Source organism: Rhinolophus sinicus, linkage group LG07 (assembly GCF_036562045.2).
Source record: "Rhinolophus sinicus isolate RSC01 linkage group LG07, ASM3656204v1, whole genome shotgun sequence".
NCBI classification, from domain to species: domain Eukaryota; kingdom Metazoa; phylum Chordata; class Mammalia; order Chiroptera; family Rhinolophidae; genus Rhinolophus; species Rhinolophus sinicus.
In genome coordinates this window covers 88,995,478-89,123,432 of record NC_133757.1, presented here as the reverse complement: position 1 = coordinate 89,123,432, position 127,955 = coordinate 88,995,478, and the positions used below count along the sequence as shown (strand labels likewise).

General features: G+C 51.9%; 1 protein-coding gene across 2 annotated transcripts; it reads right to left on the bottom strand.

The window, feature by feature from the left end:
• Nucleotides 1-35,674: 35,674 nt before the first annotated feature.
• GFRA2 (GDNF family receptor alpha 2) lies at nt 35,675-122,211 on the bottom strand. 2 transcript variants are annotated; one of them, XM_019744670.2, is made up of 9 exons: nt 121,437-122,211; nt 115,906-116,220; nt 110,007-110,090; nt 88,696-89,035; nt 50,666-50,772; nt 49,787-49,927; nt 47,717-47,889; nt 37,991-38,044; nt 35,675-37,077 (listed from the first exon to the last, which is right to left on the bottom strand). In XM_019744670.2, exons 1-9 carry the CDS (start codon nt 121,474-121,476, stop codon nt 36,955-36,957), a joined length of 1,377 nt encoding a protein of 458 aa, XP_019600229.2. In that variant the 5' UTR covers nt 121,477-122,211; the 3' UTR covers nt 35,675-36,954. The 2 variants fall into 2 exon arrangements, with proteins under 2 accessions (XP_019600229.2, XP_074194375.1); XM_074338274.1 differs by lacking the exons at nt 110,007-110,090; nt 115,906-116,220.
• Nucleotides 122,212-127,955: the final 5,744 nt, after the last annotated feature.

Genomic DNA, 127,955 nt, shown 5'->3' with positions numbered 1-127,955 from the left:
TATTCCTTTTTCTACAACTTACCTTGTGATGTACTATGTAATTTACTGATTAAACGTGTGTTGATTATAGCCATCTCTCTTGCTTGCCCCACACCACACACACACACACACACACACACACACACACACACACACACGCTGCACAAGGCTTTGTCTGCTTTGTGTCTCTGGCAGCCAGGTCCACATGAATCTCCCCTGGCATAGGGCGGACCGACTGCGGTATTTGTGGAATGAATGAGCCTCCCCTTCACACTGCTCTTGGGATGATGCACAGAATCTGCCCCACCCCCCTCACACTGCTGCTCTGGCCAGGACCCTCTGGGTCCCTGACACCCCACCCTACAGGCCACACGTTGCCTCAGGCATCACCTCCTGTCAGCCATGCAGTTTGGAAGTCTCCCATTCTGAAAAGTGCTGTCCCTACGAAGCTTCACGGGTCATTGCTTACATTCAAGGCTCTGGGTGAGCGTGGAGCACATGCTACACATCTCTCCTACTCCCCACAGGCCCTCGCCGTGCTGGACGTGGAGCAGGAGCCCAGTAAGCACGATCGGGGAGAAAGTACAAGTGTCATTTAAATTGAATTTAGAAGGTAGCCGCTGTAATAATTTTAAAAGAGCTAATGAAGGTATATCATCTTCACCCCAAAAGGGAACCCAGGGGACTTCAACCAATTTTCCCCTTTGACTAGCAAGCAAGTTATAGGTGGAAAGTAATGGTTATAAACTGCCTGCAGTTGATTCTGGTTTTAAAAGTCCATCTTGTGCTCACAGGATGCTGGCCAGAGATAAATGATGGTGTGGAGCAGAGGTGAGAGGTCATCCCAAGCTCTCACGGCCGGTGGAGACGGCGGCCCCCCTGGCCGTGATGGATGGCAGCAACCTTCAGCTTCTAATTGCTCCCAAAGAATGCACGTATGATTCGAGCCCCAAATCACACACACGGGGAGAAGAAGGACAGAAGCCAAGGCAATGGGATGGGTCAGCAAAATCAGAATTACCTGAGAAATGGAGAAGGAAGACTCCCCCACCTGAGCCTGCCCTATAAAAGCCTAAGTGATGTATTTCCTTCCCCTAGTTGACTTATTTTAAGTGTCTCTCTGATAAGTCATTAATAACTAATTTCACAATCACTGCATCATGTGACAGTCATAAAATATTGCCTGCGCTTTTCCCAGCAAATTTTAGTATTGAGCCAATAATTGAATCCAAATTGTCTATTAAGTTAATTCTTTAGTAGACAATATTTCACACTTGAAGTCATTTTTCACAAGTTCTCTGGAACAAAGTAATTGTGGAATAAGTGATGACTTTTTCCCCCTCCTGAACATGTAAAAGTAAAATTGCTGGGTTCAGCCTGGAGGGTGTCAAGCTGTTATGAATTCATTTCTTTTACGTTTCCCTTTCCTCACTAGAACTACTAACTCCGTGCCCTCAGAAATCACCAGGCAGACAACTGGACATTGCTTCTACAGTCAGTTTCTTCATTGGAGCTGTCCTAGGGCCAACTCACATGTACAATTCCATGTCACCCTCTTCCGCCGGACTCTGACTTTTAAGGCGATTTTGTGCTTTTTGTCTTTTAAGACTGACGCAGAGTGAACTTGGGGAATCCAGCCACCCACACCGCCCTTTTCCTAGATCCAAAATCCCACCCACACAGGTGAGCCTCTGTAACCGTATTTGTGCCAGTGACCTGTCCCACCCCCTTTCACTGACCAGTCACTGGCCACACAGATTAGAGCAGTCTGGACACCTGACCCTGGCTGAGGTAATCAGAGTCCTTCTTCCAAGAATTTGAACTTGGGTCAAAGAGTCTCTATTGGTCCCTGGAATGAAGGATGTGAAGTTTTCATGCACTTTGCACAGGATATTTGCTTCACAACTCCCAGCATTTCGTGGATCTGGAGGGATTGGAGTGAGAGAAGAGCAGGAGCAAAAAGGAGAAGGCGAGTGAAGAATGTGCACAGCTTTAGGGGAGCACAGAGGAGAGAACCTGAGTTGGGGAGGACAGGAGTGGGGCACGACCCCACTCCAGAACCAGGCTATGCCTCCTGCCCCTGGGTTCCATGAGAACCGGGATCTTTATGTGGCCCGAATACGATTTGGTTTCTGACTCCTGCTTTGTTATGGGGACAGTTTGAATAAAACGAAACCCATATCTAACACCAAAAGACCCAAAGATAAACGATAGCATGTGACTAAAGGTATTCTGCAGGATTTAAGGAAAAGGGGGGCTACACCTAACAATACAGGCAAAATGCCTAAAAATACTCAAGGATTTCTCTTCTCAGAGTCCCACACATCAGGACGCCGCTCAGATGGCTTGTCCCCTTCCTCTTTCATCCTCCACCACAGACTTCCAAGTGCCATCGGTGGGGCATCGCGGCCTTTGTCTTGTAGAATCCACTACAATTTTCCCCTCAAACATTCAAGTGCAAAACAAAGTGATTCATTCATTCATCCCACGGACACTGAGTGAGTGCCCGTGGCAGGACAGGTGGGCGTCCGCTCATGGGCAAGGCACGTTACGGTCTATGATTTATAATTTAACACTTTTGCCCCTGTTATATCTATGACCAGGTCCCCACTTTTTGCAGAACTGAGTTTCCGTTATCATCACCCAAAAGGATGATTTTCTCCAAAGAATATTCCTAGAGCCTGTCCATGCCTCTGCCTTTGCCCCACACACAGGAAACAGCATGAGATTTGGGGCCCGATGCACATGTCAGTTTCTTCTTAAAAAAAATAAAAGATTGAAGTTCACGTTTCTCCATTCATTGAGATGCTGCTGTAAGTTTGAGGCCCTTCCAGAACCAGGGGATTGATTCCCTCTATTCCTAGTTTCTTGAGAAATGTATTTTATTGATGATTATTATTATAAACGGATATTGAACTTCATCTTTTTTATTATTATTATCCTTATAAATACGTATTGAACTTCATCAAATGCTTTTTTGCAACTCTTGGGTTAATCATACGATTTTTTTTTTTTCCTTTGGTCCATTAACGTGGTAAATTGCTACACTTTCTGCTTTTTTTTTTTAATAGTTAATATTTCAGCATTGTATTATTTCATTTTATTTATTTGTTTTATTGGGGAAGGGGAACAGGACTTTATTGGGGAACAGTGTGCACTTCCAGGACTTTTCTCCAAGTCAAGTTGTTGTCCTTTCAATCTTAGTTGTGGAGGGTTCTGTTCAGCTTCAAGTTGTTGTTCTTTCAGTCTTAGTTGTGGAGGGCGCAGCTCAGCTCCAGGTCCAGTTGCCATTGCTAGTTGCAGGGGGCACAGCCCATGATCCCTTGTGGGAGTCGAACCGGCAACCTTGTGGTTGAGAGCCCGCGCTCCAACCAACAACTGAGCCATCCGGGAGGCAGCTCAGCTCAAGGTGCCGTATTCAATCTTAGTTGCAGGGGGCAGAGCCCACCATCCCTTGCGGGACTCGAGGGATTGAACTGGCAACCTTGTGGTTGAGAGCCCACTGGCCCATGTGGGAATCGAACCGGCAGCCTTCAGAGTTAGGAGCATGGAGCTCTAACCGCCTGAGCCACCGGGCCGGCCCCTACACTTTCTGCTTTTAAACCACCCCTACATTTTTCACATAAACCCAACATGATTTTGTTAATTGTTTTTAATACACTACTGGATTCAGTTAGCTAATGTTTTGTTTAGTATTATTTTCATCTATTTTTGCAAGTGAAATATGCCTACAATTTTTTTCTCCTGTCCTTGTCTAGTTTAAGAGTAACAATTAAACTACCCCCATTAAATGAATCAGACAAGTGTTTTTTCTTCTTCGTTTTCTAATTTCTGGAACAGCATCTACAAAACAAGGGTTATTTCTCCACAAACACTTTGTAGAACTCAGCTGTAAAGTGGTGTGGACCTAGGGCTTTAAAGGGAGGAGTTGGCTATGATTTTAATTTATTTACTCATCACTGGTCTGTCTGAGTTTTCTTTTTATCCTTTGCCAATTTTTGCATTTCTCATTTTCCCAGAAAGCTATACATCTCATCTATTTTTCAAATTTATTGGTGTTTTGTAATATTTGTTCATAATAATATTTTATTATTTTTTAAATCTGCTGTGCCTGTCATCTTTCTTTTTCATTTAATTTTATTTTATTATATCTTGTTTTTCAGACAGTCTGGACAGAAGTTTGTTCATTTTATTACTCTTTCCAAGAGACTGTAGATTCAGCTTGGTGAAGCTTCTGTGATTTTTAGTTGTAATTTGCTATTCATTTATTTCTGCATTTTTATCTATTATTCTCTTCTTTTTCTTTAGGCTTACCCTGTCGCTATGTTTTCAGCCTCTTCAGATAAATGCGTAGCTCATTTTTTTCTGTCTTCTAATACATGAATTTAAGGCTATGCTTTTCTCCTAAGTGCTGCTTTATCTGTGTCCCAAAAAGTTTGCATGTGGCTTACTCACTCATTTAGTTCTAAATATTTTGCAATTGACATTATTATTTCTTCTTTAATCCAGACTTTTTAAATAGTGTCATTTTGACTTTCCAGAAATACATATTTTTGGTGTGTTGTTTTGGTTTTCTTTTACTGATTTCAAATTTCATCATGTTACATTCAAAGAATGTCGTCTGTAGGATGTCAGTCTTTTGGAATTTATTGAAGTTGCCTTCATGCCCTTATTTATGGTCATTTTTGTGAGTGTTCTACATAGAACCAAAAGAATGTATATTTTCTGTTTGTTAGATATAAAGTTGTATGTGTGTGTAACTATACACACACATTTAAGCTTATTCAAAAACTTGTTTAAGTCTTCTATACTTAATAAATTTTTTCTGCTTCCGCTATCAAAATATGTAAAAAATATTCAACTAAAATGGTTGATTTATCTATTTCTCCCTACAGCTACTTGTATATGTGTGCTTGTATATAAGTAAAAATACAAGGTATGATCAAATACGGTGAATGTTTGAATAAAAATAAAATGTATTACAGTAAAAGACACATTGCCATTAATCTCATTCAAAATATTCCCCTTCACTTTGAACACACTTATCCCATCATTCTTGCCACTTTCTGAAGCAGTTCTGGAAGTCTTCTTTCGTGTCGTTAGTTGCACTATTGTGGCTGCCTCAATGTCCTGAATCGACTCAAAATGTTTACCTTTCACGGTCTTTTGACTTTGGGAAAGAGCCAAAAGTCGCATGGTGTCAGATCTGGTGAATAAGGTGGATGAGGACACACCATAATATTTTTATTTGGCAGAAATTGCCATACCAGAAGCAATGTGTGACACGGAGCCTTTCCGTTGTGGTTACAAAATACAGTGAATGCTGCTTCCGAGTGCCATCCAACGGCAAAGCAGGGATCTTCAATACGGGAAGTGGCGCATCGAACTTTAGTAGTAACAGTGTGAGACAAGTTTCAACTTGTTCAGTGCAGTCAGTGGGTGTGAGCTACGGTTGAGAGAAGGTGTGTTTTCAAGTGTGTCATAAATCATCCTCCATCATGACAACGCTCCATGTCACACATCGCTTCTGGTATATGGCAGTTTCCGTTAAATAAAAACATTCTAGTGTGTCCTCATTCACCTCATTCACTGGATTTGGCTCCGTGTGACTTCTGGTTCTTCCCCAAAGTCAAAATGGTTCAGGACATTGAGGCAGCCCTGAGAGTGCAACTAAAGATATTCATGACAGGGGACTTCCAGAACTGCTTTAGAAAGTGGCAAGAACTTTCTGAAGTGAGATAAGTGTGTTTGAAGCAAGGGAGAGTATCTTAAGGGGAATTAATGGCAATGTGTCTTTTACTGTAATACTTTAAACATTCACTGTATTTTTTTATCACACCTCATGTATATTTGACGGTATATTGTTAGCTGTGTATACACTTTTTATGACTGTTATAGTTTTGTGATCTCTTATGCCTCTTACTGAAGTGTTCCTCTTTTTTCTTATAAATTTTCTTTTGTTCATACTTGCTTGCTATATCTATTATACTTCCACCTACTTTATTTTCATCCTGTTGTTGTGTCTCTTGTAAGAAGCATATTCCTAAATCTTGTGCTTTTAATTCAATTTAAAAATCTCTATATTTTGAATTACGAGTTTAATCCACTTATATCATTATAAATGGATGTTATATTAAGAATTATGTTTGTTATTTTATTTCACATTTTCCATACTCTTTCTTCCTTCCTTCTTCTCACTGGATAGATAACATTTTCCTCTGCTGGTATGAAAACTCTTACCTTTTATTTTTATGGTTTTGGCACCAATTTCTTTTAGTTATTCAGTCCAAAAATGTTGACTTCATTCGTGAGTCTTCTCGTTCTCTCACCAGCCGATAAAGAAAGATATGCTGTTGGTTCTACCTTCAAAATACATCCAAAGCCTGACCCCTGACTTCTCACCACCTCCACTGACACCACCCTGCTCCAAGCTACCACCATCTCTCATCTGAATTAATGTCATTGCTTCCCAACTCATCTTCTATCTTAGCTGCCTAGAATCTATTCTCAACACAGACTAATCCTTTTAAATGTCACTCCCTTCCTTGAACCCTCCAAAGTCTTCTCAGGTCACTCAGAGTAAAAACTAAGTTTTTGCAATGGCTTACAGGCCCACCTGTCTCAGAGACCCTCTTCTATCAATTTCCCCTTGGCTCATTCCACTCCAGACATATCAGCTTCCTTGCTGTTCTTCATACATACCAAGCATGCTCTGACCTCTGAGCCTTTGCACTGGCTGTTCCCTCTTCATAGAATACTCTTCCCCACATACCAACATAGCTAACTCCTTTACCTCCTTCAGGGTTTGGCTCAGGTGTCTCCTTCTCAAGGAAACCTGCTCTGCCCATCCTATTTAAATTGTAAGCCTCCCCACCCTGGCACTTCGAATCTCCTTTACAACACCCCATTTTTTTGCATAGTACTTACAAACTTCTACCATACTGTTTTATTTATTTGTGTGTTTATTATGTTTACTGAGTATTGTCTGTCTTCCCTTGCTCCATGAGCATAAGAACTTCTGTCTGTTGTGGCCACAAAAAAATACGTTATTTAGATCTCTGCTATGAGAGGTATAATTGACCAGCAGTCTTAGCTCTGCCCTTTGCCTCCACCACGTTCATATTGAGGCCATTCACGTCCCAGGGGCCATTCCCAGCCAGTGGCTAAGCACAGCAGTCACCAAGGCAGGCCCAATCCGGCAAGATGGTTCAAAGATCCCCCACTAGCTGGCCCAAACCATTCCTGGAATTGCATTTCAATCAGAAGAACTTTCTACCCCAAGTCTCCTTTCTTCCCCGTCTCCTTCTGCAGGTGTCAGGCCTGCATCGCCATTGGAAGGCTCTCTCCCTGCCTTTCCTTGCTTCTTCCCCAGTGAATCTAATGCTATTGTGGCATCTTCATGATGGACCTGGACCCATGTCTCTGATTGTCTCCTAATGTGTCCCAAGTGCCTGCACTTGCAGGAGGTGCTCAGTAAGTGTCTGTGGAGTGTGTGTCTAGTTAAGGCCAAGTGCAAGCCAGCGCGTTCACCTTCGAGGCCATCCCAGGACCCCACTGCAACACGCCCACAGTTGGGGTTTGCAGCAGGGAAAGAGAAGGTTTGCCCTCACAGCCTGTTCTCCTGACAAGTTAGGTGGCTGAATGCTAACTAAAATGATGAGATCCCAGGGTCCATCTGAACCATCATGACTAATATTTTTCATAGTAATTTAGAATGTTGCAAAGGAGCTTTACAAACAGATGGTCCTATAATCCTTACCCCAACCCTGTGAAGTAAATCATTATCTATTTTAAATTTGGTAAAAACAGAGAGGTTCGTTGAGTTGCTCAAGATCACACCGCAGAGCCAGGCTCCAAATGAGATGTTTGTGTCCTAGGCCCATGCTCTTCTGACTGGACCACACAGCCCACACAGAATAGGGGAAGAGAGAGAGCCAGTGATGACCGGAGGGTCTGTCAGGGACGATACAGGCTCACAAAGAGACAGGCCTCCTGGAGGACTAGCCTAGGGATAGGCCCGTGCTGCCCAGCTCGGGGTAAGGGAGTCGGGGGGCTAACATTGCTCCCTGGAGTTCTGAAACGTGCAGGTTCTAAGCAAGAAACTGTTTTCTTGGAGAAGACTTAGCTAAATCAGAGTGAAAACAGAAAAGAGGCACAGAGGGAATGCAGACGTGTAATCAGCCTGGGGAGCTAAGACTGGACATTGGACAGAGGCCTCTAGAATTGGAAGTTCTCCAAAAAGTCCACCCCCACCCCCAACCGAACTGACGTGAGCTCTCTTCAGTCCCATAAACTTGGGAGTTCCCTCCATGCCTGAGCAATGAGGACTTTTTGTACTCAGAGAAGAGGAGCAGGAACGTATAGCTAACTAAAGGTACTTTACTACTGAGGGGGGACGGAGAGACAGGAGGGAGGGCAGAAAGATCAGAGCCACCCTCAAGCACGCAGCATCAGTGTTCCAATAAGTGACCAACCACTGAACTGCTCTGGTGAGGAGCTGTGCTCATGGTCAGCGGTGGGACAAACCTCTGTGCCACTAAATGAACGAGGGCCTTCTGTACTTGAAGGCTGAGTGGAAACTCCCAGCCTCTCCTCCTGCTCCTCTGGGCCAGGTCCCCAGGCTCTCAGGCCTGCATGTGCTTCCAGCCAGCCCCACAGGCCCAGAACTATCCAACCTGCCTGCAATAGCACAATGGTGGGGCGACAGTGGGTCACAGGCATGTGAGACATTGATGCTTGAAGCTCTCTTGGCGCCTGGACAAGGGCTGGCCTCTGGCTTTAAGGGCTGCCCCCATTATTCTAGGGTGCCTACCGATGTTAGCATTGCCTGTGCACCGTGATGCTGGAAGGAAGGGGGGAGGGAAAAGGTGAGGACACTCTGGAACTCTCATTGAATCTCCTCCTTCTTCACCCACCACTAGAGGCCCCCACTCTCCATTCATTCATTCATTCTTCATTCATTCAACTAAAATACATTGGGTACCTACCACGTGACAGGTACATGCCGGGATGTCAGCTGTAAACTCTTCTGCCAGGAGAGGGGTACCCCCTGTCACTAAGTAGCTATATAACTGTGGGCCTTGCGTCTCCGTCCATAAACGAGGGGGCTGAACAGAGCTGTCCAGTGTCCCTGCTGCCTCTGCCATTCTCCATGGCAGTGGGACCTTTCATGGAGCAGCAGTACTGTTTTCCCTTCACCCCATGCTCTCCTCCCCTGTCCCTGAGCATTACCCAGGGCAAGGACACACAAACCACGCTGCAGCCTGTGCCTGCCTGTGGGGTGTCACAGGCTTGTGTCCTTGAAGGTTGTGTCCTCCCAGGTCCTTGAGGTTCTGGGAGGACCTCAAATTTGCCTACTAAATGACTGAGTGTTCAAGGACACCTCCCTCCTCTCTAAATATTTGCCAGGCTGAGAGGAAAGAAGAGGGACACCTCGGAAAGGGCTGTGGTGGGTGCAGGGGTGCCCTGGCAAAACTTAATAGATGAGTGCCTAGGGGCAGTGGGGTGATAACAGCTCAATAGATGCCTGCCTGGGGAGTTGTGTCAGGACCAGACGGGTTGTGCCTCCCCAAACCCGCACCCCTCAGCTCCACAGAACATATCAGGAGCCCAGGATGCCTAACATGAGGGAGTCACTCAAGTCCCAGGCACCTGGGAGAGAGTGGCTGGCACATCTACATTGTTCCTGCCTCAGGTGGGACTGGCTCAGAGTCTAGGGCTGTGGGTGAGATAAGGTTCCATAAGACCTACCTAAAAAGAGCTGGGGGGTGCACCGTGCCCGAAAATGGCTCACCAGCCAGCCAGCTTCTTGGAGAGTTCCCTCAGAGGCAGCCAAAGCCTGGAGGGACTTTGGCCTGGGTTCTATGTACAGGCTCCTCTCAACCAGCCCCCAACATTCCTCTCCTTAGGCCTCCCCACTCTCACCAGGCCTCACTCATCTGGGCTCAACCCCATTTTGGCAGCCCCAATGCCAACCTCTCTACCAGCAACAGCCACACCTGCCAACAGCCTGTCAACCCCCCAGCACAGGTTTCCCACCAGTGCCATGGCCCAGCGACCCCACCTCATCCCAGGGATGAGCCTCGTTTTCCAGACGCCCCCACTCTTGCCCTGGCTGCTCTTCCTTTCACCAACCTCAACTGCCCCTCACCACCCCAGCCCTACTTTTGTCAGAGGATATCAGGGAAACCATGTCCTGTCTGTGGAACCCAGCCAAGCCACCCAGGGCTGCCCCATGCCTCTGTCGACCTTACTGTGTAGTTCTAACTACCTAACAACTGCCGGGTAATTACATCCCCTCTAAGCACCCGCCCAGCAGCTCCTAAGGAATTATGCACCACTTAGGGGAAAGTGCTGGTAATAGAAAACATAGATGAACAAGGGCTGTTGCAGGCACCTCGCTTCTTTCCCTTAATTTACAACAAATCTCTATTTATTGAGCCAGTAACATATTTGAACACTGACTCATAAGAGACCCTTCTCGCAGACACCATATATCTGGCAAATAACTCCCCTTCCACTGAGGTGTGTGTGGAATTCAGCCCAGGCAGTTTACAGGGCTGTGTGGGGAGGGGAGTGCAGGGAACGCACAGAGGCGGGGGTGCCTTGTCCTGTGCAGGACCCGCCCCTGCAGCATAGACTCTAAGCCCCACCCCCTAGGAAGACCCACTGTCCTCCCCTTGTGCAGGAAGGCAGAGGTGCAGAGGGGCCCGACGTTTTTATGAGGCCATCTCCCTGCTGATACTTGGGTCCCTGCTCTCTCGTTCATTCCTCAGCTCCACAAAGAAAGCCAGGCAGGTGTGATCATGTCCGTTTTACAGATAGGGAAACAGTCCCCGGAAGCAGAAAGAGAGAGTGGCTCAAGGTCACATCAGATTTTGTTCATCATTGTTGCAGGTCCCAGGAGGACGTACACATCTCCTTTACTTTGACAGGGCAAAGACAAGAGAAGGGAACAGCTGTCCCCCTCCCTCTCCCTGCAGCTGGCAGGAGATTTAGCAGTGTGTGATGGCCAGTTGAGAGTGAGAACTCGCTATTAACAGTGAAGATGGGGAGACAAAAGACATCCGATTGGCGTGAGAGTGGGTTATGACAGGTACACCCAGAAACCAGCTTCTCTCCCCAGCCTACTGCCTTCAAAGCTCTAGAAAGGCAGCTGGTAATTAAACTTCATTACTAGGGTAGGAAGACACCCTCCTCCCCAGACCCACCCTCTACACACACAAACACACACACACACACACACACACACACACACACACCTACACACATGCATACACATACAGACATGCACACAAACGCGTGCATGCGTATACACGCACATACATCCACACAGACATAAATACCTTGCTCTCCAGAGGAGAAACAAAAGGTTCCCAAGGTTGCCCCATGTTTAAGTACATGACTATGGGGGGCTACACTCAGGACCAAGGAGATGCCTTGCTCCCAGGCATCCCCCAAAGCCAACCCCAGGCACCCAAAACCACAGCACACCAATGAAACTAGAAAGAGTGGGAGACCTGAATGCAAGTGTCACTTGCTAACTTCATTACCTGGGTGAGTTATTTAAACTCTCTGAGCTCCAGTTTCCTCAACTATTAATATAAAATGGAAATTACACCAGTCATACAGATTGCTTTTTGAGGATCAGGTAAAATATTCGACATTTAGCACAGTGCCTGGCATACTGCTGGTGCTTAATAATTGTTCAGCAGTTTCTCCTTCCTCTTCCCTCTCCCTTCCTCGATAAAACCGAATAGCTCATTATCTCCAGAAAGTTTTCCCCCAAGGCCAAGCTCTGCAGACAACAGACCCTGATATTCTGAGCCAGGATGCAGGTAGGAGTGACTTCCTAAGGAAGAGCTTCCAGGCGGACCCTGTAAGGAAGAGGGAGCTGGGAGGGGGTGGGGGGTCCCCTGGCACTTTGGAAAACAGCTCCTGGACCCCCAGGGCTATCCTCCCCAAGGACAAAAGCTCACCTGAGCCAGGAAGGGACTCACAGAAGCATTCACAGAAAAGCGATCCAAGAGCACCCCAGTTCCTAGTCAGAATGGTGGGAGACCTGTGTTACCGAGCACACCAGGATATGCCAGAGTGATCCCTCCTAGTATTCAGAGGGGACCTTGTCAAATGCTGGAAACGCACCGACACAGATTCTCTAATCCTCTCCCAGTGGCTGTTACATGACGCAGACAGGCCAGATTCCATTACTTTCCTTTATAAAGAAATTGAGGTCCGCAGAGGTAGGACGCATCACTGCAGGTCACAAAGCTAATTAACAGCCATCCACATCCACATTCCTGGACTCCCAGGGCCAGCCTCCTTCCCAAAATAGTGTAATGTTCACAGGCACGCACGCATACACACCATATGTTGATCCTCTAGACAAGAAGTTGGTCTAGCTTTTCAGTTGTGAGGTGCAGGTTGATACTATGAAGAGGCAAAGGGCGGAAACCAGAATAGTCAAGGGTCCTTCTCTCCAGGACATGCAATTGGGGTAACAAGCTCCCTTGTGAGGTGGAAGTCATCCCAGGAAGAACTAACGTGTACCTGGGAGTTCACATGTCAGTGTGAATTTTTCCATGTCTTTGCTCTCCTGTAAACGGGGGGCCTGTGGGAAGGGGCGGTGGGTAGTCTGCTGAGCACCGGGGACCGTGTGCAGACTGTGCAGCCTGCATCGCTCAGCCATCACCCCTTTGGCTCTCAGCTCCTCACAGGCAAAGCTGGCTGCTCGCTCCCTGCGATGCCCCCAGAGTGCCTTGGCACATAGAGGCACTGCACCAAGGTTCATTGAAAGAATAAACGAGCACGTGAAACCTGGGAGGGGGGATTCTGTGGTGGGGATGTCGGGAAACAGGGGGGCTTGTGTCAGCAAGCGTGAGAGGTACATATGGGGTCAAAGAGAGAGAAGAGACCCTAAGAGGTTGGGAGAGGGGCACAAAGCAAAATAGAAATGTTCCAAAGACATCTTGGGGTGCCTCCAAATTGTCCCTGTGGGCACCATTCCCCTCCAAATACCGTCCACCTCCTAACTGTCCACTTGTTTATCTCAGAGCCCTCTGGGCCCAGGGAAATATGAAGACTTTCCTAACAGCCCTGGTCTCTGCGGAGGTTTTCCAGACGTCTCTCCCCTAACCACTCCCACCTTCCCGAGCTGAATGGGTGAACATAACCAACGCCCCTCCACCGTGGGGGGGGGGGGGGGCCTGGAGAGCCAACAACAGGGCTGGGTCAGCCTGGATCTCCCCCCAACCCCCAATGCTTTGGCTCTGGCATCTTGCAGAACAGGCTGTTCCTTACCCAGCCAAGAGAGAGTGAGGGAGTGGCAGGAAATGGGGCCTGAACGCCTGCAACATCTAAAGAAAAACAGTGGATGGGGAAACAAATGTCTGTTTCCAGATGAAGTTGAAGGTTTGACACATTGTTTATTCTCTCTGGGTGCTGAGGGAACAAAGCCATACTGAGAAAAGACCCATGAGAAGTTCTGCGGGTCAGCCCGCCTCCCTGCGTACATTCCACTGTTATTTCTGGGGACTGCAGGCCCATTGGGAGTCTCCTCTTTTCGTCTCCCTGTCACCCATTATTTGCTCTGACAAAGCAAATTAAACTGCCTGGCGCTGCCATGGTAGAAAGTCCAGCAAAAGCTGCTCTGTCCTTTAGGGCATGGAGCCAACAGATGCTCCCTCAGGGGGGCTTCCCTGAACCCCAAACGTTTGCGGCAGAGAGGTCCCAGTACAGGGCGGGTGTCAGGCAGGAATACTGCTTCCATCTAGGAAGGCCTCTGGAGATGGCCTGGAGCAGGCCCCCATCCACCCATTTCACTGGGATGTAAACTGAGGCTACAAAGAAGAAGGGGCAGCCCCCTTCTCACAACTCCTTCTCCTCCCTCCTACAGGAGGCCCAGCTGGGTGCCAGGTCACCATCACCAACACGTGGAATGCAGGCAAGGCAGGGTGCTGGGGAGATATGGGCACTACTCTTGCCAACGCCTCCCCCCCAAAACCTACCACAGCCAGGGTTGGCAGGTCTCATCTCTGGTTCACAGTTCCTCGTTACCAGTAGCCAATCAAAACCCTCAAGCTTTCCCAAGGCATGCTGTCATTAGTCTTTGGGGACCTCAGGGAGAAACAGGAAAGAAATGGACTTTTTCCTCCCCATTCCAGGAGGGGTGGGAAGGTGGAAATGAGCGGCCAGGAGATAGCGGGGCAGAAGGCCAGGAAGGACCACTGCTGTCCTTGTGGATAGCTGGCCTCCGCACGCAAAGCACAGTTCTCAGTGTCTTGTCCCTTTGTCTGTGGGACCACAGAGAGCCCTAGCTTGGAAGTCAGAGCCCCCTGGGTCAGCCTGGCAGCATTCTCAGCAGGAGAGGGATGGAAGGGGCCAATGTTTGGCATGGGTTCCCCACAAATGTCTCCCTAACTTCTAGATAACATCTCAGAGACGGCCTCAAAACTGTCACCTGAAAACCAAGACCATGGCCCCTTTCCCCAGCCTCTGTACCTCCCGCGTTGTCATTATTTGGCTCACTCCTTGCCGCTCCCCCATAAAGATTAGCAGTAAAACCCTTAAAAAGAAAAGGGTTTATGCGCCTAGCTCCAGGGTGAGCAAGGAGGGCAGGAAGCAGAGATGACCTTCCTATGGGACCCACAGCCTGTGGGACACACAGCCCGTGGGACAGGGAGGAGAGCTCCAGAAGGAGAGAAAGGGGAGATGGCCTGGGGCCAAGAAACCCCCTAGGGTGACCCTAAGCCCACCTCTCAAGACTAGGGTCTCCTGCATTATCTCCTCTACATAAGTGGAGCGAGTGTTTCCTGGAGAAAGGGGCCAGACCAGAGGGAATCTCTTTTAAGCATCTTCCGTCAGTTTTTCTTCGTGAAAAAGGTTTGAGGGTGGGAGAGGGGTATCTCTGGGTGGGCGGACAGAGAATTCCATCAGCTCTCAGAATTCCCTGGGAAGCAGGGCAGGGCAACGGGTAGTTATGAAAAAAGTATATTCAAGAGTATAACAGAGAGAGACCCAAGATGGCAGAGTACATTAACACTGTGCCTCCATGAACACATTAAAATTACAACTGAATTATAGAACAATCAACCTGGAGAACCATCTGAAGTCTGTCTGAATAGAAGTTTTATAACTAAGGATATAAAGAAGTCACGTTCAGAGTGGTAGGAGGGGTGGAGATGCAGAACGGGCTGTCCAAACCTCCGTGTGGTGGATGAAACTTGGGAGGGCTATCACGACCATGGAGGTTCCCCCCAAAGGGGTGAGATACCCCAGCCCCACACCAGCCTCCCACAACATCTAGCTGTGAAAAACAGTGGGGATTCCAATTATCCTGATGGGAAGAAGGCGGCAGCAAACCCAGACATCCTCTTAAACGGCCCATGCACAGACTCTCTCACTCACAGGCACTCACCTTGGGCTCCGGTGGAGGGACAGTAACTCGAGGAGCATCGTAGGCATGGAGGGAAGGGGGTGGGCCCACTGAGGTGTGTAGCTTTGAAGCAAGGGCTGGAGGACAGCTGCCATTTTCCCTGTGTGGAATAATCCTCCCATGAGGACGCAGACAGGCGCCATCTTTCCTGTATTGAACCCGCCGCCACAGGCCAAATCTGAATCTGATTGGTCTGGTGAACTCTGCTGCTCTGCCCTGCTGACTCACTGGGACCCCACCCCACCCAACTTGCCCAACACTAGAGGCACTTTCGCCTGAGCAGCCAGCTCCACCCACATTGCACTCTTTCTTGAAAAACTCTTGGAGTCCATGGACCCAGGCAGGTGGCAACTGGCCTCAGTGAGCTCTGAGACATGTTGAGTAACCCCAGGCTCAGCACCAAACCAGAGTCTACATTAACCTGGTGACAACTGTTCCCACTCTAATCACTCCCTCAGACCCTGCTTCACCCAACTCATGTACTACATAAGGCTTTATCGGGGCTCAACCTTAAGGGAGCCAGCAGGTGGCGGCAGGCCTCGGGGTGTCCTGGCATTCTGCGGAGCTACCCCAGGCCCAGTATTGGTGGCAGCCATCCTCTCCCACGCACCTCCAGGTACAGCACAGGCAGCGAACAACCATGGATCACTTTGTAGCCCTGACTAGGTACTCCCTGGCCTGTCACAGGCAGTGGGTGACCTGGGCCTGCACTGGAGCCCCTCACAAGAGGCCCCAGAACCAACACACTTGGAGGTTGGCTTCAGACCACAGCAGAGCACCACCCATTTAGCCCCATAAATGACACCCAAAGGGTAGTCTTAACAGGCACCAGAGCCCACTGGGGGGGAATCCTGTTCCATGTAGTAAGCACCCCACACAGCAGCCATAAGCTGGGGACATGGCCAAAACCCATAACAAATTAGCCTATGGGTCACTGATGTGCCAATAGCAATCAAGACTCAACTATAACAGGAGGACACATACAACCCACACAAGGGACATTCCAGGTGACCAGGGAGACTGTGCCAGGGCCTCACAGTGTACCTACTACGTAAGGCCACCCAGCCAAGACTAGGAGACATAGCAGATTTACCTGACACATAGAAACAAACAGAGAGGGCAGCCAAAATGAGGAAATAAAGAAACATGTCCCAAATGAAAGAACAGGAGAAAATTTCAGAAATAGAACTAATCAAAAGGGAGGCAAGCAACCTACCAGATACAGAGTTCAAAACAAAAGTTATAAAAATGCTCAAGGAACTTAGTGAGAACTTCAACAAAGACATAATAAGCATTAAAAAAGGACATAGAAACCATAAGAAAGAACCATTCAGAAGTGAAGAATACAATAACTGAAATGAAGAATGCACTAGAAGGAATCAGCAGCATACTAAATGAAGCAGAGGTTCAAATCATGGATTTGGAAGGCAAGGTAGCAGACAACACCCAATCAGAACAGCAAAAAGAATCAAAAAAAAAAAAAGAGGCTTATTTAAGAGACCTCTGGGACAACATCAAGTGTAATAACATTCACATCAAAGGGGTACCAGAAGAAGGAGAGAGAGTGCAAGGTTTTGAGAGCCTATCTGAAGAAATAATTACTGAAACCTGTCCTAACCTGGCAAAGGAAATAAACATACAAGTCCAGCCAGGACACGCAGAGAGTCCCAAACAAGATGAACCCAAACAGGCCCACACCAAGACACATTATAAGTAAAATGGCAAAGGTTAAAAACAAAGAGAGAATCCTAAAAACAGCAAGAGAAAGGCAACTAGTAACTTATAAGTAAGTTCCCACAAAATTGTCAGTTGATTTTTCAACAGAAACTTTGCAGGCCAGGAGGGATTGGCACAAAATGTTCAACATGGTGAAAAGCAAGGATCTACAACCAAGATTCCTCTACCAGCAAAGCTGTCATTTAGAATTGAAGGACTGATAAAGAGCTTCTCAGACAAGAAAAAGTTAAAGGAATTCATCACCACAAAACCTGTATTACAAGGAATGTTAGAGGGACTTCTTTAAGATGAAAAAAAAAATTTTTTTAATGAGTAATAAAATGACTACATATCTATCAATAATTACTTTCAATGTAAATGGATTAATCAAAAGACATAGGGGACTGAATGAATAAGAAAACAAAACCCTTACATATGCTGCCTGCAAGAGACTCATTTCAGGTTGAAAGACACACATAGACAAGAAGTAAAGGGATGGAAAAAGTTATTTCATGAAAATGGAAACAAAAACAAAAAAGCTGCGATAACAATACTAATACCAGACAAAATCGACTTTAAAACAAAGGCTATAACAAGAGATAAAGAAGGACCTGGTAATCCCACTTCAGGGTATTTATTCAAAGAAACACAAAACACTACTTTGAGGGGACCTGTGCCTCCATATGTTCATTGCAGCATTATTTACATTGGCCAAGATGTGGAGGCAGCCTGTGTGTCCATCGATGGAAGAACAGAAAAAGAGGAGGTGATACATACATACAGTGGAATATTGCTCGGCCATGGAAGAGAATGGGTTCTTGCCATCTGTGGCAGCCTGGATGGACCTGGAGGACATTGTGCTGAGTGAAGCATGTCAGACAGAGACAGATGCAGTGTGATTTTGCTTATATGTGGAATCTAAAGAAAAAAATGAACAAACAAACAAAACAGAAACAGCCTCATAGATACAGAGAACATTATGATGGTTGCCAGTTGAGAGGGGGGTTGGGGATGTCGTTGAAAAAGGGGAAGGGATTAAGAAGTACAAATTGGTTGTTAGAAATAGGTATGGAGATGTAGGCTACAGCATAAGGAATATAGTCAATAATACTGTAATAACTACGTAGGGTATCAGATGGGTACTAGATTAGTTGGGGTGATAGCTGGGAGGGGGTTGGGAGGCAGGGTGAAAACGGTGAAGGGAGTAAGAAGTACAAATTGGAAGTTACGAAATAGTCATGGGGATTAAAGTAAAACATAGGTAATATAGTCAATGATATGGTAATAACTGTAGAGTGCCAGGTGGGTACTAGACTAGTCAGGGGGATCACGTCTTAAATTATATAATGTCCAACCACTATGCTGTACAAATGAAATTAATACACGGTAATATTGAATGTCAAAAAAGTGAAATAAAAATAGTATGACACAGGGCAGGCGGTTGGCTCAGTTGGCTACAGCGCAGCACTCATAACGCCAAAGATTCCCACACGGGCCAGTGACCTGCGCCCTCCACAACTAGATTGAAAACAATGACTTGACTTGGAGCTGATGGGTCCTGGAAAAATACTCTCTTCCCCAATATTCTCCAATTTAAAAAAAAATTATTTCCTCTTAAAAAAAAAGAGTATAACACTTTCATTCTTTAAAACAAAAATAAGTTTGTTGTTTTCATAATGCACATTGTGGAAAATAAAATCCAGCATGCTTCTGGTGGCTGGAGACAGGCATTAAACCATGCAGTGATTCTATGGGGACGACAGCCCGGTGGGGGAGCAGAGCAGGAGCCCCTGGAAGGAGTGAGATTTCCATGCCCATCATTTGCACCTGGGTTTTCAGGACCTGGGTCGTGATCCCGCTTCAGGACCCAACGGGGATGGTCTCCCATGATTGGCTCCCAAGGACGGCCTTTAGCATTTTCCCACACATTCCCTTCAGCAGATAATCTAGCCCGTGGAAAGACCCTGATTCCTGGGGTCCAGCTCAGATAAGAGCCTGGGGTCTGCATTAATTTTAACAAGTAGCCCAAGTGATTCTTGTGATCAGGCTGGATTAGGACATACAGACTTCCCGACAAGTCAGTAAATACATCTGTATTCATCAAAAGCTAAATAAAATGATACACCCAGAGAAGCCTCGCTCGGTGCCTCCCTGCCTCCCCTACTCTCCACCACACATCACACTTTGATCCATAACACTTTGTTGTCTGTCTTTCCAATGTTTCTTTATGCGAATACAAACACCAATGAATATATATCTTCTTATTTTTTCTCATCCTTTCACAAAAGACATGACATTATTTACATGATCTGTACCTAGCTTTCTTCCCTTAACAGAAGTATCCTGGAGATCTCTCTATATCTGTACATGTGGATTTTCCTCTTTCTGTCTCACCACGCAAAGTTTCCACTAGGGAGAGGTACCTGATTGATTCATCTGGCCCCGTGTTCCAGACAGCGGGTTGTGTGCTGTCTTTTGCTATCGCAAACAACGCCATAATGACTGACTGTGCATGTGTGATTTCACACTTGTGTGGGTGTGTCTGTAGAACTGATTTCCAGAAGTGGACTTGCTGGTGGAAGGTGAGCGCCCTTTGATGTCGGCTTCCATAGAATTATTCCACCTCACACTCTGCCAGCAATTGCAGAGACTGTGTGCTTCCCCACAACTCTTGCCAGCACTGCATTTTGTCAAGAGTATGGATTTTTGCCAAATCTGAGCGGGGAGAAATGGCTTCTCTCAGTGTTCGCATCTCTCACAACGAACAAGTTGCTGGTCGATTCAAACGGTGAAACAATTTGCATTTCTTTTTTGTGAACTCAATGTTCATGTCCCTTGCGCATTTTTCTACTGGGTTATGGATCTTCTTGATTTCAAATTCTTTTTTATATTAGAGGGATCAGCTCTTTGTGATATGTGTTGCAGATCTTTTTTTCCCCCAGTTTCTCATTTGCCTTTGATTCTGCTTGTGCAGAAACTTCTTTTATTTTTATATAGTCAAATTTATCTATCTTTTCTTCGACTCTTAGAATTTGAATCATAGGTAGGAAGGCCACCCCCATCCAAGGTGATCCTCGTGTTTCCTTATAGCACTTTTATGTTTGTGTTTAGTATTTAAGTCTTTGCTCCACTTGGAGATTTTCCCAAATGAAATACAGAGCCAAATGTATCTTTTCCCAAAAAATGGCTGTTTTGTTGTCCCAATATTTTATTTAAAATTCATCTTTACCATATTGATTTGCGATGCCACCTGTACCATTTACTTCGTTACATATGTTCTGGGCCTATATTGGGATAGTTCTGTTCCATTGGTCCATTTACCTATTCCAGTGACACACCGTTTTAATTACTGAGGCTGTATGTATAGTGTTTTCAAACTGTCTTGTAGTCTCCCCTCAATGCTTTTTTTATTGTCGTTGCTATTTCTCAGGGGTTTTTTTGCTTTTGTTTTTGGCTTGTTTAGTTTTCCATATAAACTTTAAAATATGGACCTAGTTCCAGGGGCAGAACAATGTCCATTGGTATATGATTGGGATTGTATTAAATGTATAAATTAACCTAGGGAGAATCAACCTTTTCGTGGTATCGAATACAAGAACCTGGGTAGGGTTGGAACGTGGGGAGAGAGTGAGCTCCCGCTGCAGGGTCTTGAGGCAGGAACATGGGGTGATAGCCTGGTGAGAATTAAGGCTGAATTCACCATGTTCCCGCAGCCATTCCTGCTACCATAGTATTTGTGGCCAACGTTCACCTCAGTTGTTCCTAGTTCCAGTCCTATTATTTGAGATTTTATGAGAGGACATAAAGGGCACGGAGGAAGTTTATTTAACAAGACACACTAAACATGTGATCTCATTTCATAATCTCCTGAACATCCAGTTTAAGATTGGGATTGCTCAGTGTCACTGTGGGGGAGAGAAAAGAGCAGAGGAAGAAAAGTTACAAGTATAGTGAGTGCCTCCTTTGCGCTAAGACTGGGGAAGGGGTTTCACATGGAGGTATAGATTCCTGAATGCCCCGGAGCATGTAGGTGGGTTCAATAGCTTGCATTGAACTATTGAGGTAGAATCCTATGACCCACAGAGGGTATGCAAAATTGGCTTTAAATTTTCACGGTTAGAGAGAAAGCTGTTCGTGAATAGCAGAGATGGGCCTCCGCAAGACGTAGAGATCCATGAAATTTCCCCTTGTCTTTCCATTTAGGGATGTCCTTCCCTCCATCCAGATGAGTCTTCCTTCAGACATATGAGCCTCCTCTCGGCGTTGGGCCCATGGTAGTCCAGCCACACCAAATATCTCACCACGCCCAGAGGTGGCGATGGCTCCCCTCTCTCTCTGTGTACTGGCACGTGCTGTTCCTCCTGCTAGGATACCCTGGTCCCTTTGGCTGCCTGGCAGCTCTTGCCCATTCTTCTAGACACAGCTCAAGCACCCACCACCGGCCAGGAATCCCCCTGACCCTTTTCCGTGCGCCAACAGTCGCTGACACTTCAGTATCCTCCTGGGGGCACTCAAGTGCTGCGTGCTCTGTGCGTCCTTTGCGCCCCGAGCACTTCCCCAAGCCACACTCACAGGGCACGCTGCAAAGAAGGCCTCCGCATTAGATTCTGAGCTTCTCCGGGGCAAGGACTTCATCTGAATTCCAGGGCTGGACATGTAGAAAACATCCAGTATGTGTCTGTAAAAAATGCACGAGCTAACAAAGCAATAAGCAGGAGGCCAAGGGTTCAGATCCAGCCCTCCACCACCACCACTTACTCCCATGACCATGGACACAGTCCTAAACCTCCATTAGCCTCCGTGTCAATACTTACAAAGTGGAGAGAGTAATAATGCCTCCTCACAGGATTGTTAATAGGATTAAATAAGATACCACAGGTAATATGCCTACAAGGCACTCAATTATTGTTAGTTACTCTCATGGCCACTAATGAGATTTTAGTTAATGAGGTTTGAAGCTAGAGCTATACATTTAACGAGAGGGTCCAGGACTGGGCTAAGACTCGCGTTTCCTGCACGAGAGCTCTTTCTAGCACGCTCTACCCTTTCCAACAGACGTTTCTGCCCCAGCCAAGGCCAGAGCTGGGTGTGCCTGCCAATGGACTCACAGAGTATCCCGGATTAAGGGTCCTTCCGAGCAGCTGCATCGGTGACGGACAGCACACCCCAAAGGCTCCACAGTGGGAGTTAGCGCCCTGATGACACATGCAACTCAGCAGGGCAGAAGCCCAGTTATAGCCCAGGCTGCTTTCTGGAGAATCCATCAGAAATGCTTCCTGCACAGCACACTCCAACTTCACATAAGATCCCATCGGAAAAGTGCTGGCAAAGGCCTGGTTATGTAACTGAGACAGCAAATAATTAGCACAAGTGCTCCTCAACAGCAGTGGAGGAGACACCCCATAAGGCCCGAATCATTCTCTGGAAGGAGACCGCAGAGAGCTGCTTGCATCAGCCCAAGTATCAGAGAAAGGTTTTCCTCCATAGAACAGACTTCATTGAAAACCTTTGGAGAAGAGCCTGCTGACGCAACGGAGTTAGGCCAAGGCATGGGGATTTTTGAGGCGGATGGCGGTGGACGGAGGGGGCTTTTTCACTCCATGAGAAGGTGTAGGGAGAGGGGCTGAGGGGCAAGAGTTAATGGGTACCAGTCACCCCCACACAAGAAGGGAAGCCCATCATGCTGGCCGGCCAGTCCAGAATGTTTTAAAGCAGTTCCTAATTGAGATCCGCCATGGTTAAAAGCATACTAGACTCTGGATAAATGGTGTTGCACGAATACATTGGTCCTGCATCTCAGGCTCTGAGCCCACAGGGATTTCCAGAGGACAAAGAGAAGTAGGTTATCAGGGCAGGGGGCGGGGGTAGCAGGCACACCACCTTCCCCACCAGGTGTCACCTACCTTGTGTCAGCAGCACCCCAGGTCTCCTTTGTCTCATGGGCCCAGGAAGCTGAGCCCAGCTCTGTCCAGCGAGAGATGTGTTTTTTCCAGCTAAGGGTTAACGCCCAGCTCTCAGCAAGTGGATTGAGTTATCACATAGATTATAAATCAGTGAGGGCTTCGTAAAGAGCTGCTGAATAAATAGGCTATGCGTTAAAAGCCTTTACATGTGAAATTAATTTTATATTGCGATTCGTGTTTGGGAAGTTGCTAAATGCCAATCGTGCGTGTGTCCAGTGGCCACTCTGAACAGAGACGTGTGGATGTACATGATACAGGTCCAGAGGCAAACTTCACAGCCCTGACTCTCCACACGAGGTCCTCCCTGTTATTATTACTGTCTTTGGCAGTGCTGCCTGTCAGAGCTTTTCACTTTGAGCTCAGCCCCGGAGACAAGTCAGGACCACGAGTCTCCCCCTGATGCCACCACCCCGTGGAAGGATAGACAAAGGTGGCCTCACCAAAAAGCCAGGCCCTCTCAGCTCCCACAGACCAGACTGAGTGGGATTCAGGCTCTGACCTTCTTCAGAACAAACTCAAGAGATGGTGCCAACTTGTAGACACAGCCCCTGGCAATATCCCCACCAGCACTTCCCTAGACCCCTAGAGCACTGGACCAGGGTCTCAGGCTGCAAGTTTAAGCCACTCTGGGCCACAGACCAGCTGAGAGAGCCGCTCCCGTCACTAAATCTCTCTGGCCCTCAAGCTTCTCACCGAGAGTCAAGATGAAAACACCTGCAGCCTGCTCCAGGTACAAGGATGCAATGAGACTCTGGCTGTGAAACAGCACTTTGGAAACATTACACTCCATAGCTAATTACTGCAGCTTCTGGATAGTGTCCAAAGCCACGTGCTCAGAGGGCTGACGTCCTGGGCCAGGTTCTCTGTCCCCTCAAGTGTCTGTGCTAATAGCTAAGGAGCAGCAATATGACAGAGAATTCAGGGTCCGGGCCAGCCTGGCCACTCAGCACTTCCCTGGACCCCAATTTCTCTCACTGTAAATTGGGGATCAGACCACCTGACCTCAGAGGCCCCTCCCACATTGATGTGGAGTCCGTGAACCAGATTGGTATTTGCCTGGACACTCCCTCCACTGACGTGCAGAGATTTGCAGAGCCAGTGTGCCCAGCATTGAGCCAGGTGGTCAAGTTTAAACAAGAGGAGCATCGGGCAAGGAGCCTGGCCTCAGGGAGCTTAAAGTCGAGTTAGAACAGCAGGACACACACTGCACATCACATCACTCTGCCGGAGACTTTCTTTCACTCATCACAAACATCCTCTGAGCATTGACTATGGGCCACGTGCCCTTTTACACACTGTACTTATGTGGTCTTGTTTGATCTTCCACTATTCTATGAGGGAAGTTTCGTTACCTCCGTTTTTATAAATAAGGCAACAGAAGGTCAGAGAGGCAACGCAACATGCCCAAGTTCACACAGATGGTAAGTGACAGAGCCAGGAAGACACGTGTCCTGCTTTGTACCCAAGTCTATGTTTGCGAGCACAAAGGCACTCGCTGGCATTGGCAAAGGCTTTGGGGACGAGATATTTCATTGTTCCTTGGTTCATTTATTTATGTTTCTACCCCACATAATTCCAAAAAGCTTTCAAGTTGTCTTTATAATAAAAGGCGTGCAATAATGGTAGGAGATCAAAATATAAAAAATCAAAACCCATAGAGGAGCAAGGGAAGATGATTATAGCTGACACCTAAACTAATATGCTTCATTTAACCATTTGTTCGTTCAGTCATCTCTCCATCCAACAAGCATTTAGTGAGTATCTTGCAAGTTCTAGACTCCAGGTATAGCGAGCGCAACACACTTCCTGGCCTCAAGAAACTTAAAGTGTGTGTGTGTGTGTGTGTGTGTGTGTGTGTGTGTACACACGTGCGTGCGTGTACACATGCCGAAAGAAAGAGAATGAGACAGTGTTCTGTGGAAGGAAAGCATGAGTACCTCTTTCCCAGACTTCGAGAGTCCGAGAAGCTTTCCTTGCAGGACGTGTAACGGAGGTGGGGTAATGTAAGTATTTCAGTCATGATAGCTCCTAAGCACAAAATATAATTGAGTTTTCTGGCAACTCAAGGCAAAACAGGGAAATGTGATCTGTTCCATAGTGGTCTAACCTCAAGAAGACTTCATTTTTCCTCTACTAAACATCTAAGATTATCTATCTCAATATTTTCAAGGACATTGCCTATCATGGGCAGTGTCTCCAAGAATGGGTTTTCAGACAGGACAAACCTCCATCAAGTGGCTGTGACTTACAGCAATCCCCCAAGAAAGCCTAAAGAAGATGCTCGAATGTCCCCAGCACACACATGTATACAGGGAATCAAACTAATGCAGCCTCCTGGGTAGCTTTCTCAAACTTGGTGCGGCAATGGAATGAGAAGGTTGTAGGCGTGGACAGTGCGAAAATAAGGAAAGGAGAAGGGGACGTATTTTATTACAAGCCCAGTACGTCCCGGTCCTGCCCCAGACACTTGATGCATATTAGCTCATTTAGTACTCCTAACTCTTCAAAGCAAGTGTCACTTAACTCCCTAACAGGTGACAGATTGAGACTTACAGAGGTTAAGTGGCTTCTCAAGGTCACATAACCAGAGCTTATTCTTGAAGGACCTAGAAATTGAGAGTGCCCACCCTGAGGCAGCCCATCCACTCGAGGTGAGCACCCTCAGCTCTCAGTTAACCCACTCATTGTAGATTGCCTGATCACCTGGTCCAAACCACACATTTGACAAAAGCAGAAACTGAGCGGGACATGAGGCAAATGACCTAGACCAAAACAGGAACCACAGCCTTGCTTTCCTAACTCCCATGTGGACAGATACTTTGTCCCTCATGCTTTTTCCTCCAGGCCCAGGAAAAGGCCTTCTTCATTCTGGTGGAGCAGCCAGCCGACAGCCTCCACGAGCTCCTACTTATCAGTGGTGAGGAGCTTGTTAGGACCACTCTGCCCTCTGCCTGCCTTCCCTCTCAAGGACACGGCCACTTCAGTACAGCCCTGAGGGCCACGCACAGATTTCCCCAAAGGGGGAACATATCCTGGACCCCATCCAAGGGGATGCAGTGCTCAAAGTCCCATCCATCTTTTATTATGAGGCCATGTCCACCGTGCACAGGGAAGCCAAGAAAAGTGAGAAGGGTACTCTTTCCTCCAGACCTTTCTGTGGATGCCTCTTTCTTTCTGTCCACTCTGTCTTTGATTTCTCTCTGAGTTCACGTGCAAAGAGTTAATGACATTTCCCAAAAGCCAAATGAGGGGCTTAGCGAAATTCTTCACTCGTTGCAAATTATCACCGGAAAAAAATGCCATCACGGGGGCCATTGAGGGAAATGGCCCCTGGACTGACAGGCTTTCAATCAGAATCTGAGACAGGAAGGCAGGGAGACAGGCAACAGGACCCACCTGCAGAGTGGGCTTCCCCCCACCCACTGCCAGGCCCAACTGTGGCCCTGCGGTCACCTGCGGTCACCAGAGACCACAAGAGCTGGGTCAACGCAGGGCCAGACCAACATGGCCATTTCTATGGTCATTTCTCAGTCCACTTCCCTTTGATTTGTTAGTCAGTCAGCTTCCCGCAAAGGAAGTCAGGGTTTGGTTCAGAGAATTGTGCAAGAGTAAACAGTTCCACCCCCTATACGTTCTGCCAACCAGAAACTTCGTGTGTGCGTGTGTGTGTGTGTGTGTGTGTGTGTGTGTGTGTGTGTGTGAGTGTGTGTGTGTGTGTGTGTACACCCATGGGCATGCACACGCCCCTTAACCCCTCACTGCAGAGCAGGGCACAGGGAAGACAAATGCGTGTGGCCCTCAGCCCGGACACGAGCTGATCTGATTGATGTGTCACACTCCAGCAGACAGCGCCATGTCCCCGGCCTCTGAGGCTGGCCCTTCCCCAGAGAGATCACAGTGACCTCACACACGACGCATTTTTTGAAATCGAAGATTGTCAGTAAACTTAGGACACCTAAGACCCAGGGCTTGTCGTTCCTGGCCCCTTCCTCCTCCCTTGTCTTTTTAAGTGAGCAGCTTTGGGACCCCTGACCGGAAGGAGAGGAACTTTTGCCTCTGCCTCCTGGTCCTGGCCCGACCAGTGCCCCTGATTCTCCATCACTAATGGCACGGGGCGATTGTCATAAGGACACTGCTCCCTCAAATGGACTTTCCATGAAGCTCGTCTGTGCACTGGGGCACAATGATCATCCTCCTGAGATTGTATCTATTTCCTCTCCATTTCAAGAGGCAGCTGTTGCTCTTGGTTATAATGGCCTGGTGATTTCTAACAAGCTCCTCGTCCCTCTGTTGATGGCCTTTCTCAATCACATACCTGAACAAGCAAGATTTTATTTCCCCCTTTCATTATCGGCCGCTCAGCTCAGCAAGTACACACCCCACTCCCCTTTTCCTCCCTCTCCAGCCGAGGCTCCTCTGTAACCCTTCCAAGCTCAGGCTCATCCACTGGGGAGATTTTTCCTCACTCACGTCCCAGTTTATTGACCAGACACTTGGCCGCAGTGCACGGCAAGCATGTACCACTCTTGGATGCAAATTCAGAAAGACACTTGTGGATGCCTGGCTTTTCGCACTGGAACGTCATTTTTCTCAACTAGGAGTGTGAGGCTGGGTAAACCGGGACACGCAGTTATTTGGAGGGACAGGATGGAGAAATCCAGATGACTGTCAGCTTGATTATAAGATAAGCTTCCTGCAGAGGAACTCGACTGAACTCACTCGAACAGATGTCCAAGCCTCCAGCTGCTCTCCCCACAGGCTTCTCTTCAAATCCGACCAGGTCTGAATCCACCAAAAGCTCCCTTTGTTCTACCCACCAGAAGACAGTTTGCTAATTAATTCTTTTAAATGAGACTGCCGGGTCTGTATGTAGCCACCTAGGAGAAGAAGGCATCTTCCAGGGTAGAAGAAGGAGGGCTGGACTAGAGTTTTAGTCTCAGCCCTGATGGTCAGGACCGGCCATACCCAGAGCTCCACACTTGCCGCCAAAGCCCAGCACAGGCCTGCCTGAGGTGTAGGCTCTGGGTTGGCGTCAGCGATGAGGACGGTGTCTGCGAACACAGCCCAGGTCTGACAACAGAGTGGAGTGAGGAGAAGAGAAGGGGAGGAGCAGCTCCAGAAGAGGACATTGGAGGTCCTGCAGAGGACGAACTCCACCTGAGGAGATCCCCCCGGGAACACCCACCTTCCACTGGAAACCAATCACTCAACCAGCCAGTTATTCAGAGGCAGCAGCACCCCATGGCCTCCTACCCTCCCTGTTGTCACATTTCATGCTGAGGCCGTGGACTCCCCAGTCTACACGGAGCTGCCCAGGCTGAGCCGTCCCTGCTATGCACAGGGAAGGTGGCCCCAGGCCTGCTGTCTCAATGCATCTTTTGCCAGTGCAGACTGGGGGCAGTTGGTTGGGTTGTGTGAGGAAATCCTGCCAGCAATGTGGCCCCATAGCACCAGCTCAGCCCCATTCCTACCACCCTACCCGACCCCCCAATACCTCGTGCAGGGACCCAGCAGTGTGGCTGCTCACACAAACACTTGTCAGACTACCTGGGCTCTCTCTAGGCTTGTCCTCTGCACAGCTGCCCTGGGACAGACAGTGAGACGCAGGGGTGTGGGCGAGTCTGCAGGGCTGCCAGAGGGCCATCGCTGTCACCTGGGGTGACAGCATCCCTGCATCGTTTCCACTCACCAGTACAGCCAAGTCTCCTCCGTTCAGGAGAAAAAGTTATGTCAGCAGGCCCCCAGTAGAAATGCTATAAACACCTCCCTGGAGGCATGCATTTTAGTACAATACAGGTCCTTTGGGTCACTGTGGCCTCACAGTCACCCAGCTTTCCAACACAGCGAGAATTAAAAGTGATTTCAGGTTACCGGGGCCCCTGAAAAACAGGCCTTTCATCTTCCACTGAGGATAAAAATGAAGGATGGCCTGGGCCAGAAGTGTCCTCCCACAAGGATCTGTTTGGCCAGCCAGGCTGGACTCCAGTTTTTAAATGGAGTAGGGTGAGAGCTGTGGCATTTATTTTAAATTGTCAAACTCCTGCCTATGGGTGGGCAGAGGAGAGGAGGGGCGGGCTACTGTGCAGGCCCAGGAAAAGTCAAGAGGGAGGTTTTCCTGGAAGCCTGGATCATGCTGGCCATGGCGGTTGTGCAAACTCTTCCCGTAGAGACGTCAGACAAGAATTAGTCACTCCAGGCCTGGGTGGTCTGAGTGTAGGAGGCGCCATGACCTCCAGCTGCAGAGTAGCATTCGGGTCCAGGCAGTGACTCAGGACTGCCCTTCTCCAGGGAGGGAGGCCAGGACTGAGTGGGGAAGTCATTGCTCCACGTGGACTGGCAGGTGTAGGCTTCCCAGGAAACGCTGTCTTGGGAGGGAATGGTACAGAGGGTGAGGGCCACCACCGTCAGCCATACCCAGAATGAGCTCATACGCAGAATGAGCTCTGCAGTCCTTAACTCTGTGCAAGACTCTTGGTGAAAAATCAGAGCAACCAAGCGGGGTGGCAGTGTTTATTGAGAGAGAGAGAGACAGAGACAGAGACAGAGAAAGAGACAGAGACAGAGAGCGAGAGAGATGAATTCCATCTATTTCCAAGTCAGTCTGTGCTGGGCTGGTGAGCTCAGAAATAGCCGGCAGTCATAGAAATCACAGAACCCCATTGTGGAAAGGCACCTTGGAGAGCGGCCTCTCTGACCCTCCCCTTTTTCGATGAGGAGTGTGGGGCCCAGCCAGGTTAAGTGACTTGCTGACAGCCACGCAGGGGCTCTCAGGGGCCCTGCTGACACATCCTGGGCTTCTCTGTGCACACAGCCGCCCTTCTCCCCTCCCCCCACTTGCTCTCAGACGCAGGTCCTGCTCCAGCACATGCAAGTGTATTCATGCAGACCAGGGAGCCGAGGCCCAGGGTGGGCATAGCTGAATTGCAGCCCCATGCGCCCTCCTGGCCTGAAGCCTCTATGTAGAGCACAACTTCCCAACCATACATGCAGCCTCCATACTCCAGGCCATACTTATGTGTGTGTGGCCCACAGGCTGCCTGGTTTCTCTCCACACGCACCGCTGGCCCAGTGTAGGGCCTTTCCTCCCAGCTTTCTCTTTCACCAACTCATCTGCAAGTTCACCTCACTCATCAGAATGGCGACCTGCCCTTTCTCTTCCTCCAACCTAAGGACGACTTCAGCTCCAGCACCCACTGTCACTCCCGGCCGCCAAAGCTCTGTACTCAGAGTGCCTGGGGTTGAGAGCTTGGTCTCAGAGATCATCGAGAGCAGGGGTGGCAAACTGCAAATCCAGCCTGGGCCTGTTTTTGTAAATAGGGTATTATTAGTACACAGCCAGGCCCCATCGTTTACATATTGTCTATGACTGCTTTCAAGCTATAATGGCTGAGTGGATAGCAGAGACCAAGATGGCATGGTCCACAAAGCTGATACTACTTATTACTTGGCTTTTTACAGAAAAAGTTTGCCAATCCCTGACCTAAAGCAACCTTTTTGAGGTTCAGAGAAGTTCGGCGACTTAGCTAGTTGTTACTAGCTGACGGATGACCAAGACAAAGTTTGAATCCAGGTCCCCTGACTTCCTTCCCAGTCTACCCCAGACTTCCTGCAGAGAGAAAATGGACTAGGACACATCATCAGACTCTCTCCACTCATTGACAAATGTTTCCTGTGGGGGAATCACCGGGAAGAGATGGTTCTGTTCAGAAAGCATCGAGGTGACTCTGAGCTCATTCCCAAAAGCTAAGTTTGGGAGCCTGGGGCTCCCTCCCTGCAGAAAGTTCCAGAGACCCTGTGGTAGCCACACCGCTCTGCGCCTGCCTTGGCCTCACAGGGACCCACACCAGCCTGCCTCCCGATGGTGCTGATGTTGTCCCAGCTCCCATGGCCAATCAGTGCTTCCTGTTCTGGGTTGGAGCTGGTGCACTCATTGCTGTGGCATGTCCTCTGCCTCCAGGGGTGGAGAGTGGGTGGCCAATCAAAGGAACTCCAGAGAGCATGATATTTGGATACTCCGTAGCCACTGTCCTCAGCGACGAGGTCAAGTCAACTCTGATGTACAAATACAAGGGGGTTCCCTTTTTTCTCTCCCCACTCCTCCTGCCCTCTCAACTCCACTTGGCAATGCTTCCAAGAGCACAGTCCAGGGGCCTGAGGGCAGGCATGTGTCTGTCACAGGGAATCTGTGAAAGCTTCTCAGGGCGCAGAAAGAAGCTCCGAAGATGAAACCCAGCACAGCTCCTCCCACTGCCAGGAGGAGGAGCCCAGGCCAGCCAGGCAGTTGTGGAGAATCCATGGAGGCCCAGGGTAGCTTGCCCACGGGCCACAGGAGAGGCATGGCATGGTATGCCTGGCACTTAGGGTATCCCATTTAGTGCCAACAGTGTTTCCGTGAGACAGAGACTGCCATCCCCATGTACAGCTCAGACTGGACGTGGTCCCTCAGTTGGTCAGCGGCAGGTTTGGAATTCAAACCCAGGTCTTCCTGACCCCCAAATGTGTCTTCTTTCCTGGTCACCATGGTGCCCCCAAGGCAGGAGCAGTGCGGAGTCGAGCGAGCAGGCTCCCTGCTGGTCAGTCTCCTTCTTGGAGAGCTCATCCTCCAGCCAAAGCCATCTTCTGACACGGTCATCATCCATCGCAAGAAAATCAGGATGACAAACCCCGAGGTGGAGTGCTCACCCCCACCCTCCACTGCCTTGGGGCGGGGGCCATGTCTGAGGCAGCATCTTCCTTGTACTTTTCTCCCTTCTCGAGTACACACCGCACTTGATTTAATGAACTAGTTTATAGATCTGCCTTGCCACGTGCCCTGCACGCTGGGGAGGGAGAGGAGAGCGTAGCAATAAAGGCCAGATTAACTGGAGCCCCCCCTCCCTGAGGGGGAAGCCACAGGCCAGCTCCGATCCGGGCGACAGGCTGGTATGGCGGTTCAAGCACAGACCCACAAGCCAGCCTGCCTGGTTTGCATCTGAGTGTGGCCACCTCCCCTCTGTACGATCTTAGGCAAGCCGGAAACTTCAGCCTGCTGTTCTGTAGAAGGGCAACACAGCGCCTATCTGACTGCACCCCAGTGGGAAGAAAGGAGTTCATGCTCATGCGATTTGAGACAGTGCCTGGCAGAGGGTGAGAGCTGTGTGAGCGTCAGTCACATCTTACATACATATAAAGTATCTGCGTTTGACTTTGGTTTGGGGTTTCAGTCGTGCTATGACAATCCTCCTAAAATGCCCAGTCCCCTTTTTGCTGCTCTGGAAGGTACAGCACAAAAAAAACAAACAAAAACACTTCACTCTAGAAGTAGAATGTGGCAAGTAATGTTCTAGGTAGTTAATATGAATCGCCTGCATGGCCCTGATTCTGTAAACAGCACCTCTGTGAAGCCTGCACCGTCCTTTCTAGTTCATTTGTTTTAACACAGGAAGTGTATGATGAAGTGATGCGGCCGGGCTTTTAGAAAACACATCAGAACTTAGAAGTTCAAGGTGGTCCGCAGGGCAGACTGGACTCCCTGCCATTGCTCAGAGAGGAGGCCCGGGCAGGGAACCTCAGTGTCACCTCTGTGCATTTCTGTGTGTCTCTCTCTGTTCTTCTCCTCTCCCTGCCCCTCTCCTCCCCACTGGAGCTTGTTCCGAGTTGAGAAGGATCTTGACCATCATCTACTATACCTTTGTAGGTGCGGTAACCCAGGTTGAATCAGGTGACTTAGAAACCAGCCTCTCTACCCCTGAAACCCACCACTAAGAAGGTTACCAACCCTATTTACCACTTTCGGCCCCAAATGACTGGCTGTTCCTAAAAACTTTAGTTTTAAAAGACAAATAGCTACCCCCACGGAGACTTAAAAGAATGGGCAACAGGTTACGGACACCTTTCCTTGTATCATCACGGAGGACGTGACCCATTCAGCCCCCTTAGCATCCTGACTGACTTGGAGGGAACGCCTATGTGAAGGTCACTACACAGATTAGAAATGGCTACAAAGAATTTCTCCAGCCAGCAGGCAACATGGGGGCTTTGCCTTTATGTGAGTAAAGGAAAGACTGTCTTATACAGACATTTGGTGATCAGGCCTGGGAACTAGACAGATAGGTGGTGTGTGTGCCCGTGCACGAGCCTGCACACACACACACACACACACACACACACACACACACACACACGGCCCTTTGGCATGAAGTTCAGAATTGAAGGTGGACCATTAGAACCTGGAAACCAGCACTGGGGAGGTGAACCAGGGCTCCCAGGGGGGCATCTCAGAGACCAGCTGAGCCATGGGCAGGAGCTGGGTAGCAGGTGAGAGGCAGCCACCCTGGCAGGCCTGGAGCTGCCTGGTCTCAGGACAGCCTGATGGAGACAGCAGGGCCCAGCTAGGACCTGAGGACCAAGTCAGGGTTTGTGACTGGGAAGGACTTGAGAGGGCAGGGTTGGGCTCAGACCTGGGAAACCTGTGTTGCCAAGCAGATGATAAAGGCAGGGCCTGCAGTGCAGGAAACTGAGAAAACACCCCCGTGTCTGGTGTGGGAACAAGGCCAGCTGTGCAGCCGACCACCGCGTCAGCACAGGACCAGGCTCGCTGGATGCCGAGTTCCCTGAGCCCCTCCACCAGCCTCCTTGGATCCTCCACAGCCACGGGGCTCTGCTGGGCCTTTGGACTGGTCCGTGCGGCCCTAGCAGCACTGAGCGGAGAGCAGCAGGGGCGAGAGCCGGGGCGCAGCTGATGTCTGGCTTCATGGCTGAGCAAACTCACCCCAGGCTGTAAGCTTTCCCAGCGAGGGGAGACGCATTCCTATGTGCTTCCGACTCAACAAGGTACTAGAGCCTAGAAAACATAGGACAACGCTACGTTGCAGACAATGCATGTCCCAGATCGGGAGTCCACAGGGGGCTGGCAGCAAAGAAAGTTCATTTCATAGACATCGCTGACTGTGGGGTAAATGCACAGTGGGCCTACGCTGCACGTGGCGACTCTCCCCAAAAGGACTCCAAAATAATTAAAGATCTCTGGCAGCCCCCACCATCCTTCTCCTGATTTCTTTCCTATTTCTTTCCCCTAATCTGTCCCCCAAGCAGAATCTTAACGTCTAGGCCCAAAAGCCTTACTGTTACTAAGACCATTCAAAGCATGGAGCTAATTAACATTAAGATGGCAACATTTTATTCTTCCGTTTTACCGACACATTTGGAGAGGATCACAGAGAACGGGAATCATCTCAACCAGAGGAATAAATACTTCACGGAATGGTAAAATCTCCACTTCGCGATGCCTGGAAGGCAGAGTAAAAGTGCCCTACATCCATTCCTCCTTCATCATCGCACCTCCATTTCCTCTTGGGAATGCCCCCCATTATGCAATCCAAGGCCTTATTTCCCATTCGGGATACCAGACATGATACAGCCTCACACCCGAGAATGGCAGGAAGTAGCCACAGGGCCCCAGTTCAGCCATCAGAGGCAGCAGCATGCTGACCCTGTAGATCCTACTGTCTAGACCCTCAGATGTCCTCGGTGCCTACCTTAGCCTCCCCCATCCTCCCACTTCCCACCGACACTGAGCCACCTCCCCCCAAAGCCTTTCAGGTAGCCAGACTTCGCTGTTTGCGAAACACACGGATCCCAAGGGGCCTCCACAGTCAGGCCCATGGTGGCCGGGGAAGGGGGCTGGCTGACTCCCTGTCCCTCTACACAGAGGCCGGAACACAGTACATCAGTGACCACCACCATGGACATGGTGAATGTGTGACCAGAAATAAGCGCCATTGGAGGGGACCCAGGATTGGGAGAGTGGAAAACGGCACCCGATCTCCCCATGGTGACAGGATGGGATCATGTGCAGTCCTGAAGGCCACACGGAAAGCGGGGACATCCTTCCCTGGGCTGTCTTCCCCCTCCTTCCGGCCACGAGCTCTCACACACACCCGCGAACACTTGCGAGCCTACACATGACACACATTCGGCTGGCAGGCATCCTCCGTGTCCCCTCCAGGGAGACTCTCTCCAAGGCGACATGGTAGGCCCAGCAGCTGGTGCCAGCTGGGTGGCAAATGAAGACAAAGAGAAGAGGTGGACCACCATTGTCTTCTTTCCCCGGTGGGACCCACGAGGCCAGGTCCCTGCCTTCACACTCCTATATGTACCTTGAATAAACCAAGAGTCCCAGCGGGAAGACACTGCCCCCTAACAGTTAAGGGCCACCTAACAAGACCACTCAGGCATCCGTAACACAAAAACATACCCAAGGCGTAACTTCAAGCTGTCTCTCCCTCCTCCATCCCCATGGCCACTTCCATTCCCTTCCAGTTTGGGACCAACAAGGACCGACTGGGAAGGGGGCTGGGATGGGAGACAGGTGAATGGCCCAGCAGACTCAGCGTAGTGGGACCCTCAGACACATAAAGTGTAAAACCATCTCCTAAGGGAGCTGCAGCACCCACACCGAACACAAATGATGGATGGAGACACGCGTACACGTGCACACACACTCTTCCCCAAGGCCCACCGGGAGCCCCAGGTGAGCAGGCAAGATGCGGCACTGGGCCAGGAACCAGAGGAGAAGGCACACGGGAGTGAGGCAGAACACAAGCTGTTTCCTAGGACGTTTATTAGAGCCTGGGCTCAGCGTGAGTAGGATCAGAAGCCCTCTTTCACGGCCTGGCAGCCCGACAGGCCGGGACACAGCAAGTCAATCTCCTTTTATCCCATTATAGACAACGTTATTAAAAAAAATAAACTTTACAATAATACATTTCGCTCATCTGTGGGGGTATTATTTTGATAGTTTTGTTTCTTAAAAAAAGGAAAGAAAGGGGAACCACACAATATATGTATATGGATGTGTATATACATATATGTTGAGAAGGGAAATGTGTTGTGTACATACAGTTGGTGTACATCTCGGAAATGAGGAAACAGAAGGCGGAAGAGGGGAGAGAGAGCTGCAGAGACCAGAGAGTGGGGCAGTACACATACCACCATGGTCTTTTCTGCCCCTCTCAGCAGCTCCTCTCTCCAAAGGGAAACCCACCAAATGGACCCACGAAAAACCAAAAGAGCCAACAAAGAATCATTTCTCTTTGATTTCAAAATTCCTGCCACCAAGGTGCAAGCAGCAGCTCAGAGCAGAGCCCGAGTTTTGCTCCCTCTGTCCCAGAGGGTCTCCTGGGTGGGCTCTGGAGCTGCCCAGCCCCCTTTGCTACAGTGGGAGAGGGGAGACCTGTGTCACAGACCTCCACAGGTCAGGCGCACATCTGCCCGGCCCAAGAGGGAGGGCAAAATAAACTCCACCGTTGAAGCCACATGGAGGGGCTAAAGGTGCCCACTGGACCCCAAGAGCCAGCCTCCCTGCTCCATCACCTTTCGCCCCCTGCCAGCCCCTAGCAGGTCCCCAGAGTGGGCAGCTTGATAAGAGCAGCGGCCACTGTCCTGCCCAGACTGCATCAGGCACAGCCAGAAGTCCCTTGGGCCACAGGGGTCTCGTCTTGGTCTCTTCCGGCAGCATGGTCCAGAGAGGAAAATACCAGAAGAAAGCGTAGGGCATGTCTAGACCCTCGTGCCCTCCTTGGCCCTGGGGTGCCCTTACCAGGGGACCTCCAGGTGGCTCTCAGGCTGCCTGCCTGCTGTCTGTTTGGTTTAGAAAAACTTCTCCAGAGAAGAAACCTGGGAGCAGACAGGTTCAGAGACAAGGTGGGAAAAAATTTTTTTGCAAGGTGTGCGCGTGTGTGTGCATCTGTGCGTGTGTGTCTATGTGCGTGTGTGTGTATGTGTGTGTGTGTGTGTGTGTGTGTGTGTGTGTGTTTCCATTTCGTCAGGCGGCTGCTCTTGTCCGCATAGCTTTCAGTCGTCTCCAGACGCGGTGCCCAGAGCCTACAAGGCCAGCTTCAGCATCAGGAAGGAAACAGCGGTCAAGGCGGCTGAAGGTCTGGCTCTGCAGAGGCCTGACTCAGTTTTGATCACCTTGTTACTCCCTGGGATGATGTTGGTCGTGAGCTGAGGCCATGGCAGAAGGGGAGACAGAAGCAAAGAGAATACAGAAGACCAAAAAAAAAAAAAAAAATGAGTCAGCAGTGCTGGGAGCAGGCAAAGGACGCGGGAGCTGGACTCCTCACGCCCGTCCTCACGCCCAGCCCCGGCCCCCACCCCACTCCCCAGAGGCATGTGCCTTTGCACTCTAGCTTGGACATAGAGCCAGACTTCCAAGGAGCTGGGCTTCATACCTCCACCACCTCAGCCCCCAGGCTGGGGCAGACAAGGCCTAGTCCCCAGGACAAGCTGGCTGACACTGCCCTGCAAGGATGAGGGTCTGCAGATGCAGGCCAAGGAGGAGCGGATGGTATAAAGATCTCCAGGAGAAGTTAGCTCCTGGAGTCCACAAGGACCTGCTTCTTGAGGGGAGAGAGAAGCTCTGTTCTTCCTGTTCCTAAATTTGTTCAAATCCCTCCTCCTTCAGGAAGCTTCCCTGCATATCTTTGACTACTCTCCTCCTCCTGTAAATCTGATGCTGCCTTTCTAAGTTACACACAGACTACATATGTAGGCGGAGATACATCCGTGTGCTGGAGCTCCTGCTAGGAAGGGTCTGGATCTTTCTCCATCTCTATCACCTCGAGATTATAGAACCGGCACCAAGCAGGTGCTCCGTGCATTTGTCTTAGAGTCAGAAAGGCCTGGAAGGGCCTCTGCTCAAAACAGCCACTTATGTCTCTCCCAGGGAGACAGCCAAGGGCCCTGGCTGCAGGTTGTGTACCCACCCCAGCACAATGAGTGCCCACCCGGGTCCTGGCAGGCCAGGAGCTCAGCTGGCCAGGCCCACAATGTCATCTGAAGGCTCTGAGTCCAAGGCTGGCCTGGAAACAGCCCCTGTGGCCAATGCCCTGCCCCACCTCACTCAGCCCTCACTCACCTCTGTGAAGCACATGCTTAACTCTTTGGAGCTATTGGCCTTCAGCCCCTGCTCCTGTGGGAGAGAAAGCACTAGTAAGGAAAGGTCACTGCCGCTGGGTCTCTGGCCAGACTTTGCCCCGTGACTCAGACGAGACCCAACATGCATGGCTCTGCCATCTATGGCTGGTCTCATGGAGCACAGGGCGCATCACCAGCGTGCTGGTTCCACCTCATGCAGCACAAGAGCCTGGCCCTTCCTGACACCCGCAGTGACTAAGTCCTGTCTCCTCTGGGCTCTAACTCTGTTCTCCAACTTACAGCGTAATATAGTAATAAACCATTCGCCAGTCTCTCTACCCTACTCAGAGCTCCTCTGGACAAGGCAGGGACCATGTCTTCTTGTCCCTGCACTGAGCAGTGTCTGGCTCATAACAGCAGCTCAGTAAATCTTTTACTTGATGAACGAATGAATGAATGAGTGAATGAATGAGTGCCGCAGATCAGAACTGGTATCTGAGTGTCAGCTCCAGAAAGACCATGAGTCCTCATTTGGGCTCATGGGGAAGAGAGCTGTGATTGATTAGTGATGTCTGCCACTGGTGTGTGTGAGGCAGACATCTGGCAACAGTGCAGGCCATTCCACCTGAACAGATGTGTGGCCGCTGGAGCTCTGTGGTCACCTGGGAGAAAGGAAAGCTGGCGTGGTGATGACTCCAGGGCTCTCTACCCCCGGCATGACCCATCAGATGCAGGACCAGAGGCTGCACGTGAAGGGCAGCCTTTTGTTATCACCACCCTAACAGTGACCATGGGAACCAGCTGGGAGATGTGGTGTTTCTAGCCTGGCTTCAAATGCCTTGCTGCTCAAGCCACCCGTGGGGAATCTCTGGTCACCAGAAGCAACTGGGAAGCCCAAGAAATTATGCCTAAATCACCGCTCCTGGCCGGAAGTAGTACTAATCCCTTGGACATCACAGACAATCTACCACCCACGGCATCCGGGTAGCTAAACGAGGCACCAGGTAGCTGTCACACAGAGGTCAAGAGCAGAGTCACTACGGATGGTAGAGATGTGACCGCAGTGACGACAAGTGCAGCAGGACTGGAGCTAGGGACCACACCCAGGAGCGTCCTATTCAAGACCACAGCAGCAGTGTCCCCAGGTGCCAAGATCCAGCCCAGCCGAGCCACCCACCTGCACGCCTGGGAAAGGCTTTGTGCTCTAAGGTCCCTTTGGCCCCAAGGACTGGATTCTACTGCCCAGGACCAAGTGTAGCTCCAGCTAGGGCTGTGGGAGGCCACTGCTGGAATGGCCTGCATACACCCCTCAGAGACTGTGCTGTCACCCCACCTTCGCCAGTCCTCACTTGGTCACCTCCCTCAGCCACTCTCAGTGCCTCCTACATCCCCCCCTTTTGACGTCCTATGGCCTGCCGGGCTCTGTGCCACATGGCCCAGCACCTGTTTCTCCTGGCATCCTTTCGCTCTCTAACTATCCCAGGGGTGGCAGGTCCCCCTCCTGTGTGCCTCCCCCCACTGCGCACTCAACGTGGAGCCTGTACAGTCAGACAGCCAGGATCCAGGTCCTCAGCCCCAACTCAACCAACGCAGCTCTGCTTTTGTTTTATATATGAATTAGGAACCAAGTTGCATTTAGAAAGAGTTGACTGCTTAAACCTAAATAAGGTTTGAGAAAACAACTCAATTAGATGTTTGGCCAGACCACCTTCTGTGACAGGATGCCAGGTCTTGGGGAGCTCAGGATCCTCAACACTACTGGCTCTGGAACGCTGCACCCCAGGTCAACCCCCACGGACAGCAGCAGCGAAGCACAGGAGTCCCAGGACCACAGCCTCAGCCAGCGTGAGGAGGTGAGATGTGGTGTGGACACTCAAGAGCAGCCTGGTCTGTGGCTGGACTTGGCAGCTCAGCGTGAGTGGCACTTGACAGGCTCCTCTTAAAAGGGGTGGGGGGGATGGAGTGTTGTCATCAATTACAGAGGTCAAAGGAAGGGGAGAGGAAGGAAGGAAGAGGTAGAACAGAGAAAATAAGAGGATGGGAGAAGTAGACAGAAAAGGGAAAGGAAGCTCCCAGGAGACAAGGGGCACAGGCAGGGAAGAGGGGGAGCGAAGGGAGAAGAAGGGGACGGGAGCTGAAGGTGAAGGGAGGGAAGAAGGGAGGAAACGGGGGAGGGGAGGGGAACAGAGGGCAGGAGCAGGGAGGAAGGGAATGAGTAGAGGGGAAGGAGAGTGTAGAGGGAGAGGGGAAGGTGCAGGGGGAAGAGCAGGAAGTAGAGGGGGAGGGGAGCAGGGAAGGGGAAGAAGTGGGGCAGAGAACAGAAGGAAAGGGGAGGGCCCCAGAGGAGGGGGGAGGGAACATAGGAGGAGAAAAGAGCAGAGGAGCACCCTTCACCCTCTGCTCTGACCCATATTACAATAAGAAAGCACAGACACCACCCTGGACCAGCCCCAAGGGAATCCAGTGCAGCTGTGGTGTCTGACAGGGGCCACAGGGACTTTGGGAGAGGAAAGGATTGGTCTCCAAGAAAGGCTGGGCTAGTACCCCTCCCCATGCCCCGTGAGTGACCCATCATGGATGCACCTTGCCCGGCATTCACAGAAGCCCTCCTGCACCGAGGACGAGGACGAGGACACTGCAGTCTCACAGGCTTCAGGGCTGAGGGCCACACACTGTGCGCTGCATGCGGGTGGCACAGTAGGCTTCCTCTGACTGTCCTAAGGTTCTGGCGCAGAGATGTCTGTCCTCACAGACACCTCCAGCCCGTCCTGTTTAGACGGAAGGGTCCTAATCCTCGGGGCCCAGCCCCATGGGATCACTCCTTGACCCAAGGAAAGAAGGGCCTGGGACGCCAGAGCCCTGGGCTCCGGTCCTGGGTCAGCCAGTGACCCTGGGACAAGTCCCTTCGTCTGTTTCCTTATCTACAAAATAGGGACAAACGTACCTCCCTGTCCCAAGGGAGGATGTCACAGTGGGTATGGTACACTGCACAAATACGAGGCCTCCTTAGTTCTACAAGGCACGAAGCTGAGCCACGCTTGGTTTCGCCTCCTAAGGCACGGCCCAGGAAGGGAACTAGAAGGTGAAGCCCAGGGCCTCCTGCTCTCTTCTCTACCCCAGCATCTCAGGGAGTAAAAACAGGGAGAAGTCTGTCCCCGGTGGCCACCACCTGACATCCAGGAAACACAGAGCAGACAGTGAAGGCTGCAGTGACCTCCCCAATGGCAGACCTGAGACCCCTCACCCAGTCCCAGGCACAGAGAACAGTGCGGTGTTTGCCCATCAGCTGCCCTTTTCTGAAAGTGGCACATGGGGTGGAGGGGGGGGGGCGGTGCAGAGAGAAAGATGTTCTATCATCTAATGCAAAAACCACAGGAGGCTCAAGTTCCTGGGCTCCCTCCCTGATCATTAACTCTCCCCCACCACTAACTCCCGAAGGGGGGCCACAGATAGATGGTCACAGCCCTGCTCACACCCCTATGAGAAAAATAAACATCCACATGGGCACCTCCACACCAGTTCAATAAACGGGTGGGAGAGGAGAGGCTGATCCTGAGGCCCCGCCCACAGGCCGCCCTCATGCCCATCTCACCACTTCTCTTGAACTTCTTGAACGGAATGAGTCGAGGGGAACAGAGATGGGCTGTTCTGGCCCCTGTCCCGATCCTAGTGTGAGCCTCTTGTCCCCTTGAGGCAAGCTCAGGGTCCAGGAGTCTACAGCGTCCAAAGGGCACAGGCCTGGGCTGCTGGCGGGGCAGGTGGCAGGGCTCTGAGGTGGAGGCGGGCCAGGGACTTGTGGGAAAGGCTGACCCACAGTGCGGAGTACCAGTGGGAGCATGAAAGAACTGGCTGTGCGGGTGGCACCGGGAGACCTGAACTGGGGAAGGGACACAGACATGGAGGGAGGGCAGCAGCAAAGGCAGGGTTCACCCTTCTAGAAATTTCTCCCAGAGGGGCCCTTCGCCCAGGAAGTTGGATCTTAGGACCAGAGGGCCCTCTGAGATCTTCTCAAACACCAAAGGATGGAAACCCAGTGAGGACAGTAACTTGCCTGCAGAAGGCAGTTTCCTTCTAGCTACACTGTGCCTGCCTGCTTTTCCTGGGGATCTGTTCCCCCTGAGGCTTCTCCCACAGTGGGCGTTGGCTCTGGGACCGGAAGAACTCTTGTCCTCATCCTGGGGCTGCTCAGCAGACGTGCAGGTGTCCACAGAGGAGCCAGGAGACCCCGAGTTGGCCCTGGTGCTAGCTCCAGCTCTGCTCTCCTACACGTCCACTCCTTGCTGTGCCCTCACTGGACAGCCCTGCCCACCTGTGCCTCTAGAACTTGGAGAAGGCATAGCAGGATCTGCAGAATGGTCTGTGCCCTCTGCCTCCGGCCCTGCCACGCACACACACACACACACACACACACACACACACACACACCTCCTTCCCCCTGGTGCCTAGAGCAAGGAATCTGCAGGAGGCAAGCCAGCCTTGTACCATCATCCAAGGCCCTGGGTCTCTGAAGCCCAGTGAGGCTGTCCTCTGGTGCAGGCCTGAGGGCTGAGTCAGCAAGATGCTGGCCATGCACTGTCGGTCTCTCTCAGCAATGTGTCCCCTTCCCCTCCCTCCCACCCCTTTTTGCCTGGATGTCACCTCTTGGAGTGGCCTCTCTGACTGTGCTCGGGCACAGCTGTCTTCTACTTACTCTGGGCTCCCGCTTTGCCTCATATGGGCCCCATCACCATGTGCTCTGCTCCCCACTACCAGGCGAGCATCCCTGGAAAACTGGCCGCAGCTCACCCTCTGTGTAGCCCCAGATAAACGAGTGCATGGTGCCTGGCATGGAGTAGGGCTCCGTACAGGGAGGGAAAGAACCCCGAGTCCCCATTTCATGTGCCCTATTAGAACTTCCGGCTCTCCAGTCTAGAAAAGGGTCTGTTTTATTGCTCGAGGGCAGCTCTTGATCACAGTTTCCTTCCTCTCCCAGATGCCCTCCGTGTGTGCCCGTGCGTGGAGATGAAGTCTTTCTATGGAGAACGCAGGAAGATTGGTTAGAAGGCCCTTGCAGTGGGGGGCGGGCGGTGGGGGGGCTGGAAGGGGGACAGCGCCTTTCCTGGCCCTGGTTTGTTCCCAGTTTCCTTGGCCCTCCCATGGGTTCCTCTGGGCCAGTTTGCGGGGTCCCATCAGATCATCTGGAGTCTCCCCCTTCCCAGGGCTGAGCGGTCCCCAGCAACACAATCTCTTTTGCTCTTCGTGTCCCCACCAGCCAGTTTCTGCTGTTACCCTTGATACGGCCCATCACATCTGGGGGAATTAAAGATGCGTTTGGAGGGGTTGCCACAGTCTCTCCCCACACGCCTGCATGCACACGCCTGTGTCCTCGTCCTGCCTGTTCTGGGCTGGGTCTCTCGCCCAGTGCACAGGCCCACGGACACCAGAGTGGGACCTAGAGACCCGTCATGTCTCCATATGTCTATTAGGCACACATTTCTGAGTTATATAATGTTTTGTTTCAAAGCTCTGAGACACTTGCATGCATTCTTTCTTTTCTTCCCTCCCTCCAGCTCCCTTTCCGTGCATTCTTTCTTCCCTCCCCCCAGCTCTCCCTGGTAGTCATTTATTCATCCATCTGTGTATTCACGCATTGATTCAACACACATTCTTTCCGTGTGTCACTCCAGTCCAGGCTCTGAGGCTGACGAGCTTACCAGGCCAGGACCTCAGTCTCATACTATGGGACGGACAGGCTGTGGGCTCAGATAATCATGGCAGAGAAGTGATGAGCGCCCCCAGAGGACGGGTCCCATATTAGGGGCTCCAGAGGGAGGGCTGCTTTGGACTGGGAGTGGAAGCAAAGCACTCGTGGACAAGGTACTAGATCTGGAAGAAAAGGAGAACTGACCATGTGGAGATGTGGAAGCAGGGCGGGGTGCGTGAGGGCGTCCCAGGCAGAGGGGGAAGCAGAGCAAAGGCGGGGAGTCAGGACAGCACAGAGCAGGCTCAGGAGAGGGTGCACTGGCCAAATCTGCCTGCTGTCTGTCTAGATAAATTAAGTTTTAGTGGGTCACCGCCACACCCTGTTGTTTACACATCGTCCACATGTACAGGCAGAGTGGAGTAATGGCAACCGACACTGCATGGCCAGCAGAGCTTAAAATCTTTACTATCTGGCCCTTTGCAGAAAACGTTTGCCTGCCCCTGATCTGGAGCGACTGGCAGGTGGTGGGTTTGGGTGAGAGCACAGAGTGCTTATATGTGGGGGGGGGGGAGGTATGGGAGGCAGTAAAGCCCAATGAGTAGGTTCAAGTGTTGAGTGCTGAGAGGCCACTGAAGGCTTTGGAGCAGGGAGTGTCGGATGAGGAGATAAGAATTGCGATTTGGGAAGACATCTGATAGCTGGTGGAGATTGGTTGGCAAGGGAGAGAGACAGGAGACCTGAGAGATCTTAGCAGATAGTTGGGTAAGAAAGGAGGGCTTGAACTCGGGGAGTGGCAGGGAGCGGAGGGGGAGGAGGTGTGAGTTACTGGGGGTGGGGGTCTGTAGGAGGGTGGTGGCCAAGGGCACTGAGATTTGGGGCTGGGGCCAGGAACAGAAGCAGGGACACAGGAGAGAGCCAGCCAGCAGCTTTCCCACAGACACGACACTGGACTTGGTTCTAGCATCTGGGCCAGACCTGCAGACAGAGGTGGGCAAGGAACAGGAGGAAGAGGACAATTTCCTTCCAACTTCCTGGGTAAAGGGCCCGGCTGGGAGACATTTCCTCAAGGACAAACTCTGCCTTTGCTGCTGTCCTCCCTCCGTGTCTGTGTTCCTTCCCCACTTTAGGTCCCCCAGTGCCACCTGCACAGCCAGTTCTTTCACGCTTCTGGTGGCACCTCAGTGTGGGTCAACTATTCCCACAAGTCCCTGTGCCTGCCTTCACACCCCCAACTGGCTGCCATCTCTGGGTCAGTGAAGGGTCCCTAGGGAAGCTCCAGGCCTGTGGATAGAAAGGACAGGGGGGTGTCTGGGGTGAACGGCCTCCCCCTGCTCCCTCCCACCCTGGCCTCAGCTTCCTGTCTCCGCCCTCACTCAGGGACCCCCCTCTGTAGCCATGGCTTGTTGTCATTCCCACAATGGTGACGGAGCGCTTCTACGGCAGGAGAGCTGAGAGGGAGTGTAGGCTGGGGAAGGGACAAACCACCCAGGCAGCCTCTCGCTGAGCTGAGGGCAGGGACCACTCATCCACCTGTACTCCCACACCGGGGATGGAGCAGTAGGGGCTCATCAAAAAGACTGTCATCGAAACAGAATAAGGGGCCCTTCCCTTCAGCTTCTGGGAGAAGGAACCAGGGGGGATGGAGGGTGGGCTGCCTCTGAGGGGCTGCTTCTCTCCCTTTCCTCCTGAGATGGCTGTCCCCAGCTTTCCTGCCCAGAGTAATGGAATCAATAGACCCCAAGTGGAGGGTCACGGGGGCCAGGCCTTGGGGAGCTCCCGCAAGGCAGCCACCCAGCCGAGCCCCCAGGACTCATAACACCAAGTGTGTATCGTGGTTCTGTTTACCAGGCACGGTAACGTACATCACCTCACATGCAGCCCACGCATGAACTCTACTGGAATCAAACGAGGGGTAAGACAAGCCCCACATGGGGAGGCTGCGGAAAAGCAAGGTGTATCCAAAAGAAACCAGGCAACGGTTTAGCAAACGTCTAAGAGGAAATGGGGGGTGGGGAGGGGAGTCCGAGTTACCAGGCACTGAGGGGGCTACAGTGGGGCAGGAGGCCATGCTTGGAACTTTCCACACCTATAGGCAATCACAGTGAGAGCCAGCTGCTGAGTCAGCATCTCCCAAGGGATAGGGGAAGAAGGGTGACACAAGGAAGCTGGTGGTGCCCAAAGGGACATGTGGACCATGCCAGAGCCTGGTCACCTGATAGGTGGCACCGCCCTGACCGGCCGAGCTGCCCTCCACTCTAGCATGAAATTGAGCTGGCAACCGTCTGTGCAGCAGGCCCCCGAGCCCCTGCCAGCCGCCACTCAAGCATGCTCGGAGTAATTAGGAGCAGCCCAAGGGTGACACTGGCACTTCAGCCCAAATCAGGAGGGGCAACCTAATGGAGGGGAGCAGGGCATGGAAGGACCCACTGAGCCTGCCAAGAGAGCACGTGGAAGCCAGCTGTGACAGCGCAGGGGAACCCACCAGGGAGGGAAGGGGCAGCTGGCTCCCACGATGCAGTGGGTGCCCGGGGACCTGAACACCTCCGCCGGCCCCCTCCCTGCTCAAGTCCTCATCCTGGCACTGGGAATGCCCACTGGTTTTTTTCCCCAGCTGCTTTACGGAGGTTATAATGGACCATCAAATCTGGGATACGTTTACGGTGTGCAACCCAATATATATACACACTGTGAAATAGTTACCACAAGCCAATCAACATACCCATCACTTTACCACTTTAACATTTTCCTTTTTTCTTTCTTTTCTGTGGTGAGAACACCTAAGGTCTGAGGTCTACTCTCTTAGCAAATTTCAAGTAGACAGTAGAATACCGCCAACGACAGTCCCACTGCTGTACGCCACCAGTTCCCTGGGACTTACCCATCCTGCATGACGGAAACTTTGGAGGGCATGCCTGCCCACTGTCAGTCCACCAGCCCACCGTCCCATCCAGGCGGGGGTCCTCGCTGCCTCACACACCCAGGCCTTGTTCCCCTGCCCCCGCACCTAACCTTAAGGGGTGCCCCCCACTATACTTCACACCCCACCCACCGTCTTGGCCATACCAGTCCCAACTCCTGCCCGAAACATGTCCCTGTGCCTCACCACCCACCACATGGGGTCCTACTTTAAATTCTTTGTTCTAGGGTGTGTGTGTGTGTGTGAGAGAGAGAGAGAGAGAGAGAGAGAGAGAGAGAGAGGAGACTGTGTGTGAGACAGAAAGGTGTGTGTGTGTATGTTCTGTGGCCCCTACACGAAGCCTCTACGGTAGCACCTGGTGTGATGGCATGAGGGGAGCCCCGCAGAAAGGCTGAGTGGGGAGCATTACGAGGCACCTCCACGGAGCCACCTGTCTCCTACTGTGGCACTGACCACAGTCCACGCCTGACGCTTGTTGAACGGCCTGACCCTGGACAAGACCCTAAGGACCACCAAACCCAGGACCCTGATGGACTCATTCAGCAGTGATACCTCACATCTCACATACGGCCTGGCACGTACCACACACATAACATGCATTGGAGGGATGGATGGGCGGACGGACGACGGACAGACAGACCAATGGACATCGCAGGCTTTGGAGTCAGAGGTAGGTGAAATCTTATCCCCCTCTAACCAGCTGTGACCCCTTGGGCATCATCGCCTGACCTCTCTGAGTCAGTGTCCTGTGTGTAAAATAAGAGCACTTGCACTCGCCATGCGAGGACTCAACGAAGCAGCTGGGGTCGACGAGCACATACCCGGGAAGCAGCAGGTGGTTAACACCTGGAAACCATTCCATTTCTCCTGGTCCCCATGCTATCGACTACTATCCTGTGATCAAACAGGTGTGTGATACTTGCAAGGTGAATGAATACGTGGGTCACTAGCCCCCACCAGCTCTTCCCCGCTCCCTTGGTCCCTTATCCAAAGGGAGGAATGTGTGCACCTCACACCTGGCCCCCAGTTTTCTCATTTCCCACACCCACCTCTGACATCACAGGGCTTGTCAAGGGTCTTAGCTCACCCTGGCTCCATTCCCCAGCTACAGAGCCACATCTCCTCACCTGGACAGACGTGCAGGTGGTAATGACGCTGGTCCCCAGGCTGGTGCTATCACTGAGGTCATCTGGCAAAGAAGGCGTTTTTTCTGCCCGAGGGGCCTGCGTGGCCTGGAATGAGGGGTTCTTAGGGGAGAGGTTCACATCTGTGCCATTGCCAAAGGCCTGGATGGCGTTCCCTGTGGGGCGGAGAGAGCACGTAGACGCAGAGAAATCAAGGCCACTTTCATCACTTCTGCCTCTCACCATCCCAGCTGCTACCTGCCCTGTAACAGCCCAGAGCTGGGGACGGTGTGTAGCTTCTCCAGACTTAACTGTGCTGCGGCTCCCCTTCACACACCAGGGCGCATGCGTCGAGAAGAAAACAGCAAGAGAGAGGTTGAAAAAGACAAGAGTCCAGAAAAGAAAGAAATGTATGTGATGAGGAATGTAGAGAAGGAAAGGAGAAGAGCTGGGAAAGCGGGAAGCCTGGAAGGGAGGAGCAGGCCGTGCCCAGGACGCCCTCTTCTCAGGGGCATTCAGTGCTGCAGACCACGCCCCCTTCAGAAGCTGCCCCACCCCCAGCCCCCTAGACACAGGTTCTCCTGGCTCCTTATCCACCTCAGATGCTTCTAGGTCCCCACCACTGGCAATCCAGGTACCCCAGACTCAGCCCTCCTCCCTGGGTAGCTCCACCCACTCCGGCACCATCAGCACTAATTCACTCGGGGATAAATAATGGGACCCCTTGGACAAAATTCCGTCCCCAAGGCTTAACCCGATAACCAAAAGCCTAAATAAATTCTCACCTCCATGCCCTAGATGTGCCTCAAACTCATCACGTCACCTGAACTAAGCATCGCCCCCTCCCGTTGTGACACTGCTTTCCCACGTTTCCAGTGTTGGAGGTGTCATCTCTCCCCACCCAAGTCCCCCAGCATGCCTCCCTAACCACCCACTTGCCGTCATTGGAGCCCACCTCCTGAAGACCTCTCCACCCCATCTCCCCCCTCCACCCTTCCTGACACTGCCCTGGTTCGCTCGTCACTGTCCTCTCCCATCACAGCTTCTACACCCTCTGAGGGGGCTCACCCTCTGTGGGTCCCGTCAGAACCACATCCCTACCCCCCACCCCCTCAACTCCAGAAGCAGAGAGTGAGCCTTCTGAAGTGCAGCTCTGACCACAGCACCACACCCTGACCCGCTGCAGTGGCCCACACCACCCCTGGACACCGGCAGGACTGGAAGACCCTGACCCTCAGGTCTGCAAAGCCCTTTGGGAGGGAGACTCTCTCCACCTGCAAACCCCCTCTGCCCTCTCCAGCTGACCGATGCCCCTGTACCTCAATGGGTCAGCCTCTGAGAAGTCCTCAGGGCCTCTCTCCTCACGGCTGATGGAGGCATCCCCACCCTGGGCTCCTGAAGCGCCCTGTTCAGACCCCCAGCCCAGCATGTTCACCCCGGACTGTGACCACAGGTACCTCCATCAGACTGCAAGCTGTCCATGACAGACACTGGGACTTGAATCTCTGAATCCCCAGGGCTGTACAGAAAGGGAGCATGGACAGATGGACAAAAAGAAGAATGGAGGGAAGGGAAGGGGGAGGAGAGCTTCGGGGGGGGGAGTAGCAAGGGTGTCAGACTGGAGAGATCAGGCACACGGAGCTTGTGGCTCACCTCGCTCTGCAGCCTTTACATTAGGAGTTTGGTGACTTGCAAAGAAAGTCACCGATTCCAAGGAGATCCTTCAAAATATCTCCTTAAAGGAGAAGCGATAGACAGCTGAGCTCTCACCATAGGGCTGTCCCCAAAGGAAGCTGGCAGGATAGCAGAGCAGAAACCTTCGGCCTTGGCATGACAGGGGCCCAAGGCCTCCAGTGGTAAATGGAGGCTGGCCTACTGACAGCTCTGGTGTGACTCTCCACAAGCACACAATCAGGGTCTCCACAGGCAACATCCACACTGGAGAAGCCCCACACAGACCACTGGCCATTCCAACAGAGAACGAAGGGAATGGCTCGGGCAGCCCTCTAGGGCCCCTCTGGGATATGAGGGGTGAGAGGTCCCGTGGAGAGGGGAGGGCACTGCAGGACTTACGAAGGCAGGGGTTCTCAGTGAAGTCCCTGAGGAACTTCTCACACTCTTCCTCCATGTTCCCACTACCACGACAGCTGCACCAGGGGGACACCACGATCCCAGTGAGGCTGGAGTCCACGTAGTTGGGCGTCATGTCAAACCCTGGGCAGGGAGAAAGGGGGGCAAAGGAGAGGGGAGCAGTGAGGCCTCCTTTTGAGGCCCCCAGGCCTCAGGCACCACAGGGAAGAGGCTTGGGACTCTCCTTCCCTCCCACCTGCCCCCAAACCGACATCATCTCAACTCACAATCCAAACTCAGAGCATTTCTGTCCCAGCAGCCATGGGGATCAAAGTGGGCAGAGGGCTGTCGGCACAGAGGACAGGCCAGGACACCCATGAAGACACCTCAGCATGGACCTTGCTGTCTCCTTGACCACCAAGCAGAGTGTGTTTGGGACTCAGGGCAGCTAGGCTCACATCCTGGGCTTGGATCCCAGTGCCCATATGTACTAGTTAGGTGAACCTGTACAAGTTACTCCACTTCTCTAAGCCTCAGTTGCCCCATCTGTAAAATGGAAATCCCAACACCTCCCTACTAAGTGCTGTTGTGAGAATTAAATAAGACAGTCCCTGTAAACTGATTAGCACAGCATCTGGAATATCAAAACCATGCAATAAATGTTACTTTTTCTTCTTATTTCAAAAGCTTTGAAGGTCCCTGGAGCCTTCTCCTCGCCTGATAACCTCCGGTTTCCCGTGGCATCTCTGGCTGAAACGCCGCAGAGAAGGGCGAGCTCAGGCTGTCTACCCACTGGCCCAGAGCTTGGCCTGGGCCCCTGCCTGCTGAGACTGGGGCAGCCTGGAGCCTACTGTGAGCCTAGACGCATAGGCGATGGCTTACCAATCATGCCAGCATAGGAGCCCAGACACGCCTGGTAATTGTCAGCAGGGCAGCTGGTGACCGTCTGGTAGGCGCGACAATTGGCATGGAAGTCCGCCAGCCGAGACCTGGTATCAGGAGAAGACCCATGGAGAGAAGTTTAGTGTGGCTGCTTTCCCGCCTCCTCTGTGGTACAAGGGCTCCTCCCGCAGCTTCCTGGGGTGGAGGAAGCCAAAAAGACGGAGAGGAGGACTGGGGGGAGGCACCAAGCCATGGGGGCTCAAGGTTGGCAGCTCCTGAAGGACAGGACTCTCCAAGAGCTGGGCACACGGGTTAGACATGGTACGCTCTGGATGGATCTTTGAGTCAAAGGAACAAAGAGACCCCCTACCCATAGCAGGTTTGTGAGAGTGCCTGGGACCAAGTCAGGGAAGCTGAGCTCTGCTTTCTGCTCAGCCACACTCCTGGGGACCTTGCCCAAGTCCTATCACACATCAGTCTTCCCACCTGAAGAATGGGTACAATAACCCAGCCCCAGCTACCTCATACGATGTATCAGAGGTCCAAGGAACACACCCCAAGGAGGCATGAGACTTCCCCTAGGTGACACATCCTGAGGGTGTTTTTGACCTGTGTTCCACATCAAACTAAACCAAAGCCCCCTGGTTCCCCCTCCACCAGCTTCCTGATCCCACTAAGCAGAATCAGCCTTTCTTCCCCTGGGAACGTAATCTGCCATCACCCATTCCTCTGTGTCAGCACCAGTGACGCTGCTTCAGAACTGTATGCGCACAGCCCTGGGCTCCCCCCTCAGCTATGAGCCGCCGAGAGGCAGGTGCTATCAGACTGAGTCTGTCCCCAGCTCCCAGCACTGCATGTGGAGGGTCACGTGGTGCCCGGGGAACCATATTTAACCTACACGGCAATTCCTGCTCCTTCTTCCTCCTGCCCTGACCACTAGCACCCTGGCCTCAGGTTGTCACCATCAGCCTGGGCTGGGGCACCACCTCCACTCGCCATCACTACCTCCTTTAGGTAAGTTCCCTTTGCCATGGTGTCCTCAAGTATCATATCCCTTGTGTCTCAAAGGAGCTGCAAGCGGTGAATAATAAGGTCTTGCTCATGTTGGGATTTTCCCAATAATGGTACACGAGGTCTGACAATTAAGTTCGCGAACTCATCCTAGAAAAAGTGCTACATACCTCATTGCTGAATATCACAACGGTCACCTTCGAAGTACTCCCCTTGGGAAACTAAGCACTGACGCCAGCGCCTAGTCCACATTTCAAAGCAATTTTGGAACTCTTTTTCTGGAAACTCTTTTTCTGGCCATCAGAGCTATTGTCGTATTACCCTTAATGTCCTGAATGTCATCAGAATGTCTTCCTTTCAATATTTCCTTCACCTTCAGGTAAAGAAAGAAGTCACTAGGGGCCAGATCAGGTGAGTAGAGAGGGTGTTCCAATACAGTTATTTGTTTACTGGCTAAAATCTCCCTCCCAGGCAGTGCTGTGTGAGCTGGTGCATTGTCGTGATGCAAGAGCCATGAATTGTTGGAGACAAGTTCAGGTTGTCTAACTTTTTCGTGCAGCCTTTTCAGCACTTGCAAATAGTAAACTTAGTTAACTGTTTGTCCAGTTGGTACAACTTCATAATGAATAATCCCTCTGATAGCAAAAAAGATTAGCTACATCTTGTTGCAACAAGTTCGCGAACTTAATTGTCAGACCTCGTATAGTAGGAACCTCAACAAATACGTGCTCAGTGAGAACACTACAGACGGACCAGAACCCAGCTGTTGACGCCTTGTGCCGGCTCTTTCCACACCATAAGGTACTTCACAAAACTACCCCAAAGGTCATCCTGAATTCAGCTGCCCTGGACTCTGTCCCATTTGAGCAGGTAGAGAGAAAGACACCAGGCAGGCTGAGAGGACGACCACCTTCAAAGCAGGCAGCTGTCTGGGTTCCACCACAGGACACGTTCTGGTTCGCTTGGGAAGAAGCTCTCCAGAGGGATTCGACACCAACCAGGCCTCGCGTGCCCCTAACCCCTGCAGCCCACAGAGGCAGCAAGGTGGGGGCCATGGGAAATGATGAGGGTCAAAGGGCCGGGGTTCTCACATCAGCTGTGCCCTTAACTCAAAGGTGACCTTAGGTGAGTCCTGGCTTCTCAGGGACTTGGTTTCCTTACTTAGCAAATAGATAGGAAGTGATCTTAGTATATAGTTTAAAAGATATTTTCACAGTTTGAGAAGATGAAAAAGTTCTGGAGATGGATGGTGGTGATGGTTGCACAACAATGTGAATGTACTTAGTGCCACTGAACTGGACATTTACAAATGGTTAACAGGGTAACTTTTATGATATGTATCATTGACCACAATACAAACAATGATTTAAGGAAAGGTACTTGTACACCCATCTTTTATCATTGAATTGTCACAAAAAGTCTGACACACAGTTCTTAGGATTATCCCCCTTTACCGAGCAGTAAGCCAAGCCTCAGAGAAGCTAAATAACTTGCCCAAGACCCCGGAGCTACTGAGCTGTGGAGCCAGGACCCCGTCCCAGACCTCCCACACAAGGTGGATGCCCATTCTGGCAGGTCCCACTGCTCCCGTGCAAAAGTTCTTAAGGTCCTTCCAGAGCCCACATTCTATGTCTCTGTAAACCCATCTTGTCTTTCACAGGAAACGAGACGGGAATCTGCAGCTATCTCCACCCTCTCTCCTGCCCATAAGTACACCCTCTAGCTCCTCACCACTCAGCCCCAAGACAGCAAAAAACAGTATTTCCAACCAAGCCTCCCCCCCCCAACCCCCGCAGAATAAGACGTGGTCTTGAATGTCCCCACTCCACAACCCAGCACATGAGAGAAGGTGCTATGAAAGGATGACAGGGGCTGGTCTCTGCCCACACCCTAGATCTCCAGACACCTGAGAGAGGAAAGAGACTTTTAATAGAGGGAATCTGGAGGCCAACAAAACCTCTAAGCACCTTTTGTGGGCTGAACTGTGTCACCCAAATAAGCTATGTCGTTGTCCTAATCTCTGGGACCTGTGAATGTGACCCTATTTGGAAATAAACTCTTTGCAGTTGTAACCAAGATGAGGTCACAGTGAAGCAGGATGGGCCCTCATGCCAATGACCTGTGTCCTTATAAGAGGATGAAAAGAGACACAGACACACAGTGAGAACGCACGTGAAGACGGAGGCAGAGGTTGGAACGATGCACTGAAAGCTCAGGAACGCCAAGGATTGCCGGCAACAGGAAGCTAGGAGAAAAGCGTGGAACAGATTCTCCCTTCAAGCCTTCAGAGGGAGAACGGCCCTGCTGACACCTTGATTTCAGACTTCTGGGCTCCAGAATTATGAGAGAATAAATTTTTGTTTTAAGCACCCACTTTGTGGCACTTTGTTACAGCAGCCACAGGACACTCACAGCACTGCATTGTTTGCTTTGGCCAAACGTCTCCCCCAAGAAGGAGGAATGTGGTCTGGCCCCTGCACTGAGGAGGGTATTAGGTGGGCAGCATCGAGCCAGAACTGAGCTCCTGCGGGATATGGGGCTGCTGGCTAGATCACAAGCAGAGCCAATAGTTATCATCACCTCCCGGCCGAAGAGCGTCCAGATACCATCTCCTAGCTGAAATACAGGAGTGCATTCTAATGCCATTTGCTCACACAGAAGGCCTGGCTCCCTCCGGCCACAGGACCCACCTGCAGCCCTTCCCGTGAAGCCCATTCTGACCACTCACCTCTGTATTCCAGCTACACACATCGTCTGCACTAGGCCATTCCATACTTAACTGCATAGAGACTTACTGATGTTGTCTTGTTTGGGCTCTCGAACAGAAACACACATTCCCAGGGAGCAGACTCTACTGATTTCTTCATCCGTCTCCTCCAGACCCCTTGGGGCAGGATGAGGAGGTAACTAGCCACTCATCCTTTCTCCAAACATGTACTGAGCCCCTGCCACGTGGCTGAGAGACTGAGGATGGGAAGGGCACACATGTCGGGAAGGAAATCCTAGCTAATCGGCACAGGGCAGCACGCCCACCAGGCCAGGCTCCTGCGGGAGCACACTGCCCACTATGCACCGCTGAGGGCCTCCCAGACAGCTCCACTCACGCCTGGAACACAGGTTCACATCCATTGTGCAAGGGGAGTGCTGCAGGCACTGGCTTTGGGAACCCTGAGAGCCCTGCCTGGCCTCACCATCCACGAGGCCTCTCAAAATGTCCCCGGGCCCCACAGGCTGGAGGACTGAAAGCACGAACAAGGAAGAGAGGACAGCCCACAAAGAGAGACACGGCCATGATCAGAGGAAAGAGGGGGTGTGACGGAAGCAAGCCTTCCAGAACTGGAGGTGAAAGAGTCGGGGCACCAGGGGGAGGGGCCGGTGGGACCCCCCCCACCCCCAGTGAGGGGAGGGCAGGTACTGATGGTGCGAGAGGAGAGGGTCTTTCATGCAGCTGTGCTCTATCTCTTGCCCGCTGTGTGCCCTTGGGCAAGCCTGTCATGTCTCTTTGCTCAATGTCCCCGGTTATCAAGTGGCGTGAGCCGCGCCTTCCTCCCTCCCTCACAGGGTGACATTAAAGAGCCGGGCCCAGAGAGGAGGCACTGTGTACCCTTCTCTTCCTCCTCTATCTCGGTGTGCTGTCCCCAGCACTGCGCCTGCCACTGGCAAGTGCAAACAGGAAACAGCTTTCCCTATGTCTGACCGAAGGAAAGAACTACCTGTTCCCCCTGCCAAGGTGGGTCTGGGTCCCATGAAAGGTGATGTCAACACACCAGGGAAAGATGGCTCCTTCACCCCACCCCACCTCACCACCTGGCTCCAGAGTCACGTTGCTGGACCCCAGGGGAATGATGTCCTCCCTACTCCAACGTCACTCTCCATGCCACGCTGAGGACACAGGAGGAGCAGCACAGGCCCCTGAAGATGGCCCACAGGCACGAGGTCCCTTTGCCAGAGCCCAGGGTGACCACAGGGAAGTGCTGTCTTGTTCCTCTGAGGTTGTGGCCTATTTCCTTTCCAGCAGGCCCATGGTTCTATTCAGAGCCCGAGAAGGGGACGAAGCAGGCCCAAGACCAGCAGACGGCAGAGGGGAAGGGTGGGGTGAGGCGAAGCAGCTAGGCCTTCTGTTCCTCCGTTTCTCCATTCTCACGTGTCACGGCAGCCTGGGCAGGCGAGAGGGACAAATGGGGCCACTTAGGAGGATACGCTGTCTGAGTCTCCAGGAGGCTTTTGATTGCTCAGGTTCTCTCTACCCCTCAAGACACGCTGAAGTCCACGGCAGCCAGAGCCCTCTGTCAGCATCAGAAACCACACGGTGTCCATTTCTTTCAAACCCGTGACACTCGCAACTCCAACCACGATGCACACCAGCCGAGTGACCACGCCCGGTCCAGCCCTGGTAGGTACAACTCCAAGGCAAACGTTGTCCTTTTGATAGTGCACTGCGAGCCAGCTGGGACTCTCGGAGCCATCTTCGGGCAAGACGCCACTCTTCCCTACAGACGCCCTGAGGTCACCCGTCTCTTGGACTCCTCTCTACCTGCCGGGGACAGACTTTCCCGGATCAGCCCCATCACTTCGCAGATTTCTTCCTTTCAGAGCCCATAAGACAGAGGGTATAAAAGAAAGCACAAGGGAGAGACAGACAGACAGACAGAAAAAGAAGAAAACAGAGATCCAGCAAGAGAAGCAGTATGAACACAAGCCAAGTCCATCTCAGCGAGGTCAAGTGAAGAGTGCCGGATGAGCTCAGGGCAGCAGGTGGGTCCGTACAGAAAACACAAACCCTCTTCGGGCTTGTTTCATCAGCAGCTGTAGCCTATTCAATCACAGGAAAGCAGCGGGAGAGACCAAGAGAGACCCTTGACCCCCAATTTGATTAAACAGTTGCCAGATTAAATGCAGGACATCCATTTAATTTGAATTTCAGATAAGCAATAATCCTTTTTTTTTTTTAGTATAAGTATATGCCATATCTGAGCCTATCTTATATGGACCAGTTTTCCATTGTTTATCTGGAATTCAAATTTCACTGGGTATTCTGTATCCTGTATTCTTATTTGTTAGGTCGGGCCATGCTGTTTGATGGAAGATGTGTTCTCGCAAAAAGAAAAAGAGGCATGCTGGATGTACGGAGACCAACCCCCACAAGCAGAAATCATCCAGACTGGGTGGGGGGTGGGGGCATGAGGGAGGCTTCCTATAGGTCAATGGTCCTCAAAGGGTGGTCTACAGACGAAAACATTATCAACTGGGAACTTGACAGAAACGAGAATTCTCCAGCCCCAACCCAGACCTAAGCAGATCTGACATTCCAGGGTAGGGCCCAGCAATCTGTGCTTTTAACAAGTCCTCTCAGTGATTTGGAGACAGGCTACAGTTTGGAGATATGGCCATCTACACAGGCTCCAGAGTTGGGCTGTGGGGACCCTCCAGGTGCCACGCCCTGGTCTCAGCTTTCACTTTCCCATTTCATAGCCCAGCCAAGGAAGAAAGTAATGCTTCCGGCCATAGCCCAAAGGCTCAGTTTACATGGTAAAAGAGCGTGCGTGTTTGTACACACACACATACACACACACACACACACACACACACACGCTGGCGTACGCGCCCCTATCTCCACAGATACACAGTTACATACAGTTACACCTGGACACATATCTCTCAGTTCCGTGCTTTGGCCTCAGCCAAGAGAGTGCACAGGTACCTCTTATCAATGAGACACTACCTTGATCCATACTGTAAACAGCTTCCTTAACACATATACTTTCTCACATCTCTCTGGCCTCGTCTAATTCTGGGGTGAACTGCTCCCACAGAACCCCAAAATACTCCAATGCTAGCCAATACATGGCTTTTTGGTCTGAAGTTCTTAGCAACTTCCCAAAGTTTCCCTGCCCTCCCTTTCCTCTTTTTCCAGTTCTCATTCCTACTGTTCCTACTGGTATGAGAACTGGAAAAAGAGGAAAGGGAGATCATGATTATTGAGGACCTACTATGTGCCAGACACTGTTATCTTAATTGAATTTTCTGCACAACCCCACACAGTAGACGTATTTCCCAGCAAGGACAGGATAGCTCCGAGAGGCAGGTCGCACAGATACACAGCTTTCATGCAGCCAGCACACCTGGGCCAGGCACGTGCCAGTGACGACAAGGTCCTTCCTCTGGCTCTGCTGCCATGAGCCATCACTGCTCACAAGGCTTCCAGGGCAGCCACCAGTACTGCCTCCCGCAAACTAACAGGGCACTGGAATAGTTCACGGAGGCGAAAAAGGACTCCCAAGAAGGGCAAATTACTCATACTGGGCTTCACAGGCAATTTATGGAAACGCAGAGAGAATGGTTTTAATAGACCCATGTGCCTCCGGAATGGCTTTCTGAGGTCCCCTCCAAGCAGCGTAGGACCCCATTAAGTGGGTTCAATGTGATGTGACACTGAGGAAGGGGAAAGTGCGTTTCGCCCACATGGCCGCTTTCTGACACCTCTGGGCTCACTGTGGATAGCTCGGACCTCCATCCTTTCCCCGCCTCCTCCCTGAAATGACCACTACTTGTTCTGTGACATTAGGTACCAACTGGGCTTTCTTCTCCCCTGTTTATTCTGTAAGTGTACGCTGGATACTTATTCTTTCTGCCCGGATGAGCCTCTCCCCTAGGGGCAGGCTGGGGCCTTCCTCCTCCAGACAAGCTGCCCACCATGGCACTCCACCCTCCTGGGCCGCAGGTGGACACACGACCCAGGCAGGGCCAACCACACAGCTCTTTTCCTGGCCACACTGACTGGTCCAGGAAGAAGGAAGTAACACAAGCTAGGCCAAACAGAGCCTTTCCCTGAGGTTTTCCTAATGGAGCAGGCACAGGAGAACATTCTTTTCCTTCTGGTTATGGGACACCATAGATGTGAGCCCAGAGACCCTAGCTCTAGCCCCATGGTCCTAAGAATAAACATGCAGCTAACCTGCAGAGAGAAGCAGAAACAAGAGACAAGGAGACAGGGGCCGGCCCGGTGGCTCAGGCGGTTAGAGCTCCATGCTCCTAACTCCAAAGGCTGCCGGTTCGATTCTCACATGGGCCAGTGGGCTCTCAACCACAAGGCTGCCAGTTCAGCTCCTCGAGTCGTGCAAGGGATGGTGGGCTTGGCCCCTTCAACTAGCAACGGCAACTGGACCTGGAGCTGAGCTGCACCCTCCACAACTAAGGCTGAAAGGACAACAACTTGAAGCTGAATGGCATCCTCCATAACTAAGATTGGAAGGACAACAACTTGACTTGGAAAAAAGTCCTGGAAGTACACACTGTTCCCCAATAAAGTCCTGTTCCCCTTCCCCAATAAAATCTTAAAAAAAAAAAAGAGAGAGAGAGACAAGGAGACACAAAGAAAGAGAAAGACAGACAGACAGTGACACAGAGACCTATTTGTATTTGAGTCCTGGATACTCTCTTGCCCTTTCTATATTTTATTGGAAACCAATAAATTCCTCTTTAATTTTTCTTAAGCTAATTGGGTCTCTGTCACTTAAAACAGAAAAACTATTGACTACTATTTAGCTTCACTCTCTGATTTGATATGATCTTCTCTGTCCAAGTTCAAAGCAACCAGAAAGGGCACACAGTGAAAAGGACACAGGCCAAAAACCAAACCCGCAAAGCGTCAGACTAACCTACACAGAAGAGCCACGCGTGCAGGAGCATTTCAGTGAGAGCAACTTGGAACGTGGATGATGGTAAAATTCGGGAAGGAACATGTGCTTGGCTTTGGGTTCTCTCCCCAGCTCATCTAGGAAGGAATGGCTCAGACAGATAAGCTCCAGAATGCTACGTCGCTACTAAAAATGACGAGGATGCAGGTTATGCCAATATATGAAAATTCAAACATGAAATCACGTTAAGGGATAAAAAGCAGGAAACACAAAGCAAGAGTCTACGTCCCCTGGTTACAAACAGGGAAATACAGTAAGTGTAGGCACTGACAAGATCCAGACGTAAATTTCACAAGATGCTAACACACTCTTTGTTATGTTCTCTTGTAATAAAGTTGCTTTAAGACTGCCGTTATTTCTTTAAGTTTAATTGAACAGGGCCTATTATAAATCATGATTGTTCTAAGCCTTTGGTAGAGAAACCATTGTTGGTTCCAGAAGCATTAACAAGTATAACGGACTCACTGTCCCAAGACAAAGAGGCTGAGAGAGAAAAGCTACCAGCTCAGAGAACGGGCTACTCACTCTGGGGTCCTGATTGCTAGGATCTAGTAGACTGGAGACAGAGCCAGACAATCAGCTCTAATGAGTCTTTTGGAGCAAAAATTAATATCAGATCTGGTCTTATTTTACTATAAGACCAGGTATAATATGATATGATATAATATAATATAATAATATAATATAATAATATAATATAATATAATATAATATAATATAATATAATACCGGGTCTAATATTAATTTTTGCTCCAAAAGATGCATTAGAGCTGACTGTCCAGCTAGGTCTTCTTTTCGGGGAAACAGGGTACTCACTAGCATGTGACCTTCCGGGCCTCCATTGCCTCATCTGCAAAACGGAGGTAATAACAGTACTTACCTCATAGGGTCATGGCAAGGATTGAATGAGACGTCCAATGAGCAAATGCAGGTAAGTGCCCGGACAGCGCCTGGCATGTAGCGGGTTCCCCATCAATACTTGCTGACACTGTCACTGGGATTCTGCTAACCAGTCCTGAACATGGAACACTGTGAAGAAGGCGTGAGCTCTTTCTCTTCAGGCCAAAGGGGCATAGTATCTCTAATCTATTAACAAGCACCTCCTGCATTTGCAGTGTCACATAAAGCACTTCCACTGACATCACCACGTTTTACTCTGACCACGAATCTCTGAAGTTGGCATTATTACCCTGTTTTACAGATAAGGAAACAGAGGCCTAGAGAGGTTAATTAACTCACTTAACATCACAGCAGCAAGGCCAGGAGACTTAGTTTCAAATCTTAGCTCCAGGGCCAATGGGTTTTCCCTGCCACCACTCTGTCCCTGCCCTTAGCTTTCCCAGCCACTCTTTTCCAGCCCCCTCTACGCTCCCCCTCTCCCAGCATTTTACAGCCACAGAACCAGGGAGGTTTATGTCTCTTCTGGTGGCATCCAAAGGAATCAGTGGGGTGCCCCCTTCCTCCTTGGCCCCCTTTTCCATCCAGCATCCCCACTGTCTTCTAGGTGAGCCATGAGGGAATCCACAGGAAACAACCTGAAGAGGATGGTGGTTGGAGCCACTGGACTCCAGCTGCCCAGAAATAATCGATCATACCCAGGCCACCATCAAGAGACTGACACACCAATCACAGTGGCCAACCCAAGCCCACTTTGGGAGAGATCTGGAGGGTCTGGATGGGACAGAAGTCATCCTAAGCCCACATGGATCTCCCACCCAGGGCCCAGCAGTGGGAGCCAAGACCACTTGCTTCTTCTGGAGACCATGATTGGTTATACTCCTTCGTGTCCTCTGAAAATACAGGCAGGTGGGCAGGTACCCTTTTCTCCATTTTTCCCCAATCCCTTCACCTATGTTCCAAACCTATTATTACCTGGTAAGAAAAGAAAAGAATTAAATGTATGCATCATTTGATTTTAATTGAAGGACTGTTCTATTTCATTGAACTGCTAAGTAAGCTGAACAAGAGATTGTGTTTACATAAGCAAACCCCAAGTCACTATAGACTTGCTGTCACATTAAGTCAATACTTATGAAGGCTCTCTATTTAATTATTCAGTAAGGATTGACTTATTATTGTGTTAAGAGTGTGGTTAGCCTTGAGCTAGGTAGCTAGCCAGCTGAAAGATTTCTTTCAACTTTCTCTGAATGCTGATATGGTTTTTGCTGGTGGAAGGAGGTTAGGTTTTGTCCCTCCCTGCCTATCACCACCCTCTCCCCTGCTGCAGAGCAGAAAGCTCCAGTCCGCCTCCCTGAAGCCAGGGTACCAGGTGATTCTGTGGTATCCGAGGAGTGGGCAAGGTCCCAGTCGCCAGTGGTCGGCCTCTCACAAGGTCTTCCTAACCCTGGTAATTAGTCCCGAGACTCTGACACCTGGGCTCTCATTAGCTTAGTTTTTCTGTTCTTAGGTCTAGCTGTTCTGACCTTATTCTTCCTGTTCCCGATGCTGAGGACATCCGACTTGAAGACCCAGCTCCCTCCCCACATTTGTTATTCCCAGCACTTCCCCTCCCTTCACTCTCCACGGAATGTGTTGCTCAGCCTTCACAATCCATCCAAACCCTATTATTCTATGGCATACTATTACAGAGATTCAGATAGGTTTTTACATCAAATCACATTTCTTGAAACATCACATTCGGAGGGGAAAAAAAACACATGCACGCACAGCCTAACCTGTAGACCGGCAAGAGAAGCAGAGTGATTACAGGTTACACATCCCAGCCACCAAAACCCCGACTCTGCAATCACAGGGCTATAGCCCTGGGCAAGTTACTCATCCTCTGTGAAGGCCCTCATCCATAAAGGAGGTCTGGTTTCTGGTAGGAATAACCCAGATTTCACGTCCAGCACCGAGGACCATGCCTGGTACGACACTCTGGTGACTGCAGCCCCACTAACGCGTCCCCTCCCGCCCAGGGAGGACTCCCTGGGCTTGGACAGCTCATCGGTTACCACCCTGATCCCCATCTGTCATTGGCTCCCTCCTCATCTCTATCATCTCATCTGTGTGTTTACTCATCCTCCTCTGTCCCGTCCCAAACCCGCGCAGCAATATCAAACGATACAGGTTCCCCAACTAGGACGTTTCGCAGAGCCTTATCCCGTGGTGCTCCTCCTGCCAGGCATGCCTTTCCCCAAGCAGCTTGTCCTTGAAGCCTCTTCCAGCTCACCCTTCCAAACCCAGTTCCAGTGCCAGCTCTTCCAGAAAACCTTCTGTGAATGCCTTGTCCCAACTCTGAATGCGTTTCACAAACTCCAACAACTGTGCTTACACTACCACCCATATCATAACTTTATCTTTTCCTATCTGTTTCTCCCATTAAACTATGAGTTCTTTCAGAAAAGAAACCGGATTATTCATGTTTGACTCTTCAGTTCCCAGAGTAGTGCTTGACACCAGATAGGGACTCAGTAGCCACTGGATAGAAGAAGAAAGGGAGAGGAGGCAAGGACGGATGGATAGATGGATGGTGGATGGATGGGGGCGATATCTGAAGGAACTGTATCTAAGCAGGAAGACAGCCAAGTACTGCCCTAACATCTCCCCTTAAAAAATAAAATCGCAAGCAATTTCCAGTTGACAGCACAGCAAAATGCAGCAACGTTGCATTAACTTGGGCACCAAGACAGCTCAGCCCCCCCACAATGCCCTTTGGTGGGTCTGTCTTCCTCCCCTCCTCAGGTCCTGCATGGTGTTTGTTGGGAACTTGGAATAACATCTTTGCTATGTCTGGTAATAGCCATTCTCTAAAGGAGGCCCCAGGGGCCTGCGAGAATTAACACACATCTTTAAGCACCACTCTTAACATGAAGAAGTGCCTTGAGGACCTACAGAGAAAATCCAATGGGCCCCGGTGGAGAAAGGCTGGGTAAACTGTCCATTCTCATACAGGCAGAGCACAGAGGGAATCAGCGATAGGGCCAACGGAGTGTTTAGGTCAAAACGCCTGCAGCTTACAAGTCATGAACCCTGAGAACATCACCACACCTCTCAGTGTCTGGCTCGGACACCTACACAGAAGACTGTTTGGAATAAAACCATAGATGCCAAAGTGAACAGTGAAACCATACACACAGAAATACTTTTGGAAAATAGAGTTCACTATCTACATGTTTATTCTTTTTGTTGTTAGGAATAATAAAAAAGAGAATGAGGCAAGACTATTGTACCCAGCTTCTCCTCTTCAGCTGACTCGAGGGACCAGCTCCCAGCACGGGGAGCTGGAGCAGGGACAGGATGCAGATGTGGCAGAGCAGATGAGAAGCCTGCACACCACAGCCTGCACCCACCGGGAAGCAGGAAGGACCAGGTGTGGCTGGCGTCTGCTCTCAGAGAGCACTGGGAGAACACACACTCGGGACCCTCAGCCTCCTCCCGACCGTCCTCCATTCCAGGCCTTCTAGAGTGAACTGCACAGGCAAATATTCCTTCCGTCAGGCAAATATCTGGGCAGCTATGCCACCACTTGGAGTCTTTCTCATTATATAGACTAATGAGAATACTGTGCTTCTCTGAAGCAATTCATCAAGGCAGCATCCATTATACATGACATTTTCCCTGAACTAACAAAGAATGTGAGGCTGGGGAAACTGGTTAAAAAGAAATGTTTAGCGGATTCCAGAAACCATGCTGAAATGAATGGCCCACCCCCTTGTGGGTCAGCGCTCCCTCTGTGCTCCGCCTCCCACGTAGACCCCCTGCCTGGGCCACAGGGCCTCCTGAGCTGCAGGTTGGGGAAGGGGAGGGGTGCTGGATCCCCAGAATATACTGCCTTAGGAGGAGAGCGAAGCCGTGAGCGGCAGTATTACTGAAGCATATAAGACCAGATTATTTGTGGTCCCAACTTGCTGAGGCAAGATGAAAAACACAGCAAACTACAGCTGCTGAACTCAGCTTTTTTTCTCTTTCTTCCTTCTTTCTCCTTCGCTGAGGTTAGTGTTTTACAAAAAAAGGGCTTTAAAAAAATAAAATCTATAAACTGGGGGTTCCAACCTGTCAGCTAAGGTCAAGCACACAGAAGCAGCATCCAGGGAGGAGAACACAAGCCATCTGTCTCACCTGTAAAGAGGGTGCTCACTCAAGTGCATTACCACACTCATGCCGTGTGAGGGCTCTGCCACCCTGACAGACACAAGGCCATACTGCCCCTCAGGTAAAGAGTCCTCGTTCCTCCCCAATCACAAGCCCTTCCCCTAAGCCCTGAATCTTGCATGGGCCCTCCAACTCCAAACCAAGCAACAACATTAGGTCTCCCTTTGACATCAAAGGGCCCGGAGCCATGTCCCCCACCGCCCACCTGGGCAGTACTGTACCAGCACTGAGTACACAGAGCTGCAGTCCTGCAATGAGTCAGCTTCTACCAGTGCCTCTCATGGGGTGTGGGCTGGATGGAAATCAGAGGGGACACGACAAACCACTCAGAGAAAGCAAGTGGTCACTGGGTCCCACTGGATGAGTCACCAGCCCTCTGAAAACTGCTACTATAAGTCAATGAGACATCAGGACCTGGAGCTCCTAAGGGTTTGAACTGGAGCCTCTCGCTTCATCTGAGAAGATAAAGCGTGCCGGTAGACCATTCCCAGATGGCAGGGAAAAGACGGCGACTACCATGTGAAGACATACCGCCAGTAGAGGACTGAGAAGACTCTTCGCTCATCAAGCGTTTGAATGCATTTATCTTGGAACACGCAGATTCTGAGGCCCGGTAAAGTTCCTCCCTGCTTCTACTGAGTCTCTCACACATGCCCTGCAGGGCTCTGCCAAGGAGTACAAGGTACAGAGGGGAAAAGAAACCTGAGTGGAAATTGAGACAGAATCAGGGGAAGACCCAGGGAATGAGAGAAAGCCATGATGCCCAATGGTGCATCGGAGAGCAGAAACGGGATCCAGCCATGGGAGAAAGCATGCATGATTGGGTTATTGAGGCAGAATCTAGAGCGATGTCCCAGAGTCTGCAAAGAACAGAAGCCTTCCCAGGGCACCTGTGCTCCAACTTGAACCAAAGGAAGCCCCTGAGGTGTCTGCTATGGACTGAATGTTGGTTCTCACCCCCCCAAATTCATATGTTGAAACTTGATCCCCAATGTACAGGTATTAGAAGGTGAGGCCTTAGGAGAGTGATTAGGACTTGAGGATGGAGCTCTCATGCTGGGATTAGCACCCTTCTAAAAGAGACCACACAGAGCTCCCTTCCTCCTTCTACCATGTGAGGACCCAACAGAAAGACGGCCATCTATGAATGAGGAAGTGAACTCCCATCAAATACCAAATGTGCCTGCACCTTGATCTTAGACTTCCCAGCCTCCAAACTGTAAGAAATAAATTTCTGTTATGTATAAGGCACCCAGTCTGTGGTATTTCTGTCATGGAAGCCCAAATGGACTGAGACAAGGCCCACCACCAACCTCCATTCTCTCCAGTGGATGTAAGGGGCAGGGTAGCCCAGATGCACTTAGAAAGCTTTAAGCTCCCCAAGGGAATTGGAAGTGGAAGGTAGGTCCCCAAGACTGCTCGCTCACTCAGTCCTCTTCCCAGTAGGCTAGAAAGTAGGTTGTCCATAACACCATTGGATATCCAGCATATCCGGTAAAACAAACTCTAGTTCCTTAATCCCATACCGCTGTCGCCCAAGGTAGGAGGCAGCAGCTCAGTGTGTCAGCCAAGATGGAACCACACCACAGCTGGCAGAAGGCAGAGCTGACTCAGTAGACAAGGCCCCAGGGCAGGGAGTCAAACAGGGCAGAAGAAATAATGACGGTGGTGGGGCACAGTGGATAGAAAGCTGCCAATCACGGCCCAGACCCACCAGGAAACAAGAGGGACGGTGGGCAGTCAGGGTCTACTCAAAGAGATCCACAAGAGGACGACACCTCGAGTGGAACAGAGCTTGAAGGGAGAAAAGCCAATCCGGCTGATGATGTCGAATCTAAGGGCTCAAGGAGCAGTCCTACCTACACAGGACGGTAACCCAGTGGATGGTCTAACACGGGGGCCTGGTGTTTCACGGCATTCCTTCCTGCTGTCCTTTGGCCTACTGGTTGTGTACCGGATATCTTTACGGGCAACCTGAATTTCATCTGGATATCACTGGTGGCAGAGACGTTGGTGTTCAAAGGAAAGAGAAAGCAAAATCTACTTTTGCACTGGAATGGGATACACTGAGCTTTGATACATGTGAATTTGTGGCAAAGAAGAAGGCAGACCCGTTTGATAGCTGATGGAAGGGCTATCCTTTGAATACCCAGTTGATATGTTCCTCTGCAACAGCAGGTCTGCAAATCGTGGAAAGAGCAACATGATGTTGGAAGGCTTTAAAACAGAGCCCTCCCAAACCAGGAGGCGAACCGGGAATGGCAAGTTGAGATCTGGTGATTGGTGATCTGCGGGCAAAGGGTCTGCAAGGGGTGAAGGCTGACATTTTAACGAAGGTGTCCAAGACACCGAGACAATGGAAGTCTGTGTGCATAGAACTGAACATAAATGAAATAAAAAAACAATTTATCCCAGGGAACATTCAGGAGTTGGTAAAGGATACAATAGTGTCCTTGGTCCCCCGACCCACCCTGGGCTCAAACACAGAAAGCCACACGTAATGGCACCACGCAGAGTGGGACACAGTCAGTGTCGGAACTAGGCTGCAATGGGCAGAGTCATGACCCAGGCTCACTCTCTGGGCACTGGCCTTCCAGGCTAGAACTCGCTCCCACTCACCTGCACATAGCAGACCTTCTCAAAACCTACCCGTTCGGAGCCCCCCTGCTCTGAAAGGGAGCAGACGGGACAGCAACACGTACACGAGAGAACAGGGTGCCACCCAAGCCTGCATCTTCAGAACAGAGCTAGCCAGCTTGGAGAGGTTGCGGAGTCAAACATTGACACCAGTTAGTTCATCCCAAATGACATTTTTGAGTTCCTCCCAAAAGAGACCTCAGAGCTAGGTCGTTCAAATCCAGCTCCGGCCAAAAATCAAGACCCGTAGCCCTGCTCCCAGTACAAGGAAATGGGCTGCTGCCGCCAGTGACATGAAGCTGGAAAGGCTGAGGCTCCCAGGACAGGGGCGAGGGCGGAAGCCCTTCAAGGAAGCCCACGGCCCAGCCCACAGCCCTGCGCTGGGCGGAGAGAGCCGCGAGGATGCTGAGCCCGCCCAGACACTCAGGATGTGAAACCTGTACCATGGAAACCAGTATTGTATGCTGTTTATATTTCTGTGATTATTTCCTTTCAGAGCTGCCTTTGAGTTTACTGAGACCTACCTAACTAATACTAAATAACGAGAACTAACAGTTTTTGAGTGTTTACTGCATGTCCGCCAAGCACCTCTGAAAGCATTAACGCATTTAATCCTCACAAACACCCTGAGACAGGGAGTAACACAAAGTTACCCATTTCACAGAGAAGGGGACTTAGGCTTGGAGAGAAGCTGTGATTGTGGCCCAGCTGGGAAGGGCTGGGGCTGGGACTTAAGGCCAGGCCTGTGGTACAAGCCAAAAGCCACCAGTCCTCTCAGAAGTGGATGAGTTTGGGCCACTGTTCCCTTGTGGGACAGACATCACCCTCTGGGGTTTGACTGTGGCAGCAGAATCCAAGAGAGGCTCCGAGGTGGCATGTCAGTCATGAGGGCAGAGCCAGTGCTGCCTGCCCTTCAACACACTCTGCCCCTTTCCCCTTGAGACTCAAATCCAAGTTCCACCCAGGGTGCTAGGCTTTGCTGCCCTGAGGAAGGCTGGCCCCTCTCAGGCCTGTTGTCCAGCTTGGTCTCTGCCCTCCAAATCGTGGTCTTTCTCCAGCTCTTCTGTCTGCTGGGAAACCACAGTACTCCCTCACTTCAGAACAACACCCCAGACCATCTTTTCCTAAATAAGAGCCCTGGCACCCCCCCCATCCCTCTCCATCTCTTTTTCCTCACAAGGCTCCATAGCATTTCCCAGCCTTTCTTGGGGAGCACTCACCCATTTCAGCCTCCTCCTACTCTCCTCTCATGGAATAGTACCTGTCATGAACTTTGTAGGGCCTGCCAGCCTCCGGGCCACAGTGACAACAGCAAGACCACCCTTCTCTCGCTGGTGACCACCCTTCTCTCACTGGTGACCCCCCGGGGAAGTGTGGGGACCTCCTCCGTGTATTCGTGTCCTAGAGCTGTCACAACAAAAAACAACAGAAATTAATTCTCTCCCATTCCGGAGGCTTAGAAGTCTGAGATCAAGGTTTCAGCTGGGCCGTGCTCCCTCTGAAGGCACCAGGAGAGGAAACTTCCCATCTCTTCCCAGCTGCTGGTGGCTCCCAGCAATCCCTGGCCTTCCTGGGCATGGGGCTGCATCACTCCAGGCTCTGCCTCCATCTTCACACAGCTTTCTCCCTGTGTGTCTCCGGGTTTGCTCTCCCCTTGTTAAAAGGACATTGGTCATTGGATTCAGGGGCCCTCCCTAACCCAGCATGACTTCATTTTAACCAATTACATCTGCAAAGACCTTATTCAAATAAGGCCACATTGCAAGTTTCCAGGGGGACATGAGTTTTTGGAGGGACACTGTTCCACCCACTCACACTCATCCGTCACCTTCCCCTTGCAGCAGGCACTTGATCTCACCTCCTCGCCCCACATCCTAACCTGGGTTCAGATGCAGGCTGAGACCCGCTGTGTGTCCAGCTGGGGTAGCCACTCCTCCAAGGACAGGCTTTCCCTCCCCAGGATCTATGCCTCTGCTACCCACCCAGAGCTGGGTCCAGCGCCCCACGAGAGACAGGCAGGGCCTCCTCTGCCCCTGTTGGGGGGCCTCCTCTGGGTAGGGCCTTGGGGGCTGCCCTGGGGGGAGAGGAGTGGGACCCGCCACCCCCCAGCACCAGGTCCCCAGCGGGGAGCCATTCACACTGTGCTCTCTCCCCTCCCTGTGTCCTGTCAGAGCAGGACAGCTGGGGGGCCTTGGCCTCCCTTCCTCAGGGTCCCAGACGCCAATGCTATGTCCCCCAAGGCGGGGTGTGCCCCAGCAGGGGTTACAGACGCCCGACGGGATGCGGCATGGGGTGGTGGGCTGGCTGTAATGGGGTCAGCCGGGCCCATGTAGAAGCGCTGCCACTCCGTCTGACCACATACTGGTCTCTAAGCAGAGTTTCAGTTTGTCATGGAGGAGGAGCAGGCCCATCCGTCTGTTCCGTTCATGCCACAGTGGTCTCTGTGTGCTGACATCCCATTTTCAATGACTGTCTGGATTCACGGCAAATACTCTGATTATTTTCCAAAGGATAAACAAGCGGAGGTCACTTTAATGGTACACATGCCAGCTGGATATTAAAACAAAAGTGTTTGGATGTTCCACACAAGTAAACGGCAGATAAATCTGGGCCACTCTCCAGCCCCGGCACACTCCGTCTCCCATTGGAAGAATTCTAGAGAATACAGAGAAGGTAAAGATACCAGCAAAGTCCTCCTCGCAGGGGGACGCAGGACGCAGATGAGTTTGTCAGGCTGCACGTTCCAGGACCTTCTCCCATCCAAGTACTAACGAGGCCCGACCCTGCTTAGCTTCCGAGATCAGATGAGATTGGGCGTGTTCAGGGTGGCCAGCACCTTCTCTACGGGGCCCTGTTCCATGCTGCACCAGCCGGGGTTTTCAGCCCTCGCTGTGCTCACCCAGGGAGCTGGGGAAAACTGGATCCCTGGGCCCCAAACCCAGGGAGTCTGTTTCAATCTGTTTTCGGAGGGCCCTGGAATCACAGTATGCATAAGCCCCGCAGTTGATGGAGCCACATCTGGAGGGACGATGCAGACTAACGCTGAGAATGCAGCCTGTGGAGCCAGCCCTGCTCCACCTTATAAGCTATATGGCCTTGGGCAAGTCACTTAGTGTCCTTATCTGAACATGGAGAAATAATCACAGTGCCTGCCTCAAAAGGTTTTGGTCAAGACCATGGGGGCCAGGCATGAAAATTCCTAACGGTGACAGGGTACCTGACTCAGGAGAGCTCCATCAATATCACCTGCTTTGATAGGCCACACCCTTTGGGGCAAGCCTGCCTCCTGAGGAGGTAGTGTCAACTACAGGGGGAAGGGGCAGGTCCCATCTGCCAGCCCTGCTCTGGGGTTTGGGCAGCAAAGGCCTGTGCCCAGTAAATTCCAAGGGGCACATACCATGTGGGGCAGACCAAGATCAGGGCAGGATGAGGCAGGGGAGCCCCAGACAGCATACCAGGCCTGGGGAAAACAGATCACCCAGGGGCAGCTTACTCCCTGGGTTTATCTCCTGTCATCTACGGTAAGCCATTATTCAGTGTCGATAAAGATAAAGAACTCAGTCTGATCCAAGCTGTGTGTGTGTGGGGTGGGGGGGCAGGACAAGAAAGAGGAGAGGCATTCACACTGGAGCTGAGCATTGCAAGAGAGCAGGGCTGTGCCGCTCCTTTAGGCCCATGCGGTGGGGGCGGAGGGGTCACCATGAAATATCCCCAAGGGAGAAGGTCCCGGGATACAAGGCTGGGGTCCAGGATGCCCACCTGCCTTTCCTTTCACTTGGAGGTTCCCCCTTTTACAATTGCGCAGAGCCTGAGTTTGTTACTACTAAAGAGGAAGGCAATTTCTTTACAGAAGCAGCACCTACAGTCCAGCAGCACTGTGGGGGCATGCTGACAAAATCCGCAGCCAACACACAGACCCACTCACGGAGAGAATCCCTCTTACCAGCTGCACACACATGCACTCACTCCTGCACCCTCACAGGAAGGCACACTCCTCCTCCGAAGAACACACAGGCTGAGTCCCCCGCCCCCCACCACCCTCAAAGGGCTCGGTGACCTGGGTGCACCCAGCGAATGACTCTCCTTTCTGCTCCTCGGACCACAAGAATGAAGAGGCCACATCCCACCCTGGCATGCCAGCCGGGAGACCCACAGACCTGACGTCAGACCTGGGAAATCTAGAATTGGAGACACAGGCCCAGGATACGCTGAAGAGAACAGCTGCCATTGGACAACCCAGAGAATCAAGGGAGGGGTGTCCTCTCTGGGCCAGAGGAGGAGCAATTGTAAAGGTGTCACCAGGGCTCTCAGTATTGTGGCCCAAGAAGCGACCTGAGGCCAGTGAGCCCACTCCAGAAATGAAGGTGCTGCCCAGAGGGGAGCAGCTCACCCACAGCCGGCCCAGCTCCTGTCTGCATGCCAGAGCAGGCGGTGGGGGTGGGGTGGGCAGCAGAGACTGGTACTGCCATGCCACCTGCAAGCTCCTCCTCACAACGCAGTCACTCAGCACCGCCCATATGCTGTGGCTCCTCCCATATGCTGTGGCTCCTCCCATATGCTGTGGCTCCTCCCATATGCTGTGGCTCCTCCCATATGCTATGGCTCCTCCCATATGCTATGGCTCCTCCCATATGTTGTGGCTCCTCCCATATGCTGTGGCTCCTCCCATATGCTGTGGCTCCTCCATATCTGTCCCCCATACCTCAGCCACTCACATGCGTGTGGCATCCACAAACACGCAAACCTGTGTCCTCTCATGCAAACTTACTGAATCACAAGACAGAGAGAAAAGCCCTCTGCTTTTCGACCTCCTTGGGTGGTAGGAAATTTAGTAATGCCCTGAGCCCAGTTTTCCTCATATCCTCCCTCCTGCCCTGCCCCCAATTCCAAAAATAAGGCGTCACAGTTTATGAAATACAGAAGCTGGGATAAGTATCATTTCATTCAGCCCCTTTGTTTTCAGATAAAGAGCTAACCCCCAGAGGTGATAGCACCCCTGAGTTTTCCAAGGAGAGGGTATCGACTTGGGGGTAGGACCCCAGAATTCTGGCCCCACACGTGTCCCTTCCATCAAGCTGCTGACGCTGTCTCAGCTCGTACTTCCCTCATACTCAAAGACAAGCTCTCGCTGTGCGTTATTTCTACTTGGTCTGCACAGCAACCTGCTGAGGGAGGGCATTCCTTCGCCATCACCGGGGCGCTCAATGTCACACAGTGACCAAGCGACAGCTCCAAGATGAGACAACTCCATCCCCTGAGACCAAAACTGCCTTCATCCCAATCCCTGGGCCCGCGGTCAGTGACAAAAAGCCAGGTTAGAACTGTGCTATTACCCAAAGTCACCAGGGAAACTGAGGACGGTGAGGATTTGGTCATATTCCTTGGCGTAGAGAACAGCGTTTGCATATCCTTATCCATTTCAATAGCCAACTCTAATTCCAAGAGGCCTTAATATGCTCTCTTGTCTCTTTTCCAAAGTCATCTTAAAATATATATTTTTAATCGAAAAGAGCTCCAGCCTAATAGCACTTTTGTAGGTCACTCATCTGGCAGCCTGCCAAGAGCGAGGCAGCCACCTGCACAGACTATAAAGTTTGTATGCTCAAACAGATATTTTACTCCAAAGAAAATCTCTTATCGCCTCACTTTAGTGGTTCCCGGTGCATACCTAGCTCTAATCCCCAGGGGCTTTGGTTCTCTGTTCCACGGAAAACCAGCCAATGAGAAAGAGTGACAGAAGGAAACTCCCAGGGGCAGACAGAACCTTCAGCAAGCAGTGACAGCAAACACAGTGGAGGAGACAGAAGTTTTAAAAGAGCAAAACACAGTGACTCCAAACTCACAGTCTCTGGGGCTAATTAGTGTGGAGCAAACAGCTCTCTCCGAGTCGGTCCCTCCAGAAGGCATTGCCAACGCCATCTGTGTGGCTTAACTGGGAGTCAAGGATAGAACTGTGTCATCAAGAAAAGGGTAAGTTACCTTTTACAATCTCTGTAGGAGACAAAGAGCATTCAGGAACTCCACGAGTATTTATTACACCCTGCATTGTGCCGGGCCTGGGCTTGAGCCATGGTGTAACCATGAGCGATGCATGGGGCGCATTGCGGGCAGGATAACCTGGAGAGAAGGCAGCTGTGTCTCACCTTCCTCGAGGTGCAGCAGAACGAGAAAGAACTAAGATGGTGAACGGTGTTTTTCCTCCCTGCCACACACACCCATGTGTCCTTTCTACAAGGCGAGCATGATTTTGAGGCCGGAAGGCTGGGGGTCACTGCCGCTAAGAGGAGGCCTGATTTTCAGAAGCGTCATGAAGGCAGGCTAAGAGCTGGAGATGCCCGGGGGCCTGGTGATGGGGAGGGCAGAAAAGGCCATCAGGTGAAGAGAAGGCCACTTCCCAGGCCAGAGGAAACCTGGGCTCTCTGCCTGGGGCCCAGATGAGAGACCCTGGGAGCTGCTGAACAGCAAGCCCAATCGCCTGTATGGCCTTCCTGGGCAAGCCTGGGGTCAGTGGAATTTACAACTGTGGGGGCACAGGAGTGCCCAGCACATGCTCAAGGCCTAGCCCCGCTGTGCTGCGAGGCTGGATGAGAAGCAACACCACAGGCTGAAGGTCAGCCCTCCACCCCTGCTGGGAGCCTGGATCCTGCAGCCCACACACAGGGGAAGCTCAATCCACTAGGATCTCATTTCCTGCTGGCCAGGGCGGGCAGGGAAACTTGCAGCCAGTTTAGAAAAATCAGGAAATGTGATCTGACCCCAGAGTACTGTGGAGGAAAGTCCACATATTTCACAAGGGCAGTCATCCTAAGAATAGCTCTGACAGGGGCTGGGACGTGGGGCTGGAGAACAGGGCGCAGGGCACAGCTTCCTGGAAGGCAGACACACTTAGGAGAGGTGCTGACCGCGAAGGGTCTTCTCAGATGAACGAGCACTTGCCATTTGGTGAGGAGAACGCTCTGGGCAGAGGCCCTGTCCCTGCAGAATCCCAGAGGCAGAAAAAGCAGAGGCAAGTTACACATCCATGCAGGCACCTGAGAGGGGTGCCAGGGAAGGGGGCTGTAGTGGGGGGGGGGGGCAGGGGGAATAGGGCTCAGACCACAGATTCTTCTGGAACCAGAGGCAGAAGGGCCCCAGGGTCTAAGTGCTTTGAAAACTTCATTCTGAGGACTTATCTGAGGGCTGCTCACTACCAGGCTGTTTGATTGCAAAATCCATTCCCAAATGGCCCGCTCCTCTGGGAGAAGGTATAGGGACTGTATATCAAGAGCGGCTACCCTTCCAACACTGCGTATCTGTCTCCCAGCTTCCTCACCATGCAGCCAGCAGGCCCTGATGCCTCTGGAATCACTGGGCACCCACCCCGGGGCCCAGCTCGTGGCCTGCCGCAGCCCCAGCTTCAGGGAGTCGGGTCATCGCTAATTAGAATGAGCACATTACAGCCTTAGCATTTATCCACAGTATCGGGTTAGAAGGAAGGGTCCCAGCCCACAGTCCCACCAGCAGGCCTCTGCCCAGCACCCCCCACCTGAGGATGTGCCCTTTCAGTGCTCGGAAGAGAGAGGAGACAAAGGAAGACAAAGCCCTGGCCCCTCCTCCACTTTAACCACCTGCCAGGTGGTCCCACGCCCAGCAAGGCCCACAGCTGAGCTGGGGCCACTGGAAACCCTGATCTAGTTAAAATACATCTATCTGCAGCATTCAGAAAATAGCTATCTACAGTATTGCTTTCAGCTATAATGGAAAACTGATGGCTTTTATCTCCCCAACTTTATGACTATTGATGGGATAGAGGCTGAGGTTTGATGACCATTTAATAGCCGACCCTGTGCAGTTATAGGAGCATCAGAAAGCAGTGAAAGCGCCGAGATGATTGTCTGGCAGAGAATTCTCCGCTGAGGTCCAGGAAGCAAAACAACCACCCTCCCCAGGCTCCAGCAGAAGAAAACATCAAAGTCATTATCATTTCTGTTGCTTCCCCCTCCTTTCTGCCACTGACCTCTGGGAGGTTGATCCAAAGTGGAGGGAGGTGGAGGGGACCAGAGCAATGCAGGCATGAGCCCTTATGGAGAAAGAAGGGGCGAGGGAGAGGGCTGCGGACTGAGGACCCCCGTGGGCGACACCCCCACGGGCCCCCCACCCCTTCCCGTCCACGGACTGGCTGGATCCTGGCAGGACTACAGGGACTCGGGACTGTCTGGGCTCCAGGGAAAGAGCTGGAAGGAAAGGGAAGGGAGCAGAGGTCTGGTCTAGCCTGTGATCCAACTGGGCTTAGACCTTCTGCCCAAGGCCAGAAGCCAAAAATCTATCTCCAGGGCTCGACAGGTACTCAAGCACCAAGCTTCCCTGACCTTCTGCCCCTCCCACTTTGGGGGCTCTACCCACTGCTGCCCCACCTTTCTTCTCAGATCCACAGGCCAGCACTCTGTGCTGGAGCTATCACACTTCTAAACAAGGGGTGGGGAGGGGGTGCCAGGGGCAGATTCTTGGCAGCATTCCAAGTACCTTCACCGATCTCTCATTTTCTACAACAGCCTCATGAGGTGCACAAGACAGATGTGATTCTGTCCATTATTTTAAACTTAAAAAAAAAAACTGAGGAGTAAGGGGGAGGGGTGGTAGATGAGGGTAAGGGGGATCAAATATATGGTGATGGGAGGAGAACTGACTCTGGGTGGTGAACACACAGTGGGATATATAGAGGATGTAATACAGAATTGTACACCTGAAATCTATGTAACTTTACTAACAATTGCCACCCCAATAAACTTTAATTTAAAAAAAAAAAAAAAAAAAAAAACAGGCTCAGAAATGTTCCATGTCCCAAGTCTGGGACCCCCAGTTTTGATTCCCTGTCCAGTTACCCTCCGCCACGCCAAGCTGCCTCGCAGCACAGGACACTGCCCAGGGCATTGAGGCCTTTGGTCCGGGCCCTGCCACTCCCCAGCTGTGTGACTGTGGGCAGATAACTTCCCTCCTCTGGGCCTCCGCTTCCTCATCTATAAAGGGAAATGTTGGGATGAACTTCAATCTCTCCTCCAGCTCTCTTTGGGGCTCCATCCAGACACATTCTCAGGCACAGTGATGCCTTGCTCTGCCCACAGCTGCCACCTTTCCAGATAGCACATCTTTCTCCTGTGATAAAACTGAGCCACACTAGAGACAGAAAACAGAGCCCCATCACACCAGGAACTCTCCTTCAGGCCATGCCGGGGAAGTGGGGTGTTCAGGCAAGTGGGCAGAGATCTCCAAGGCTCTCCTTTCCCCCACCTTCAGGCCCAATAAGGTGCTCTGGTTGGTTCCCTCTCTGAGGCCCTCTCTACAGGGTCCCCCAGACCTGTTCACCTGCCCAGTTTCCTCCCTACAGCCTTCAGAGATAAGAGCCCACCTGGTCTCCAAACACAGCCCTATGACCCAACCCGTCCACGAGCAGCTAAATAACTCTGCTGCCACAGCCCCAAGTCTCCTGAGCTCACTGGGTACCACTTGATTTCATAGGGATTTCGAGCTGTCCCTGCTGGATGATCCAAGCTTGGTTTACTTAAAACTCCCCCAGAGAAACAAAGCACTTAGGAAAACCACCTTGAGGGAATGTGCCACTGCCCTGGCCTTCCAGGCTCAGCCCCCCAACACTCTCCAACATGCCCCACTCTCAACGTTACCAGCCAGCGTGGCTTGTAATGATGCCAACACACGTACCAATTCCTAAAATCTTCCACTTTAGGGCATCATCTTTCCTTGTCTTTGCATGGCTGCTAAAGAGGCCCCCCCATATTCCATTCTACAAGTCACTGGCTGCACTGCAGCCCTCACCTGTGCGCTGCCACAAGGCATAAGAGGAAACAGACCACACTTTCCTAATCACCCAGCCTAGCGGAGAACAGCCCAAACCCACAAATGGAAACTACCCAGAAACACTCCCACCCACTGTGAAGACGCTGCTCCATTCCAGCCCCCCCACCCCCTATCCCCCACTTCACCTCAAGGAAGTTCAGAGGCGGGAGTGAAGAGCTCTCTGAGGACCTTCTTGCCCGAGTCAGCCCTTCCCTCGAGGGCTTAGAAGGTGCTGTTGCCACCATCAGTCAGTCTTCGGTCCGAACATGAGTTTCTCACATGGTAAGAATGAACAGACACGTGTACGAAGACAAACTGTGCATGTCACCCACAGGGATGCAAAGCCACAGGGAAAACTGAACCGCCATGAGAAGCCAGTAAACCTGTATGCATGGAGCTGCTACCCAAGACTGAAATGTTACCAGTATGTTTAGAGAAGAAAAAAAAAATAGCTTACAAAACAGCATGTACTGCATGACATCGTTTTTGTTAAAAATCTGTGTATCCATATTTGAAAAGTCTGAAAGTACACATTTTCCAGAATGTTAACTGTTATTTCAGGGTGTTAGGATTGCAGGTGATTTCTACTTTCTTTAGTATACCACCCTGCCTTGCCTGAGTTATGTTTTAGAGTGAGCGCACACAGCTTTTATAATCAGTAAAGGGAATTTTATTTTGACAATTAGGAAAAAAAGAAAAAGAGAGAGTAAAGGGGGAAGAGAGGGGAGGGGGGACTCCTAGATCACTAATCCTTTCCCTTCATTTGATCCTGAAATAGGACATCCTCACTATACCTGCTCAAAAGGGACCTAAAAAGGTCCCTAACCTGACACTCATCTGAGGCCTACCAAGGGGTCTCCAGCCTCTGTCTCTGTACCTCTGATGATGGGGAACTCACTACCTAACAAGGCAACTCATTCCAGTTTCCAACGAGATCAGAGAGTCAGTTATAGGCAGAAGCAATGCTAGGACTGCACTAACCCAGAACTCTTTCCACCTGACTCTATTTCTTCCTCTTATTAAGCAACAAGTTTGAAGAACCCTGAGCCTCTTGGAGTTGGGGACCGACAGGTAGAAGACTGGAAGGGACTAGGGGAGACCCTCTCTGCTCAGTGTCGCCCCAAGGCATCTCAAAGCTCTTCTCTCTCTCTCTCTCTCTCTCTCTCTCTCTCTCTCTCTCACACACACACACACACACACACACACACACACTTGCCTCCTTGTACCTTCTGCCTCAAGCTTCCCCCTCTTGTCTGGAAGGCTCTGCCACCAGGGTGCTGTACCCTCCTTCCCACCCCAGCTGCAGGACCCTGTCTCCCTGGCACCTTCCAGGGCTCTTCCAGCCACACGCTCCCCTTCCCTGAATGCCCACAGCAAGCAGTTTAATCCTTACAACACTTAATTACACAGGACCTCCTCCTTGTAGTTAGTGTTTACACAGGGGTGAGACTTGTCTCCCCAAATGAGCTTATAAGCGCTTTGAAGGAAGTAATGTTGACCATGTGCCTGTGTGCCAGGGCCTAGGCTCACTGCTTTTCCTGCGGTATTTCACTTAATCCCATAATCTCGATCGCAAGCCCCAGCCTCTCTCCAGAACTCCCACTTATACAAATACGTCGCGAACACTTCCGCTTGTATGTTCCAAAGGCTTATCAAACAAGAGGTTCCAAACCCAAACATCTTCCCTCTATGCTCAGACCTCCTCCTCCTCCTCCCCTCTCTTCTCTCACATGATGGCTTCGGCCAGCCAGATGGCCACCAGGCCAGAGACCTCAGCATCACCCTGGACTTCTCCCCTCCCTCACATTCCACATCAGTAAGTCCCCATGAACGGACCTCTGCAGCGTGTCTCCATTCAGGGCCCTCCCCGCTCACCCCCGGCCTTGGCCCAATCACGGTGGGTCCCCAGCAGGACTCTCCATGCCCAGACTCCCTCTCCTCTGACCACTGTGTACACAGTGGCCAAAGGGATCTTTCTAAACCACCAACTGGGTCGGGTCACTCTCTTGCTTAAAATACTTCATGGCTTTCTATTGTCTTCCTGAGAAAACTCAAACCCATCAGCAAACTATATAAGGGTTTTATAAGCTGGTCCCCCCTGCTGCCCTCAGGCTCCCTTTTTTAATACACACATTCCTTCTGTAAGAACCAGAAGGGCCACTCCCAGTACAGGCCCACATATCTCCTCTGAGCCGCCTGCCCCACCAGCCCCACCAGCCTCGTGGGGCCGGCCTCCACCTCACAGCCAGCAGCAGCCTGCAGACTACTCAGGGCAGGCTGTGATTCACCCCAGCTTCCTAGGTGCTGAGTCGGTGGAAACGGAGCTGCAACGCAGTCCTACAGAATGGGGTACCAGGCTTCAGTGTAGTGCCCCTACTTTGACACAGAGCACAGAGGTTCCTCCATATTAAAGAACCTAACCAAGCTCATGCAAAGTGCGGAGGCAAAGATCTGAACTCCCGGGGTGGGACTCCAGTCTCTTCATGCACCTTCTAAAGACCACATGGCAGGGGGTAGGGTCTTTCCTTGGGTATGTCACACTGCTCAGAGAGTATGCCCAGCAGTCCTACGGGTGCAGAAATCATACACTCAGGAGGATGCTTGCCAGATTAAAGCAATGATCTCAGGCCACGCACGGTGTGAGCAGCTCTCCAAAAATTTCTCACCTGCGCTATACAAGGAGCAAATAACTTACTGTTCTTTGTGGATAACTCAACATCCTGGCTCTGCTCTAAGTGGGAAAGCACCCAGGGTAGTCTAATAGGCTTGCCCACTTCAGAGACCAGGAATAACAGAGTTACCTGCTAAGGCTTACAAGACAGCCTCTAAAAGGGCCCTGAGGTGGACAGCTGGCTCCAGGACACCAGGCTAAAGCCACATAAGAATCAGGGAGCAGGACTGCCTCACGCGTGTGGACAATGCCCAGGAAGACAAAGAACATATCCTGGCCCGTCCTGGGAAAAAGCCACATCTCACCCCGGAGAGGAAGCCCAGGGCAGGTCCACCCCCAGGGGCACCTCTCAAGTGTCCTCAGTGCTGTTCTAAGTGCCTCCTCTACGAGGAAGGCAAACAAGCAAGGCCTCCCTGGGCATCCCAAGCTGTCTCTTCTGGGAGGGTGGGCCATCTAGGTTGCTCAGAAGAGCATGGGGTTTAGAGAAAGGTCTCTTCCCACAATCTAAGGTCTCTTTTGGCCATGACTGGAGAAGCTGTCAGTGGCGATTATACGATGGCTTCTCAGAGCCCAGAGACATGGGAGGTGGGGATGTTTGGGGTCCTAATCACACCACCAAACACTTATCAAGCACTTCCGGGGTGCAGGCACGATCCCGTACCTCCTCTTATGCTAGCCTTGTCCTGGGAGATCCCACCCCTCCCCCGAGCCTTAAACACCATAAATACGCCAATGACACCCAGAATGTATAACTCCAGTCGAGCTCCAGCTAGGGATGTGTCAAAGGCGTCGCAAAATTAACATGCCTACAGTGGAACTCCTGATTTCTCGCCCCCACCAAGCCTTTGCTATCTCAGAAAATGGCACCATCACCCACCAAGTTGCTTCAGCCAGAAGCCGTACGTTATCCTTGAGTTTCTCCATCTCCCTCCCTCCCACATCAAGCTGCATCATTTCTAGCTCCAAAATACCTCAAATGTACCCACTTCTCTCTCTCCACATGGCCACCCCCCAGGGTGAGCTGCCATCCTCTCTTGTCTAGTGAACTAAAATAACCTCCTCCCCATCGCTTTCGGGTCATTCTTGCCTCCTCCCGTAATTCTCCACACAGTAGCCAGAGTCGTCTTTTATACCACAGTTTTAATAATGTTACTAGGTAGCTTCCGAAGCTTCCTTCTAACTGCACTCAGAATAAATCCAAACTCCTTGCCATGGCCTGTAAGGCCCTATGTGACCTGTCCTTGCCTGGCCCCAACCTCCTCCTGCACCCCTCTCCCGAGTGCCCTCTGCTCCAGCCACACCAGCCTCCTGTTGCTTCCCCAGCAATGCCAACTTCCTTCCTTCCTCCAAACTTCTGCATGTGCTACTCCCTCATGAATTGTTCTTTCTCCCATCTGTCTTACTTCTGGCTCCTCATTCTCCAGGTCTGTTTAAATGTCATACTCAGATAAACTTCTCCTGACCCCCCCTTTCTAAGTAGGACTACCCTCCTTCCCCATTTATTCTCTATTTCTACATCCTGCTCAGTTTGAAAATATGAATTATGTACTTGCCTCTTTACTTGATTAGTGTCTATTTCCTCCATAAAACTGACTATAAGCTCCAAGGGGGCAGGGACCATCTCCATTTTGTTCTCCAGTAAACATATAGTGTCTATACAGTGCCTGGCACCCAATAATTTTTAAATAAATAAATTAACATGGTAGTGATATAAAAATAAAAAAATCAAAGACCTAATCGCAAAGATAAAGTATTAAAGGAAAGCCACGTGATCAATGCCACATGAAAGACACAGACAACTTCTAGAAAGCATCAGTGGAAGGAGTGGCTAAAACAGGGCTCAGGCAGATGAGGACCAAACAGGCTTCGAATGAGGCATAAGTCTAGATTTGTAGACTGAATGCTTGTGTCCTCCCCCCACCCCAAACTGACATCTTGAAACCCTCCTGTCCAATGTGATGACATTTGGAGATGGAGTCATTGAGACGTGATTAGATCATGAGGGCACATCTTCCATGATAGGATTAGTGCCCTTATAGAAAGAGGAAGAAACACCAGATCTCTCTTTTCATGCACACACCAAGGAAAGCCATCTGAGGAGACATGACCCCAAAGAGAGCCAGCCCTCACCAAGAACCCGACTATGCTGGTACCCTGATCTTGGGTTTCCAGCATCCAGGACTGTGAGAAAGAAATGTCTGTTATTTAAGCCCCACAGTCTATGGAATTTTGTTATAGCAGCCAAGCAGACTTAGACACTAACTAGCAAGGAAAGAGCCCATGGCAATGAATGGAAGCAGAAATAATTAAGGAGCCAGTGAACATTGCAAGCTCAGGGTAGCTGAATGTGTGCCCTGCCCCTGTGTAAGCAAACACACACCTGTAGGTGATGCCTCGGGTCTAAACAAACCTCACCGACTTGTATTCTACCACTTTCTGCATAGTAGCATCTCCCCAAATGGGTCATTCTTCCTACTGCTCGCCCAGTAGAGTGGGTTCTCATGCGGAGCTCCACAAGTGGGAGCCTTAGCTACACAAGGGGCGCACCTCATCTCTCCGGGGTGTAAGCTTTGTGGAACCCAGATGCCCAGAGAACAGCCTGGACAGCCAAGGTTAAAGGCATTCTCTGTCCAGCTGGACTGACATCCCTGTAGGAGCCAGAGCAGGAAGACACAGAAACCAGATCTTGTCAACTAGACATCTCTGTTGGAGCTTCTCTGTGTTTATGTTCCCAGAGCCTTTAGTAAAGTAATGGTCAACATTCCAGCCTTATCTCAACTTGCCATAGGAAATTCCAAGAGGAGTCCTTTGGGCACCCTTCACCTTGAGTTCAAGGGTGAGAGAGGCCCCTACCCAGGGAGGCCAGCAGCAGGAAGCAGCACGGGTCTCAGCATCTCTGGCAGGACTGAGGATTCAAGGCCCCTCCCTCAGAGAGAGTCTCCTTCTACTGGCAACCTTCCTGGTTAGGTTTTCTTCAGGAAGATGGTACTTCTTTACCCCATGGCACTTCTGGGCACAGTGTTGCTCTGAGGATGGATAGGGCTGTCGGGCTCCAAGTTCTGCACAAGTCCAGGTAGACCCCTGAGCAAGGTCCTCATCTGTGTGTCTCATCTCCTTCAAGAAGAGGCGACACCCCTGTGCCACTGGAGTGGCCCGGGGAAGACCTGGTAGGTAGCAGAGTAGAACTGGGATGTCAAGAGGCCCTGAGTGGAAATACCATCATCTCGCTTACTGTGCGGCTCTATTCCCATTGCAGAGACAATAAACACAGTGTCCCATCACTAGGCTGGAAGCACCCTGTGGGCCAGGACTACTTACTTCATTCACTCTCCAATCCCAACACAAGGCCTGTCCCAGAGTCGAAGACCAATAAACAGTTGTAAAATAAAGGAATGGCTCCCAAGGCCCCCATCCTCCTGCTACAGGTGACCCACTGGCCTCAGGAACAACGGGCTGGAGTCCAAGGGCATCAATTCTGCCCTTCCCATGCCCATGGCACGCATCACTAATCAATCACAGCCCTCTCTGCTACTGGGCCCAGGGGTAGCCAATCCGAGTTGGCCATCTAGAGAAGGCAGAGGTTCTTAAGTTTTGGGAGGTCAAGGGACCCTTGGAGAATCTAATAAAAGCAGTGAGTTCTCTCTGGAACATACACACAAAACCTTGTGTGTGATTTCAAAATATTCAAGACCCTTTCCTTTCAAAAAAGTGAAGGTTTGGAAGCTCCACAGCCCACCTATCTCTATGCAAATAGTTATTTGCTGCCATTTAGAGATAACCTGCTAAAAGCATCAGCCAACAGATTCTATGGAGAGTCCAAAAGAAGCTAAGGGACAGCCCCAAAGAGCCAAAAATCAAACCCAGACTGGTCCATCCACACTGCCTATAGACACCGGACATGCCCCAAGCCAGGTAACAGAGGGCTTGCTAAAGGTACTGCTCCCCACTCCTTGTAGACAGCCTTAAAGGAGGGGAGGGACCCAAGCCCTCTGCCATCCCAGCAATCCTCAGACAAGGACAGTGTCCACTGCACAGAGGGGCCCCGGCAGCCCGGGCAGCCCCAGGCTGGAATCTATTTATACACATCCTCAGCACCCAGAGGTTAGCTTACAGCCCAGGATATGGCACAGGGCCAGCACTGAGTTATTTTTATCTTCTTGGCAGACCAAGAGGAACAGGACATTATAGGGGGCCTCTTCCAAACAGGCCTAGAAGGGACACAGTTTACAGGACAACAGAATCCTCCTTCCCACAGCTCCCCAACACACACACACACACACACACACACACACACACACACACACAAAAAAAAAACTGTACCTCTACGCACTCATCCTTGAATGAATGTAAGCTGTAAGAGTAGAAACCAAAAAAAAAAGAAGTAGGTCATAGGCATTTGGGGGCTGGGGTGAGAGAATTCGGCCAAGTTCCAGGGACTCATTCTAAAAGATTCTCCAGACTCCATGTCAGAAACTTTTAAAGGAAAAGCCGCTCCTGGTCTTAAGTCCACAGCCTGGAAGCCTCATGGGCTGGAAACCAGACAAAGGTGAACAGCAGAGCATGGGCTCCCAGGCTGCACCTTCGGAACAAGGTGGCTAGAGCAGGAAACATCCACTCGCACCCCAAAGTGATCCTGATCCAAAGAGCAGGGAGAGGGTGGGGGGAGAAGGATTCGGAAGGGCTTCCAATAATCCTGGGACCCCAGCAAGAGGACACCCTGGTGTAACCAAAGGGTTTTTCAATCCCCAACACTTTGTTGTTAGTGAGATCTCATAAGACAACACAAGAGGGTCTGTTACTATCCCACGGGGGTGTATGAGGCGCCCACTGGGGGTGTCACACAGCATGTCCAGGGACTTGCTTTGATGTAGTGCCAGCTGAGGTGGGCCCTGGCCAAGCTGCCCTCCACCCCTCCAAGAATCCTGAGCCAAGATTCCCTCAGGGAGAAGCCTGGGTGGGCATAGCCGTGCCAATTCCCCAAGCAGAAGCGTGAAGAGGCCAGGCAGGCCTAGGTGCTATAGCACTGAAGCAGGGAGATGCCCATGGAGGAGGGCGTCATTCCCAAAGGCTCAGCCCAGAGAGGCTCTCCCAAGACCCCCATCAAGGCCAGCTTTGCCATTCAAGTATCCAGGAAAGGAAGGCTGGGGGTGTCCCCAGTTCTTGTTCCGAACAACATGGCACTGGACTCTCCCATTTTCACAGTAAAGGTTTCCACCTGGGGCACCCACTCTGGGGAGAGGGGAGAAAACTGGAGGAAGCCAAGGCCAGGAAGAGAAGGGAGAGCGCTCCTTTCTGGGCATAGCAGAGGACTGCCTGTTCTCCGGATGGCCCTCTCCAGCCTCCTGTCACCTCCCAGGCTCCTCCTTAAATCCCCCAGGGTCCACAGGTCAGTAAGTCAGGCCTACATGCACATCGCAAGAGGTCAGCTCCTCTCCTTGGAACCCAACCCCACTCCATCTACCCTGAAGAGGTGTCTCTGGTCATTTCCTCTTGTACCAGGAGCTAATCTCTCCAGAATTTAATCTCAGGTGGAGGCACAGAGGGAAAAGGCAGACCGGAAAGCTGTTTCCACATACTCAGATCCATCGACCTGGACAGGTCCTTAGAGACAGGTGAGCAAACTTGTGTGATCAATGAAGAAATCAAGGCCACCACAAGGAGGGAAATGGTCCACCCAGAACCACTCAGGAGATCGGGGCAGAGTGAGCACAGAAGGCAGTTCTCCTGGCTCCAGGGCCACCATGGCAACCCGCTCCACCCCATGACCCACCGGCCTCTGCTTCTCTCCAGTGCACCTCTCTCACCCCACCTCAAGCCTCAACTCTAGAGGTAGAGGCAAAACTCCCTAAAGGACACTTGGCCATGCTGTAACAACCCTCCAGGTCCTGCCAGCCTCGTTCTAGATGCAGGCTCTGACCTCATCCCTGCCCCACTGCTTGCAGGACCATGGGGATGGGAGACAGGTTAGAGAAATACCCTGGTTCTGGAGCAGGAGCTCACCTGGCCACAGCCAGGAACACCTGGAACTTCCTACACAAGACCCAGTTCAAAACTCTGGAGACCACACTGTTCAAGGGTCCTGCAGTAGCTGTTGTTTAAATTTACATGCCAGCGTGTGTCCCCTTAACCTCTAGGCTGAGCATCTCTCAGACACTGCCTGCCTTGAACTCCTGGGAGGCCTCTCCCTGACCTGCCCAGTACTGAGTCTTGTTTAAATACCTTTTCTCATTCTAAGTTTTGAAGTTTATCCCCCAATACTCCTGTCCCTGGCTCCCCCACCTCCAGACAAACAAACCAACCAACCAGAAACCCCTCTGGCTCTTAAACAGATAAAGATATTTTACAAGCCTACAAGCCACCAAAATCAGCCTGCTCCAAGCTCTCCCATCTCTGTCTCACTGGGAGCCGAAGATCCCTCAGGAGCCACACATATTGTCCCTCCTTGAAATAACACTAATAAAGGGGGTGCTAGTGTCCATGCTGTTCCTGTGCTCAGAACTCCTCAGTGACATCTGCATGAACTTGGCTCCAGACCCCTGCAGCCCACGGGCCTTGAGGAGGATACACCTGGCCCACAGGTGTGCACTGCATCCCGAAGGTCACTGGGCCTGGCCTCAGGCTGACCCTCCAGCTCCCTTCCAGGCTCTCATCCATCCTGTCATTCCACATATGCTGACAGGGTCATGGCAGCAGTTAGAACAAGGACAGAGAATGATCATGCTCCTTTCCATCCAGTTGGGGAGTCATGCTACCTACCCATCGAGTCTTGGTAATTTCTCAGCTACCAGGAAAGCTCGGAGCTCCCGCCAGATCGCACACGTCAGCATGTGCTCCCTGGGCCTCTTTAGGCTCCAATTTTTTACTTCCAACCACCCTCTTGTTTATGCAGAGTTTAAGTCACCTCAATCCAGGGGTTTGGGGGACTATAAGGTGTATTTTTTAAGTAAGCAAGAGAGAAGAGCCCCCCTTCTTCCTGGCTTTCCCGAGCACTGCGGCCCCATCTCTCAATTCCAGCAGCACTTATTCCAAAACAACATAGTGCCTCCCCTGCAGTGTACATGCCGCCCAGCGTTCCCGTGGGACACAGGAGACCTCCCCTCCCCTCTATGTACTGCACCTGCCCCCACCCACCCTGTCCTTCTCAACACGGGGTGCCCCCTCTGCCTCCACTTCCTCCTCCCCATCAGAACTCACAGGCTCCACTTCTGCTGCCCCTCCCTTAAGACCTGCCGTTTCCAGCAGAGTCTGCCTCACTGTCCACATGCAACACTGTCTCTGTCACCTAAACACTGAGGATGCCCAAATCGGTGGGCATACCCTCCCTAGACTCCCTCTTGGGCTCTACCAACTCCTCTGTGCCCTCTCATTCACTGCGGTGGCTTTAAACACCAGCGAGGCACCCAGCAGCTCCCAACCCACTTCTCCACTCTGGCCCCTTCACTGAGCTCCAGGCCCACATGGGCAGATGCCTCCAGACACTGCCATGGGGATGGCATGGTCCCCCAGGCACCTCAAACACTGCACGTCCAACATCACCCCACTGAATGGCTCCAATGCCCCAGAGATATTCAGCCAGGAAACATGGCGGGCACCATCCACTTATCCATTCAAGTAATGTTGGTGGAGTGCTGAGCACGGCCAGCTTCTAAGTGCAGGATGAGATGTGGGGTAACAACAGAAACAACAGCTTTTGCCTCCAGGGAACTCTCAACCAGTCACCCAGTCCTGTCAAGTCCACTTACCAGACATCTCCGAAATGACACACTTATCTCCATCCCACAGCCACTATGTTAGTCCAGTTCAGTTATGCTATACAGGGATGAAAGCAGTATCGACCGAATCCCAGCTATGTATGACCTTAGGCAGATTACTTCCTATCGCTCTGTTTCCTCGTTTGGCAGACAGAGATGGCAACAGTACCTATCTCATAGCCTGTTGCAAGGATTAAATGAGATAAACCACATAGTAGACCGGTGTCTTGCACACAGTAGGCACTCTGGCTATCTAAACTATTGTGAGCTCTGTGTGTACAGCAGCCTTACCTCTGGCCTCCCCACCTCGTGGCCCACACTCCATATGCACCCACCACCTGCCCAGGCTCTCTCCTACCCTCTGACCTTTGCCTATGCTTTCCCAGCTGACTTGTTCCCTGGCTTTCCCCGTCTCATTTTCTGAGGTTCAGCTCAAGCCCCTCATCTGGACCCCCAAGCTGAGGCAAATGTCTCTCCTCAGGAAGCCCTCAGCCCTTGATCCACTGCACTGGGATCAATGCTATCCTAGCTGTCTCCCCTTCTGTACTGGATGCTCCTTAGAGAGCATGCCCAGGCCTTAGAAGCCAGCACTGGATGCAGGAGGGACTTGATAAATGCTTAGCAACAAACGGGGAAACATAAGAATTATAAAGAGGCAAATTTCAACTTGCCGTGACAACAACAAAAACTTTCCTACTAATTAGGACACACTTATTAAGCATTTACTATACGCCAGCCTCCGTGCTTAGCTTTGGACACACAGGATGTAATCAGTCCGCAAATAACCCTGGGATGTGGGTATTTTTATTCCTGTTTTGCTGATGAAGGAATGGAGACCGGAGACATTTTTCAAACTTGGCCCACGTCACACAGCTAGTAATTGGAAAAGTCTGGATTCAAACCCAGGACTGTCCATCCCAGCACTGGATGGACTTAGTTCTCAGTATGGAAGGAGCTGCCTCTGTGACTTAACGAGAGCCCCAACCTAATGGCCACATGACCTCATATATTAGGAGGGGGGGGCATCCTTTAGAGGTGGGGACTGAATTCACAGAAGGACCCTTCCTATTCCCGGCTCTAGGGGGTGTGTGATTTAAATTATAAGCTCCTAGAGTTGTTCATCTTGGTTTCTCCAGGGTGCTTAGCATGAGGCTGGGCACAGAGAAGGCAAACAATAAACCTGTGCTGAATGAATGAATGAATGGATGGATGAATGAATGAATGAACCGTTCATTCTGCACAAGTCCACGTCACCCTCTTTGCTGGGCGCAGAGTCATCACCCAGCAGACCCGAAGGATGCCAGGAAGGGAGGGCTCCCCAGGGGCCTGCGCTCTTACCGGCACAGGTGGTCGGTACGGCACACGCTGCGTAGGTCCAGGCAATTGGGCTTCTCCTTGTCCTCGTAGGAGCAGCTGGGCAGGATGGTCTGCCGACGGCGCTCGGCACAGCCCGGGTCCTGGCAGGAGCAGAAGAGCATGCGGTAGGTGTACTCGCTGGGCACCCGGTCGAAGAACTGACGCAGGGCCTTGTGGCACTTGCGGCGGTTACAGATCTCGCGGTTGCAGATGGAGATGTAAGAGGAGCGCAGCTTCTTGCAGTTTTCATTCAGGTTGCAGGCCTTGGCAGCGTCCAGGCAGTGGTTGTTCTTGGCGCTGACCGCCGGGTCCGCCCCTGTCCCTGGAGAGGCAGGGAGAGGGAGGTTCAGAGGCCTGCACACGCACCTCCCAACGTGCACTAGCACCGGCCTCAGCTTCCTAGTCTGTGAAATGGGATCGCATCCCAGCCCCACCTACTCAGGTGGTGGCAAGGATTACCTGAGTGTGCGTACAGGTCCACACAGTGCCCAGAATAGTGCCTGGGGCGGAGTACGCCTGTGTGGTGAGCTATTACGATGGGGACTGTTACGCCAATGTCTTATTTAAGACTTATCACAAGCTGAAAAGGAGAGCACCCAGGTGTTCTCGTGGCTCTGTTCACAAATGTAGGAAATGGGGAAATAAGATGCTGCCTCAAGATCAGATAGCTGGGGGTCGGCCAGTGAGCTCAGTTGGTTAGAGCACGGTGCTCTTAATAACAAGGTTGCCGGTTCGATCCCCACATGGGCCACTCTGAGCTGCACCCTCCACAATTTGATTGAAACAACTATTTGACTTGGAGCTGATGGGTCCTGGAAAAACACACTTAAGTAAATAAAAGTTTAAAATAAAAAATAAAGATCAGACAGCTGCGTGGCAGCGGAGCCCAGACGAGTGTGGGGCCCCTGAGTACCAGCGGCAGCACGCTGCAGCAGGGCTTCTGGCAGGGACACTATTGGCATTTACGGAGGAACAACTATCATATGGGAGCTTCAGCAGCCGGGGCTCACACAGAACCGCTGCCACCATCCTCACCCTCTACCCCTGTGACCACCGTGACTGCCCCTGCTACCACACGAGTCAGTGTCATAACCCACAAAAGAGGACACTCCTGGCAGGGAGCCTGGCAGTGTGAGATGCAGGCTGAAGTCCAGCCCCGGATGCTACCGAGCTGAGTGCACCACCAGCCACAGGGCAGAAGTGCGGGACACTGGGACTTTGGTGTCAGTGCCGCAGCTTTGAGTCCTGTGCCACTGCCCACAGAGCAGATCGTCTGGGCACAAAGCAGGACCCCCAGGAATCGTTAGGTTCCCCTGGGGTGGCTGCCCCCCCTCACAAGTCTCAGCTGTTCCAAGGGGAACATACAGCACAGGGACCACCCCACCCTCCACCGCCAGCCAACTCCCACCTCCAGAGCGCCTCTTGTCCATCCTGATGACAGACAGAGAGGGGAGGTGGGAATCCAGTCTGCACATGCCCCCAGAGACATTCTGGTGACGGCACATGGGCGCTCGCTGAACTCTAACTCTTCATTTCACAGATGAGGAGACTGAGGTGCTGAGGAAAGAAGGCGCTTGTCCAAGGTCACCCAGCACACGGGGAGCAACGCAGGCCAGGGACCCAGACCTCAGCAGCACTGTGGTACGGCAGGGAGAAGCGCTGGCTTAGGTTTCAGGATGAGCCATACCTTCTCATTTACTCTTCGTCCACATAACAAATGCTTTTCTGCTACGTGATCCATTTGCCCTGTCTGCTAGAATATCCCCTTCAGCTATGACTTCGCCCATCTTTAAGGAGAAAAAAGAGCTCCCCCTGCCTATACACCCACCACTAAGCATCCACCCTATATTCCTGCTCCCCTTTAAAACAAAGCCTCTCAAACAAGTCATATACACCAGCGGTCTCCTTCTCCCTTTCCGTTCTCTCCTGGACCCACGGCAGCCTGGCACTGGTCCCCTACCTCATCAGGGACCCTCAGCTTTTTCTCCTCAGCCCCTCTCCTCATGGCTGTCTGCTCTCGGCAGGTCCTTCTGCTGCCTCCCTGTGCTCTCCTCAGCCTGCTTCGTTGGTTCCATCTTTTCCACCAAGGCTCAGCCCCCCTTCTCTATATGCACCCACGTCCCAGGGCCTTAAGCACCATCAGTATGCTGTTGACTCCCAAATATATATCCCCAAGCAGACCTCCCCCTGAACCCCAGATTCATACGTCCACCTGCCTGCTGACTAGCTCCACCTAAAAAGCTGACACCCGCATCCCAAACTTATGCCCCCCACCAAACCCCACATGTTCCCCCAAGGCTGCCCCAGCCCTGGTCTTCCTCATCCCTCTGAAAATAGCTGCACCCTTCCAGCGCTCAGGCCAAAACTCCTGTTGCTTCCCCGATCCCTCTCGCATTCACACAGCATGACAGAAAAACCTGGCAGTTCTACCTTCAAAATACCTCCAGAATCCAACCACTTCTCACCACCACCACTGCTACCAGTTGGTCCAAGCCACTGCCACTCCGTGCTGGTAAGGACCTCCTGCCCAGGCTCCCCGCTACGTGCACACACACACACACACACACACACACACACACACACACACAGGCCAGCCTGCCCCAAAACAATCCTCTCATCACAGCTGGAGCAAACCTTCTAGAACCCAAGGCAGAGAGATAAGGCTCCTGGGCCCCCCCAGCTTCCAGTGACTTCCCATCTCATTCAGAGGCCTTGGTATAGCCTACGGCGCTCCATACCTGTGCAGTCCAATATGGTAACCACTAGCCACCAGTGGCCACTGAGCCTGAAACACGGCGAGCCTGAAATGAGCTGTCCCCACTGGATTTTGAAAATACACACCAGATTTTGAATACGTAGTGAGAAAAAAAAAAGTAAAGCATTTCAGTAATATTTTATTCTGAATATATGTCGAAGGGATAATATTTTGGAAATAGCGTGTTGAACAAATGCCTTATTAAAATTTCACTTGCTTCTTTTTACTTTTTGAATGTAACTACTAGAAAATTCAGAATTACACCTGTGACCCATATGATATTGCTATTAGCCAGCACTGTTTCCTATAACCTCACCTCCTCCTCTTCCCCAGCTCCCTTACTCCATTCCACCACACTGGCCTCCCTGCTCTTCCTGAAACACGCCCTCACCTGAAAGCCTTTGCACTCCCTGCTTCCCTCACCCCCACCACCCCAAAGCTACTTTCCTCACTTCTTTCAGGTCTCTGCTCAAATGTTACCTTATCTGTGAGTCCTTCCTGACCTCCCTATACATAATAACAAGTCACACTGCCTTTCCCCTCCACTCTGACCTCTTTTCCCCACAGAACCCATTACCATCTGCCATAGTACATATTTACTGACTCATCTGTTTGTTTGTATCAAATATAAGCTCTGTGAAGGCAAGGGCTTTGTCTGCTGTGCTCATTGTGCTGTATCCATATTTCCCAGTGTCTGGTACATGGGGTACTGAAGATGAGTTTGGGGAGTAAAAGAATAAATGTACTTAGAATACCTAGGTCATATTAAGTGCTCAAAAAGTGTCGGTTAACATGATTAAGGAAGCCCAGCTGATGCAGAGTTGGCAATGGTGGTCAAAACAAGACCATGTCTGATCCGGTATTAGTGTGGAGCCCAGCCCAGAGGTGCTCAGAAAATTCAGGGAAAATCAACAAAGACTGAGCCATCACCCAACACCCTGCCTCTCTAACACTAGCCCTACAAAGGCAGAAAGAGCAAACTCCCTCTCTTCTTATAAAAATAAAAGGAGAATTAGGCAGAAAGGGCATTAAGGTTGGTTTTCCTATTTATTCGGTTAACAAATCTATTGAAGGCCTACTATGTGTAGGCACTTCCCCAGAGACACAGCTGGGGACAAAGGTACAAGGTATGCATTGGGGAAGTTGGGCTGTTGTGGCAGCAAAGGAAAGCATCCTGCCCAGACACACAGAAGCAGTGACATCTCTGCTGAAACCTACAGGGTGATTAGTCCGAGGGAGAAAAGGGAGTGGAAAGGGGTGTCCAGGGAGAGGAAACTGACAGCAAGGGAAAAGGCTGGGAGGTGCTGACAGTTCTCAGTGCACCCGGAGATGGATACTGAGAGACTGAAAGAGGGACTGAGCCGAGATGATGCTGGAGAGCCAAGCTGGGGCTTGCCAGCCACGGTTGACTGTCGTAGCAGCTCCGTGAGCTGCTACCAAGCCATTCTGCCTGGGCCCGGCAAGGACCCAAGGATGCCGGTCCACACAAAAGCTATTCTGGAAGCTCGGCCTCTTCGGGAGGGTTCTCCCCAGCCAATCAGGTGGTTCTTTCCCATTCAGTGCACCTTTCAGGACACTGGCTGGCAGAAGGGAAGAGCAAAGCAGCCTGGGCCGAGGTGGAGAAGAGCGAAGATGGAGAGAGACCCCAGCGAGGGGCAGGGCGACAACCACGAACAGAACAGCAGCTAATTTAGCCCTGCGGCTGCTTTTAGGTTCCCCAGGTGCTCCGTTCCCGCTCCTCTCAGCATGTTCCTGAGCTAATGCCAGTGTAATTATAGCCTCAGTGGCTTCCATTTGGAGCTTGAATAGTGACAGCTTTTGCTAGGGGGTGGCAGATGTAAACCCCTGCGCCAAAACTTGGTAAATTTCATACAAGAAAAATACAAGAAACAAAAAAATGTGGCAACAGTAACAGTAATTGCCTAGGTACCAGGAAGATGTCCCTTCTGGTCCTCCTAGTGGGTAGGTGGGGCAAGTGGGCCCGATGACATGGCCCCCATGACGGGGCCTCCACTCCACAATGGAGAAAGGTCCTGGGAGCTGGGCCAGGCTCTGGCTCTCCTTGTCGGTGAGGAAACATGGAGGGGCGGGGGGGACTGACAGGCGGACTGGACAGCCCCTTCCCAGCCCATCACTGCCTCTCCAGCCACACTAAGGCACCCTCCCCTCCGTTCCAAGAGGCTGTGTTTTCCTCTTCAAGAGTCCCCACTGGGAAGCAAGGAGGAGGTGCTGGGTTGCAAACACCAGACTCAGCCAGTGGAGGAAGCAGCCCCGGAACTAAAATGTCCAGAGGACAGCAGAGAGGCCCCTGCTAGAACCGCCCCCAACTCCACACCCCTACACCCCGCCCCATCCCTGCACAGATTGCTGAGACCACACAGGAAACTGCCAGGGACTCAGGAACTAGAAATTTATCCCAGGCCTGGGCCAACCCACTCTCCAGACTCATTCCCACTCCTACCAGGCCTGCTGAGAGGAGTCAGATGGGCAGAGTCAGCCAAGGAGTAAATGGTAACAGCTGCCCCCAGGAGAGTAAGGCGGGATTTAACAACACCTGGCACTTTCCAAAACCTCCCAGCTCCAGCCTCTGGGGACATGTTCTGGCTTCTTCATCCCATTCCCTTCCTCTCCCTGGTGAGGGCAAAGGTGGAGGGGTTTGGGGAGGAACTCAGAGGACAACGGTAGAGGGGCTGCCTCACCCCAGACAAGCCTCAGCCACCCCCTTCCCTCCTGGGCGGCTACCCTGAGCCAATGACCAACTGTCCCTAGATCTTCAAACTGATATCCCCCAAATATTTGCTTGACACGTATATAGTGCTTCAATCACCCAGGTACCACCTATATCATTTTGGCCATGTTTCCAGTACCACCTGTAATAATATTTAATTATTTTGTTCTTTAAATCCTTTACTTCTTCAATTAAATGAAATGTTTAAATTTCTTCAATTCACTCACTTTTGTTAAATGTTTCAATACCTACCTAGATTTGTTCTAAATAATAACAACTATGTTAGTTCTGGATTTTTCTAGTATGTGTTCAAAAGCACTGCTATTAAAGCAAAAGTATTTATTCTCATGCCCATCACCCATTCCAGCAGGGGTGTGCGTGCACTCAAAGGGAACTGATTTAACAGTCGTGCGTTGCGACTCACTAGAACTGCCTGTGACACACAGATGCACTGCCCCACTCCAGACCCTCCAAATTGGAAGCTCCATGGCTGGCACCCAGGAATCTGGATTTTCCAAGCTCCCTGTGATTCTGAGATTGTCTTTCCAAAGTTGGAGAACCAATGACCGAGGAGAGGCTGAACTGCCTGTGACCTGTTTCCCAAATATGTACGCGCCCGACCCAGCACACAATTTACCAGACTCCCTCTCAGCAGAAGATAATTTGGTGGCCTTGTGTTGTCACCAGAGCATGCCCCCTCGGGACTTCACCTCCCCACCCAACCGAGAGAGTCATCAAGGTAGATTTTGCAACTACAAGCAGGCCTCTTCCTGCAAGAGGAGAAATAAGATGCTCACCATCCTGTGATACTTCCGAGTACTTCAGCTCCCCTTCTGGCCTTCCAGGAACCTGCCAGTCTGGTTGCTGGCCACTAATCCCATTTCCAGCTGCAGTGTCCATCCCCGAGCCCACCGAGCTCCTGGGCTATGGTCTGCAGCTCTGCCACTAAAGTGAGAGTGAGAGACCTGGGCCCTAATTCTGTCTCTGCCTCTCGCAGTTGTGTGAAACCCCAGACAAAGCCTGACCCAATCTGGGTCTCGTTTCTTCACCTGAAACTATATGGTCTCCTATATTTTGTGACTCTCCTGCTTACCCACCTCCCCTGTGCATGCACGCACACGAACACACACACACAAGACTCTGCAGGCTACAGGGAGCGAGGAAGCTCCCTGTCCCACCCCATTCCTATGAGCAGGCTAAAAGGAGTCCAGCCTGACGCTGTGCAAACACTGCAGGTATGCAAACAGCAGCACGCATCTACACGCAGGCACCTATATCCTTTACGCACGGCACCTATATCCCCGTTGGTTAACCATCAGTCAGATGGCTGTCAGTCAGCAAATATTTTCATGTACTGACTATGTGCCTTAGAAATCTAGCTGTGAGCTGGAAAGGCAGAGTCCCTGCTCGCCCGGGCCATTTATTCTCATGACAAGAAGATTGGTAATAAACACATAACAAAGAAATAAAGTAATTTAAAGTACTGATAAGTGCTATGAAGAAAATAAAATAAGGGAATTTAGAAAAGAATGACTGGGAGATGAGGGAGGGTCTCTCCTAGGAGGGGACATCCAAGTTGAGACAGAAGGACAGGCAGGAGTGAAACATGCGAAACATCCAAGGTAGGAAAATCCCAAGCAACAGGGAAAGCAGGTGCAAAGGTCCTGAGACAGACATGAGCCTGGCGTGTTCGCAGGCAGAAGGAAGGGTAAGGTGGCTGGAGCTTCCCGAATGAATCAGAAGTAGGAGGGGGAAGAAGCCGGAGGGACAGTCCAGGGATATCTGGAGGGACAGTCCAGGGAGATCATGTGGGATCTTGTAGGGCAGCGTAAGAACTTCAGATTTTATTCTAAGATGCAAAGTGTCTGGAGGGTTTTAAGGAGGGGAATCTACTGACCTTATTTACTTTGGCTGAAGCACGGAAGACAGAGGACACGGGGGTCGGGGCTAAAGAGGAGGCCAGCTACATACAGGCTGTTGCAGTAGCAGGTGAAAGACGGTGGCAACTTGGTGCAGTGGTGACTGCAGCAATGGTGAAAAATGAGCCCATTCTGCATGTAATTTAGAGATAAACCAATGGGATGGGTTGGAAGCTGAATGGGAGAAAAAGAAAGAAATCAAGGAAAAGTCCCTGGTTTTGGGCCTCTGTACCAGGTGGATGGTGGAATCGTGCTGTGAAACAGGAAGACTTGGAGGGAAGAAGGAGGGGCTAAACTCCATGGATAATTCTGTTTGGACATAAGGTTGAGGCGCCCATTAGACGTCCAAGTGGAGACGTTCAAGAGGCAGAAGGATAAACGAGTCTGGAGTTCAGGAGAGAGATCTGTGCTACAGACATAAAGGGAGCCTGACTGACTGGAAGCTGTTCAAAGCCACATAACTAAGTGAGGGGGCCGAGGGTGAGAAAGAGGGAAAGGGTCACGACAGAGCTCCAGGGACCATCTCTTAGTGAGAGGGAACCATGAGGTGGAGGAAATCAGGCGATACCGGTGCATGGAAGCCAAGACAAGCATTCAAAAAGGAGGACAGTCAACTGCGTCCAAACAATGAGGGGCATAAGCGTAAGCAGAGGAGCAAGCACCAATGAGGTGTGGACTCCACAAACTCTGACCGGGCTGAATGGAGCTTACATGGTCGTGCAGTATAGTCAAGTAACAAACAGAAACTCTCTCCTTGGCCTGAGGCTCGCTCACTGGGCTTCACAAGGGTCCCTGCCACTCGGCTCAGGGCTGGGCTGGCAATAAAGAGCAGGTCCTCTGGCCCAGCAGTGGCTTGGGAGGCAGAGGACCTGGCTGGGCCACCGATTAGCAGAGCACGGGTTATGCAACCTCTTTGAGCCTCATTTTCCTCATCTGCAAAATGGGCTCCATCACCCACCCTGCCTACACACAGGACCACGCTAAAGGTTAGATGGGAAATTATAGATGAAACTGCCTCACGCTGTTCCCAGCCCATAGCACACACACAACATAAGCTTGTTTGAGAACACGGTCCCTGGCTGGAAAAAGCCTCCCCTCTATCACTTGGTTTTCACACGGCCCTGCTAGCAGAGGCCCGTCTCATGTGTCTCGTGCTCCAGCCTCACACGCCACACCCCAGAAGGTAAAAGGGTCCCTGGTCTTCCTATTGGTGAGCAAGAAGCGACCTTCAGAGCTCCCGCTGCTCATCCAGGAAGCTTAAGAAAGCAGGGCCTCAGGGACCTTCCTCACCTTGGGCCCCACCAGAAGTGGGCAGTGGTGGCCAGGAGCCCCAAACCATCCGGCATGAAGCGGTGCCTCAGTTTCCCCAAGAAGCGACCATCCTGCCCCAGCATGCCTCGCCCAGGGATCCGGCGGGACCCCAACCCTCATCCCCTGCTGCTCTGGACGGCCAGGGTGCTATCCTCCTCAAATTGGCCCGGCGTCCTTATACCCTTGACTTCCTCTCGAACTGTCCCTTCCCTTCCAGTCCCCCCAAGAGGTGGTCACCCCAGCACCGTCAGGGCCACCTGCATTTTGGACGCAGGCCAAACCACCAAAGTCAATCTGATGAAAGGCAAATTCACATGAAAATCAGTTCGAAAAAAACCAATTGCTTTTGCATATCATTTGGTATCTTGTCAAATTTCAACCACTGTCAGAACCTTTTCTCCAAATCTACGAAAAGTATATTAGACTTAATTTTGTGTTTCTAGAGATTAAAAACTTTAATCTCATTATTTCACATTTGAAGGGACTTTTTTGGCCACTTTTGAGCCACTTTTATCCTTTTACAACTAGTTTTGGTAGTTTTTTTTTGGTGTTGTTTTTTTAATATTTAGGATTTTTACCATTCTCACACCAATTCCCACAATGGTATAAGAACTTTAGTTTTGTATTTATGACAATTCAAAACCAAATTGAAGCATTTCATATTGACGTGACTCACCTAAATCTCTTCTCAGCATTTTTCATTTGTATTGAATAAATGGAGGAATGAGGGGGCCTTAATCATAAACTACATTTTGTTTACTGATTATGAATCTACTTTTCTCACCATAAGACGTATACATCAACCACGACCGTTAGATTCCAAAACCTGAATATACCTTAAAATACAACTATGAAAACCATTTCCAAAAATCTTCAGAAAAAATGAAAACCATTCAATGTGAATTTCTACACATTTTTAAAATAACAAAAAGAAACAAGTTTTGATCAATCAATAAATTTGGTAAACTTGGCAATTTGGTCATTCAGTGCCCTGAGTTTGAAAACAGTGACCCCTAGGCAGCTCATGGACAGCTGACCTCTGGGCCCAGGAACAACGGGAGGCCTTTCTCCTAATGCTACCTCTGCCATTTCTTCTCCTGTGTGTCTTCTGTCACCAGGCTACCACCCTGCTCCTCCTTGAGGTTGTCACTACCAACCCCACTACGTCCATTGCCCGCCGTCAGGGATGACCTCACCCCTGGCTCACTCGCCTCCCTCCCTCCCCTTCCCATTGGCTCCCACTCAACACTCAGCCTTCCTGCCTACGGAGACTCTGCCCATCCTCTCTCCCTACTGTCATGTCACACCCTCCCTCTGGACTTCCTCAGCAGCTGTAGCACTCCTGAAGCGGTGCCCTCAAACACACCCCTCAGACCACCCTCTCCTCACCACCTCCCTCCCTCCTTGCTACCCCACTCCCACACCCTAACCCACTAACCCCTTCACTTGCTCTTCCTCAGCCATCCACACACACACACACACACACACACACACACACACACACACACACACACACACACACTGTCCTCATTTTCCTCCTCACCCAGCAAACACCCAGACCTCCTCAGCCCGCTCTTCCTCAATCATGCTCACTGCCCAATCCTGGTTAAACCCATGCACTTCCCATGGTGCCTCTGAGCCAAATGTCTGTAGCTGGAGAAATACACACAACCAGGCTGACTGGTCTCACTTTAAATTCCTGACTTCACACCTCAAATGCCATCGTGGCCATTTTCACATCTTCTCCTGCTTCAATCTTCCTACTCTGTCTCCTCCCCCTGTTCTTGCCTCAGACTTTCATAGAAAACAGAAGATGTGGACAGAAACTCCCTCACCTTCCCTCCGCGGCAAGACCAACGTCTGCCACCTGTGCTAGGCCCCAGCTCTGCCCCCTCTATTCTGAGAGAGGAAAGTCCCATCCCTCCTCCCCCTCAAGGATATCACTCCTGAAATGACCCCTCCCTCTCTGCTTCAAAGTCTCTCTCCAATGAGTCATTTCCAACAGCATCTGACAGGCCGCCCATCTCAGAATACGACAAGAACAATGCACGACACGGCTTCTCATGACCCAACCCCACATCCTCCTATTTTGTTGTGTGCTTCACAGAGAAATTTCCAAGAGCCACCAATGGTGAGCCACCTTCTCCCCTCACCTTTGCACCTCCATCCTACCCAAAACAAGCTTCCAACCCACCACCCTACTAAGGATACTCCAGTCAATGTCCTCTGTGACCTCCATGCTGCCGAACCCGAAGGTCACTTCTCTAAACTTCTCCTACTTGACCTCTGGAGCTGCACTGGCACAGCTGACACCACCTCTTGTCCTGAGACCCATGCTTCTCTTGGCCCCCTTCCCCACCCCACCCCGGCATCCCTGACTTGATTTCTCCTTCCTCATTGCGTGGAGAGTCCCTGCCTCCCTCTCTCTCTCCACACTCTCTAGTGACCTCATTCCCTGGTTCTAAACACCATCTATATGTTAATGACTCTCAATCTATACATCAACCCTCACCTCTCCTCAGAACTCCAGGCTTACAGCCAGCTACCTACTTGGCATTTCCAGGTGGATGTCTAACTACCATGTTTCCCCACCCATAAGACCTAACTGGAAAATAAGCCCTACCATGATTTGTCAGGATGACTTCCCCTGAACAGAAGCCCTCATGTGTCTTTTGGAGCAAAAATGAATATAAGACCTGGTCTTATTTTCAGAGTAGCATTTCAACCCTAACGGGGCCGAAAGAGAATTCTGGTTTTCTGCTCCCCTCCCCAAAACTGTCCCTTCCCTCATTTGCTCCATCATGACATATGGCAGTGTCACTGTGGTTCCATCCTAAATTATCAGCATTATCCTAAACTCCAGCCCACATCCACTCAACTCTGCCCACAACAGACCCCAGATCCAAGTATCCTCTCCGTCTCTTCTGCTGTCTTGGGACGTGGCCACTGCAACAGCCTCTCTCTGCTCTCCTGCTACCACTCTTATCCAAGCCCCTCCTCACCACATGATCCAGTCTCCCACGATACAAGAGTAACATATTTGCCGTGTATAATGAGCACTTTTTTGCCCAAATTTGAGAGGGAAAAATAAGGATGCGCATTATCCATGGGTAGTACTAATTCCATATCTATATAAATGTTTTTGATGCTTTTATGCTTATGAATTAAAAGTGTAACGCTAGAAATCAATAACGATATCCGTATGCAAAATAATACCCTAGCATATGATAATCAGTTTTGTTGAACTTACAATGAACTTGCAACAACGAAGAGTTCTTGGCCTTCTATGATGTGTAAATATCTCAAATTTGTTACCAGTACATAAAATTTCTTGTACCATAATATGTTAAAAAATAGGAGAACTGACTCTGGGTGGTGAACACACAATGGGATTTATAGATGATGTAATACAGAATTGTACACCTGAAATCTATGTAATTTTACTAACAATTGTCACCCCAATAAATTTTTAAAAAATAATAAAACTAAAAATAATAATAATAATAAAAATAAAGGTTAACATTCCTTTATAATACAAAAAAACAAGTACCTAAATGTAAACAAATAAAAATTCGAATTAAAAAATTAAAATGAAAGATTTTTTTTTTCCCCTGAAAGTTTGGGCCAAAACATGGGTGCACATTATACACAGGAGCGCGTTATACACAGCAAAACATGGTAATCTTTTCAAAAGCATAAATTGTACTGTTACTCAAGTGTCTAAATTCTCCAAGGGTCCCTCATCACTCTTAAGAGTGAACTCCAAACTCCACTTGCCTGTAGCAATCCGGCTCCTGCCTGGCTCTGTGCCCACCTCCCAAACCACCTCCTCCCCCTCATTCCCTGGGCCCCAGCCACACGGCCTGCCTTAGGTCCCGCCCTCCACCACGCGTGTCCCCACCTAGGGCCTTTCCCCAGTTGTTCCCTCTGCCATTCCCCAGACCTTCCCATGGCTGGATCCTTCTCGGGAACCATATTTTGGCATTCCCAATCTAGAGCAGCACCCATGAATCTCTGTCCTGTCATCCAATTTTAATTCTTGGCCTAGCATTCATCACTATTTTACATGTTTTTGTTAATTTGTTTGTTGGCTTATCTTTCTCTGTTTTTCTCTGTCTCGGGCTAATTGAACATAAGCTCCATGAGAGCAAGAGACTCCTCTGTCTTGTTCATGGACATACCCTCAGTGTATGGCACGCAAGAGATGGTCAGTGAGTATTTAGGTATAAGTTCATACACTGTGCTTCTGCAGAGAAGGTAACTAACTAAGGTCCAGAGTTCAATGTCATAACCTCCAGACTAGAAAGCCCCAACATACACACGCCGAAGTTCAGTCCACTCATCGTTTTTGTCGGCCAGGCGAAGATTACCTTCCCATCTTCTAATGCCAGTCTATAGTCACCCCTGATCACCGTTCCCAGGGTTTCCCCCAGAGATAAGGGAGCGGAGGGCAGCAGTTGTTGCTCTGAGGGAAGGGCCATATCTCCACTCACCATTTTCCCACTCAGCCTTCTCCGACCGGCCTCCCTTCCTTCCCTATTCACACCCAGAGGAGGCCACAGACAAACACTGGTAACCACCCTCACACACACACACACACACACATCACCTCACACATACACACGTCACCCCACATACATACACCCACACACACCACCCACACACATACCCACACATACACTACACCCACCACACACACACACACACACACACACACCACCCCACACATACACACATCACCCCACATTCACACAACACACGTACTATGCACACTTTACATCCCCCACCTACACACTACATACATGCGCACACATTCTGATCTCTCTCAGACACATTCCCTGCTATACCTACCCCTGGGGTTATGTTGACAGATATGGTGGGGAGGGGAATTCCCAGGGCAGATGTCCAGTAAATACGGTGAATACAGCTCATGGCTAAGCCAGGAGTAGGCTCAGAGGGCACAAAATCCTGCAGAGCTAAGAGCAGGGAGACCCAGCTCAGAACACCATACATCCCATTGCTGGCACAGCCTGTCTTATGTTCCCATGAGGAAGCAAGGAGGTGAACCCCAGGAGGTATTATTTGAAGGGCACCAGAAAATACCTTCACCCAAAAAAACTTCACCCCAACCATGGCACCTGAAATTCTACCATGAAAAACCCTTGTTTAGGGTTAAATTTTGTTCTCTCTCTGTTCTTTTTTTTTTTTTTTTCATAGCAATTTTTTCCTTGGACCCAAAGGCAACAAAACATGACGTCAACACCCTGCTCACACCTTAATGTGAGCAAATCCTTCTAGCCAGTGACAGGAGCCTGACGTCCCCAGGCATTGTTGAGAGAGGGGGCAGAAATGGCACAGAAAGGGAAGGGGGAAAACAGATTTTTCCCGTTTCCCCCAGATGCCTTGGCACCATGTGATGGGAAAGCTGGTCTCCTCCCAGTTGTTCCTCACTGCTGTTCATCAGGAGTCACTGGTCCCCTGGCCCCATCCACCCAGACGCCTCAATTCTCCCGGTCCCCTCTACCCCACAAGCCTCTCCTTGGCCATCTGACGAATTCTCCCTAAAAGGGGAGGGGTAAGAGGTAACAGAGCTGCAGCAAAAGCCCAATTTTCATTGATACTCAGAGTCTCTGACAGCTGTTAGAAGAAGAATGTGATTTCGAAATTTAAATGGCACGCTTCTGCATTGGCTCAGGGAGACAACCTGAGGATAAGCAGTTTATCGCCTGAGCCACCATGCAGTGGGGGCAGGGAGAGAGGTTGCTTGTTCCTTCAGTTCCTCCCCTGCCCTCCATCCCCACACCCACCACTACCTCCTCAAAGGGGCTGCCTCAGAATGGGGTCTCCGTGAGGCACCCACCAACGAGATGAATTGATAAAGCCCTCACTTGCCAGTCTTCTGCAACCCAAGGGGAGAAGGGGCTCGGGGCACAAAGGCTCAGGCACACCCTCAGTGCCCCTTAGGCATCCAGCATAACTGAGCCAGATCCAATTCCTCTCCCACCCCCGCTAGAGCCGCTGAGGCAACCTTCATGGGGGACTGAAGCCCTCCACCACCAAGGGCAGCTTGGTCCCTCCCCAGGGACCTGGGACCCCTCGCCAAGCAGTAACCCTGAGTTCCGTCCTGGAAAAGTCCTGGGCAGGAGTCAGGGAGGAAACCCCGGAGAGACCAATCTCCCATCCGTCAGAAGGGTCTCTATTCAGTGTCCCCTGAGCCCACCGGGCTCAGAAGATGAGTGGTTCCTTCAATACTCTGAGCTTGGCCAGGCCTCCGAGCCATGACGCTGCCAGGGCCGTCATTCCCAGATCCCACTCTCTCCTCTTCCAAGACTTCGCGGATTTCCCCAGACACTGCCAGCTGCAGCCTCCCTGGATTCCTGGGGCAGCACTCTGTCTACACCACCACCACTAAACCGCTTAATGGGTGTCTAAGGGGGTGCCTGTTAGCCCCCTGGACAGTGAGGACATGGGTCTGATTCACTTCAAAGCCGCGTCTGTGTGGAAACCACTGAGCACTCAATGTTTACTGAGCAAACCGTGCTCCTCCAGACACAGCCCCACCTCTGCCAGAGGCACTTCTGAGCACCCAGCCATGATCTGCCTCTCTCAGCTTCAGGGACTGCTATGCATGACACACACGGGACACCTGCTAGTCACCTTTCCTTGTGCAGGCCTAACACCCTCCAGCAGGTGACAGTGCCACCTGTGGCCACCATCCCAGTGCTCCGTGCTCCAGCATCGTGTTAGGGAGCTGTGCACACGTCATCGCCAATCCTTGCAGGGTAGGTCGAACTGTTCCTTTTTTTTTCAATTGGGGAATATTGGGGGACAGTGTGTTTCTCCAGGGCCCATCAGCTCCAACCTGTTGTCCTTCAGTCTAGTTGTGGAGGGCGCAGCTCAGCTCCAAGTCCAGTCGCCATTTTCAATCTTAGTTGCAGGGGGCGCAGCCCACCATCTCATGTGGAATTGAACCAGCAACCTTGTTGTTAAGAGCCCGCACTCTAAGCAACTGAGCTAGCCGGCTGCCCTTCCGGCAACTCAGTGGCAGCTCGTTGTCTTCAATCTAGTTGTGGAGGGCACGGTTCACTGGCTCATGTGGGAATCAAACTGGCAACCCTGTTGTTCAGAGCTCGCACTCTAACCACTGAGCCATCTGGCCACCCTGAACTGTTCCATTTTATAGATGGTAAAAATGAGGTTCAGAGGGGTCAAGTGACCTATCTGTGGTCACCCAGCTGGTGGGTCAAGGCCAGGATTCAAAACTAGGACCAGCAGACCTCAGAATCCACGTTCCACCCACTATTCCAGGACCCTCCCTGGAGCTGTATTAGGAGCACAGCACTGACACAGAGACCAACACCCATAGTCCTACATGAGCCCCAACACATGACAGTGAGTGCCATGCCAAAGGACAACGTGCTACGGCACCAGGGGGCAGAGTGGTGTTCACCTCTCCGGGGCCATCTGCAGGGCTTCTTGACAGGGGTAGGGTTCCCTCCTCTCCTGAGCCCCCCAAAAGGGGACCACCTGAGCCTCCAACAAGAACATGTCCTGGCTCCATCCAAGCAAGATGGCCCACCCAGAGGCGTCCTTGCCAACTGAGGTGGACACCACCATCTCTTCTTCTTTCTACCCACAAAAGGCCCCAAGCCCAGCCTCTCGCCAGCCTCCATGTGTCACTATCCAGTCATAGTGGAGCAACCAAGGCCATAGCAGCTCAGCCGGAGCCCTGGGGTCCCCCTGTCCCCTGAAAACCACCCAGTCACCTCCCACTCCAGCCCCCACCCAGCACGCTCATGGGTTGGAGGCAGCCTCGCATCACCATAGGCATGTGTTGCCTAAATGCCGGGTTCCAGGCTGGCCCTGCCACGGCTTGCCATTAGACCTTGAGAAATTATTCCACAAGAAGTTTTAGTAGCTACATGTTTTAGTGCAATGTACCAGGTACCGGGTCAGGCACTTCTCTGCTGTATCTCACTCAGTCCTTCCAAATCCCTGGGAGGTAGGGGTTTCTATCGGCCCCATGTTATCCCAGAGGAAACGGGCTTCGAGGTGAGGCACCCACTGGGCAGGAGCGGAACCAGGATTCAAACCTTGGTCTCTGTGTGTACCTTCTCTCTGAGCCTCAGTTTCCTTTCCTATCAGGAAACGATCTCAAAGTTCCCTTCCAGCTGCAGAAAAGACATGTTTGCGTAAATATGTTTCCTACCCGGGCATCTGGCAACACTTGCACTGGATGCCAGAGGCCCTGAGGCCCTGGCCTCTCACCAAGACTGCCAAGGCAGCGCCTGCTGACAGCCCAGCCGAGGCCATCTGCCTGTCACTTCTCCCTTCAGCGTGGCCTGTGCTTATAAGGAAAACCGCTGCCTGGACTACCAAGGCCTTTCATCCTCACTTTGATGGCCTCCCTCCAGGTGGATGGGGCATTTCTGCTTCCCTCACTCTCCACATCATCCCTTCACAACGTCTCTCTGCCTGGAGGATCTTTCTTTTTCCCTAAGAAGGCTTTCTCTCTTCTCTCCACCTCAGTCCATCCTCTCCTGCCTCCCCAGATAGGACCAGCTGGGAATCAGTATTCACAGGACACCTGGGGATGGAAGAACGCTCACCTTTAGCTCCTCCTCCCCTGCACCCCCTGTAGAAGGTACGCTGCCACGACTGAACGCCCTCGGTCGACAGAGGATGACTCACTGTCACTCTGCCTATATCTACTCTCGTTGAATTCTCCTTATCAACCCTACGGGCAGGTATCACACTCCCATTTGACAAACATGGGCACCACAGCTCCAAAAGGCCACCATGAGGCCTAAAATCACACAGCCGTAAGTGGATGAGTCAGGATTCAAACCCAGAACTGGATGGCTCAAGGCCCACACTCATCCCACGTACCAGGTGGGACTGGTGCCCTGAACACTCCATTTCGTGTTTTCAAGGGCAGTTTGAAGTGCTCCAACCAGGACAAACGTCACTTATCCATGAAGTCTCCCTTCCCGTCTATACGGCTGGGGCAGGCCATTGGATGCCTCCAACATCACCGTCGCCGTGGTTCAGGGCAGACCCAGACTGCTCTCCTCCTGGTCTTGGACTTGGGACTAACTGGACACCAGAAATCCCAGAACCAGTCACTGAGCCAGGGCCTGTGTCTGAACTGGGCAGAGAGGACGGGAGGACTTGCCCTGCCCCCATGGTATCCGGCGTCAGAGTGTTGGGGGAATCCTGGCAGCTTTCTTTGTCAACAGAATCCCAGTAGGACTTTCCAAGAACCCCAGCAGAAAGAGAAGGCCAGAGATAGAGAAGAACACACATTCCTAGGGGCCCTGCACCAGGGCTCCCAATTCTCAGACAGTAGATGGTAAAGAGAAAGTAGCGACTGAGCCCCCCAGAGACAACAGTCTCTGGGTCCCCAATTGGGGGCAGTGTGGCCTAGAGGAGGGCCACCAAGACTCCTGGAGATACCCCCCCACCCCACCGTTGTTCCACACAGAGGTGGTGGTGGGGCAGCATACAGCCAAATATGGGGGTGTGGAAATGAGAATGTGTCCACACCAACCTACAGGGCAGCAGCCTTGTATGCACCCAAGGCTTGGGTGCAGGCCAGGCCTTCCCAGCCAGCAAGCTACAGGCAGTAACACACGTGCCCAATACTGACCCCTTGGCCCACAGGGCAGCCAAGCAGGGGCCTGAGACCACGTGAGCTCCGAGCTGCTCTGCTCACCCTAGTGTACTAAAGAACACTGATGCTGTCTGGGCAGCCTGGCGGGAAAAGGTTGAGGAATCCTGCTCTACACCCATGTCTTCCTTCTTCAGAAAGGAAATGTAAAGTCTGGAGCAGGTAGTGACCTGCCTAAGCCCCTCGGCTGATTTGTGGCAGAGAAGGCACTGGAACCCGGGCCTCCCAGCTCCCCATGCAGCCTTCTCTCTGCTGAGCCCACCACGGCTGGCTTGGTTTCTTGGTAGCAATCCCCACCCAACTATGCACCCAAGTTTCCCCAGACAGAGCCGCCCACACACCAATTCTAGGGCGTGTTACCAGGAGCAAGGAGGAGGAATCTGTCACAGACCCCAAAGACTTGCCCTCACTGTGGGGAGCGGTCTCCAGACACAGGGACCCAGGGTTGTGTGCGCCCAGTTATATCTGGGCCGCAGGTCAAGGAAGTTGATTCCATGAGCGGCAGACACAGTAATTTCCTCATTTGTCTTGTCAACATTCCGTAAAGATTTTCTGCTAAGAAGATACTTAATGTGAGTCTGGGAAGCAGCACGGGCCTGGCTAAGATTAGGACCTCTGACCTGCAACCTTCAGGGAGCAAGTTAAAGGTATTTCTTCACTGGAGGGAAACCCAATGGCTCCCGCCTAGGCAGCTGTACTCAACTGGTACCTGAGCTACTGGGAGGGTGGGAAATGGGTACATCGGAGCCAGGAAGTCACCCCCACCATCGCATCCACAGGTCCACCATAACTTCCACCTGCATCTGTGCCCCTGAGCACTGTCTTAAAGCAGGAGTCCAAGGCGAGTTTCTATCCAAAAATAACATCTCTGCTATTATCCCACCGAGGGCCTATGACAGTGAGAGCCCAGGCCAGGGGACCCAACACACAAAGCACCTTTGAAGTCTCCATTCCATTCACCACCGCCACCAAGGCCCAAGGGCATGTCCAAATGGTCCCCCTTTAACCAGTGATTCCTTTCTCCTGGGGGTCCAGGATTTCTCCCACCAGGTATACGTGTGTCATCTCATCTCAATCCATTAGACATGCATTCTCAACAGGAGAGGAGGGTGTCACCCCCAAGGGAACAAAATTGGATTCAGCACAAAGTAGATATGACAATGGTTTGTGGCCCTCCAAAACTGAATCTTGTGGAGAAAATTTCATTCTTTGGCATTTGCTAGGGGCTGAATTGTGCGTCGCAAAGAGTTGTTATTTGTATGTGACAGTATTTGGAGCGAGGGCTTTTGGGAGGTAAATTTAAATGAGGTCGTAAGGGTGGGGCCCTGATCCAATAGGGCTGTAGCCTCATAAGAAGAGGAACAGACCACTTTCTCTGTCTCTCTCTGCCCCCCTTCTCCTCCACACCTCCACCAGGTCTCCTGTCCCACTCAGCCCTATGTGGACACAGTGAGAAGTGGAGAGAGACTTCTCACTCTACAAGTCAGTGACAGCTCTCACCAGAAACCGAACACTATTGGACCTTGATCTTGAACTTCCAGCCTCCAAAATGTGAGATAATAAATTAATGTTGTTTAAGCCACTCAGTCTCTGATCTTTTATTATGGCAGCCCAAGCCAACTAAGACAGACTTTCTCTCATTAGAGAAAATTAAGTTTTCTCCTTAGGGGAATAATGGCGGGGGGGAAGGGGGAGGCTGGGCAACATTGTCTTAAAGAATTCTTCGTTTGAAAGGGCTTGGGTTTCACTGGAGAATCTTCTGTGTCACCTTTTAGAGTACCACTTCTCACCTGGCAGTGATTGTGCCCCCAGGCAATGTCTGGAGACATTTTGGGTCATCACAACTTGGGGAGAGGGAGCTACTGGCACCCGTGGGCAGAGGCCAGGGTAGCTGCCAAACATCCTATAAGGCACAGGATGGATGGTTCCTCCCACAGAAATTACCCAGCTCACACTGTCAATAGTGGTGCTGTGGAGAAACCCTGGTTACAGCAAAAGGAACTTCAGAAGGCCTCAAATACTGCCCCAAACCATCTGGAAACACCCCAGGGAAGAAGCCCACCCCGCCACCTTTGGGCACCAGCGATTACTCCAGGAAGAGCCCACCCTCAGCCCCCACAGAGCCCTCCTAAAGATTAGAAGCCCCTCTCAGTGCCCGAGCAGGCGCTGGCTGCCCACTGGTCCCCCAAACGACAGAGGGAACAAGGCCAAGAAGAAGAACCAAACATACTCATTGGGCGCCCACAAGTGGACCATGGGTGGCAAGCAAAACTGGAGCTCAACCTGAGCCTTCTCCATGGGCAGGCAGGATGGGGGTGGCCGGGGATCAGAGCTCTCCCTCAGGTGACCCCTCAGTGGGTGCAAGGAGTGAGGGCATGGGGACCTCAGGAGCATGGGGAACCCAGAGCACAACGAACGGCAGTGACACTAATGCCAACAAACCCAGATAACGCTTCCTGAACGCTCACCCAGCAGCATGCGGACCCCTTTACCACCACTCGCTCATTCAGAGCTCACGACAATCCACAAGATAGGTACTCGCGCCATTGCACAGCTGAGGAAACTGAGGCCCAAAGAGCTTGAGCAACTCAAGCAAAGTAAAAGAGCCCCAAAGCGGAAGAGCTTGGGAACTGGAAAGAAGGACTCAGTAAGGCAAACACAGGTGACAGAATAGGAGAGTGACATCGAGTTTCAGATTCAAGACCGGCTGCGTGGCCGGCTAACGCTACCAATTCCCATAAATGCTTTACTCCACAGACAGCTTTGGGGTGAGTGTTATGTCTCCTTGTTTACAGATGAGGATATGAGGCTCAGAAACGTAAAGGGGCTTGCAGGATGCCTGAGCCAAGCCCAGGGCTCTATCTGCCATGCCGAGGAGAAGCAGTGAGGCCCCAGCACAAACCCACTTACCTGAGAAGATTGAAGCAAGCCTGAAGATGTCCGAGAGGCGTGAGGTCACCGGCTCGTAGGGCGAGGCCTCGTAAAACTCCTCACCTGGAAGAGAGAACAGCGTCACGCACAAGTGCCCCCTTCCCAAAGTGAATGGGCAAGTTATGCATGAAATGTTAGACATGTCACATGGGCGAGTTATTTCCTCCAGCTAGAATAGCAGAAAGTCCCCCAAAGCAGGTCAGACTGCCTAATCCACTCTCTCCTGACCTCCCAGCATGACTAGCCCTCTTCTAAGGACTTCCAAATGCTTCTGGAAAGAAGGCATGCGGGAGGTAGAACCATGATAGCCTGCGGAAGGCCAGGTCCGATCCGTCAATACAACACTCTCATTTCACCAGAGAAGGCGCAAAGGTGGCCCAGAGAGGTGAAGCAACCAGCCTGAGATCGCAGAGCGACTCATGGCAGCCCTGGAGCTAGACTCTGGTCTCCTTGCCTCACACTGGCTTTCTCTCCCATCACACCAGGCTGGCTCTGCTCAGGCCACTTGAGAGCACAGAATGTCCTCTTTGCTTCCCATCATGACACCAGAATCACACAGGGCTAAAGGTCAGCTGAGCAGAAGCCTGGTGCCAGGCCCCTGGCAACCTGACCCCCTCCTGCACTCTCTACCTGTCTTCACCACCACCTGCTGGCTCCTCAGATTTCTCCTGGGGGCTTTGAGTGTGTCCGAGGCTTGGCGACAGGAAAAGCAAGGGAGCGACAGGAGATAAATGACACAGGGCTGCCCTAGAGACCCGCCACCACCTCACTGGACTCCCGCCCACTCAGCTAACACCTCACAGGAAAGGAACTATCCTCTTGAGACATTACTGTGAGAAGAAATCAATGAAGAATCACTCAGGCTGTGCGTGTGTGTGGAGGGGCAGGGGAGACATGGAAGACCCACCTCACGCACCGATCTCCCACCCACCCAGGGCCCGGGGCCACAGCAGGCAGCCCCTGCCTAGGGGAGCCCATGTGGGCAGAATCCACAGGGACCACCTGCAGGAAAGTGCCAGCCATCCAGAAGCAGGCCTGGGAATCCGCCTGGGGGGCTGGGTGGGGGGCGGCTCAGTCAGCCAGGCCCTTGAGGTCACCCAGAGGCCAGGACTGGAGGCCTTATCAACCTTCAGCAGTGCACAGAGCAAGGCAGCTGTCAGCTATATTGACAGACCCCCCGAAAAGGGCATAGACCCCCAGATAACACGGGAAGTACATTTCCCCTGGAGAAATGGCCCACCCTTCACTTGACCTCATAGCAGTACAGCACCTCACGCCCTACAACACCCAACACACAGCCTGAGGCACAGTGGGTGCCAAACTAGTATTTGACGATCGACCTGATTCAAACATCCCTCATTCCATCAGACCCATCTCCAACCTTCCCCATGGGGCCTGTATGATCTCTACCCACCAGCCCTGGAGAAACTCCCTGTGGTGGGGTCACCAGCCAGCGCTAGTCATTGGGACCAAATAACATAAGTGCTTAGGAAGCACTTTTATAATAAAAATGATGTTACACTGTGTTTTCCACGTGCCAGCCCTATTGAAAGTATTTTAGATGTACTAACCCATTCAATCCTCCTAATTTCTCTATGAGGTAGGGATCATTACTCTCCCTATTTTACCAATAAGGAACTGGGGCACAGAGACACTAAATAACTTGCCCAAAGTCACACAGCTGTAAAGTGACAGAGCCAGGCTTCAGACCCAGGCAGTTGGCTACCGAGTCTAAGTACTTAATCACTATGAACGCTGTCTCCAAACATGAAGTGTTATTGAAACCACACTGTTCTTAAACAAGTACTGCTGTGGTTTAACTCTTCACAGGACTGGTCTTCCCCCAGCTGGACTGCTGGCCCCGCGCAGGGCCTGTCCTTCCCTACTGCATCTGGTACAGGTCTGCACCTAGGTACAGATCAGCCAGTATGATTGGCTAGGGGATCTCTGGGGGAAACAGCATCTCACAGCACTGGCTGGAAGGGGCCCATCCTATTTAAGTCAACGGAATGCACCAGTGGGAAATCCGAGGCCTGGCCACTCGGGCATCCCCAGCAGCCAGACTGAAACCAAATCAGGACATCAGGCTCCTGGGCCATGAGCTGGGAGAGGACATGTGGGAGGCATTGGCTTTTCACATCTGAAGGACCAGAGTGACCTGGAACTTCAGCACCACCTTTGGAGAAGGCAACAAGGTGGTCTCGAGTTCCCCATGCAGCCAACAGCAACAGCCCCACCTTATAAATACCGGTGGTGATGGTGGTGATGAGGATGAAAAGGGAAGACAGGCCCAAGGCCACAGGATCTCCCCCAGGTCAGGGTAAAGGGGCCAGATGAAAAGTCAGCTTGCTATGTGCTTGCTTGCTGTGTGCCCTGGGATACCACCTCACCTTCCTGCATATCAGCTTCCCCATCAAAATGGGGGTGGGACCAAATAACTCCAGCTTCTTTGCAGTTGGGACCACGTAGGAGCTCGATAGAGGCCACATTGCTGCCAGCATGAGCTCTTTCCAATGGCCACAGCCTCAGCCTCAGGCAGAGGGAGATGTGTGGGGCCAAGTCTCCAGGGGACTTTCACCCACCGGCAGGGGCCAAGGAGAAGCCAAGAATCAAAGCCCAGACCCACACAGGTCTCCCCCGATTCCCCCTATCCCACCCAGGCCCAAGCCACGTTATTCGGTTTATTAAGGAATAGGGAGGAAGTGCTCGGTGGACCATTTCCCCTGTGCCATAAATAACTACGTCTCAGATAGATCCTGTCACTCACAGGAACAGTACCTACTATTAAAAGGCCTCTTGGCTTCCCCTGGTCAGCCCTGGGCAGAAACTACCTCTGGCCCCCAAGACTCAGGGAGGGGGCAGGGTTCTGAGGAATGAGAAAAACTGGGGGTCTGCTTTTCTAGAATGGGTCCAGAGGAAGGGCCTCCCAAACTTGTATGAGGGCTGGTACAGGGACCATACCATGGCTTCTTCATGCTGTTATCTTCTGAAGCACACAATAGGTGCTTAACAGATGTTTGTTGAGTCACTGACCCAACAAACTGTCTCAGGATTTAGAACCGAGCCAACTCCAGCCAGGCATTCCTGGGTCAAAGGGGCCTTCAAGACCACAGGGCAATGCACAGCATAAATGTATATTATGCTTGCTATTATCCAAGCGCCTCATTGCCCGCGTACAATCAGAAGGTCCTCTGAGCTCTGATGCGGTGATGTCAGAGGGCGCCCATCAGACGGGAAGGTCCTTAGGTGGCCCACCCAGCCCTCCTGGCTGGCAGTTCTTCTGTTCCCTCCCCTCTGCATTCCGCAGCACATAGGACACCCACCCCAACTTATTGCCCAATCTCCCTTGGGTTGAAACATAAGACTGCAGGAAAGAAAACAAGAAACTAGACAGCCCAGCTCCCTGAATTAGGGACCTTAATTTTCTGTGCAATACAGAGTCAGCCTGGGGCACAGACAGCTCCACACATGGAGAACAAAGTGTGTGGGCCCCTCTCTTGACTCATTTCCAGTTCTAGGACTTGAAGTTGCCAGAAATGGGAAGAGTGACCACCTGATTCATAAGGAATCACTGTTATGAATGGTGCTGATACTATTAATAATTATATGCACGGCTTATTTCCATATTCAGGGCATAGTTGAACTATCTTGGCCACTGGTCAGGAACCCCTCGCTATCTGCCCTCCACACCTGGTCCATTTCCACCTTCCTTCCAGCACCTGGAGGCGGGGTTGCTCCTCTGAGCTAAGGCTAACCCCCTCACTGAACCCACCTCGTCCCCTCTCCCAGGCACTACCCACAGAGCACCCCTTTTCCTTCACCTCAGTAACTCCATCACCACTGTAGTGCCTTAGAATTTCAACTGCTCAACCTTCTCACATCTTAAAAAAAAACAGTCATCCTTTGTTCTCTCCTCTTCATACATAAAATTCTACAAGTTGCTGTCCACATTCATCATCCCCAGCTCTCCAATTACCTCCCATTCACTCCCTAGCCAGGCTTTTGCTCCCAGCCACCTAAGAAGCTCACGCCCAAGGCATCAGGGACACTTTTCCACCTTCTCTCCTGTTGAACCTAAAGTACTGGAGGCTGATCCACGCCTTCCTTCTGAGTGAGCTCCTCCCTGGTTTCCTGCTGTCCCCCCACCTCTCTCTGAGCCTCCTCAGTCACCCTTGCAGGCCCCCTTTCCTCCCCTACCCATCTGTAAATGTTGGGGGTCCTGGGGGCTCTGTCCCTACCATCCTCCCAGGGTGATTGCACCCACTCCCTTGGCCCTGGTTCCTACCTACAAGCTGATGGCAACTTCTAAATCTCTGTCACCTGAGCTCCAGCCCTGCATCCCCAGCTGTCTGCAGGGCATGGCCAACGAGAGGCACATGACCACAAATAAACTCATCATCTCCCTGCCCTCCCCCTGCTCAAAAGCTTTGCTGCTCTTGTGGCTGGCCCCACCCCCCACCCAGTCTCCCAAGACAGAAACAGGGTCCCTCCATGACTCTTCACTCCCTTCACCAAGATCTGTGGGTTCCACCTCCTGTCTAGCTCTTGGACCCTCCTCCTTTCCGGACCCATCCTTGTTCAGCCGCCATGATTCCTGGCCTGTGTCACACAGCACCTCAGGTCTCTCCGGTCTGCTCTCTTCATGGAACGACACAAGCATCGTCCTGTAGCAGAGCTCAAGGATGATCTCACTTACAACCATCCAGGGTGCCCTGCTGTCCACCAGATCCCATGCACCCCACTTCTCCTCACCCCACCCCACGTCCTCCCTCCACGTACTGAGTCACCTGCAGGTGTGTAAGCGAGTTCAGCTCGCTCCCATGCAGGCCTTTACCCAGCCCTCCCTGCACCTCCCACACTCCCTGCACCTCCCTTCACCACGTAACTGCACCACACTCTTTAGGCTCAGCTGGGAGGCTGCCTCTTCCAGGAAGGCTCTCTGGGTTCTGTAACAAGGGATTAGATGCCCTTCAGTGCTACCACAGCCTCCAGTGCTTCCGACAGCACTCTCACCACCAAAAAACAGAACGCCCCTCACTTATCTGCACCCCCAGACTATGAACTCCATCAAGGCAGAGGCAGCCCCAGCTTGTTCACGACTGTTCCCACAATGCCTAGCAGACAGTAAACTCTCAAACAGTTGTTGAATTAATAAATGAACGTCTGACCCAGGTGGCCAACCCTCCTACAGAATATGCAAATCCTCTACACTCCAGTCTGCAGGAGAAGTCAACGGGGGAATTGGTCTTGTGGGGGGAGTGATACAGGTTCCGCTTTGGGACTTGGGGACAGGATTGCCGAATGATATGGACGTGCTGCCCTCACACTGCTCCAAGCTCTGTAAAAGGTGCTTAGGCCCAGTCCCGGGATCAGGAAGCGACCTGAAGAGCAGGCCTCCTGAGAGCAGGAAGAGCGGGAAGGGGCCAGGCCTCACTTCGGTGGGTAAGCAATGGGAGTGGCAGGGACTGGCGGGCTGGCCGTTCAGCTCTGCAGGTCTACCCTTCTCTCGCTTCTGTTCTCACTTCTCCATCTTCCTGGGACTCTTCCTCACCTCCTGTGACCACTTCATATAGTCGTAGGTCCTTCTGTCCCTGGCTTACTTCCTCTCCCCACAACCCCTGCTCCCGGCTTCTTTCTCCAGCAGTGTTCACCTGACCCTCCCTCTTCCTCAGCTGCCCTCCTAGGTTGGCTAACTACTTCCTGGGGATCTAGTTTCCCCCCAGCAGAGAGGACTAGAAAGCTGGCCAGTTCACTCCATCACCTAGCCCTTCCTCTGAACCGCAGCGCTCCCCACCCCCACCACACACACACACACACACACACACACACACACACACACACACACATCTGGCCACCTCCCCCACCCAGCCAGGCTTACCCTCCGTCAGCCCCAGGTGGATGCTCCAGTAGATCTGCAGGCACTGCAGCTCCTTCTTCATACCCCGCTTGCAGCGGCAGTCGTACAGCGGGCTCTCCTGCAGGACCTCCAGGGCCGCCTGGCACTCCTTGTTGGCCAGCATGGTGTTGCGGTCCCGGCCCGCCAGGCACTGCCTCAGCGTGCGGTAGCGGGAGCTGCAGTTAGATTCGGCGGCACACAGCTCATTGGCCCGGACACAATCCACTGGGGGGCGCCAGCCGTGCAGCTCGGGGCCCTGCAGGGAGGAAGGGCTGGCCAAAGAGCGGAGGGTCTCCTCTGGGTGGTGGGGAGGGAAGACAAGCATGAGTGAGGACCGCCACAGTCTCCCACCCAAGATGCAGGGCTGGGGGTCAGGCCCTTCTGGAACCTCACACCCATTTACTCCAAAGCACATCAAGGCCCACTCAGTGCCACCTCTCCCAACAGAGCAGGTCTCAGGAAGGGCTGCTGGTCCCAAGGCACCAACTTCCCTCCTCAAAACCCAAGGAGAACTCAAGCTGCCATTCTTTCCAGACTATCAGATGCACTTCCTCTATCAGATGCACTTCCGGCTGCAACCACACACCCCTCAGCATGTGCCCTGGACCTGGAAGCAAAGCACTGTGAAGCCAGAAGCCCCTTGGGCAAGACCACAGACAGTCCAAGATGCCAGGAAGCCAGAGAAGACAGTGACAACCTCAGCAGAGAACTTCAGGGTGCAGGGCCTGCTGGCGTGTGCAGAGGCGGGAGCCCATTCATAGCCCCTATGCCTCCTGTCAACTTCAGTTCCAGCCAGAGGTCCACCAAAACACTGGTTAAACGGTGAAAGAGGCAGATAGTAATTAACTGTCATAGCCTTTAGGACCTTAGACACCACAGAGTCCGGGCCCGATTTTACCCTGAGGAAATTGAGGCCCAAAGCAGGGAGATGACAATTCAAGTCACACACAGGCTGCAAAGGCTCCTTGAACCCCTAGCCTATTTATTCTGAGTTCCTAGACTTTAAGAGAAGACCCAGAGACCAGCCTGACCCCATGTCTGAGGTGTACCACAGTCCCACCCAGCCCCACCACACCTCCCAGTCTAACTTTGCAGCAGCCACCGCCTGAAACCGTGCCTTCCACAGACAATCTCCACCCCAGCCCCCACCAAAGAAAATCCAGCAGGTACGCCTGAGAGCAACTTCATTTTATTTTCGTTTCTCTCTCTCCACCTTTTTCCTGTTTCTCTATCTCACTTTTCTCTTTCTCACTTCCTCCTAAGAGGTCTATTTCTCTATCACCATTTCTCTTTGAATAATCTTGTTCTCTGTCTCTCCCTATCCGTCTCTCAATCGCTCTCTCTCCATCACCTCCTATTTATTTTTCTCTTTCTTTCCTCACTTCCCACCCTCCCCTGAAACCCTCTTGCCCTCTGTCTCTCCCTTTTTTCTTTTCTCCAAAAGGCAAATATGAAGGCAATTACAAAAGGGAAAGAGCACCGCTCCTCAGCTGGTCTCATACATGAAACCTGTCTTCTCCAAAAGTGAAGGTCCCCCCTTCTCATCGTTCACCCCCAGTGTCCAAACCCACAGTCCTCAGGAGGGTGGGAGATCAGGGAACAAGATTCAGAGGGGAAGGGCACGGAGAGGTCCACTTGATCTTTTCAAAATCAAGCTCCCAAAATGCTTTCCCATATCATAGACATCTTCCCGGTCTCCCTGTCCTCTCCGAGCCTCTCACTCCAGATACTGCCCTAGATAAAGGCCATACCATAGCCTATAGTCAAGACTGCCTTTTCCAAGACCCAAGGAGTGATTTGAAAAGCTTCCTCCACTCCATCCTACCCCAAAACATATTATGATCCTAGGCCAGAAGTCTCCTCCTCAGAATCCCCCCACGTCTACCCAGAAAGGCCACTTTTCACTGCCCCCTCAGCCCGCTCCGCGCTCAGGGGGGAGCTACCGCAGGGAGACAGCGACACCTAGAGGTAAAGCACTGCACTGTGAACTTGTCTCCCGAAAGAGACACGGAGGGAAAGGAATCTGGCTCCTAGGGGGAGGAGGCCTACTGAAGGGCAGAGAGTAGGCCTGGAGGAAGCCTCGGGGGCCAGCGCAATAGACATTTCCTTCCCCCACCAACCATACCTCTTTCCTCAGGACAGGAAAAGCTGAAGGCTAAGCCGAGACCAGAGAAGAAACCAGCATGGAGTGCCAGCATGGACAGTAAGACATCTGCCCAGACCCTGTCCACCACCCAAGCCGAGGCAGCAGCTTTATTTCCTGAATTCAGCAAATTCTTAGATCCCTGAGCAGAACTTGGTGCACCTGGGCCACCAGGAGCAGCGGAGCTGACCCGGCCTCATTTGCACCTGCTGCGTCCACCTAACCAGCCAGCCAGCCGGCTGGAGCCTTAAGACCAACCCAGTCTTTGGCTTTCCACTGATTTCACTCATCCCAGCATCCCAGCTGGCTTCTCACCTCCCATATTGACTGTGCCTGAGGTGCACTGAGAAAGGGGCACCCTCAGCAGGCTTGCCCATCAGGATATTAGCCCAGGGGGGTGGGACAATAACACTTACCCTGCCTACCCTACAGGTGGGGTCTAGAGCCCTAGAGACAATCCTTACAGAATCCTGGCTCCTGTGCCAAAAGCAAGGGCTTCCCCCATCCTGCCAGCTGACACATGTGACTGGGGCAGGAGATGCTGGTGCATCCTTTCACCAAACTGCCTGACTGCCACCTGTCCCAGACTCTTCCAGTTGGTGTCATGACCCCTGGAAGCATTCAAGCCCAGCCAGAGAAAGAAATCATGGCAACTCAGGGCCAAGAATTCTGAGAAAGTGAAGGTCAGAATGTATCCTGGTGATGTTTCCAAGTTCTAGATTGGGAGAAAACTCAGATCCATCAAGAAAGACACCTGGAAGAGCTTCTAGAGACACTGGAGACTGAGCAACTACACAGAGCTACAGTCACCCTCCTGCAATGAGTGTCCCCAGAAGAGCTGTGAGGCCAGTGGGAAGTGAGCCCTCTGACCAGACCCTCCCACCCCACCCAAGTAGCTTTCCCCATCTCATTGTGTCCCTGGGCATGTCAACACTGGAGATCAGAAGGGCTGGGCCGAAAAGGCCTCTGCGCCCCAGACCGCCCTCAGAACCTTGAGAGGGGCACACTAACGGCCCTGCTCCTGGGAACATGCTTCACCATGCCCCCAACCCAAGTCCAGAAAAACCTCTCCCCAAATGGAATCACCAACCAACTCCCAACTGTGCGCTTCTTGCTGGGAAAGGGGCCCTAGGGCTGGAGTTTCCTTATCACCAACCTATCCCTTCCTTCTTGGCTGGCCTAACCCAGAGCCTTTCAATGTCCTGTGGTCACTCGGTTAACCCCTCACCTAGTTTTGGAAAGGGACTTCTCAAGGACAAGGAACTGAAGGGCTCTGACCAAAAGGGCTGCTGACCCCACTCCTCTACTGCTCTCACCCCCTTCTCTCACCCCTCAGCCCCCAGGGTCGCATACACCAGGGTGAGCATCTCTGACCAGCACACGCTCTCACACACACCCCTACACATGCACCATAAGAACAGAGTGGACTCCTCAGCCCTCTCAGCTGGGAAAAGCCTGCCTGCAACATGAGGGTCTGGGCTGGAAATAACAGGGAACCATCCGGCTCGCCTCTACTGTGGGTCCTCCTAAGACACTGATGCCTGGCAGTCCTGCAGGCCTGGGGTGTGTGTGCAGCTCAGCAGCATGCAATCTGACTGCTTTTCCAGGAAATATAATTTTATTTTCTACTTGGTCCCAGAAAGCTGGGTTTTCAAACCAGTGGGAGAAAAGGTCAGGTTTTATAGCAGCCCCTTCTGAATGAGAGTCCACTTGCAGAGGGTTGCCAGGAAGGGCTGCAGGATCTCAGTGGGCCCAGCACACCTACCCACCTTCCTCCCTCAGCCCCTCCCACCTGAGAAGCTGCCTCTGGCTTAGGACAGCAGAACAGTGGTGACCACACCCTAGAGCAAGGCTAAGCCCCCTGGGGAACTCATGCCTAGGAGAGGGGGAAGAAAACGGGGTGGACCAAGGGCCCAGGGCCCAACCAACAGTGACCAGAATCCCCTGTCCTAGTCAGGGGGCACTTATTAGTCCACCCACATCTTTCTGAGACCAGCACCCACCTCCCCAGGCCGTCCCCTCTCCCCTCCTTCAGGAGGAACAACATGTACTCATGACCCAGCGAGGCAGCCTGGCTCACCACTGGCCACACAGCAGGCCAGGGTGGTAGGAATAGCACCCACACTAAAGCAAATATGTGCTCCTTTGAGACACACACACACACACACACACACACACACACACACACACGCACACACACCGTCACCCAGCTCCCTGGACAGCACCTGCTCCTGGAAGCAGCCTTGCCTGGGACTCCCAGTCAGCACACAGCCTTGCAAACACCCTCTTCCTCACCTCCACTCCCAGAAGGCTCCCTCTCTACCAACTTCCCAAGCAGCTGAGATCTCATAGAGCATAAAAGAGAGGACCAGGGTTGGGAATTCTGGGTGGGAAAGAGACTGCCCAGGGTCCCCAGCACCAGGCAGCCCTCCTTCCTGCCCTTGGGGTTCTTACAGAATAAGCAGTAGTTCCGATCCAGTTTTTTCATTACCGCTCCTACATCACCCAAACTTTGGCCTCCCTCCTTCTTCTTTGCACCAGCTACAGGGTCCCCCGGTCTCCAGAGGTAAGACCGGGAAAGCAGTGAACACAGCTCACAACCCTACACACACACACACACACACACACACACACACACAGACACACACACGCCCACCCCTGTGGCTGGGCCTGGACATAGGGGAGGGTAAAGGGTAGGAGAAACTTGGAAAAGTGTACCAGGGAGTAGAGCCGAAGGAAGAGGTTCAGGGAGTTGGAAACGGGGTGCATTCTCCAGAGGTTGATTGCTAGGTGGGGGATGGCTGCCAGCCCTCCCGACACAGAGATGTCCAACCAGGAGCTACTGGTGAAACACCCATGCCCTCCACCACCATCCACCGGGGAGCCGGGAAAGGAGGGATTGGCAGGATTTTTCTCATTGGCAGGATTTTTCTCTCCCGACACTGAGTCTCTTCCCTCCCTCCTCTCTTCCAGATCAAGAGTTGGATTTATTTTTCTTAAGTTGCCCATTATTTTGAGAGAAATGAGTGCTATCATTGTGTGTGAATGACGAGTGTGTGTGTGTGTGTGTGTGTGTGCGTGTGTGCGCGCGCGCGCATGTGTGTGTGCGCGCGGGGATGGCTTGGGTGTGCTAAGTCTCCTTCCAGACCCCCTCGTGTAACCAGCCAACCCCGGCTCCTGCCCTCTGCCCGCAGCCTCGCGCACGGCCCTGCTCGGCTGGCAGCGCCCGGGCCGCCTCGCTCCCCGGCGCCCCGCTCGCCGCACGCCCATCCCCAAGTCCCCGGCTGCTCGCAGGCGCCCGTACGCGCAGCCCCGCGCGGCACCCCAGGCTCCAGCGGACCTGCTGCCCTCGTCGCCTGCAGGTACTCACCTAGAAAGAAGAAGAGGCAGAAGGCGTTTGCCAAGATCATGTTAAATAAATCCCACAGGTTTTTTGTGGTTGGTTGTTTGGTGTTTTTGTTTCTTTTTGTCTTTCTCCCTTGGGTAAAATAAAAATAACAACAGTAATAATACCCAAGCAGTGATAGTCAGCCCCAAATCCAATGCGGAGATCCCAGCGAGTCCACCCGATAAATATCCTGAGTCCTGCGATGTTCGCCTCTGGCTGGAGGGGGTGGGGAGAGGAGGGCGGTGGGCGCCTCCCGAAGCCCCCTTGCCCACTAAAATCAAATACACAGGTATATCTGTGGATGTCTGCTTCCCAGCCGACAGCGATCCCGAGGTCTGCCGTCCCTCTGCTGGTCCGGGAGGCGCGGGTCCCCGTGGGTCCGATCCCCTGTGCTCCTCTGGAGGGGCTGGAGGAGGTGGGGGGAGAGGTGACGGGACAGTGAAGGGCTGGAAGGAATCGGCGAGGGTGGGGGTCAACAAAAAAAACACGCAAATAGAAAGCAATCCACCGATGGGGGAAGCGCCAGGGAACAATCCAGCGAGAGCTTGGAGGACGCGAGACTGGAGTCGCTTCTTTCTCTCCAAGACGAAGGAAAGATTCAAAAAAACCTTCTTTCGCTACCCCTTGGCCGGCTCACTTTTTTCTAATGGAATTCTGGTGCCCGAGTCTCGGCGTGCGAGTGTCTTCCTCCCTCTCCCTCCCGCTTCTCTCCGGGCTCTCGCTCTTTGCTCGCTCTCCCCAGCTCTCCCTGGCTCGCCTCTCTCCCTCCCCTCTCCCTCTCTCCCGCTCCTCCCTCCGCCCGCCCCCTTCCCCCTTCGCGGCTCCCTCGCTTCGGCTCTCGGCTCTCGCGCCCGCGCCCCTCTCCTCCGCCGGGGGCTCGGCGCTGGGGCTCCCAGGCGACTGGCGGCGCGGGGCGCGGGCGCGGCGGAGCAGCGACACTCTGCAGCGGTGGCAGCGGCAGCACGGCGGTGTCGCGGGGAACGCTGGCTGAAAGAGCTCGGCCGCCCGCTGTTCCCTGGACTGACCTGCTGCCTGGGCCGAAAACTGACGGGCTCCCCCGGCTGCCGCGCAAAACCCCCAAATCCTCCGCGCTCCTGCCACCCCACCCCCACCTCCAGCCGCGGGCTGGCTGCGCTCTCCCACCCCCACCCCACCCCTGCCCCGCCCCCTCGGCCACCGAGTTGTGGACGCCGGAGGAGGGTCAGCGGAAGCTCAAGGCCGCCGAGTCCAGGACCCCCAGTCATCCCGGGGGTTGGAGGAGGGGCAGTAGAAAAGAAAAACCCCGTTTGGCGGCTGGGGTGTGGGGAGGGAGCTACACCCTCCTCCCGCGGCTACGTCCAAGGCTGGGGAACCGGAGCCGAGAGTCTCCCCGGAGGCGCCAGGGAAAAGAAGGACCCCTCGGACGCCAGCCGCCAGCGTCTCGGTGCAGCCCGTTGGCCCAGGTCTAGCCCCTTGCACACATACACGTGTGCATTCCACGCGAAGCTCGAGAACTTTCCTCGCACGCCCGTGGCGCACTCGCCCCCCGCACGCCTAGCGTCGCAACCCTTCGAGATTCCCTTTCCCTACTCTCTCCTCCCTGGCGCGGGCAGAAGGCTGCCGAGCCGGCCGCCCTGACCGCCACCTCCAGGGCAGCCAAACCTGCCCGAACCACGCCGAATGGGGCAGGCGGGGGCTTGCTCCGTACGCCGGCGGGAGCGCCCAGAAATCACCCAGCTAGGGCTCAGCGCCAGGCTTGCGACTCCGCGCTCGGCAGTGGGCTGGGCACCGGGAAGCTCTCCTGGGCAGTGGGCAGCTCCTCGCAGCCTAGGCTTCGGGTGGAGTCCCCCTCCTCCAGCCGGGAAGGGGGTGATTGATCCATCTGTCGAAGGGCCAGGCTTACTGGTGTGTTTTAGTCACAGAATTTACAATAAACGCCCAGGAACACCAAAAAGGAAGCGTCTAACTGGGAAAGGGCTGAAGAGGAGAGGTGAGGTTGCTGACACGTTCTCGCAAGAAGGGCGTGGCGGCGGGGCTGGGGACACGCGGGGGTACACACCCACGCATGCACGCCAGGCACTCCCGTTTCACGCTCCCTCCTGACGCGTCCTCAATACGTTAGCGCTGCCTGCACCCCTCGGTCTGGCGCACAAATTCCTGCATGCAGCTCCGCGCTCACCCGGTGTGCTGGGGTGGGGTACACCCAGTGCCTCAAAAACTTTCCGCTGCACCCCAAACCGTATCTGAGCTCCATCTAAGGCATAGTTGGTGGTGCCTTTTAAGATGCATTTTTAAATGTACAAGACTCTGGAAAAGAGTAAATGCTAGAGAGAAATCGACCTGGGCGCGAAGGGAGGGATCACTCACAAAACCCGCAGCCTTCGCTCGTGGGAAAGCTAGAGGGAGCAACTTCCATTTTGCGGATTTAGGCGGGAACGTGGCTTTCCCTGCCTTGGGAGCGCTGAGCTCTGAACGCCTCTCTCATTTGGCGCATCTCGGGGCGTTGGCCGTCCCTCCACCCTGTCGCAGCGGTGGAATAGTGTCTGATGAGGTACGGCCCTAGGTTAGTGGAGGACCTGGGCCAAGAGAGCTTGGGGGTTGGAGCTGGGGTGAGCCCCCTGGGGGCTTCCCTCCTGTCATACCTCTCCAGTTCTAGGAAATCAGTTAAGATCAGACAAGGTCTCCTGGCTTCCTCCCCAAAATTGGGACACTTTGGGGAGGGGCTTCAGAAAAGTGTAGGTTAGAGGATGAAAAACCCAACAGGAATTACACTGTTGGGTAGTCCCCGACCAGAGGCCAGAAGCTGGGAGCCTGGCGTGTATGAACTTTCTACCTCTCCCCCTACTTCCAGGGTCTTCCAGTGGCCCAGATACTGCCATCACTTCCACATTTTTTGTATCCCTCTCAGCTTATCCCTCTTCCAAGAGCTCTACTCCAGACTCCAAAATTACTGCTCAGTACATCCCTTGCCCTCCTCCAAAACTGTTTTTAAATGTCTTTTAACCCTCACTGGACATAAGGAGGAAAACTCTGTATATGGGAGCTTTGCCCTGCCCTCTTTTCAGTGAAGGGGCTAAGAAAGCAGCAGGGGATACCCAGGGGTTGGCTCCCACTGATTTCCTGTGGTGGAGGGAGAGGAATCTAGAAGCAGGAGGTGAGTGATTGAGGCTTTCCAGGGACTCAGGGGTCACCCGCCTTCATAAGGACAGCGGGCAACACCAGCCAGACTAACTTTCAGCCTGTTTTGGCTGTGGGACTCTCTGACCTTTGGTCCTCTCTTTCCTCCTGTCTATATGAGCTTTTCATATTACATCCCACCCACTCTCTGCCAACTCCAACCCTCAACCTGAGCTGTCCTTAGATATGGTAGAGTCCAAGTGTCACACCGTTATTTCCTGAGCATCTGCTATGTGTGAGGGGCCCCTCTGCCAGGATCTGCAGAGGAAACACAGATGAACACCTACTAGTCATAAGCAATTTCATCTTGCTGAACCTCAGTTATCTATAAAATGGGGATTAAAAAAAACAACCTTGTAGAGATTAGATGAGATACAATACACAGAGCAGCTAGTGAAACACCAGGTTCACAGATAGTTGTTCATAAAATGCCACCCCTTTCCTGTGGGATCCAGAAGAAGAATTGGGAACCCATGACAAGACATAAAACCTAAGTGACAAACAAAAGGCAGAGAGAAAAGGCTATGGGGTTCAAGGGAAATAGAGACTACTTGTAGAGTATCAGGGCTAGAAGATCTTGCAAGAGGAAGTCATGAGAGGAGAGTCAGCAGATGCAAACCCTGTTCCCTGATACGCTTTCACAGGCCCGCAGGTACTGCATCCTTTGGACCACCTTCAAGGGCCCATTCCAGCGGCAGCTGAGCTCACCAGCACATGAGCCTCCTGCCCACCCAAGACGGTCCCTCCCCATCACAGACCTAGGAGTTGTCATGTGCAGGGGCAGGAAAGAGGACACCTGGTTTAGGCCTTTAGTTTCCTCCTTTTCCCTTACCTCTCTAGGCCTGTTGGTCTTATGGGACGGGTTCTCTGGAGGGCAAGAGCAGTAAAGAAGCAGAGATAGGACAGAAGAACTAGTGGAAGGGGAGAGGGTTGCAGCCTCACCCCCATATACACACGTACATGCACACACACACACACACACACACACACACACACACGCACGCATTCGCTGCACAGGTCAACTGACCAGACTTGTGCCACTCCCAGGAAAACTCATTCCTTCCCTTCCTTTGGGAAGAAAGCTGAGGGTTTTCCCTTGCCCCAGAGATCAAAACCAACCAGGAATAAAAGGAAGAAGGTGCCCACTAAGATGTGTCAGGAGCCACAGAGCTGGCAAGTGGAGGTGCCATGGGACAGCCGTTGACCCAGGGCCTCCCACAATCGATCAACCAGCACGAACTTATTACATCCTTCTCTGTCCTCAGCACAGTGCCAGGGTCATGGGGAATATGCCCTGAGCAGGCCAACCCTTGCCATGGGAGCATGTATAGATAGACTTAGGTCAGGTACCGATGAAAAGAGTGGGCAACCCCAGGGCACACTGGGGCCAGGGAGAGGAAGGAGGAGTTAGCACCCCTGGATGTCAGGAGGACTTGCCGAGGAGGCAGGATCTGCGCTGGACCCCAAAGGAGGGTGGAAAGGTGCTGAGCACAGAGGTGGGCAGTCTGAGAAGCGAGCAGCATAGGCCAAAGCACAGTGGTGAGAAACATTTGAGGAACAGCCTAAGAGTTGGGAGGAAGCAAGGGCACCGGTGGGAGGGCCTGGGAGGAGAAGATCTGGAAGATCCAACTGGGATGAGCAGTGGAGGAAAGCACTGACGGCTTCAGGCTTGTACCCCTAGGAGCCACTGACACTTTCGGAGCAGGCGAGTGACATGACGGAGAATGGTGTTCTAGGAAGATTGATCTGACAACTCTGTGAAGGATGGAGACAAGGGACCCGTTAGAAGGCAATCGTAACAGTCTCAGCCCAAGGCAAGGAGGGCCCGAAACAGGAGATGGGGGGCCTGGATGAAGGTGGTGGCTGTCAGAGGCCCTGTGAAGATGAATCAGCAAGATGTGACAACAGGTGCAACACAGGCGACAGGGAGGAGGGCAATGGCCTTCCCCTGAGACGGTGGCCAGGCCAGGATAAAGTGACCAGCCCAGATTTCCGAGGCTTTGTTGTTGGAAAAAGTACAGTAGCCACCTTTATGGCATGATATATGTTGGTGTTCCTTTAATTCTTACAATAACTCTGTGGGGTAAGTACTATTAATAGCCCCCCTTCGAATGAGAAAACTGAAGCAAGAAAAGTGATTTAAGTTGCCTGAGGTTATATTTTAAGTGGCAGAGCCAGGATTTGAACTCTAGCAGTTAGGATCCAGGGTCCTACCTTGGTAGCTTCTGTGAGCTGAATAAATAAGCTAAGTGATGGCTCTCCCAGGCTGTACATTTTCATGTCCCGATTCAGGACACCTTCAATACTCCCTTTCCCCCTGCCCTGTAAAACAGCAGTGTGGAGACATCAAGAGAACTGAAATTTCTCTTTATCTGTCCTGTGGCCCTTGTCTGGCCTGGAGCCTAGAAAGGACCCTGTCCAGCAAGTGCCCAGCTCATCCATGGGCTTTCCCAGCCCCATGCCAGCCTCTGTCTCCTTCCTAATGCCAGGCTGACCCCCTCACCAACATTCCCTCCCCCGCCCCCCCTTGGCCACTCCAGATCCGGAAGGCCCAGCCTGGCTGGAATGGAGACCAGCAGGGATTTAACAAAACCATCTGATTCCCAAAGAGAGAGCAGGGCTGCCGGGCAGAGTGGGTGGGACGGGCCTGGGAGGAGGGAAGAAATGCACACCACTGCATTCAGAGGCATTGATTTCTCTAATTGATTTCAGTCAATGTTCTCCTGCTTCATCATTCTCTTTAGAGGTAGACACCGAAGAAGGTGGGAATCTGGTTTTACTTAGCCTCTCCTCAGGGCCTCAGAGACCTCTCTGCAGCCCCACCCAGGCCTGGGAGCCCCCAGCCCCAGGGTAGCCCATTAGAGGGGGAGGAGGCAGGAATGCAGATGGAAGTGACTGGCTGGAAGCTATCAGCATCACGGTACTGGATCTAGCACCTCACAGTTTCACAACTTCCTCTCTGGTCTGGAGACCTGGCAACATACCTGGGAGGAAGGCGGGGCACAATTACCTTCCTTTCCAGGAGAACAAACTCAGGCTTGAAGACAGCTGATGACGTGGGCAAGGTCCCAACACAGCCAGCAAGTGGCCGAGCCAGGGCTCAAAAGTGTTTCCTCCTACACCCCGGCCTCGTGAGCGTTTCCCTCTGACACAGAAACCTAGGATTCATCCGCCTGCACGGCTTTCTCCCTCCTAGAAGATCATGGATAGGGCGGAAGAGGCATCCAACAATTTTTGGCACTGCCTTTTTTCCATCCAGGAGGGGCCTGGGAAGGGCTGTTTCTCGAAACTCCTCTTTCACCAGAAGTCACAGACGTCCTGAGAAAACTGTGATGCCCCACTCCT

Coding starts and splice junctions, on each gene's coding strand:
- GFRA2 (XM_019744670.2), bottom strand. CDS start 121,476: ATGATCTTGGCAAACGCCTTCTGCCTCTTCTTCTTTCTAG. Junction 110,091..115,905: donor CCACCTGGGGCTGACGGAGG/GTAAGCCTGGCT, acceptor TCTCTCTTCCAG/GTGAGGAGTTTTACGAGGCC. Junction 50,773..88,695: donor CGTACCGACCACCTGTGCCG/GTAAGAGCGCAG, acceptor TCCTGATACCAG/GTCTCGGCTGGCGGACTTCC.